Source organism: Leopardus geoffroyi, chromosome C1 (assembly GCF_018350155.1).
Source record: "Leopardus geoffroyi isolate Oge1 chromosome C1, O.geoffroyi_Oge1_pat1.0, whole genome shotgun sequence".
Taxonomy (NCBI): Eukaryota; Metazoa; Chordata; class Mammalia; order Carnivora; family Felidae; genus Leopardus; species Leopardus geoffroyi.
This window is the reverse complement of record NC_059328.1, coordinates 112,265,183-112,409,361: the sequence shown is the minus strand read 5'-3', so window position 1 is coordinate 112,409,361 and position 144,179 is coordinate 112,265,183. Positions and strand designations below refer to the sequence as shown.

At 44.8% G+C, this 144,179-nt stretch overlaps 1 protein-coding gene and 1 long non-coding RNA gene across 2 annotated transcripts; both read left to right on the top strand.

Moving 5' to 3' along the window:
* Nucleotides 1-33,278: 33,278 nt before the first annotated feature.
* Nucleotides 33,279-76,152, top strand: GYPC (glycophorin C (Gerbich blood group)). The gene is made up of 3 exons (XM_045479454.1): nt 33,279-33,696; nt 74,436-74,495; nt 75,448-76,152. Exons 1-3 carry the CDS (start codon nt 33,660-33,662, stop codon nt 75,645-75,647), a joined length of 297 nt encoding a protein of 98 aa, XP_045335410.1. The 5' UTR covers nt 33,279-33,659; the 3' UTR covers nt 75,648-76,152.
* A 1,605-nt stretch (nt 76,153-77,757) lies between these two features.
* LOC123598771 lies at nt 77,758-90,280 on the top strand. Its single transcript, XR_006712776.1, has 3 exons — nt 77,758-80,802; nt 81,045-89,929; nt 90,162-90,280. It is a non-coding gene; the product is annotated as an uncharacterized LOC123598771 (long non-coding RNA).
* Nucleotides 90,281-144,179: the final 53,899 nt, after the last annotated feature.

The following is a 144,179-nucleotide window of genomic DNA, read 5'->3' as shown; positions in this document are numbered from 1 at the left end:
CGTGCAGACAGCTTCTCCCCGTGATGTTCCCATTAGTCCGGGACAGCTTTGTGACAGGGTTCCAGACATGCTATTTCTTACAAGAAAAATAAAAACGTTGTTTCAGCTAACCCTGTCCTGAAACATGGGGTTGGCCGAGTAACTAACAGGATATCTACCCACTATGAAATGAAGTTAGGTTACAGCAGTGCCCCAGACTCAAAAAACACTTAGCTTCTCTATGCCAAGAACTATTCTAGGAGCTTCATAGGATTTAAGTTCCTATGACCCTCCAGCGTAAGCTTGGTCAGCTCCGTTTGACATGCGATGAGACTTTGGCCCAAGCCCATGTTCTATTTCCTGATGCATCATTGATCCATCATCCATTTTGTGCACCTAAAGGTTTATGAACCTGAACTGTGAGCTGACGAAGACCCAAAAACGTATAAGGAAAGGTCTTGTTCCACTCCTCAAGATGCTGACAATCATACCAAGGACAGAAGTGATACACCATGCAAAAAAATGAGCTACCCATGCCACACCAGGCTAGAACGCTTTCCTGGTCAGACAACACCGTGGTAGGGTCCCCTCCCTAAGGAAAACACACACACTCACACACACACACACACACACACACACACACACACAAAACTCAAGACAACCTGGCTATACACGTTTGTGACAACATCTCTCACGACCTTGTAACATGAGACCATTTAATCAGACTACATGTTTGTGTGTTACCATATATTAGAGACAAAAAAGTAAAAACTATATTTAAAAAACTACACCACGTAGCGTTTGGGGGCTCAGTTCTTTGGGTATTAGAGCCATGCCGGCACTAATAAAGTTGCTTCCTGGAAAAAAAAAAAAAAGCCTCAGTGTCATGACTCCCTGTGAGAGAATCATGCTATGACACCTCTTCTGAGAGGCCTTCCCAGATAGCCCCCAGATAACAACTACTCTTGTGAACATTTGTACCTCCCCATTTCTCTGCACGTTTCTGTCTCTACACATGGCAATTTATTTGGGAGAGAATTTGCTTACTTGCCTCTTTCCCCCCGTGGACTCAGAACTCACTGAGGGCAGGCATTGCGACTTATGCTTTCTGTTGTCCTAAGATCCAGGAAAAAAAAAATTGGCATCAGAAGAAAAATCACTTATTGGTGTGGGATTTGGATAGTGAGAGCGGGTTTTCGAGGTCTGGCTCAGGCTGGGTTCCTTGCAGAGGGAGAGAATGTGTCACTGTGAACATGGCTGACACCTCACCTCCCTGACCTCACCGCAGCCCTGTTCTCCTTACCGTCTCACTCCTGTTACGTAGCTCTGTCTGTGTTTAGATACTAATTCACAGTGGTGCGTGAATGCAATTCTTTTATATTAAAAAATGCTCCAAAATGACAAGGAAGGGCGCACTAGATTTGGAGCCAAGGGATCTGAGCTTAAATATTGTTTCTGTCACTCACACATTCTGGGACAGTGAGGCGACCTCAATACCTCTTGAGCCCCAGCTCCTCCATCATACAATGAGAGGATTGAGCTAGTCGAAACAGAGACCCTTCCAAGGTTCAAATTCTATCAACCTGAGAAGAACGTTCTGCAGAGGCCAGCTAGCCCCCCTGTAGCTGGCAAAGGACGGTATTAAGCCTGGACATCAGGGAAAATGGGAGCCTTTTGAATAACGACTTCGCAGATAGGCATTGGGGCATCGTAAAGCTCCCTCGCCATTCTCCAAGTTATAATTCCACCTCGTTTTCACTAACATCCTAGTTTCTGCAGTAATTTCATTTAGTTTTATGGCCTGGCTCCTCCAGCCTTCCTAGTCAGATAAGCAGGTCTGACAGCGCCTGAGGACGACCCCAAACAATGATTTGCGAGGTTGGGAGCACTGAACAAACCAGCCAGGCCAACAGCATAGGTGGGTGGAGGGAAGCGCTTTACCTCTGGAGGCAAGGGCCAGACCGCCTTCCAAGCAAAGTGGCTGGGCCAGTGCGGTCGAAGCTGGCTGGCGAGGGGCAGATGGTGCGCTCCTTTGGACAGGCATAAGGAAGGGCTCATAAGTGACCACCAGGTACAGAGAAGTACTGGGGTGGGAGAGCCCCAAGATGCCTGAGCACAAGAGCAGGAAGAGGTAGGCAGTGAGGTGGGCCCCACTTATTACTGTCATGTGTGGAAAGGCAGGCAACTCCCATGTCCTGCTCCCTTGGGCAAGTTACTTAACCTCTCTGGGCTTCCGTTTCTCAGTGGTGAAGGGGGGACAATAACAACTGTCACCAGAGCTGTTGTGAGTATGGTATTTATGAGGAAGATTGGTGGTCTACCCAATACAGTAGCAGTGCAAAGGAACTGGCCTCCTCTTGTCCATCCAGACCTTCAGCTCCAGAATTTCAGGCCCAGATTCTGGAAGTTTGATCGGCTGAGAAGGCCTCGTGTTGTGAACACTGACACCTATTCCATATGTTCAGCTTGTCTGCGAGTTTCCTGCGGAAAGACATTGGGCACATCTTATTTTGCCTTGTATCTCCAAGGTAGAGCAAAGGGCCTGACCAGGAAGACCTCAGGGCACATTTGAAGTGGGCTGGAAGCACCCATAGCACCCAGGGGAGTGGTCAGAGAACAAAAGGTCAAGGTGAAACCTACCAAAAGCCAACTGTAAATGGCCAGGTGGGTTTGAAATGTAAATGAGGGACAGAGGAGAGGGATCGTCACAGGGTGGGACAGGCCAGTGAGGCCAGGAAACCAGGAGGCCAGGCAGCATGACTAGAGCCCAGCAGAGTGGATGTTGCATGGAGTGTGGTCAGAGGGACAATGACTCCCCAGATGCCCTAAACTCCACCAGGAATAGTACCATGTGTCCAGGAAACAGTCACCGATCTGTTCTAAGCACTTTCCGTGTACTAACCCATTTCACCCTCCTGTAGCTGTGAGACAGGTGCTCTCAGTGAACCCATGTTACAGATGGAGGGGCCAGCCACAGAGAAGGTAAGAAACCTGCATGGGGTACACGGCTAGGAAACAGAGGAAAGGGGCGTGATAGTAAAGCTTCTCCACTGCAGCACTACTGACATTCAGGAACAGATCATTCTTCCCCTGTAGCGCTTCCCTGTGCATTATCGGCACCCCTTTTTGTGACAACCTTGTAAAAATGTCTCCAGACACTGTCAAATGTCCCATGGGGGACAGAATCACCCCCATGGAGAATCATTCTCCTGGAAAGGAGCAGAGATCGACGAGGAAACATGATTTCAACATCCAGTTTGCCACCTGTTCAGATGGAAGCTGGAATTTGGGAGGGGGGTGCGGCTGAGAACACAGGGAGGGGCTCTGAGCTCAACCTGCTGCATCAGCTGGAGGAATGAGCTGAGCTGAGAATGAGGAGGACTCAGCAGGGGTGGGAGGGGGGACGAGAGGTGTCCCACACCAAGGGACAAGGAGCTAATGGCGCATCCAATCCTTCTGGGAATTTTTCATAGCTGTAGCAGTTGTCCAGAGGTGCGCTGTCCCCATGCCCGCTGGGTCAGATCCCAGCGTAGATCCTGGGATCTCCATTTGAACAGGTGCCCTAAGTAGTTTGTGTGCAGCCAGCCAGTGCTGAGGTTAGGGAATCACAGGAGCTTTTCATGGCTGATGCCTTAAAGTGTAAGCAGAGGTCTCCAGAGCCTCAGAGGACCCTGTGAGGGACTCTAGGCAGCTCAGGTTGGAGAGGCACTAGGTGTACAGGCGTGGCTATGTCCTACTTCTGTTCCCCCGTGACACAAGCTGCTCCCTACCTGAGATCTAGTTGTACCTGGGCTTTCTCACCCTGGGTGGCTCAGGTTGGAGAGGCACTAGGCTGTTTCCTCCTTCTTTTACCCCATGACACAAGCCGCTCCCTACCTGAGATCTAGTTGTACCTGGGGTTTCTCACCCAACCAGACAGCCTCAGCACAGCCTGTGTGTGGTGTAAGGGAAACAGCATAAATCTGGTAGTCAAACAGAACTGAGTTTGAATCTACTTTTTATGGCGTATCATTATTGGCTTTTTTGAGACTCAGTTTTCTTATCTGTACTATGAGTACAAAAATATATATCTCCTAGGCATTTTAAGGCTTGAATTATATATTTGAAGCATGATAATGTAGTTATGGTCAAGACTTTCTGCTGGCTGAATCCAGCACTAAGTACCTATTCAATACACAGCCCTCCCAGTGTTAATGATGCTTCTGAAATTTACACAAAGCACACCATCAGAGTCTCTGGGAAGATTTATTAAAAACCAATGTCCCGGTGTGCCTGGGTGGCTCAGTTGGTTGCGCGTCCAACTTCAACTCAGGTCATAATCTCGTGGTGTGTGAGTTCGAGCCCCGCATCAAGCTCTGTGCTGACAGCTCAGAGCCTGGAGCCTTGCCTCAGATTCTATGTCTCCCTTTCTCTCTTCCCCTCCCCAACTTGCTCTCTCTCTCTCTCTCTCTCTCTCTCTCTCTCTCTCAAAAATAAATAAACATTAAAAAATTAAAAATAAATAACACTGAAACAGAGTTGTCCAGATTAGAACCAGGTCCCCACTGCCTGAGGCTTTTCCTCCAAACTGATTTCTAGTTTTATCATCACAACTGTATTTCTAAATCACGTTCCAGATCTGTTCCTGCCTGGGTAAAATGTGATGGATGAACCCAGACTTATACCTCTGCTTTGATGACCAGAGCCAGATTGCCCACTCAAGACCCAAACCCATCTTCCAGGCAGGCTGACCCTCAGAGCTTCTCTCTGAACCTTGAGAGCTCTGACCATCACACCATTCACTTCTCAGGGTACTCTTCATTCAATCTCTCCTGGGTATGGGTCTTTCTTCCACCACCATTGAAAATCAAAACCAGTTCCTTTATGTGGACATTTATCTTTCACTTTCCCTGCTTCTTGAGGACTGCATTTTTATCAGGAGCTTTGAAATCCTTCCACAGTAGGCCTTTGGTTCTAAACTCAGCAATCAGTGGCCCTAACTGGCTTAGTTTTCTCTGTCATATATCCCAAATCTGCTGGTTGCACCCAAAACCCACATTGTAACCATGCATTCACTTCTGGGTTAAAAAAAATTCACTTCCTTCCCCCCCAAACAAAATCACAGCTATCAAGCATAATACATGTTATTTTTTAGCCATACCTGCAATTTGTGAATGAGTCCATTAAATTGTGAAAGGAAATGCAGTATTTGAGGCAGCTTTGAAAATGATATCATCAGGTTTGCTTTCAATTTTCATCCATTTCAGTGACTAAGTAGTAGAATCAAGAGCCGATCCGTTGTCTGTTCCAAACCCAGCAAATGTCTCCTCCCACAGACATGAGTATAGGGTCTCAACGTAGAGGAGTGATGGGAGATAGAATTGATCGAGGGTGAAGGGTGTGGGGGTCAGGGGAGATGTCCTAACACTAATACCACCGAATGGTTGAACTGAGCCAGGCACTGTGTGAACACTTCAAGCATATGTTAGTTAATGCTTGTTGTGTTGTTCTCAGAGAACAGTAGGCAGTACCTGGAGCTATTTGGTGTTGTCACAATTTGTGGGTATTGTGGGCATTTAGTGGATAGAGACCAGGGATGCTGCTAAACATTTACACACAATGTTTAGTACAGCACAGCCTCCCCTACAACAAAGAATAATCCAGTCTAAACTGTCAATGATGTCAAGATTCAGAAAACCTGGCTCACTAAGTATCCTGTGGTCTAGATGGGGAAACTGAGGCTCAGAAATACTAAGTCACTTCCCAAAGACCAGTAAGTGAAGGAAGTGGGATGAAACTTGAGGTCTGTCTGACCTCACAGCTCCAGAATAAAATTGAGGAGGGTACTGGGGCACCTGGGTGGCTCAGTTGGTTAAGCACCTGACTTCAGCTCAGGTCATGATCTCACAGTTTCTGAGTTCAAGCCTCAGCTCAGGGCCTAGAGTCCACTTCAGATTCTGTGCCGCCCTCTCTCTCTACCACTCTCCTGCTCACGCTCTGTCTCTCTCTCTCTCAAAAATGAATAAATGTTTAAAAAATTTTTTAATATATATTTTTTTTAATTGAGGAGTCCACTGTCTCAGTCAGGGGAATGCCCTGCATCCAGCAAAGAGGTGTTTGCATGGTCTGTTTTTAGTACTTTCTCAAGCTATGACTCTAGCCATACACCTAAAGGAAAGCACAAATGAACAAATGTGCACACACAGGCACAGTATTTAAAGTGCAGGAGGGGCGCCTGGGTGGCGCAGTCGGTTAAGCGTCCGACTTCAGCCAGGTCACGATCTCGCGGTCCGGGAGTTCGAGCCCCGCGTCAGGCTCTGGGCTGATGGCTCAGAGCCTGGAGCCTGTTTCCGATTCTGTGTCTCCCTCTCTCTCTGCCCCTCCCCCGTTCATGCTCTGTCTCTCTCTGTCCCAAAAATAACTAAACATTGAAAAAAAAAATTAAAAAAAAAAAAAAATAAAGTACAGGAGCACCGCTTGCACAGCTGTGTTATCAAATTGCTGAGTGGCATTAGTCAAATCTCTTAACGTCTCTAAACTTCATTTTAGGGAAAATGAATCGCTCTGAGGTTATAATGACTGAGAATTCCCTAATATCACCATGCTTGTCTGCAATCCCTCCAGCTAATTAATCAATGTGAACATTTATTAGCCCTATCTAAACTTGGTTTGCATGTTGGAAGGAGCCATGCCTCACCACAGAGGAATGAAGAGTGAATGATGACAGTTCAGGAAACATAGCAAACAGGCAAAAGAGATACTGTCGAGTGGAAGGTGTCTTTTCTGTTTTTCCTGGGGCTACTGCATCTATGTTAGGATCAAGTGGAAGCCAGCTTGAAGAGAAAGCTGATGTAATTGAAGAAGACAGAACCTGCCAGGACAGGTGTAAACCTTGGGAACTGGACCTTGATCGGTAGCATACTTGACGGCTGCCTTCAGAGGTCTCTGTGCCTACTCTTGGAAGCAGGAAGTCGCAGGGTGCTTGGCTCTGTACATTCCCCGCCCCTACCCCTCACACACCCCCACCCCCTGTGCAATGCACACCACTGCCACCACACCCAAGGGTTTGGGCTAACCTAAGTAGGGAACTGAAGGCTCTTGAGGTCCTGTAAGTGGTGGACTAACATCATCACATGTTTTAGAACAAAATGATTTAGAACCTAATTGATGTAAATAACATCTTGATGTAAAATTAGAAAGAATTGGGGGAGGCTATACACAGGCAGATCCGGGCCTACTCAAAGGGCAAACTTCATTTCAGAATTTTGTAAGGATGAAGTTGGCTGCTGTGGTCATTAGTGACTTTCCCATCGCTGGAGAGATTCAGACAGAAGCTAGATGGTTTCTTGCCTCTTACCCACCAGTATCTGTGTATTAATTGAACTATGGGTGAGGATATGGGACCACTTTTCCCAGGCCCCCTGGTAGCTGGGTGTGGGCATCTGATAAGGGATCACCAATGGGAAACAAACCTTTGCTATTTCATTGCAAGTGTTTTCCCCTGTATTAGTTTCACCTCATCTGAGCTGGAACCTGGAGGTGCCTGACCCAGATAGCCACAAGGATGAGAGTAACAGAGGGAAATCCTCAGGATTCTTTCAACAGATGCAGGAAAAAAGAAATCACCCAAACCCAACTTCCATTGCTGAGACAAACTCAGAAAACTGAATAGAAGAGAACTTCTAAACCTAATTAAGAGCCTCTAAACACCTACAGTTAACATCATACCCAATTGTGAAAGGTTCAATGCTTTCTAGTAACACCAGGAGCAAGCTTAATGTTAGCTCTCATCACCTCATTCAACACTTTACTGGAGATCCTAGCCGGTGAGATAAGAAAAAAAGAAGAAATAAAAGCCACATAATCAGAAAGGAAAAAATAAAACTGCCCTTAGTTACAGACAGCATGATTGCTTATGTAGAAAACCCCAATGGAACCACAAAACAAAAACTATAAAAAACTTACACATCTAGGAAATGAATTTAGCAATAAGGTAGGAGAAAAGATCATACACAGAAATAATCTGATTTCTGTAGTTAGCAATAAACAATCAGAGAAGGAGATTTGTTAAACTCCATTTACAATAGCATTTAAAGTAATTAAGTACTTAAAAATAAAGTTAATGAAAAGTGCTTAATGCCTCCACACTGGAAACTGTAAAGCAGACCTAAGAGATCTTAAAGACTAACTAAATAAATGGAGAGTTGTACCATGTTAATGGATTAAAACTATTTGTTTTTGAGATTTGATGTCTTTAATTTAATTCCTCTCAAATTGACCTATAGATTTAAAGAAATCCAAATGAGGGGCACCTGGGTGGCTCAGTTGGTTAAGGGTCTAACTCTTCATCTTGGCTCAGGTCATGATCTCACAGTTTGTGAGTTTGACTCCCATGGGCTCTACACTGACAGCACAGAGCCCACTTGGGATGCTCTCCTTCTCTCTCTGCCACTTCCTCCCTCTCTCTCTCAAAGTAAATAAATGTAAAAAAAAAAATTAAAAGAAATCCAAATGAAAATCTTAAAAGGCTTTTTGGAGACAATGATAAATTAATTCTAAAGTATAAATGCAAAGATCATACAATACCCAAACCATATTGAAAAAGAAGAAGAAATTCAGAGGATTAACATTCCCAAATGTCAAGATTTTCTCTTAAAAAGCACTAAAAGTGTGGTATCTGCATAAGAAATGACAAATAAATCAATGGACAGAATAGAGAACCAGAAATAAACCAAATTTCTAAGGATATCTGATTTCTACAACAGTGCCAAAAAGATGGAACTTTATAACATACTATTAGTGGATTTATGAAATGTTCAACCAATTTAGGGAAAAAATTCCAATAATTTCTTACAAAATTAAACATTTTCCTGCCTTATGAGCCACCAAATTCTGATTCTAGCTATACCGATTCTAATGAATTATAAAGGATCTTCAGACTGGCTTTATTCATAACTTTCAAAAGCTAGAACTACTCTGTTTATCCATTGATAGGACAGTAGAAACATAAAATGTGATAGATTTCATGCAATGTATCATTATTCATAAGTAACAATGAATGAACTACTACTACACAAAAATGACAGATGAATCTCAAAAGCATTACACTGCTTGAAAGAAGCTTTACCCAAAAGAGGAAATATTCTAGTATTTTGTCATATGAAGTTCTAGAATAGAAAAATCTAATCTATGTAGGAAAAAGTCAGAACAGTGGTTATCTCTGAGGGACTGGAGGTGGGGGTAGACTGAAAGGATCTCAAGGGAATGTTCGTGTGATGTTAATGGTCTGTATTTTAATAGGTGCTTGGATTAATGGGTTATGCTAGTATGCATTTACCAAAACACAGCGAATATACACCGAAAATATGTACAGCTCACTGTGTAGAAACTGTATACTAAAAGAAAGATAACAGAAACAAAAGATTGAATTTTAAGGCTATGCATGCTGAAGTATTTAGGATAAAGTTCAGGATAAATTAGGAGTATTGTCTACAGTTTACTTTGAAATGTACCAAAAACTAAAATGAAATGATGATGGATAAAGAAATGGATACACAATTAGATTGTGATAAAGCAAGGATAGTAAAATGTTAAAGGTAGATTCTATGTGATGGATACATGGGTGTTTACTGTAGAGTATTTGTGATGTTTGGATATTTTCATTAAAAGAACACATCAGGCCTGTGCTACTTCAATGCCCTTCCTTGTTCAATATCTAGGGTAAGGAAAGTTTTCTATGGCAGAATTTATTTTTGCCTATTTCTCTCCTTGTTCCTTTTACTAACAGATGGCCATATACTCCAGAGAAGGTGAAGTCCCTTTTCACCCATGGGGAGTGATATTTTATTTATCCAATCTAATCCTTATAATTCTATTTCTCTTATTAGTGGTCGATTAAGAATGTCTAGCGAACAATATATAAAGAGAAGCCCTGTGCAGGGCTTCTAAGGAAGTGTTGCATATTCTGAAAGGGGAATTAGGGAAGGAACATTCTTTACTCTGGCCTTTCAACATTGATGTCTGACCTTGAATCTTAGAGCTGCTGCGGCCATCTTTCAACCACAAAGGGACAGGCACCAAGGCAGAGCAGAGAGAGCAGAACATGGGTTCAGGACGGCATCGAATGAGCTGGAACCATACTTCTTCTGAACTTCTCATGAGAGAAATATGGGAGTTCACTGGACCTCCAGTTGTCCTCTTGCCATGAGGCAATAGGCATGAGAACAAAAAGCAAATGTGCAAAGGATAGTAGAGCAAAAAGAAAACAAAAAGAGTTTGGCTTTTAATATCATTATTGAGATGCTTATACTCTCCAGACTGCCTGTTAACCAAACACTAAACTTTGAGTTAGTTTAAGTTAGTTGTTTGAGTTAGTTGTGTCTTGTGTTACTTGCAGCTGAGAGCATTTTGGGGGTACACTGCCTTGGAAACAGAAAATACATGCACACGACCATGAGAAAATGATGTCTATGTTTATTTCTTTAACTTTTTAATGTTTTTTTGTTGTTGTTTTTTGTTTTTTGTTTTTTTTTTTAATTTTTTTTCCCCAACGTTTATTTATTTTTGGGACAGAGAGAGACAGAGCATGAACGGGGGAGGGGCAGAGAGAGAGGGAGACACAGAATCGGAAACAGGCTCCAGGCTCTGAGCCATCAGCCCAGAGCCCAACGCGGGGCTCGAACTCACGGACCGCGAGATCGTGACCTGGCTGAAGTCGGACGCTTAACCGACTGCGCCACCCAGGCGCCCCTTAATGTTTATTTTTGAGAGAGAGAGAGAGAGAGGGAAGGGCGGAGAGAGGGAGACACAGAATCCGAAGGAGTCTCCAGGCTCCGAGCTGTCAGCACAGAGCCCGATGCAGGGCTCGAGCCCACGAACTATGAGGTCATGACCTGAGCCCAAGTAGGACGCTTAACCAACTGAGCCACCCAGGCGCCCCTGGTGTCTAAGTTTATTAACTGAGGTCATTTTATTGACTGTAATTCCGCCAGTGGCTTCATAAAAATAATTTGTTTTCACTTGGAGTCACAAGAAAAAATCTTTACAAGGAGGAGGGAGCTGACTGAGGCTCTGAGGGAGGAGTGAAATTTCACAGGATGGAGAAGTCAGAGTGAGAAAGTCCCAAGTAGGGGACGTAAGATCCAGGACTTAAAGCTCAAGTGGCCAGCTGAAGTCCCCCGCCTTACCTTTAGTTCAGAGACAACCCAAAGTGCTTTCTCAGGATACAAGAAAGCACCCCACCAACTATCTATGGGAGAAAATGCTTTCACTCAATAAAATGGTCACATAGAATGAAAACTAGTCCCTTTGAATAGAATCAGTGGTGGTGCTTATCCTAAGTAATGGGAAAACCGAACTAAAATAGTTTATTGAAGAAAGAAACTTATTAGCTTACAAAACAGGAAGTCTGTTGCTAGAAGAATAAGCTTCAGGATTAATTGGCCATCTCGGAGATGTCTCGGAGCCAATCTTTTTTCACTTTTGTGTTCTCTGTTGTGGGTGCATTGATTTTGTCACCAGGCTGGATCCCCCTCATGATGGTAAGATGGCTACAGTGGGTGGTCCTGGTATTTTATGATTTCCCTTCCTTCTCCTCATCTTGAGTTTCATAACTGCTTTAGTCTCCCTTTCTACATACAAGTTCCCTCTGCACCCAGTTTGCACAGTCAAATGTGCTAGTGTGGCATTTCTGGTCTCCATGTTACCAGTTCAGCACTGCCCATTCTCACTCATGGTCCCAACACAGCATTTCCTGAAAAGGAACTCCAATTGGGACAGTTTGAATGCCGTGAACAGTAGACTGCACAGGGCTGAGGAAAGAACCCCTGAGTTTGAAAATGTGTCAGAGGAACTTCTCGAGTTGATACATAAAGAGAAATAAAGAATGGGGAGGAAAAAAAGGATCAGAACATCCAAGAACTGTGAGATAATCACAAAAGGTGTGACATTTGTATAATAGGGATACCAGAAACAGAAAGAAAGAAAGAAGGAAGGAAGGAAAGAAAGAAAGAAAGAAAGAAAGAAAGAAAGAAAGAGAAAGAAAGAAAGAAAGAAGAAATTTTTTTAGTAATATTGGCAGGGAATTCTCCAAAATTAATGACAGGCAGCAAACTACAAACCCAGGAAGCTCAGAGAATACCAACCAAGAAAAATCCCAGGAATAAACAAATAACATACCTAGTCTATCCTATTCCAACTACAAAAACAAACAAACAAACAAACAAACAAACAAAACAGCAGCAACAACAACAAAAAAACCCACAAAGAGAAGTTCTTGAAAGAAGCCAGGAGGAGGTGAATTGGGGGAAAACACATTACCTTCAGAGAACCAATAATAAGAATTACATTAGACCATTCTCCAAAAACCAGGCAAGCAAGAAGAGGATGCAATGAAATATTATGTTATTGAAAGAAAAAACCCACCAGCCCCAAACTCTAAACCCGATGAAATTTTCCTCCAAATGTGAAGAAGAAATAAACATACATTCAGATAAACAAAAACTGAAATAATATGTCACTAGTAGTCCTGCCTTGCAAGAAATATTAAAAAAAGTTCTTCGAGAGAAGAAAATCATATGTCAGAAAAATGTGTTTATATGTAGAAATAAAAAATTTTAGAGAAGAAATAAAATAAGGTAGATAAAAATAAAATCCTTTATTTTTCTTATTCTTAACTGATCTAATAGATAACGGTGTTTGAGGCAATAATAGCAACGATGTGTTGGGTGATTATAGCTTATGGGTCAGTGAGATGAAAGACAGCGATGTCATAGGGGAAGGGAGAGAGGCATTGAAGTTACCTATACTGCCCAGGAAGCAGTTTGATGTTATTTGTAAGTCAACTCGGATTAATTACAAATCTAATTTAAAACATTAGGGGGCGCCTGGGTGGCTTAGTTGGTTAAGCATCTGACTTGGCTCAGGTCATGATCTCACAGTTTGTGGATTCAAGCCCTGAGTTGGGCTCTGCACTGACATCTCAGAGCCTGGAGCCTGCTTCAGATTCTGTATCTCCCTCTCTCTCTGCTCCTCTCCAGCTTGTGCTTGCTCTCTCTCTCTCCCTCTCTCTCAAAAATGAATAACTAGACATTTAAAAAATAAAATAAAATAATACCTTAGAGAAACCACTAAAATGAAATTTAAGAAGTATAATTGATATGGCAAAAGAAAAAATAAACGGAACAATATAAAATTCTCAATTAAAATCTGAGAAGGCAGAAAAAGAAGTGAACACAAAAATAGAAACAGAACAAGGGCAACAAACAAAAAGTTACAAATATGGTAGATATTAATCAAACTATGTCAATAATCACTTTAAATATGAATGTTCTAAACATACAAATTACAAGTCTTGTTTCAAAGTGAATTCTTTTTTAAAACTCAGCTATATATTGTCCATTAGAAACATAACTGAAATAGGGGTGCCTGGGTGGCTCAGTCCATTAAGCATTCAACTTCAACTCAGGTCACAATCTCAAGGCTCCTGAGTTCGAGGCACGCGTCAGGCTCTGTGCTGACAGCTCAAAGCCTGGAGCCTGCCTCAGATTCTGTGTATCCCTCTCTCTCTGCCCCTCCCCTGCTTGTGCGCTCTCAATCTCTCTCTCTCAAATAAATAAATAAATAAACATTTAAAAGTTTTTTAAAAAGAAACATAACTGAGAGGCACCTGGGTGTTTCAGTTGGTTAAGCATCTGACTTCGGCTCAGGTCATAATCTCACAGAGTTCGAGCCCCTCATCGGGCTCTGCACTGACAGCTCAGAGCCTGGAGACTGCTTCGGATTCTGTGTCTCCCTCCTTCTGTGTCCACCCCCTCCTCACCTCGCACTCTGTCTTGCTCTCTCTCAAAAATAAATAAAAGCATTTTTAAAAATTAAAAAAAAAACATAACAAATATGAAGACACAAATACATTAAAAGTAAAGGGGTAGAGATAGATATGCCAGGGTAACACTAACAAAAGAATGCTAGAGCAGCTATATTTATTTCATGCAAAGCTGACTTCTGGAGGGAAAATTGTCATGAATAAAGAGAAGCATCACATAATGATAAAATGGTTAATCCTCCAAGAATATATAACAATTCTTAACAGGCATACACTTGACCATAGAGCATCAAAATATATGGCTCAAGAGCTGACAGAACTGCAAACAGAAACAAAGTGTGCTGTTAGAGTTTAAGACCCCATCCTTAATTGACATATCTAGCAGACAGAAAATCAGGAAGGACATAACTGAACTGAACAACATTATTGGCCTACTGGATCTCATTGACATTTATACATTTCATCCAACAGGAGAATATACATTCTTCTACAGCTCAAGTGGAACATTCACCAAGATAGATCACATTTTGAGGCACAAAGAACTCACCTTAACAAATTCAAAAGAATTAGAATCACACAAACTCTGTCCTTCAGATCATAATGGAACGAAATTAGAAATCAATAATGAACAGAGAGCTGGAAAATCTCAAAATACTGGAGATTAAACAACACACTCCTAAATGTATGAGCTAAAGATGTTTCAAAAGAAATTTTAAAGTATTCTGAACTAAATGAAAATGAAAATACAGCTCATTAAAACTTGTGGAAAGTGGTTTTTAAAAGGAAATGTATAGCACCCAAGGCATATATTAGGAAAGGAGAAAATACTAAATTCTATAATCTAATTTTCCACATTAGGAAACTAGGACAAAAGAGATATAAGCCTAAAGCAAGCAAAAGAAAAATAATAATAAAATTAGGACAGAAATTAAGGAATTGAAAACAGGAAATAATAAAGAAAAATAAATAAAATCAAAAAATGTTTTTTTCAGTAAAACTGACAAGCCTCTAACTAGGCTACCTAAGAGGGTGGGGAAAAGAGAATACATAAACTATGAGATATGAGATATGAAAGAAATATAAGATATGAAAGAAAGTATCACTATTGATACTGTGAATATTAAAAGGATAATAAAGGAATATTATGAAAAACTATATGCCCACAAATTCGATAGCATGAATGAAATGAGACAATTCCCTGAAAAGTACAATCTATCCATATTCAATAAAGAAAAAAATATATATAATGTGAATAAGCCCTATATATTAAAGAAATTGAACCAATAATTGCTAAACTTCCAAAAAAGAAGGTGTCAGGCCCAGATAGTTTTACTTATGAACTCTACCAAACATTTGAAGAAGAAATGATACAAATTCCCTATATTATCTTCCAAAAATGTATAAGTTATGAGGTCATCATTACTCTAATAGTGAAACCAGATAGAGACCTTACAAGAAAATTCTCATAAAACATAAATTCAAGAAAAATCTCAACAAAATCCTGACAAATCAAATTTGACAGTGTATAAACAAAATTATACACCACAACAAAGTAGGATTTATTCTATGTATAGAAGGATGGTTCAATGTTCCAAAAAAAATCAATTAATTCAATCCATCATATCAATAGGCTAAAGAAGAAAATCATATGATCATAACCAGGAAAGGCTTTCTTCTAAATTGAACACACTTTTGTGATAAAAACAAAAACAAAAAAAAAACACACACAAAACAACAAGGGGCCCCTGGGCAGCTCAGTCAGGTAAGTGTTAGTCTCATGATTTTGGCTCAGGTCATGATCTCCCGCTTACTGAGTTTGTGCCCCACATTGGGCTCTGCCCTGATAGTGCAGAGCCTGCTTGGAATTCTCTCTCTCTCTCTGCCCCTCCCCAGCATGTGCCCTCTTTCTCTCAAAATAAATAAATAAACTTTAAACAACAACAACAACAACAAAAACAACCAACCTCTTAGCATACTAAGAATAGAGATTGAAGGGAATCCTTCAATCTGATAAAGAACATCTACAAAAACAACCTACTCATAACATCATACTTAATATTGAGAAACTACAGCCTTCCCTCTAAGACTGGGAAGAAGACAAGCATATCCCCTTTCACCATTCCTATTAAGTATTGTATTGGTAGCTAATGCAATAAGACAAGAAAAGGAAATAAAAGACATACAGATTGAGAAGAAATAAAACTGTTTTGCTTTTTTTTTTTTTTGCAGATGACATGAGTGGCCTATGCAGAAAATCCCAAAAGCATCACCCAAAAATTTCTGAAACTAAGTAAATATAGAAAGTCTGTAGAATGTATGGTTAATATGCAAAAGTAAATTATTTTCTTATATATCAGCACTGAACAATTGGAATTTGACATTAAAAACGCAATACCATTTATATTAGCCCCTAAAAAATATTTAGTTACAAATGTAAAAATATGTATGTAAAGAATCTATATGAGGAAAACTACAAAATTCTGATGAAAGAAATAAAAGCAAATCTCCATAAGTGGAAAGCTATTCTATGTTCATGGGAAGAAAGACTTGATATTGGTAAGATTCTAATTCTTCCCAACTTGATCCATTTACTCAATACAATCTTAATATAAGTCCCAACAAGTTATATAGTATATTTTGACAAACTGGTTCTAAAGTTTATATGGAGAGACAAAAGATTCAGAATGGCTGACACAATACTGGCAGAGAAGAACAAAGTTGGGAAACAGATACAACCAAACTTTAAAACTTAGTATAAAGCTCCAGTAAATGACACCATGTTTATTGGTGAAAAAATAGACACACAGATCAATGGAACAAATTAGGGAGTCCAGAAATAGAGCCACACAAAGACAATCAACTGATCTTTGATAAAGCAAAGACAATTCAAGGAAGAAAAAATAGGCTGTTAAACAAATGGTGTTGAAGAAATTAAACATCCATGTTCTACATAAATAAATAGTCATCCATGTGCTACACAAATAAATTTAATAAATAAATAAATAAGTCAGCCATGTGTTACATAAATAAATTGAATAAATCAGTAAATAAGTCATCCATATGTTACATAAATTAATTAATTAATTAGTTAATTAACTAAATAAGTTTAGCTCTACGCCTTACACCTTTCACAAAAAAGTTAACCCTAAATGGATCCTAGACCTAATGTAAAATACAAAAAAAGTATAAAACTTCTAGAAGATACCATAGGAGAAATTCAAAGCTCCCTGGTTTGGAGATGAGTTTTTAGATATGATACCAAAGTCATGACTTAAAAAGAAAAAATGCTAAGTTGGACCTTTTTAAAATTAAAAACTACTCTATGCAAGGCAGTATTTTAAAAATGAAAAATATAAGCCACAGACTGGGGGAAAATCTTTGAAAACCGTATCTGATAACGGACTCTTACCCCAAATACAAAGAGCTCTAAAAACTCAACAACAACAACAAAACAAACAACCCAGTTAAAAATGGGCAAACAAGTCTAGACAGACATCTCACTAATGGAAGCATACAGATGAAAACATGTATATGAAACAATGCTCAGCATTGAAACAATGAAATACTGCTACACACCTATTAAGATTGCTAAAATTCAAAAAATCGACAGTACCAAACTCTGGTAAAAACGTGAAGTAAAGGGACTCTCATTCACTGCCACTGGGAATGCAAAATTATACAACAGTTTGAAAGGCAGTTTAACAGTTTCTTACCAAACTAAACATACTCTTACCTTATAATCCAGCTCTCCTACATATTTACCATTTGAGTTGAACACTCATATCTACCCAAACTCTGCACACAAATGTTTATTCATACATATGTTTATTCATTCTGCAACAAATGTTTATTCATTCATATGAAACTTTATTCATAATTGTCACAAACTATAGGAAACTTAGATATTCTTTAATATGTGAATAGATATCCTGGTACATCCATACAATGGAATATCATTTAACAATAAAAAGAAATGAGTTACCAAGCTACGAAATGGCATGATGGAAGCTTAAATGCATGTTTGCTAAATGAAAGAAAATAATCTGAAAAGATGGCTTACACTGTATGCTTCCAACAATATGACATTCTGGAAAAGGCAAAACCACAGAGACAAAAATGATCAGGGGTTGTCAGGTGTTCGGGGATGATGAATAGGTAGACCACAAGGAATTTTTATGGCAGTGAAACTATTCTCTACGACAATGTAATGGTAGTGCATAATATTATTTGTTTGTCAAAACCCGTAGAAATGCCCAACACAAAGAGTGAAACTTTATGTAAACTATGGACTTTATTTAAAAATAACATATCATTTAAGTTTCTCAGGATCCACATAAGAGTGAAAACATATGGTATCTGTCTTTCTCTGTATGACTTATTTCACTTAGCATGACACTCTCCAGTTCCATCCACGTTAATACAAAAGGCCATATTTCATTCTTTCTCATTGCCAAGTAGTATTCCATTATGTATATAAACCACAATTTCTTTATCCATTCATCCCATGGGGGAGGGGAAGGAAAAAAAAAGTTAGAGAGGGAGAGAGCCAAACCATAAGAGACTCTTAAAAACTGAGAATAAACTGAGGGTTGATGGGGGGTGGGAGGGAGGGGAGGATGGGTGATGGGCATTGAGGAGGGCACCTGTTGGGATGAGGACTGGGTGTTGTATGGAAACCAATTTGACAATAAATTTCATATTAAAAACAAATAAATAAAAATAAATAAAATGAAAACATTCACTAAAAAAAAATTTACAACTGGCTACTACATCATTTACCACCCCTTCTAAATTTGCATGTAAATAAAAGCATAGACTAGAAAAAAAACAGATATATAATGTAATGGGGGTAAACAGTAAAATTGGTATTTAGGTCACATATAAAAAAATGAAAATAAAATAAAAATAAAAATAATGTATCAATATTGGTTCATCAATTGTAACAAATGTGCCTTACTCATACAAGACTTTGATAATAAGGGAAGCAGTGTGTGTAGGGAGGGATGCATATAGAACTCTCTGTACTATATGCTCAGTTTTTCTGTTAATCCACAACTGCTCTAAAAACTAAAGTCTATTAATCCTTAAAGTCACTTTTTTCATATCACACTTTCTAATATTTTTGTCCGAGGATGCACTTTTTTCCTCCAAAATAGTTGCCTCTGAAGCCTGGCAGTTATTCCAGTGTTCACGTGAGCTGCTGTCAGACTTATGGGGTGTTCTTTTCTACCTCCTGCATTGGTATGTCTCCTGGGAAGTTTTGACTTGAAGAGCAGTCACCAGTTTTTCTGAACCGAAACTGACGAACAGCATAGCTGATTGGATATATTTGTTTTTCTTTTTGTAAGGCCTGATTTTCTTAGTTGGCATGTAAAGTAAATCTGCAATTTGCCAAGTTGAGATGAGACAGAAGACCATTTCAAAGACGGGCTACATCACTGGAATATGGTTGTCGCCTCTACATCTGGATTTTCCCCTAAATACAAATACCTTCATATTATATTTCTGCCTATCATTTTAAAACTATACAGACAAAAGGAACATCCATTTAAATATTTAAATCCATTTAAATGTGCTTCCTCTTTGCCAATAGGGGGAAAAAAGTCAATTTTCAGGCTAAGTTTTACTCCTTTGAAGGTAACATGCCCTTTTTCTCTAGCTGCCTTTAGGATTCTCTCTGACTTTTTCTCACCAGTTTTCCTGTGATGTGTTTAAACATAGGTTTATTTATGGCATTTATTTTGCTTAAGGTTTAAAACACTTGTGGAAATTGTGACTTGATGTCTTTTGTCATTTGGGGAAACTATTGGCCATGATGTTTTCAAGTATAGCTTCTACTCCGTTTCATTCTCTTCTACCTCTGGGACCCCAGTAACTCTGTGTCATATATTTTCACCATGTTCCATCTGTCTCGTATTCTTTTCCTGTATTTTGTGTTTTTTCTCTCTGTGCTTCAGTCTATTTATTTTCTACTGACCAGATTTCCAGCTTACTAATTCTGTTGTAAGTCTATCCAATCTGTTGTGAAATTCATCTATTGAGCTCTAAATTAATATAGGTTCTTGTATTTTTTTTTATTTCTAGACTGTTCATATAAACTTTTTTATAGTTTCCTTATCAAAGTCTTCATTTTGTCAGCTAACTCCTTGAATATATGAGTATAGAGTTCATGTCCAATAAATCCAATACCTGAATTTTCTGTGGGTCTGTTTATATTGTCTGATTTTCTATTTTTAAAATATTTCCCTGGATTATAATTAATATGCAGTAAAGTGCACAAATCTTAAACGGACATGTCATTGGTGCATATATATATATATATATATATATATATATATATTCCGTAACCCCCACCAGATTGAGATACAATAGTGATTAACAATATATAAAGAGTTCTAACAAATCAATAAGATTAGAGAAAATCACCACAAGGAAAAATGGACAAAAGTTCTAAACGGGCAATTCACAAGAAAACACAAATAAGCTATAAAAGAATAAATCTGACAGATGTACAGGCTCACTTTTAATCAAAAATTGCAAGTTAAAATAGCAATCAGATGCTATTTTTCATACATTTCATTGAAAGTAATACAATACATCATTGATCTATGGTGGTAAAGCTGGAACTTTCATGTCTTAGGGAAGTGGAAATGACAAGTTTTGGTTACCAAGTATCTCTCTGTGTTTTAAGTTTATTGCTCTTTGATTCAGCATTTCCATTGTTAAGGCTCTATCATTTCAGAAATTTTCATAGAAGCACACGAAGATATATTAGCTAATAATAATGTCAACATTTTTTCAGATCTCACTATTTGCTAGACTCTTAGTGCTTTTTGAGTATTAAGATATAATTCTCAAAATGACATAGAGGCAATAGATATTTCCTGGTGTGAATGGTAAGTTGAATAGGACACTAAACCTGAAAAGGGAATGGTGGGCTTGCTTTTGCCTCACTCACTAGGTAGAAGACGTGAACACCTTAAAAGGAATGGCTGAGTGGTGGCTATCAGGCACAGATCAAAATGTCGCCCAGGTGGGTCACAGGGCAATGGCATGGAACCACGTAAATAAAGCCATAGGACTGGGCTATCCAGGTCCCTAAATTTTGATAACTGTGGGAGAAGATTTCACTACCTCCACATCAAATAATGTCCATCACCTGCCGTCTCTGTGTGCTCCACTGTGCCAACTGCTGTGGGACTTACGAAAGAATGACAGGACTTAATCTGTGTCTAAAAGTCTGGACGTGATGTAAGAATAAGGTGTACTCTGCTCCAGACTCTCAGAGAAGGAGCCCTGCCCAGATATCTAGCAGCATCAACAGCACGCTGTGGGGACGTTCTGACACGTGTTTCTCTCCAGTGCTTGTCTATGTTCTTCCTGATGGTAACTCTCTATTGGATTCATCTCTGTTATCTTCTACACCTAGTACAGTGTCTGGCAGACAGTGGGCAATCAGTTCAATAAATGAATGATTGGATCCAGGGATAGGCAGATGAAAAGCTGAGTGGATGGGTGGAGGGGAGGGTAAGTGAATACCTCCTACCAAGTATCAACCCTTTCCTCATGACAAGAAGACGAGAGGGTCACCCTAGATAATGTCTAAAGTCTACTATAAATAGTTCTATATTCTGATCTAACTTGTGTCCATACTTCAGGATTCCAGTTTTGTGGAATTTATTTCCACCCTGTAAGTTTCATCATCAGCACAGAGAAAACTATAATTAAATTGGTGCTGTTTCCCTTAGCTGTTTTTTTTCTCTTTTCCAAGCAGAAAGCTCTTTGTATTTATTGTTTCCTGTTTCTGAGAAAACAAGCACTAACAGCTTCAGGGATGAATATGAGAGTATCTGTCCACTGTCATATTAATTCCTCTCTGCAAAGAAAGTCTATTTCATGTTTATTATTTTTTATTGTTGCCATATACAATGAAATTCTGATATGTTTCAGACTGTCATCATTGTGAGCAAATCTCAACACAGGCATTCACAGCTGAATCAAGGCATCAAAATGGCATAGTAAGAGCCAGTGGGGCTTCCAAAGCGTGACTCAGGCTGAAGAGTCATCAGCTACCAGGGGCACGCTCTTCCCATGGTGGAGGGCTCAAGGACAAGAGGTCAGGCCAAACCATGCAAACATATTCCAAGCCTCCCCTGGGATGCGGCTTAGGTCATGTCCACTCACATTCCATTGGCCAAAATAAATCTCAGGACCAATCCCAATATCCATAGGGCAGGACAGCATACTGGGCTCTTGCTGGGGAAGGGAAGGGTAAATATTTGTTGAATAGTAATACAAGCTATCACAGGGGGTCATTCAAAAGTTAACTCTCAAACTCTCTGCTGCTTCCTTACAGTATCCTGGAGCTCTGCCCAATTTTTATGCTTTGGTGACTTTTAATTCAATGAGTTAAAATAACAACATAAAGAGTCATTATTTCTGTAGTACCCACTATGCTTCAGCCACTTCACATGTATCATTTGTAATTCTCACCACAGATCTACAAAGAAAGAGTTGCTACGCATATGCTATGTGTATCACATATGAGAAACCTACAGATCCAAGAGAGAAAGTATCACATCCAACGTCACGAAGTGCATGCCAGAGATAGACACCAAGACCATTCTAGCAGCCCAACTCACGGACCATGGGCCCTTTAAAATTTCTTGGGACGCTCAACCTCACTGATCATCTTATCTGATTTACTTATTTGTGCCATTTAAGACCACAATGAAATACTCCTACACACCCAACTGAGTAAGTAAATTTAAAGGACTGAAAATACCAAGTGTTCAGAAGACAGAGTATCAACAGCTCCCTACACTGTCGGCGACAATGGAAATTGGCACTTTAGGGATCAATTTGACATTATCTATTAGAGTAAAATGCATACTGTGTTCATACCCAGCAAGCCCGCTCCTCCTAAATACACTATGTAATATGTAGACATATAGATGTAGGCGTAGATATAGATATAAATATAGAAGTAGGTATTGATGTATGTGTGTGTGTACAAGCAAACAATAATTAAACAAAAGAATCCTCACTTAAAAGGACAAAAGAGGAAGAAATGCCCTTAAAGAAAGCCATGCTCCTGAAAGAGCAAGAACAGAAAAGTAACATCTGACAAAAAGTTGCAGAATACAAGGAAATCTGCTGCTAGGAATGTGAGTGTTGGAGCACCAGTAGAAGGGCTGGGAGAGTCAGAGTAATGGGCAATGGGCTCCCAGTAAGGATTTAGGAGCTGGGTAGGTGAAGAGCCTGGGAAGCTTGAACTTGAGGACACAAGAATGCACAATGATACTGATCTGAGTGATCCACTGGGAGGAGGAAAAGGTTTCTGTTTTAGAGCCTCAGCTGGAATTGATTGGTGGTGGGGCAGTGGGGAGGGGGGGGGGCGTTGAGGGGCTCAGGGCCAGTCCTTTAAGGAGACCACAGAGATTGAGACACCGCCCTTAGCACACACCCTGTAAATCATGCCACGAGCAGAATTGAGGCTGAGGACTGAGCTAAATTATGTTTCCGTGGTACCATCCATGTGCATGATTTTGAAGCAAGGTCAGGGACTTAAATTAATTTGCTGCTAAATTTCATCTTTCCAGGTTAAGCCCATTTTCTAAGCCGCCTGAAGGATTTTTGGTTTTGGGTGGGTTTTGTTTTGTTTTGTTTTGATGTTTAGGTTTTTCCTGTGGTTTACAAGTGTTTTTCAAAATTTAATAAATAAATAAATAAATAAATAAATAAATAAATAAATAAATACATGATTCAAATAGCACAGAGGGCTTTTGTCTTAAAAGCAACCGCCTCCCACCCCATGCCCCTACCCACAGGCCTGTTCTCCAAATGCTCTTTTTACCATCACAGATAGCGGGTCTCCAGTTGGCCACATCATTTTTCTAGATAATATGCTCATTATCCTGGTTTGTGACTTGCCAACTTCAGACAATGCATTGACTTCTTGTAATGGTTACTGTCCATTTACCCATCTCCCAGACCCATTCTCCCCTACTCACACCCAGAGGAGGGACTTGGGGTGTAAAGGAGTAATCTTTTCTTGTCCTCCATCAACAGTCCCCCAAAATGCCATATTTTAGCGAGCTTCGTACTTGGCTTACTTGTACAGCTTTTTGTTTGTTATTCTGGGTTTTTAGCCAACATTTTTTTTTCCTCTGTGGAAAAGCAAAGTATGCATTCTTAGTTCATTTTCAGTTATATCCAGCTGCTCAATCATCTCATCTCCTACAGCATTCTCCCTCCTGAATGTCACCATTTTCCAGAACTCAGCAAAAGCCCTGGAACCTCGCTGTCCTCCCTCCAGCCACACCTACTGTCCTCTGCATCCTGGGACTCCTCTGCCTGGTCATTCTCCCTTGGTCTGACAGATCTTATTTTCCAACAGCTTTCTTCTGCATAAGAACTAAACTTGTTGAGCCTTTAGATATCCAAAGACCTCTTATTCTTCTCTCATGATAATTTATTTATTTCTTTTTACTTAAACAAAATTTTAATGTTTATTTTTGGGAGAGAGAGAGAGAGAGAGCGAGCAGGCCGAGTAGGGTAGAGAGAGGGAGACACAGAAGCAGAAGCAGGCTCCAGGCTCCGAGTGTCAGCACAGAGCCCAACACAGGGCTCGAACCCATGAACAGTGAGATCATGACCTGAGCCCAAGTTGGATGTTTACCTGACTGAGCCACCCAGATGCCCAGGCATGACAGTTGATTTTTTGGCCAGGTGTAAGATGTAAGGTGTGAAGTCATCTTTGCCTCTTAACTTCTACATTCTGTATTTTTGATAGGCGTCCTGATGCCAGTCTGACTTGAATCTTCTGCAGAAGATTCCAGCTACCCTCCCCCACCCACCTGTCTGTGGAAGCTTTTAAATCTCTTCTCTATATCATTGCTGTTCCGAAATTACATAACACATAGTTATATACAATTTTTTAAATCCAGTCCTTTCTATTTGAAAACCTGTATACTCCTTTAGCTCCTCATGATTTCCTCCTCCTTTCCCCGCTGATTCTTCTCTGTCTTCCTTATACATATTTACATGTAAATTCCTCTCTTTCATTTTCTCTGCTGTTCTTTGAGAAATTCATATAAGTTGGACCTCCTAATCTCATCACTCATTTTTTCTCCAATTTTCTCTTGTTTTGTTCTTAGTCTAGAATTACAATTGCACCAAGAAGAATAGAATACCCAGAAGTAAACTTAGCCAAGGAGGTAAAAGATCTGTACTCTGAAAACTATAAAACATTGATGAAAGAAATGGAAGATGATGCAAACAAATAGATATTCCATGCTGATGGAATATAAGCATATATTTAACAATATCAGTATTGTGAAAATGTCCACACTACCCAAAACGATCTACACATTCAGTACAATCTCTATCAAAATACCAACAGCATCTTCACAGAACTAGAACAAATAATACTAAAATTAGTGTACAATGGCAAAACACCCCAAATAGCCAACGCAATCTTGAAAACCAAACTAGAGGTATCATAATTTCAGATTTCAAACTAAACTGCAAAGTTGTAATAATCAAAACAGTATGGTATAAGCACAAAAGTAGACACATAGATCCAACAGAACAGAATTAGAGAGTCCAGAAATAAATAACTCCACACTTACGTGGCAAATTAATCTTTGACAAGGAGGCAAGAATATCAAATGCAAAAAAAAAAAAAAAAAAAAAGAAAAAAGACAATCTCTTCAACAAATAGTGCTGGGAAAACAGGATAGCAACATGCAAAAGAATAAAACTGGATCCTTTCTCACAATATATCCAAAAATAAAATCAAAATGGATGAAAGACCTCATTGTGAGACCTAAAATCATAAAAATCCCAGAAGGGAGCGCAGATAGTAATTTCTCTCACACTAGCCATCGCAACATTTTTAAGGCCAGAGAAACAAAAGCAAACACAGACTATCAGTTATTCCTTCAGCTTTCACCTTCTTGATTGGATTTTCATTTTAGCCATTACAGATGGTCTCCAACCCACCATGGTTCAACCTAGGATTTTTGGACTTTATGATGGTGCAAGTAATATACATTCAGTATTCAGAATTTTGAATTTTGATCTCTTCCCAGGGTGATGCTGCCTCATGATTCTGGGCAGTGATAGCTCCTGGTCAGTCACATGATCACAAGGCCAAACAACCCCCACACTTACCACCATTCCGTTTTTCACCTTCTGTACAGTAGTCAATGAATTATATGAGATATTCAATATTTTATGAAAAAATAGGCTTTGTGTGAGATGATTTCACCCAATCATAGGCTGGGTAAGTGTTCTGAGCATGTGTAAGGTAGACTAGGCTGAGTCATGATGCTCAGGAAGTTAAGTGGATTAAATGCATTGACAACTTATATTTTCATTTTACCATGGGTTTACGGGGATGTAGCCCCATTAAGTGGAGGAAGATCTATACATTGTTAATTGTATAATTAATCTATATGTTGTTACTGCTAATTGTCAAAAATTCCTTTCTCCTTATTTGCTTTTTCTTTTACATAGAACACCTCTCTTATTTTATGGTTTTATTATTTTCCCAAATTTCTGAGTATTAAAGTTCTGCCTTGTCCCTTGGTTTTCTTTAGATCCTCGTCTTATTTATTTCTGTTTCTTTTATTGAAGTTAGCTTTTTTCTTTTGTTTGGCTCGGCCATGTTCTGGCTCTTGTATGTGACTTGGTTGTCATATACAGCTGTCTATCGATGCTTAAAAAGCAAAGGCCAGGCCGATCATTCTAAAGCGTTGTTAAGGATTCTCTCTTCCATTGTCTGAATATGTTTCCTGATTAGTCTTCCTTCTGGGAGGGAGAAATCTGGCTGGGAGATCTGTGTTTCTGGACTAAATGGTCTCTGCTTTAGGGTGTGTGGAAAAGACCTTCTTGACAAATCCCAGAAAGAGGAGGGTTTCATCAAAAGAGGCTCCTTCCCACACTAGTAGCCTTGACTCACTTACACAGTTTCTTAATTTTCTTAGGGACATTCACACGCTTTTGTCCCCAGGGGCAAACCTTTGTGGTTGGCCTGACATTTTGTACCCAAAGGTGGGGAAGCAGGGAGGAGTTGCTTCCACAAGGAATAAACCTTTAACCAATGTCCTTGTCTGTATTCTCACTTCCAAACCCCATGCTCCAACCTGCCACTCTGAGCCCCGGCCCCTGCGGCTCTGACAGGCTGAGCCCAACCCCCCTGCCCACACGCACCATTGCGCGCACGCGGGCACACACACACACAACACACACACACACACACACACACACACACACACCGGCCACCCTGCAGCCTCCCTTGGGCTTCCCTTGTGCTGGAACCTCTATCTCTCTATTTCCTCCCTTGATATACTCCATACCCCATCTTCCTGGAATTCTGGAAATCTCATACACACTGAAGGATCCCCTTAGAGCCCCTTCACTTTATGAGCTTATTTCTTTACTATTCCTATAATGTAATTGTCATGTGCTGTAAAAAGAGTACAAAATACACTAATTCTGTTGTCTCGAGCCTTACACCTGAAGGGACTTAAGATGAGAGAAATAGGTATACAGTCACCTGTGTCCCTGTGGCCTGGACAGTAGACATAGTTATACCTAGTTGTGTTCATGGCATACTATGTCTCTCTGTGTATTACACATGATTTATTTTAATTTTTTTTCTACAGTGCTACAACACTGTACATACATTTACATCTCGGTAAATGTGTGAGCTTTTGGGGGGAATCTGCACCGACCCCTTCAGAGCACATCGGATGTAGGGGTCATTAACCCCCTTTTGCACGTGAGAAATTTTGGAGGCAAAGTCACTGAGCAAAGTCGCACATGGTGAGCCAAGAATGAGAAGCCATATCTGCCACATTCCAAAACCCTGTTCTTTCTTTGCTCATGAGATTGTTTGGTGTATTACATGAGATAAAATATGCAGAGCTTGTAGCAAAAGTTTGGCAAATGTAATTACCATTCTGGTTCCCCCTTCTTAGTCACAGCTACATACCCCAAATCCCTCTGTCTTCTTGGCCAAAGGGAATAAAAGCCACAGCAAAGACTGTAAGGAAGAAACTGCCTCCTCTCTTAGTGGGCCCCAGACCTCAGCTGGAAGCAGCTAGAGTACAATTTTTTAGTTCAGGTTCACACCAACAACTTACTCACAAAGGGAAAGGGCTGTGACCCAAACAGGACTCTCTGAAAGTTAGTAATTCATTCTACCTCCTGGGAGATAATAATTTCCTTATGTGCTGGTGGGAACCGTTGGAGACTCATTTAGCAACTCCTTGCCTCCTTCCCTTTTGTCTCAGGGCTGCCAGCATGAAGAGTGCCATCAAGCTGGGCAGTAACACCAGGGAGTCCACCAGGGGCACTTGGATCCTCCAGGGACATTTGGATTCTCCAGGGACATTGGGACCCACCAGGGACACTTGGATCCTCCAGTGACATTGGATTCTCCAGGGACATTGGGATCCACCAGGGACACTTGGATCCTCCAGTGACAGTGGGGTCCTCCAGGGACACTGGGGTCCACCAGGGACACTGGATACAGGGATACAGGAGGGGTGCCAAGGAGACTGAACTGGTAGAATTTCTCCCACAGCAGAGCTTTAGGGTTGGACAGTCCTTGTTCCAATTCTAGCTGTCACTGAGTAGCTGTGTGAGCATGAGTAGTTACCTCTCCTCTCTGGTCCTCAGTTTCCTTTTCTGTAAAAGGAAGAAAAGGGAAAAGGAAGAAAAAAAAGTCAGAAACAAAATGCCACCTACCCTGTAAGGATACTGTGACATATCAGTAACCTCACATGGGAGGGCCCAACACAGCACCAGGCCTGGCACATTCTAGGTCCTCAGGAAATTGTTACTATCTGTATATTCCTATGTCTGCTGGGATGTGTTTTTCTGGAAAAATCACACTTGCTTAAGTGTTAGAACCACCCAGGCTGACTTATGTGCTGGCTGTGTCCTTTTCACTGATTCTTCCCTGCCTGAGATTCAAACCAACCCCATCCTGACATTTCTCTATGTGTTTTTTCTTTCTTTCTTTCTTTCTTTCTTTCTTTCTTTCTTTCTTCCTTTCTTTCTTTCTTTCCTTCTTTCTTCCCTCCCTCCTTCCTTCCCTCCCTCCTTCCTTCCCTCCCTCCTTCCTTCAGTGTCTCCTTTCTTCCTTTCTTTCTTCCTTTTTTTTCTTCCTTTCTTTCTTTCTCTTCTTTTCTTCCCCCACCGCCAGTCTGAAGCCTCTTCATGTGTCTCAATCCTAGTCTGTACTAGGTGGACTCTCAGAGCTGTCACCAATGCATAAGATTTTGCTTATGGTCACTTCCAACTACCCCAGCCCACCCAGTGTTCCTGCCGGGTTTCTGTGCTACTCTTCCTCTCTTAAAGATACTGTTAGAAAGTTACCAGAGTCAGACCATTCTGGATGCTTACGACCTATCTACTCCCGGATGAGGTGCTGCTATAAGCTAGGGGCCTAGGCTGCAGCTCTGGGTCTAGCATGAGTCCCACAGCCTCACTGACCTTGGACACCCTCTGCTCTGCCTGGCATGGCCAGAGCCAGCCTTTAGTAAAGTCTAGACAGAAGAGGGCCTAGCGGCTCAATTGTAGCAGACAGCCTTAGACCTTCTTTCTCTCAGCCTTCAAACATCCTCACTCATGGATTCTTCTCAGAAAGATGTGTGTCCTGAGGGGAAAAGGGAGAGGCTCTTGGCCAAGGCTGCAGTGTCTGCCGCCATTGATGTCTCTGTGTTCCTCTGGACCCCACCCTCCCAACTCCCAGCCCATGTTCCTCATTACTCACAGCTCCCCCTGCTTCTTCTCTCCACGCCTCTTAAAATATGCAGAGCCACAGTGTGGTTTTCTTAAAAGCTGCCAACTTGCCAATCAGATAAGTCAAGCTATGTTTCTGTGCTAATGAGAAAGAACCAGAAAAGGGCCCAAGGAGAAAATGTTCGCAATACACATGAAAAGACGTTGTTGTCTTTTGTGTATAAAGAGTTCAAGGAAATCAATAAAAAAAACATAACACACCTTTCTGAATGAGAAACAGCATGAACAAAACATTCAGCCAAAAGAACATGCACTTTGTAAATAAACATGACAGTATATTCAGCCTCACTAGTAATCAAGAAAATGCAAAGTCGAATAATTACATATTTCCCGTCCACAGAATTATCAATGATTTAAAATCTAATGCTTGATTCTGTCAAGAGGCTCTGAGAGGAACGCTTGACTGGGGAGAAGGTAAATTGTCACAGCCACAACTCATGAATGTACCAAAACCCTAAAACATAGTCCTAGCCTTTGATCCAGCCATTCCACTTGCTGGAATACAAGCTAAGGAGAAATATAGGAAAAGTAGATATTTACGTTCATATGGTTTATCCCAGCAAAGAAAAGGAAACAACTTAGTAATTAAATCAAAGAGCTTTTATACTTGTATATGGGAAAATGGTCATGGCATAATGTTTGGTAGTGAAAACACAGCACTTAAAATCACACATTCAGTAAAATCTCAGTAATATAAAGCAAATGCCCACAAATGTGTAAAAGAGATTAGCACTTAATGTGCTAGACAGTATGAGCAATTGTTAGAGGGTTTTTTTTTTTTTTTAACCTCTCCATTACATTTTTTTTAAACAAAGAACATCTATTAGTTTGATACAGGGCAAAAATTTTAATTAGAAATTTTAAAGGACCCAAGTAAAATCTGCCTGCCTCTACCTGTAAGAGCTCACTGACAAGGACTGCAGTAGGTCCCCTCCAAGAGGAAACCAGCACTATGCGTGTGTGTGCATGTGTGTGTGTGCATTTGGGTGTACGTGTGTGTGCATGTATGTGTGTGTTTGGGTGTATGTGTGTGTGTGTGCATGTGTGTATGTGTGTGTGCGTGTGTGTATGCATGTGTATGCGTGTATTTGGGTGTGTTTGGGTGGGGATAAGTCAGGCAGGAATCCCCCTCACATACACAACTCCCACCCTATGTAGTTCTAGGAAGGAAGTGAAAGTTCCCCTCTGGGGCCCCATCACACCCTCTCTGTCTGTGGTGAGCTCAGCAGGGTATCCTAGCCACATCCTGCACACATTACAGAGGCTTCCAGAGCTGAGTCCCAATCCTGGCTGCACTCCGTCAAACAAGTTCTTGTCACTGCTGCCAACCTCAATTTTCTCACTTTCAAATGGGCCGTTGGCAATATTCTCTTCGATGGTGCTTATGTGAATTAGATAACTGTTTTATTGTTATAAGATATAGCTGAGTTCTTGCTACTCCATTAATAAGCACCCAACACATCAAGATACACTGCATTTCTGTGACTTAGTATCAGACCCTTACCATAGAATCTAATTTTTCATGTTATGATTTTACCTTCTTAAAATACTCCTCGTTTCTTTAAAATTAGACACTTTTAGGATTAAACCTTCTAAACTATATCAAATGTTTCTCTGCTAGCTAAATGACTACTCACTATTAAACACTATTTATCTTCTTTTCAGAATGGCCTGAAGTCCTTACTATAAAGTGTGTCCATCAGGGGACAGGACCAATGTCTTCGATAACTTACACTTAATGTCTTTAACTTATTTGTTGAGTAAGATATTGTATTATTACATTATTATCTAATGCATCAGTCACAGTGACCTCACTTTGCAGATTGTTCCAGTTTCACAGATGAGAAAACTGAGGCTCAGAGGATTTGAGTAAAATGTTGAAGGTCAGCCACATAGAAGGCAATGAGGACTCAAACCCAGATGGAGTCCCAAAGCCTCGGTTCCTTGACGGTCCATGGTGCAGTCACATCCTCCACTTATGGCTAGATCCAAGAAGCTTTCGGTGTATAATAAATGTTACTCTGTTTTTGTATCCGAACTTAGAGTTTGTGGAGCTACCTTTCTTTAGTTTTTTGGCTTCCTCTCTGTAAGGGATTCTTGTTACATTTTGGTGCTTTAAAATTTTTTTTTTTAACATTTATTCGCTTTTGAGAGTGAGAGAGACAGAGCATGAGTGGGGGAGGGGAAGAGAGAGTGGGAGACACAGAATCTGAAGCAGGCTCCAGGCTCTGAGCTGTCAGCACAGATCCTGATGTGGGGCTCGCATTCACAGAAGGGGAGACCATGACCTGAGCCAAAGTCAGACGCATAACCAACTGAGCCCCCCAGGTGCCCCATTTTGGTGCTTTTAACCTGTCCTACTTTGGGAAATGACATAAGCAAATGTCTTATGATTATACCTAAAGGCCAGTTGGCTGTCAGTGAGGGTCTAAAAGTCTCCCCACAGGTGTTCTCACAAGTGAGATGCAATGACCTGGGGACTTGTTCTTTGGTTACCTAGTGGCTTTTTTGGCCTCCTTTGGGCTCCCCAGCTGCATTTCAGATCATTGAAGTTCTTTAAATTATGAACTCTGAATACAGGGGATTCTATCATCTAACAAGGACTTAAAAGCTAAATTGTTGCTAGTTTCTAGTAAATGCCTTTTCTGTCCCACTGTTATTTATAGACATTGCTTCTGCAACTTTGAAATGCAAGTGCTCCTGTCTGCATTTTCTAGGCGAAGAAATGGAGACTCCAAAGTTTCCACACCTGGCCCAAAGCATTCCGTTGAATAGTTCCCTTCACATCAACATGTATATGTAGCATAGGAGTCTCACTAAGGATTTACAAGCAGTGTGAGTTTCTTCATCATCTAACTAATGAGAATTATAAACATTTGCCCACTGTGTCAAACAGGCCGTCCTCATAATAATGCCTGGAGTTGGTCCAGCCCACATAGAGCTGGGCAAGGAGTCTGCTCTGCACACCTCCAGGGGGCAGCCTTACATTGTGTTCAACCTGGTTGGTACTCCCAAGGGCATATACATCGTGCAGACATCTGAAATGGTGCCCTGGGACTGCAGCAGAGCATCCTTACCTGGGAGAAGGGGAGAAGGTGTCACAGCTGGTGCATTGGAGGACCATCAAGTAAACAACATGAAAAGCCCCACAGGAAGGGCCATCAGACATGAGGACAGGATGTGTCTTGAATCTGAGATTTAAAACCAGGCTGACATGGTCTCAAACTCCCTTGCCCTTCTCCCTGGTGGGGAGAGGGGAGAGATCAAATTTTGCATATAACATAGCATTCCTTCTCCGTGAGGTAGGCAGACTCCATTTAACTAACCAGAGTGTCAAAATCCATCTCAAAGTTTTTAACTGTCCAAGTAAAGTGAATTCTTTACACACTCAACTATGTCTGGAAGCCTCAGACAAAAGTGACCCAAATAAATCATACGACCTTTGTCCAAGCAATCCCTTTTTCTAAGAATCTTTTCCAAACATCAGCCCACGGATGGGGACAGCGCCCTTGAGGAGGGCCAGCCAGGCAGGGACTTCCCAGGCCAATGGTGCCCCTCAGCCCTGAGTGGCCACACAGCCATCGAGTGGCCAAGCAGCCTGCCAAGATTCAAACACAGGTCTGTCCCTATTTGGTCACTGGCCCTAACAGTGTCCTGCAGGCCATCCTGTCACATCTGGGAGTTTTTCAGTCCTCACCCAGGGGAATTCTCCACCACAACCTCTGAGTCTGATAGCTGCAGATGGAAACAGAAACACAGAAAATGTGATTCTTGCGCAGGAAAGTTGGAACAGAGAAGAGTTCAGACGTGGGCGGGTGTGTGTGTGTTTAAAAAAAAAAAAAAAAAAAGGGTGGAAACCCCACCAGCCAAGTCTGCAGAAAAAAAATAAATGCAGTCTGCCTATCTGGGGCCGGAGCCCCTCCCCTCGGGCCGCCGGAGACCGTGACACAGGTGCCGCTTCCTCCCGGCTGCTGAGGGTCAGAAGCAGGCCCGCGCGCCCCTCGCCACCGCTCGGCTTCTCCGTGCCCCTGGCCCGACCCGCGCCCCGCACCCGCTGGCGATGAGCAGTCTCAACAGCACGTCGCCGCCCGACCAAGGTGAGTGCCCGCCGCCGCCCCGCGGGGTTGCGCCCCAAGCCCCCGGGCCCTGCCGCTCGGTCCGTGCCTCTGTGCGGTGGCCGCGCGCGTATCCGCCGCGGGAACTTGCCCCAGGCCGGGAAGTAAGGGACCCCTGCGCGGAGGGAGGGGACAACGCCCGCCATGTGGCTCGGCCGCCCCGGGACGTGGGGACGGATGCCGAGTAAACTTCAGGAAACTCAGCTGGTGCCCTGACTCCTCCTGGGGCGGTGGGAGGGACGTGCACGCGGCGGGGGCATCTCTGGCCTTGACCCCCAGGGCGTTGTAATTCCTCTTTTCTTGTTAAGAAGGCACATGCTTTCCTGCTGACGGGAAAGAGAAATCGGATACCCCGAGCTTCTCTGTAAGGGTGTTGGGGGACCTGGCCTGGCCTCCCCCACCCCTCCTCTGCCAATGGGCTTTTGCAGTAATAACATCAACAACAACAAAAACTTAAAATTTTCTTCTTAAAAAAGTGAATGTTTATCCCTCTTATCCCCAACTCTGCCCAGGTCTGCTCATTAGAAACTGTCAGAGGGGAGACATTCTGAGTCATCCTGTTAAATAATTAACGTGATAATAGGGGTACTGGGGACACCCTCTCCTTTACAAGTTTTTAACATCCAGGTGGTTCTGTGGCCTCACCAGCGGAACTGGAGCATAGTCTACTGTGGCTAGGTTTGTGGTTGTGCACTATCTGCCTGTGTGTGTGTGTGTGGCCACCAGCATGCTTGTTTGGGGGTGCGTGGGGACAGGAGTCCTGGGGGGAGGGCCCCTCCGCCTGCATTGGCATCAGGCGTGCCACTGATTAGCCAGGGGCCTGAGGCAAGCCAGCCTCTGTCTTAGCTCCAGCACCGTCCTCATCATCATTGAAATGGGAACATAGGATATTCTTCTTTGGGTCCTGGGAAGGAAGCTCTGTGTAAAGGTCCCAGCATGGAGATGGACCGCTAAGGGCCCCATAAATGTCAGTCATCTTCATTTTTCATTTTACAGGAGACTGGATCTGGGAGCTCATGTTGGCTCCTGTTTACGTGTGTAAACACACGTGAGTGTGAGAGTCAGACACTAGTGTGTGTGTGTGTGTGTGTGTGTGTGTGTGTGTGTGTGTGTGTGTTGGGGCCAGGGGTGAAGGGCAAAGCCACTGAGGAAGTGCAGGCAGGCTGCCACTCCCCCTTCTGGAGAGGCTGGCTCCCTCCCCAGGAGCCTGCCCCGCCCCCTCCCTTAAGCAGTTCTCTAGGCTTCAAGTTTCAGACCATGACCAATGGCTGCAAACACTTCCCTTCTGGAGCTCAGAGGGATGCAGCCATCACTTGCATGCCATTCTAGATTACCCTTAGGACTCCATTTATGGCAGGCTCTTTGCTGTGAGAGAACTGTGGGGCCCTCTCTCTCGCTGCTAACTCAGGCAGGATGTGTCTATATCCTGTGTCAGTTTACATCACTGCTTCTCAGAACCAGAGGTTAGGAGAGGACCGCTTGGGCTCCGCCAGGCCTGTCCCCTACCCTCTGGCCTCAGCCAACTCCCGTAAGCCAGAGTGCCACAGTTACTGCATAGGAGTCATGTGCAGAAATCCATTGCCTTGCCCTTGGATGGAAGGGGTGATTGCTCAGTGAGGAGATGGTCAGGTTTGTCGACTTTATTCAGAATTCACTGCCTCCGGCAGAAGCGGAAAGGGTTGCATTAAGTGCCAAGTGAAATTCCATCTCAGACGTTGCCCAATGGCTCCAGATATATCCATGGCGGGAGGAGTCACAAGGCATTGGCACAATCAGCAGCTGGACCTTTCCAAGGGTGTCTAGGGTTGGGCAATTATTCCTGGGTATTTGGGCAACAGAGGGGTGTGGGGTAAGAGGCATTCTGTGTTTGCAATGGAAACACGTGAGCCCATCGATAACAAGGAGGAAGAGGCAGTGCAGGGAGGTTGGCACCCCAGATCAGTTTCCCTCTTTGCATGGCAGATATTCATATATCAAATGGCCTTCTGCAGCCCCAACCAAAACACCTTCCAGAGACTGTGTGGCCACAGTGAGCCCAGCAAGCTCAAGCTAAGAACAAATTTGAACAATAAATCAACAGTAAATAATAGGAAAGAGAAAGATACCATCCCACCTCCAGAGCAATTTATCAATTTATGAGAATCCTTCTAAAGTGTTATGTGTATACACAGCTACTTTCTGTTTTACAAAATAAAACTCACTTTATATATTCTCCTTCATCTTGCTTTTTTCTCATAAGAATATATGTTGAAGATTATACTTCATCGTCAAATATAGACTAACTCATTCTTCTCAGGGCATTGTATGAGTATATAAATAAATTGGTTATTTTATTTAACCAGTTCCTACACCAATGAGCATTTAGGTTATGGACAATCTTTATTTGATTAAAAAAAAAACAGACACAGTGCAGCCATGACAACCCTTGTAAGCAGGCTTTATGTATTTACACGAATAGGTATAAATACATGTGTTTGTATAAATTTCGGGCAAATGCCCTCACACACAAATTTGATTTCTGGGACAAAGAGTGTGAACATTCAAAATGTTGTAGATACTAAAAAAAAAAATGCCCTCTAAAAAGTCACATGAATTTCTAATACCCACCAGTAGCCCATGAAAGTCATTATCCCCCCCATTCACCCTGTGTGGTTTACCTCTTAGCCAATCTAGTAAGTGAAACAGGTTGCCATTTTTGAACGTGCCTCTGTAATTCTAAGTGAGGTTCTGCATGTTTTCATATATCCATACTGGATTTGATCCCACCTCCAATACCTGTGGGCTTTGAGGAGGTACACAGTATAGCAGAGCCTCAGTTTTCTCATCTGTGAATGGGAATAATAACAGTGGCTTCGCAGGGGTCACGTGATGAACGAGAGAATAAGGGTTTGGCATCATGCCCAAGAATGGTGGTGACTGTGGCTGCTGTTGTGAACAGAATTTATCACAGTAGACCTGACCTGTGAGTGCTGGTAATCTCCAAAGTCTCCTTTACAGACAGTTGCTGTTTTGGCTTCTGATAACATAACAAGGATATCAGTACCCACGTGCTGAGCCTTGTGGTAGGGCCTTGCGTGGGTCACCTTTCCATAGCCTGGTCTCATGGGCATTTTCTTACCTGTTTTGCAGATGAAACACTGCAGGCTTGGGGGACGATGTACCCCAGGCCTCCCAGGCACTGAGGAGGGCACAGCCAGGCTATGGACACAGGCTTTCAGACCCGAGAGTCAGCAGGGGCCAGCCTGAGGGGTGTGTGCAGGCAGGGCACTGTGGGGGCTGTGCCTGGGAAGTCACCACTGTAGCTTTGCACACAGAGGAACTGCATGTGGCACGGGCGCTGAGAACCTGCCAACCAGGCCACAGTTCCTCGGCCGAGCCTGTGTTCTGACCACAGTCTATGACCTCAGTCTATCACTGCCTACTGTAGTTCCCTGTTCTGCAGTTGGGCCCGACCCACACCAGGCCAGCCGCTGCCCTTCACCCTGCCTTCCACAACCTGCTGAGGCTGTCCCCTGGAGCCTTTTCCTGTGGACTCTCCTGATGCCCAGACTGCCCTGCCTCTGTAGCTTCATTTCCAGGGCTCTCTGGGTATCCCCACCACACATGTACCCATGCCCGTGCACACGCACATTCACATCCACATACACACACACACACAGCCTGCCTGCCTCACTCCTGTTCATCCCATAAAGCCAATTTTATGACCCCCAACCTCCCTGGGCCTTCCCTGAACACTAGAAGACCACCCACCGTGGCCCTGGGGACACTGTAGCCACCCCCCAAATTCCTGGATCTGTCTGTTTCCTGGAAATTCTGACCTCCTAAGGGGCTCCATGACCTTACCCACTCCCTCCTTGAGGCCTGGTCCAGAGAGGTGAATGCTCCCAGGTCTGCATCCATTCCACACGCTGAAATTGCCTTTTAAAAATCATAGGGGCTCCTGGGTGGCTCAATCAGTTATGTGACAGACTTTGGCTCAGGTCATGATCTCACCTTCTGTGAGTTCAAGCCCCACGTCGGGCTCTGTGCTGACAGCTCTGAGCCTGGAGCCTGCTTCTGATTCTCTGTCTCCCTCTCTCTCTGCCCCTCCCCCACTCATGTTCTGTCTCTCTCAAAAATGAATAAACATTAAAAAAAAAAAAAATCATTCACTCAATAGCTCCTAGTCCAGCACTTGGCATATACATGGAGGTCAGTGACTAATAAGTTAAAATGGGCAGAAAGTCAAAATGAAACAAACTCTAAGAACAGGGCTGCTGGGCCCTGGCACTCACCTCCTGGCTCTTTCGCACTCCTGCACTGATTCTCACCTCCTGTTCTCCCCCGACACCCCAACACCTTGCCTAGGGTTTTCTCCACATCTCTCTGTCATCTGAATTCCGAGGTAGTGCTGGCTCCTGCCTTTAGTTAGTACGCATTTTCACTCTTGCACATTCTTCCAGAACAAATAGCGTGCAAAAGTGTAGCCAATGGCAGATGCTGACAAGAGCGGTTTTCCTCTTGTGCCAGCAGGCGCCGAGCCCAGGACACTGGATTCCATCACAGGTCAGGCGGGCGTGGCAGGCTCTTTGCATGACTCCCTCAGAGAGCCTGCGAGGTTGTCACCACTGCACACACAGCCCCTGTGGCCCCAGCCACAGTGGCCCAGCTGCCCGGCACAGCGGTCTGAGCCCTTCCCCCCGGCCGGGCATCTTTACCCTCTTGTTGGTAACTCTGACACTGACCGGTTGCTGGAGGCTCAGTGTGGACCACTCTGAGAAGTAGAAACTCCAGGGGGACCCGGTCAGAGGGAGCCCCCACAATTACCTCCCAGAGCACGACCTGGTTCCCACAGGAAAGAGAGGAAACTTCCCTCAAGCTTCCAGCCGGGGAAGGGAAAGGTTCACATTTTGATATCGACCAGAGCACCTGTTGTTAACAAGGCCTCCCTCAGCAGAAGCTACCGCTGACTCTTGAACACCAGGGCTTTGAACTGCGTGGGGCCACTGTTACGTGGATTTTTTTCGATAAATACAGTACACTCTGTAAATGCATTTTCTCCTATTTATGATTCTCTTAATAACCTTTTCCTTGCTCTAACTTACTTTGTTGTGAGGAAACACTACATAAGCCATATAACATAACAAAATCTGTGTCAATGGACTGTTGAGTTTATTGGTAAGGCCTCTGGTGAACAGTTAAGTTTTGGGGGGAGTCCAAAGTTACATATGGATTTTCACCTGTGTGTGGGGTCAGCACCTCTCAGCCCCTACGTTGTTCAAAGGTCAGCTAACCCCCCAGAGGTATCATTAAAACCTGTCTGACCTGGAGGAAGGGACATAACCAACACCAGCCCACCGCACCCATCCTGTCCCACCTGAAGGGTGAAAAAAGAATGAGAAACACTTGTGAAGTTCACGGTCCAGAGACAAGGCTCCTACTCACGGAACTGTGGGCCACTTCCTCTGCCCCACCCCACCACGCTGTCACTGCGGTTCCTTCTACCCAATACATCATGCCTGACTGTCAACAAAATTACAAGACCCACTAAAAGGCAAATAATACAAATTGAAGAGACAGAGCAAGCCTCAGAACCAGACGTGGCAGGGATGTTGGAACCTGACCCTGTCACTTGCAGAGCCCGTGTCCCCTTCACCTGCACACAAGGCATGTTTTTAAGAGGGGCACAAGCATACAGCCGCCCAGCTGACCCCAGGCCGAGCCCTGCCATTTCTCCCCCTTGGAAAAATTTTCTCCTGGAGTGGAGAAGCTTTGCGTTTTAGCCGTGGGTACATATATTCTCACCAGAGTCTAAGAGTGAAGGACATTACGGTTTGCTAAATCAAACCCAGGTAATGCAGTCATGCCTGCCTGCCTTTTGTGTTGGGCCCCAGTCTGTGATTTCTGCATTCACCAGGCAGCATGGCCCACTGGCTATGACATGGTACTTGCTCCTGAGAGGCTCACCAGACGCCAGAACCTTGCACGCCACCTTCAGCGAGTGGAGGCTTCGCGTTCAGGTCCCCCTTCTGCGCTTTTGAAAACCGTTGAACTAAATTCACTTTGTACCAATTTGCTGGTGATGAAGATGTCAGACTGAAGAGGTCAGAGGTTTGAATCTGAACCCGTTCTGACCTGCCTGTGGCCTTGAACGTGTCGCTGGGCTCCCTGCGTGCCAGTTCTTCCTCCAGGACAGTGCTGGCTTTGTCCTATACAGTCGCACAGGACCCCCACCCTCAGAGGGCCCCACACTCTCAATGCTCTGCAGTCACTCCCTTGAAATTCTTCGCTTTTGTAAAGGGGCCCCTGTTTTCAATTCTCACTGGGCCCCACAAATTCTATAGCCAGTCTTGAGCCACTAAATAGGGATAATAATAATTTCTACCTCAGGCGTTTGTTCTGAGGATTAAATGCATTATCCTAGATAAAATTCCTCCGGTAGCACCTGGTACATGTTAATCACTGCCACTTACTGAGTGTTTGAGTGTGTTGTAAATGAATGCTGGCTCACTCCCCCTGCCCAGCTCCCTCCACGTTCTTCAGTCTCTGTCCATGTTTGCCCAATTGCTGTTGAAAATAGTACCTGAGGCCAAGATGGCAGAGTCTGCCCAGGTCTGTAGGGCCTGGTCGAGGACTTCTCCAATAGCTCTGGCAAGCCGCTCCCTCCTGAGCTGTGAGTGCATCAGAAGGGGTGCAGTAGGGGGAAGGTAGCCCAGAGAGGGTGTGCAGACCACTGTGACCTCAACACCAGCTGTGGCCTCAGCAATGGGTTTCCTTACTTGGTGCCTGGTGGACCCTCCTTGTTCCATTAGCCTCATCTGAACACCAGCCCCTGAACAGTAGGGGCTCAGCTGTCCTGTTCTCCATGGGGAAGAATAGACTCCTAAAAACACTGAATGAATGAATGAATGAATGAATGAATGAATAGGTCTAGCCAATGCAGGTCAAGCCTGATGTACACAGAGTGCAGTGGGTCCCAGTAGTCACCTCCTCACCCCCACCGCTTAAAGTGGCCTCCGAGCTCCTCTTGGTTGAGCCCACCAGCTTGTCCCAGCCCTGCACTCCTTACACACCCTAACCTGTGTTCCCCCCCTACCCATCTCACCCACCACCTCTCAGTGCCTTCTCTCCTGGCTCCCTTCTCTTTTTCTTCAATGCTGCCATTTGTGTGGGTTCACAGCCAGGACTGTGCCAGGTGCTCCTTAATGCCCGGGCTCCCCTCTCTCCTGGGAGGGCTCCCCTTGTCCAGCCTACAGCCCACCCCTGAACTCCTGCAGGGGACCTGAGCCTTGCTTCCTCTGAGACTGGCTTGTCATTTGAATTGCCATCCTTCCACTTCTACCAAAATTCTCATTTTAGTGAATTAATTTCAGCTATGGCTGACAATCCTGAATGATCTTTTTTTTTTTTTTTTTAATTTCACAATCTCTTTTTTTTTTTTCTCTCTTGTTATAAACTCTAAATTATCCTGACTCACTGTCCTCTTATGGTGATGGTCTCCCTGACTCAAAGGACAGAAAGTAGACTTCACTTCCCATATGCTATCTCATTTTGCCTTGTAGCCACCCTAACTAAGGGAGGTATTTTTATCTCCATCTTGCATATGATGGCACTGAAACCTAAGAGGCAACCAACGTGGCTTGCGGAGAGAGCCACAGCCAACCCCTCACACTCAGGCTCACATACGGTGGATTCAGGCTCATGTTCAGTGAGTTTTTCTAGGAAGGCTCAGCGAGGACCAACCCACATAGCAGGCAAGTGCTTAGAACCCAGGGTGCTTTTAGAGATCCACAAAAATTTACGTTTCTTTTACAATGAAAAGGAAGAAAGGGGTGCCTGGGTGGTTCAGTCAGTTAAGTATCTGACTCTTGATTTTGGCTCTGATCGTGCATGATCTCCCAGTTCATGAGTTTGAACCCTGCATCAGGCTCTGGGCTGACAGTGCTGAGCCTGCTTGGGATTCTGTCTCCCTTTCTCTCTTCCCCTCCCCTACTTTCTCTCTCTCTCTCTGTCTCAAAATAAATAAGTAAACATTTAAGAAATTTTAAAAAGAAAAGGAAAAAATGAACTTTTGAGACTAAACATTACATTTGTCTTTATACCTATGCCACTGTAAAATACAGCTTTTGGTATTTTGGGGGAGAAGGGACCCATAAACATAAAGCACCGAGGTCCAAAACGGTCACCCTGCAGCCCTGCCTGGCTCAGCACAGCTGAGGCCATGGGACCGGGTGCCAGCCTACTGCTCCCTGCACTTCCGTTCTCCCCGCCGGACTCTGCCCTGCTCCCAGCACTGTGACCCCTGCTCCCAGCACTGTGACCCCTGCTCCCAGCACTGTGACCCCTCTGTGCAACTGTCCTGCCTCGAATCCTCACACTTTTTTCCCCTGGCGGTCCTGCCTAACCCAGCAGAACCCTGAGGGCTGCGCAGCGGTAGTGGCTGCTTCTGGGCCTGCCCTGTACCCCAGCCTTCAGGAGATTTAGAGTCAAAAGTAAATGCTTGAGGGAACCTAGGTCTCTCTCTCTCTGTCTCTCTTTCCCACCCACCCTCATCTCTCTGTCTGTCTTTCTCTTACTCTCTTGGCTATTTAAGCCATGAAATTAGGTTGTTCTCCACTTTAAAAAGTTTTGAAAAGAATAAGTTTTCTTTGCCCTGTTTCACTATAACAGAAACAATCACGTTCGCTGGAGAACTATGTATATGACCAAGAGGAAAGGTGTAGGACGACTGTCTCTAGAGCGGAGGTGACTTGGAGATGCCTGTGCGGCAGGCAGGTGACAGCTGGAAGGCAGTTTCAGAGAGAGATCTGGGCAAAGATAAAGACGGCCTGGGGGCCCCAGTGAGGAGCTGGGGGCCGTGAAGAGCCTGCTGGGGCTGCACGGATCACCCCAGACAACGTGGGTCTTCACACAGGCACAAAGGGGCCGGGGGCGAGGGGGGGTGTGGAGAGCACTTTGCTCCATGCTGTCTCTGTTCCCCTCCAGACCCAGTGACGATATACGGGGTACCTTGTTTCATCCTGAAGGCGTTGCACACACGTAGATGTTGTTTGTTCCAGTTTAGGAATACGGAAACTGAGTTTTAAAAAGTCGTGTCCCCAGGCCCTCGCCATGCACCACGGGCACTGTCCAGCCTTGAGTTCAGTGTGTCTCCCTCTGCCTCTTGGATGTGGCTCCCCACCAGAGCAGGAGGGGGGCTGCCCGTGACCCCGTGCCCTTCTGCTCAGCTCTATGCAGCTCTGAGGTCACTATCAGAAAAAAAAAAAAGGGCCTTTTTTTTTTATCCACCCACCCCAGGCACTTGTGCTCAGCTCTAACCTCCTCTGCCGGCCCACACCTGCCAGCCCAGCAGCTGCTAATGAAATGCCCACAGTGGCACACAAGGGCCGGGCTGTGGCTGTGAGTGCCTTGCCAGCCAAGGCCAGCCCACACACAGGTCTCGCTTTCCCCCAGGGAAGCAGTGGGCAGCTGCCTCTCAGGTTCACTGCAAGGGCACTGGGAGAGAATGAAGCCCCCACCAATTCCTCACCAATTCCTGGGATGCCTCCACCACAGAACCACCCCTGGGCTGGCAGCTTTGTCTTCTGTCAAGATACTGTTAAGATACTAGCAGCCACAGGACCTTTCCTGCATTGTGTGGTACTTTGCCAGGCACTTTCAAATCTGTTCCCCTTCTTCATTCAAGAGAGACTGTTCTCCCTCTCTGTGAGGAAACAAAGTAAACCTCGGAGAAGTCGAGTGACTTTTAAGAGTTCCCACAGCCAGGGGTAGTAGATGGAACAAGGCTGTGACGCAGGCTGAATCTTCTGGGGGTGTGTTGTTTGTGCCACAGAAACTCATTCATCAGGTTCTGAAGGGAGGGATAGGATGCAAGGACTGCAGGGTCACCGAAAGGGAGACACTTTGACACTGACCCTACATTCTCTTGTATATCCACATGTACACACATGCACAAGCACACACACACATGCACACTCACGTACACACGTGCATGAACAGGTGCACACACATACACACACACACACACACACACACACACACACAGTCCTTACCACTTCCTTGCAGTCATCAGCAACAGACTGGTGTCACCCCCAGGTTCAAGGTGGGGAGGAGCTCTTTTGGGTTCTAGTTTGGCCTGGGGCAGCGTGGACAGGCGTTTAGTCTATGGGTCCTATGACCTCACAGAGACAGCTGGAGACAAATGTGAGAAGTGCTGTCTACAAGCATCTTTGGCCTTGGGCATGCTTTTGAAACTATTTCCTCTTCCACTAGTTTTCAGACAGCATCCCATTTCTCTGCCTTGGTCTGGTATCCTTGCAGTACATCTGACTATCAGCGGTCTGTTCTGTCTGTGATCTCTTTTGAGGTCAGTGTGATGTCCAGGCCAAATCCCCTTTACCACCACCCACCCCCCATTGTGGCAGACAGGGACACACAGGTCTGAAGAAGGCAGCAAGGTTGTTTTGGTTATTTGGGATTTGGACTCAACATTGCCTCTCCCCATTGAACCCATCCCAAGTCTATTAACAAAGGCAACAGTCTATTAGTAAGTCCATTAATAAAGACAGCCTTCTCTCTGGTGGGTTATCTATGCAGCCCATACATGTACCAGTAGTTAAATTTAGGGCTGGTTTCCAGATTTGATCCTTATACACACCCTCTTCACCCCCAGTCTATCACATGATCTGGATCATGTCTTCAGGGATCCCTTGGGTAGCCAGTGACACAAACCATGAGCCTTCTGGTGAATCCAGTCCAGAGCACAATCTTCAGATCACCATAATGCAATCTGATGCACTTTGATTCTGATCCAATGAGCACCACCGTGCAAGCGGCCACACAGGAGACACAGGGGACCCTGTCTTCAAAGGGTCTTCAGCCTCACTGGGGAAGCAAGACCCAGGAACATCAGAGGGCAAAGGAATTCAGAACACCCTTCAGGTTCATGCAACTGTGCAAGTCCCCTCTGGAATAAAGGCCATGTATCCCTGAAATTCCAAAAGAAGTAGCTTCTCACCTGGGGTCTCCACTCCAAACACACACACACACACACACACACACACACACACACACACAATGGTGTCACAACTATAAATCTCCATTGCAGTTATTTTCAGCAGAAAGGACATTCCCCCAAAATAAATTATCAGATAAAGTCTAGAAATACAAAAGAGATAAAAGTTTATTTGATGTCTGTTGAGGAGAAGAAGTGAGTGACCACACTCCAGGGGCCCCTTGTAATGGTTCACTCTCAAGTTATCACTGGACACCGAGGGCTTTGTGAAACCCAGTCTGCAAATTCCTCCTGCCTGGTGCCAAAGCCAGAATGGTTCACTGATGTCCAGTCACTTTTGGTTGTCAGTGATGATACCTGGGAGCTTGGATCTCAGAGGATCTTTCCATCGTGGATGTTTCCATCACATAAAGCCAGAAAATGCTCTCACTGTGGTTAAATGTTTGCCTATGGCCAGATTGTAATGGATGCCTAGCTGTCAATCACTTTACCAATGAATTCCATGAGGACAGTTCTTACCAACTTCAGGACCACTATGCTCGGACTCCATGAAGAAAACCTGAAAAGTGGGAAGGGAAATTGGATGGAAGAGTCCATTATGAAAGTGATTTATGCACAAATTTTTACCAACCACCATATACATTCCTGGTTCTTCAATAGAAACACACATCTTGTCATCTGTCCTAGGGATTAAGGAGGAAACAGATAAAGTATAAGACAATATCCCTGCCCTCAAAGCATTGTTGGGTTTGTTGGGGCAGCCAGACACACATCATAATAGGAATAAAAAGCAACCCATCCTCCTAGGGGGAAATTTCTTATCACATAAATTCAGGTTGCAAACCAAATTGCCTATATCTTGTGATTATTCACTGAAATAGCTAAATAGATATCGAGATATTTAAAGAGTAACTTAAAGTAATATAGCCTTCAAATGTAAATTATGACCTAATATTAGCTAATATTTGTAGGTAATATTAAATTATGATGAATTTCTACTTAACCGGATAGAGTTTTATCTCGGGTTAAGATTTTGTGCTTGAAAAAACAAGTTGTCAATGATCAACATTGATTCTTGAGAATGTTCTAACTTTGGGGAATGACCTCGGGAAAGATACATTGCAAGGATGTAAAAAGGAAAACTGGTGCAAATGTATGCGGTCCCCATGATGTGCAGGGATGATCTGACCTGTCAGAAGAGCTGAGAAAATGTTCACTGGTCATACTCACCAGTAGCCATCATCCTCACCATCACTGTGAGGTGGGTGCTGTGGGTGACACCCCCATCTTCAGGATGCAAGACATTGCCGTGAGTGGTAGGGCTGTGATTTGAACGCGAGGGGTGGACCCCTGGGCTGTCTTTTAACCCATGCGCACTGCCACCATCGGTGGGTGCAGAAAATGGGGAGTTTGCAAGGAGAACAAAGTTTTCTTTCATAGGAGGAGGGAAAGAAAGTTGGTTCCAAAGGATTTTTTAATTACATTTCTGGATGTGGGTCTCTGGTAATTACCCCAGGTCATCTCCAATTTAAGAATCATGGAGCTTCCGAAAAGACCTTTCAGAATGTGCTATTTTTAAACAACTCATTTGAGTGAAGTGACGTTTGTCACTCACTGAAAAAGCAAACAACTCTGGGAAAAGTCAAAATATGTCTTGGAAGACAGGGCAGTCAAAGGGGGAGGAATCCGCAGTTTTCCTTCAAATTTCAGAGCTCTGAGGCTGTGTTTCCCATTCTTGATCCCTTCTGGGCCATTTGTTTCCTGAGGCTTTGGTCTCGCCTATTTTCCCTGTTCTTCCTTTTGTTTCCAGGGTGGTGCTTCTGGGGCAAGCCAACTCTGAGATTCCACTGCCTTGGAGGCACAATTATCCGAGTTCCTGGCTTTATCTTGCCCTCCTTGTCCAGGGGCTGTGGAAACAGAAGGCTGACTGTCTAGGCAGATAAAAGGCTGACCTCTCACTGCCCTGCCTCCTGCCCACCCCCACCCCCACCGGGGTCCCTCATGGTTTTCCTTTGAGCTCCTATGAGAGGGCCCTCCCCAAGGGGGAATGAGTGCTTGGCAGCATTCTCCTCCGTTCAGTTCATGATGTCTCTTTCTGAGCTGACAACCCCCTACTCAGGGATGCTCGGACTGCAGCAGGCCACTGCCCGGGCCTCCTCTGGCCTCCCTCGACCCAGCCCTTAGAATGTAGCCAGGCTGTGGCCATTTCTCCTCTTCTGGGACCCAACACCCTGGGGGCTCAGGACTCCCTGGAGAGTCCCTATGTGACAGGGCTGGGACAATCAGTGCAGTTGACCAGAGAAGGTACACAGGGCCAAATCAGAGAGGCCCAGGCCACTGCCCTCACCAGCAATGATGGCTTCAACCCCATGCAAGGTTTAACTCAGAGGCAGGACCCCACCCCACCCATGACACCTTGTCAGCTACTGTCGGCTCCACCACTAAGCAGTGAGGATGACTTTGGGATAGTCACCTCGCCCCCTTTGTCTTCCGTGTCCCTGATGCTTATGTCCTCACAACTTCATGGGATGTCCAGGATGCAATGAGTCCCAGGTGCCACCAAACTCTGCAATCTGTGGAAGCAGCCATGACAGTGGACAGAGTGCCTGCATTCAAACAGCTGAGCATTGCACAGGTTAAAGTTCACGCCTCAGGTGTGACAGACCTGGGTTCAAGGTGCATCTGGGTCACTCGATAGCTTCCTCCCTGCGGGCACCTTAAGTGAGAAGATGTGGGTAAAGGCCCAGGCCAAGGGTGGGACAAATTCTTGATAAATATTAGCCTGAGTGGAAAGAGAGAGACTTAGTGACACAGACTTTAAACCAAGGGTCTGCAAATTAAGGCCCATGGCACAAATCCAGCCTGCCACCTGCTTTTATAATTAAAGTTTTATTGGAACACAGCTGCACCCATTCATTGATATAGTGTCCATAGCTGCTTTGTTGTAACAGAGACCATATGGCCCTCAAAGCCTGAACTGTTTACTACGTAGCCCTTTATCAAAAAAAAAAGTTTGCTGACTCCTGACTTAAACTAACAGGAAAATCTCTAATGGCTCAACTTCCAAGCCTAGAGTCCACCTGGGCCCCATTGCCCCTCTTTCTGGAGACACCACCCCCATGACAAGAAGCCATGGAAGAAAGACTAGTGCTGAAGGTCAGGGACCAGACATCAGCCAGGAAGGCTCAAATGGGCCAGGCTGGGGACACACAAAGTGCCTTGGTTTACATCACTTGATCTGCCAATGCCCAGGCCACCAAGGAGAGGGCCTTTGTTATAGTCTTTACTTCCTCTTGTCCTCCAATCACCTATCTGTCAGTACAGGCACTCAGAGCTCTGCTGCTGCCCTGCAGAAAATCCTCACCTTACCTTGACAGGGGTGGGAGGAAAGGCAAAATATCAGACAGGGCCCCCTGGACCTACAGCGAAGGAGGGCCAGCCAGCTCACCTCCTAAGTTCAGAAAACAGTGCTTCTCACCCAGGGCCCAGGCAAGGGAGAGGGACACCTCTCAATTTGGCAGGAGTTGGGCCAAGTACATTGCCTCCTGACCTTACTGAAACCTCCTACCCCCTTGGGGGGTTATCCTGTCACCCCTCTTTTCAGATTTGGAGCTGGATGCTCAGAAGCGTGTCCACATTTGACCAGTTATAAAATGGTGGATCCCTGAGTCTACACCCATCTTCTCCTGTGCCACCTACACTAGTTAGCTAGTAGGCCAGGAGTCACATTCCATGACCATGTAGTGAGGACCAACTGTGTGCCAGGCCCTGCTTGAGGTTCTGGGGAAATGACAGTGAACAAACCAACAGTAATCCCAAAAGGGAGTTCATATTCTATTGGGGTTGGACAGGTAGACACCAGACACATGGGGATAATGCCCAGTACATCAGATAGTGCTGAGTGCTAGAGAGGACAACCAAGCCAAGAAGGGAGATAAGGAAGACCAAGGGATGAGGGAGGTACCATTTTAAAGACCATGGCCAGAGAAGTCTTCACTGGGAAAGATGATGTTTGAGAAAGACCTAAAGGAAAGCCAGTGAGTCAAACGGGAATATCTGAGAAAGGACATAATAGGCAGAGAGCACAGCAAGTGCAAAGGCCCTGAAGTAGGAGGAGGCCTGATCTGATCAAGGAATAGCTAGGAGACAGTGTGACTGGGTAGAGGGAGAGGAGGGCAGGAAGTGGTCAGAAGGAGATGAAGTCAGACAGGTGAGGTGGGAGAGAGACAGTGGGACCATCTGTCAGCACCATTTGTAGCAGCTGGAAGCCCACCATCCTCCTGAGTCTTGGGGCCTGCAAACCTCCTGATAGAATGCTCCAGACCCTAAGAGAGGAGCCATTGAGCACCTCAGCTAATGCTCCAGCAAAAGACTAAGGAGCAAGGCCTTGGGCGAGCCCTGACAAGTGGTGAGAGTGAGCAGGAGGGAAGAAGGAGGTAGGGAACTTCTAAGGGGTGCCTGAAATACAAGAAAGTGGGAGACAGGAGGGACTGTACCAAGAGCCGCATTTGTCCTCAGCCATCCTGAGAGGTGCCTTAGTGGAGTGCACAGGCACTCACACACCCAGGCCAGCTTCCAGAAGCCTCTCTGAAATTGCTAGTTGCGTCTGCTGGGTCTGAAGGTTTTTCTGCCGGACTGTGCTGGGCCCTACAGGGACTGAGTGTGAGTGCGGGGTGGCAGCGGGGGGCAGAACCCATGCACCTGCAGTTCCCAGGGCACTAGGACCCTGGAGGAGCAGCTCAGAGCAGCAGGATGTGGATCAGCCCCACACCTGCAGCTCTGGGTCCACAGAAGCCCTGGGGGCAGCCACCCAGCCGAGTGCACAGAGCAGCAACCTTCTCCCCTGGGGTGGAGGGTCTGGCCTGGAAGGGGGTAGAAAAGACGACCCTGAAGGAGTGTGGACAAGAGTGGTCTGCCCTGCTGCTCCTGGGGTCCAGGCTGCCACCTTGCTGGGGAAGGACGTCGCTGTGCCCTGTTCAGCCTCATCCAGTCTTTCCTGGCAGAATGAGAGCACAGCCCAGAATACAGGCTCCTTCTCCCTGAAATCAGAGAACTAAAGAGACAGCTCAGGCTCAGACAGCTCAGGTTAGAGCCCAGGACTCCACCACCTCAGGTTCTCCCAAGCACACCCCCAACACCCATGTGCAAGATGCAAATTCATACAACTCCCTGCACCCCCGGAGGTCCGGTTCATAAGACCAGGAAAGATGTTGAGAGGCTCTTTACACCTGCTTTATATTTGCATGCTTTTCTGTTGAGTCTGATGAGCAGTCCAGACAGCAGTTCAGTTAAGTGACCAAAGCCACTTGAACACGGACACAGGAGCTCATCCTGTGTGCCTCCTCTCCTCAGATAATATGATCCCAGTGCGAGAATCCAGTTTCTTTCTTTTTTTCTTTTTTTTTAATTTATTTCTGAGACAGAGAGAGACAGAGCATGAGTCGGGGGAGGGGGATAGAGAGAGGGAGACACAGAATCCAAATCAGGCTCCAGGCTCTGAGCTGTCAGCACAGAGCCCCAGACAGGGCTCAAACTCATAGACTTCGAGATCATGACCTGAGCCGAAGCCAGATGCTCAACTGACTGAGCCACCCAGGCGCCCCTGAGAATCCAGTTTCTACTGGAGTGACTGACTTCTCACTTCCTCCACCCGAGGGCCTGTTGGAAGTCAGGCCACCTGGACTGTACCTGGGCTGTACTCGGGGTGGCTGGCACACACCAAAGCCATTCACATTTCCTACCTCACTCTGTCCTCACCCAGCCTGGAACAGCGGAGCAAGGAGGGCCGGAGAGGCTGTTGGCATTTACCGAGCTCTCTGTATGCCAGGGTGTCAGGGCGGACCATCCACGTGCCCACCGGGAAGGACAGTGCTGTTACACACCGCTCAGAAGAGGAGCCCGGGGTCCCCATACAAGTTAGTATCCTGAGTGTTCCTGGAAAAGATATAAAGTCTGTCCCAAGGGCGCATGGATAGCACAGGGCACAGCCAGCACTGTGATTCAGGTGTTACCTGATCCGCTAACCTCCTCCCTGGCCAGGCTCATGGGCGGGCAGGCAGTGTGGCGTCCTTATGACACCATGCCCTTTATGTGCTACAGTTTTAAAGGGATAAATGCTTCATGCTTAAGCACTGTCTGCTCCCCCCAACACATACATACACACACACACACACACACACACACACACACACACACATACACATACACAAGTCCAGGAGACCTGAAAGGCAGCACACACACCAGTACTGAACTCAGGTCTCTGTGAGCTTGAGACCTGGTGTGCAGGAGGGTCCCCACTCACTCCAGCATGGGGAAGCCTGTGGTGCCTTGTCCTGAGTCCCCCTCCACCTGCACTTGACTGCGTCTAAGTGCGAGCACATTATATTTCTTCCAGGGGCCTTTTTCTCTTCCCTTCACTCGCATGGCATGGAGGAGAATGGGGCCTCCACCCAGGCCTGCCTCAGATAGGACTCTGGGCGGGAAGAAAGCAGAGTTGAGCCTCTTATCAGGCAGCTGCAGCGAGAGGAGATCCGGTGCCCCGCCTGGCAGGCCTGGGGCTGATAAAGTGCGTCTGGGCCCTGGCGCTCACCAGCTGCTCTCTCAGACCTGTCCCCAGGGCCTAACTGCTCAGAAACAGGGCCAGTGAGACCCAGGAAGCTTCTTTCCGTTCTTCCCCAAAGCAGACTTCTGGTGGCCACAGGCAACAGGACCCGATAGGAAGCAATTGGGGGCAAAGGTTTGGCAAGGAGGGTCGATGGAGAAGGGGATGCTGGAGAGTTCTTGGGGACTTGGACATGGCAGCGGGAGTGGACACCTCTCCTGGACATACTCAGAGGACTTCTGTGGTTTGAGCCCCCTCAGGACCCCCCGGGAGGCACACAAGGGTTCCCATTTCTTTAATGTTTTGTTTATTTTTGAGAGAGAGAATGCGCAGGGGAGGGACAGAGAGGAGGACACAGGATCTGAAGCAGGCTCCATGCTGACAGCAGAGAGCCTGAGACAGGGCTTGAACTCACAAACCATGAGTTCATGACCTGAGCCAAAGTCGGACACTCAACCAACTGAGCCACCCAGGCGCTCTCTGTTCCCATTTTTTGGATCAGACGCTGAACCTAGGAGAGGGAAGGTGTTAAGGTACTTCGTTGACTGTGGTGTGGTCAGGTTGAAAGCCGGTTGGCTGACCCCAAAACCTCAGGTAGCCTCCCTCTTTCCTGGGAGCTCTGGTTTGAAGGAGATCAGAGACTCATCCCACCACCCCTCACACACACACACACACACACACACACACACACACACACACGTGCGCACGCACACACATACACACACCTTCTGGACGACAGCCAATTTTACCTTCAAAAGTTAACTACTTTTCCTTTAGGCTGTTAAACTTCTCATCATTGGGGTAGGGCAGACTGGGTTAGCAGACTGTGATGTTCACCAAATTGTCTCTCTGGCCTTAGTTGTCCTGTCTGTAAAATGGGCTGGTCACCCCTGCCTCACAGAGCCGCTGTGTCCAGTGCCCTGCCAGGAGCACACAGGCTCCAGAGATGGAGGGCATATTGTGTCACTGGCTGCCAGGGTCCCATCCCCAGACTCAACACTACACTGGGAGACAGGGCCAGGGGCTTTCAGGGGTGGACAGCAGTAGACCCTTGGGCTTTGAATCCTGGTTCTGACTTCGGCAACTGACAATGTCTCTGAGCCTCAGTCTTTTCATATATAAAGCAGTGATGGAATATAAAAATATATATTTTGGGGGCGCCTGGGTGGTTCAGCCGGTTAAGAGTCCAACTTTGGCTCATGGTTTTCATGGTTTCATGATTTCATGGTTCAAGAGTTCGAGCCCCGCATCAGGCTCTGTGCTGACAGCTCAGAGCCTGGAGCCTGCTTCAGATTCTGTGTCTCCCTCTCTCTGCCCCTCCCCCTCCTCCCTCTCTCAAAACTAAACATTAAAAAATGCTTTAATAATAAAAAAATTAAAAATTAAAAGATATATTTCATATGTAAAGCAGGTTGTTTGGGGGAGTTCAGCTAATGAGAGGTGCTCATGATTTGTGTCTGTCCCATGACACAGGATTTTGAATGAGAGAAGCATCATGAGTGGCTGGAGGTACAGTTGAATTCCCAGCATGGAACAGACCATACAAAGCAGTGGCATGGGCCCAGCTGACTTCTAGCTGCCCTTTGCCCCAGGCTCTGATGCACACGGATGCAAACAGAGTCTGAAGGACCCTCCAAGACAAGGCAGACACAGCGGCCTCTGTGCAGGCGGGTCAGGCAGGGCCTCCTGGCACCCTGGCCCAGTGACTAGAGGCTTCCCTGGAGGGGGCGGACACCCAGAGGGGGCCGGCGGAATGAGCGCCTTCAGACCACCTGCCAGGACAGTTCGTCACAGCAGACCTGATAGGAAAAGTGCGTTTCCTGACTCAAATCCCCAAATTGGGACCATACAGGTGGTATGGCCTGACATGGAGACTGAGCTCAAGGCCTGGGATTATAGCTGGACTGTGGAGAAATGAGCAAGTTTCAGACCCCAAGGCTGGCAAAGCCTGACGAGCTAGAGAAAGGGCAGATCAAGGGCAAGGGCAGAAGGACTGCCAGCATAAGGGAGGAACAAGGCGGGGACTCCTCTGATCTCTACCCTGGAACGAGCCAAACCATCAGCAGACATCACTAGTGCCGAAGGATTAGTGTATGTAAAAAGTTCTCTGCACTGTGGGGCGCCTGGGTAGTTAAGCGTCCCACTCTTGATTTCAGCTCAGGTCATGATCCGAGGGTGGTGGGATTGAGCTCACGGGATCTTGGTTGGGATTCTGTCTCTCCATCTCTCTCTGCCCCTCCCCTGCTCGTTCTCTCCCTCTCTTTCTCTCTCTCTCTCTCAAAATAAATTTAAAAGAACATTTTAAAAAAGTTCTCTACAGTGTGGAAAGATAAATGCAAGAGATGGTTTTACCACCTGGTACCTAGTAGGTGCTCAGTTAAGTTGGTTTAGCACACTCCTGCTTCCATAACCTGTCTTCTGGGTGATTTGCCTGCTGCATTTCGATGTGGTCTGCTGAGAGGAGCTTGCTCTCAGTAAGCTTTTGATGACCACCTACTTACTATGTGCAAGCCACCTTGCAAAATGCCAGGATACCGAGATGAAAGTGGCATGACCCTTCCTGCACCCCCAGAGTTATTTTGACATGCTTTGCGAGTCTGTCTGTAGTAACAGGAGGTCACTTCCACTGGGAGGTCAGGACAGACATCCTCCTTGATGGGTAGACATCCATTCACCAGGTAAGCTGGGTGGAGTGGACATTTCAGGCAGAGGGAACAGCATGAGCCAAAGTCCGGAGGTGTGGAATAGAATTAGAATCCGTGTTATGCACAGTAGGCTCACCTGGGACAGGTAGGAAGGATGTGAGCGTGTGAGATAATAATGTGGGAATTCAGACTGACTTGTGCCTGTTGTTCTGGGCTCAGGCCCAGGAGATCCCAGGGCTCTCCTCTGGGTGTATCCACCTTAGGAGACCCCCAGTCTACCTGGTAAGCTGACAAAGAATTAAACAGTCTGCGGAGCTGGCGTGCAATATTTGGGCCATACTTATTATACTAAAAAATTTGTTGTTGCATATCTAAAATTCAAATTTAACTGGTGCCCTGTATTTTGTCTGGCAACCCTAGGAGGGTGGGACCTGGACAAGAGTGTTTTTTAAAGGGTCTCATGTGGTTCTAATGTGCAGCCAGAGTTTAGAACCACCAACACACACTCAGTGCCCCAACTCCCAGGCCAGGTTTCCTGGGTGCAAAACCTTCTATGTGGATGGAGCCATCGTAATCTTCAAAAGCATCCTCATTTCAAGCAGTGTCGAGATCCCCTTGTCATTCAATCTTCCCATCCATACATGGATGCCTCTCGCAATAGTCAAAAACATACTTTTTATGTAAATTTGAAAATCCGAAACACAGCCTAATATTTAATACTTTAAATGATATATTTATTTGATAATAAATGATGTTATGTAACTACAATATAATTATTGTGTGATTATGGAAGTTAGTCATTAAATGGATATATTTTAATACAAAATAATAAATCATTGTTCATAACCCTCCAACCTCTTCAATTACACTGTCTCCTTCATTTAACTTCTAATCATACTCCTGTCAGAATCTCAAACTTTCCAACCCTCAAGACTCCTAGCCTTGTCGAGTGGGCCTTGCTAGCCCCTCATTTCACATCCGTACCTCTCCGCTCATGTCCACTTCTCTCAGCCTTGTTGGTCTCTCATTGTGTCATGCTGATTCTTTCTTGTCTTCCAACTGCTCTTCTAAACTTGGAAGAGAGAATGCTCTCCCTCTCTCCATCCCTGTACTACTTCAGGATTTCTAGAGAATCCCTTTTTTTCATAATCTCTCATTTGCTCATGGCCTACAGTAGTAGACACAGCTTCTTTAGCCTGATATTTAAGACTCTCTACTTCCCATAATGAGTTGAATAATGAATAATGAAGTTTATTAACAATACTAAATGTGGTAGTGATGGTGGAAGAAGTAATAAGACATGGAAAAGGAAGAGAGGAAAATAAACCCAAGATATATACTGGATTTAGCCATTCATCTCTCTCCTTCCTTCCTAAACCATAGCTTTTATATTTCCCCCTCAAAAGTTAAAAATAGATATTTGGAAGGCACAGAATTACAATTTGACAATTTGCATTGGTTTACATATGAAACCATCCCTGCTTAAAAAAAAGGATTAAATTATTTGAAATCTGCACTTGGACCATCTGGCATATCTGGGAGCCCTAATCCTAACCACTCAAACAGATCCAAGTCTATAAGTGGCTGATGTCTCTTTTGGTAACTCCATTTTCACTCTGTTACTTGGTTTGCTTAAGAAAGCAGTACATCAGTTTGACGGAATAGTAAATTGTGTCTGTACCTACCCTTTTCCCCTAAGGTTACATGTTAGGTTTCAACTCCACATTTTGAAATGCTAAAAACCTTGATAAGGAAAGATGCACAAAGTCTGCTTTCCATCTCAGCTGTATTAAAACATCCAATTCACCAGTCCTGTTGGTCATGCGATGTAACCAGTTGTTGGACTTTAACCACACCACCTGCAAAATTCCGAAGTGAAACAAAGTCTAAGTTTTTTGGCTTTCTTGATTGGTCTCCAGGGCATTTATCACTTTCTGTGAAAGAAACATTTAATTTAGATGGCAGTTGATTTGTGTCATGGGATTTCAACTGACGGGAGGAAGAATTATGTATGTGTTTATAGCTTCTTTGCTTTTAAAAGATTAATGTTGGACAAATATAAATCACAAGACATTAACGGGGGGCTGGGAAGATAGAACAGGAGTGTGCCCGCGTGATGGATTGAGACATATTATAAAGTGTCTCCATCAGCCAGAAACACAGTGGGAGGATGGGGTGGTGGGGTGGTGGGGAGTGTGCAGTGAAGAGAAATGTTTTTTCCTCCCCAAGCACAAAAACAGTTCAGTGGCCTGACTGGGAGCAGTCAGCCTCCTGGCTCTGGTGCTGGATACAAAATGAGGTGAATTGGTGCCTTCCTAAAGTTACTCTCCTGCCCTGATACCCAGAGGACAAAGGAGGAGTAAAAGCAAAGTGGGAAGCATTGGGAAGCCCAATTATTCCAGGAGATAAACAAGCACTCCCTGCCCCCCAAGTCACAGGAACTGGGCCCCTCTGCTTCCCCACAGGGGCCCTGCATCCAGGGGCCATGTGGGCCTGTACACACATGCAGGAACCATGCTCAAATAAATGGGGATTATGAGAAGAGCTTGCATGTGTTGGAGAACGCCTCTCTTGGAGCCATGCAGGTGCATCGTTCTGTTCTGGCAAGTGAGCTGAAGGTTAGAGAGGGTCACATGCCAGTGGGACTCAGAAGCCAGGACCCACAGCTCTGGCATCACTACCCACATGACAGTCCCCCCGTCAAGGGCTGTAAGATGGTTTCTATAGATGGCGTATTGATATGCATTTGCCCTTTTCTTCATTACCACCCCAGGATTACACTTCCTATATATATATGTCAAAATGCACCCTCCCTTTCAAACACTGGTCCAGCCTAAAAAACAAACCACAGAAGTATCACTCACAATACTAGCTAACAGGTATCGTGTAGCAAATCATACCTCGCCATCGACATGCATCATCTCATGCCATCCTCACAGCTGCCCTCCGAGGTAGGTTCTCTTATGGTCCCATTGCACACGGAAGAACAGTGAGTATCAGCACACCTCCATCCAGTGTGGAAAGAAAGCAGCATCCCTCAGTGTGGGTGCCCTCACTGGCTTAGGAGGAGGAGAAATATTCCAGGGAATGGGGGAGGAACTACTCATGCCTCCTACTCCTGTGGCTTGCCTTCCTTCCAGAATCCTTACCACATCTCTACCCTTCTGGTCCATAACCTGGAGGTCCAGCTGTCTCTGGATAACTTTGGCTTCCCTTAGCACGTCCTGGGGGGAAGTGACCTTGTCTAACTTTAGAATGTGGGTACTCTGACAGGCGCTACCTGAGGCTTTGAACCAAGATCCCCAGGCAACAGGAATCCCCCCAGCTCCCGTTCCCCTCTCCACCCTGCTCCCCTCCTGCCACTCCTGCCTGTCAAACCCGGGGAGGGAAGGAGAAAAACATTCTCCACATCCTGTTCAGCAACTGATGAGCCTTCTGGAAAGCCAATAACAAAGCACGGCTAACTAAATCATCATTATTTACACATGCAGCCTGATCGAGGACATTTAGTCATGTAATTAGGTACCTAATTATGCTGAAAATGCAATTATATGATTTTTTAAGTGAATTAAGTCCTCCAGAGAAGTGGGAAGGATTAGCACACGTGATCCAGCTGGAGCGCAGGGAGCATGGAGGGCATGTCAGCGCGACCCTGAGCTGCACAGCGACCCAGTGATCTGTACCTAAGTCACATGCATGAGCACATGCACGTACATGCACACACACACACGCACGCACGCACACACATGCACATGCACAGTATGGTGGCTTCACTTCTGTGTCCATAGGACTCTACATTGGCCTGCTGCATACCAGGGACTTAATAAATGACATCCATTAATATCACTGAAAGCTTGGTATGCATCTGTGGAGGGACTGTTTAATGGCTGACTTGGAGACTCTTAGGGAGGTTGTTTATTTAACATGTGAGAGGCAGGTGTGCAGAAAAATGATAAAAGAGTCAGCTGGGACACGTCAGAGGATATTTTATGCAACATCAGTTATTCATTCACATAGCATTGTGTCAGATGTGGAGGTATATAAAATACAGTCCTTGCCCTCTAGTAGTTAAAAGTCAGTGAAGTGACAGACAACTGCAAAGCATTTTTTTTTCAACGTTTATTTATTTTTGGGACAGAGAGAGACAGAGCATGAACGGGGGAAGGGCAGAGAGAGAGGGAGACACAGAATCGGAAACAGGCTCCAGGCTCTGAGCCCTCAGCCCAGAGCCCGACGCGGGGCTCGAACTCACGGACCGCGAGATGGTGACCTGGCTGAAGTCGGACGCTCAACTGACTGCGCCACCCAGGCGCCCCAACTGCAAAGCATTTTAATGGTGATTTGAACGAGTTGTTCAGCAAACTGCAGCCTTCAGGCTAAACCCAGCCTGTGGCCTGCTTTGGTAGAGTCAACCAGCTAAGGATGGTTTTTACATTTTTAAAGTATTAAAAAAAAAAGCATACAAACCAACCAACCAATAAAATAAAGAAGAATATGCGATAGAGACCATATGTGGTCTGTAAGGCCTAAAATATTTATGAGGAAGTTTGCAGCCTTCTGCAGGGGTAGACGAAAGGAGCGCACAAGCCATTTGCAGAAGTCAGGGAAGGCTTCCCCGAGGTGACGTGGTCTAAACTTGACAGCAGAGAGGAGTCTGCAAAGGCCCACAATCACTGTGGCATAGTGCAGAACCTTGGCCTCCCAGAGCCTCCTGCCAGCCAGGCGGCCAGCAGCACGTGAGAAAAAAGAACAGGCAAATTTAGAAGACTTGCCGCTGAAATAAGGGCTGTGGGCACCCAGAGGTTCTGAAATGTCAGGCAGTGAAACTTGGACTGGATCTTCAGCAGAAGGAGTATGAGGCATCCGGCCAGACACAGCTGGCCTGCCCCCAATGCCAGTCAGAGGGGAGGGACAGACGACTCAACTTCTCAGGCCCCTTGTGGCCCAGATGCCACTGATTTAGCCCTTGAATCATCAGAGGGTCCCTTCTGGGGATGGAATGACAGGGAAGAGAAGAGCGGCTGAGTGGAAGAGACAGGCACACACAGATAACTCTGAGTGCCCCAGGCCTCTGACACGGATGGCCAAGGACCTGGGACACCCCCCGGCCCTCTCCCTGTGACTCAGTGCTCCCCCCACAGGGCCCCGGACTGCATCACCAAGCTCCACCTTTCAACCTCTTTGAGCACAGCCTCACCTTCTCCCCCGGGGGAGGAAGCCTGGCTCCCCGAGGACACTGCGTTTCTGTCCCACACTCTTGTGCGCTGGGTGCAGGGTAGAGACAGAGGCCTTTCCCAGGCACTGTTACCCTTCCTTCCTAAGCGCCCCTTCCTTCCACGAAGCACACCTCCTGTCCTCCTGGATGAGGCAGGCACCTCTGCTGTCCCTCGCACACATCGCCACCGCCATCCTTAGAGCCGTGCGCACACACAGGTGACTTACCTCAACTCCTGCCTCTGGCACCCTGCTCCTGCACTCCCTCGCTGCCATGGGGGCAGTGCCAGGGACCCCAGTCTCCATTTTGGCCACCCCGCCCCCCGACAGCCCACAGCACTCCTAGCTCGTGCTGCTGTCCGTTCCACGTCTCCCCTCCCTCAGTTCCTCAGCCCAGGAACACCTCCCCTCCGCAGCCTGGCTGCCTCCCTTCCTTCCTCACCTCCTCCCTCTCACAGCTCAGATTCCATAGCCCACCATTGTGGTCCCTTGTTGTATGTCCTCAACTCCTGCCAGCACCACATAGAAGGTATGTTCAAGCCCACCACCTCTCACCTTTTCTGCTGGAGTCCAAGCCACCATCCTCTCTACCCTGGGTTTTACCACAGCCACCCCCCCCCCTCCCACCCCGCGTGGGTCCCTTCCCCTGCATAGTATAATCCTGCCAACGTGTCGGTCAGTTTGTGTCCCTCTTCTGCTCAGAATCCTCCCATGGCTCCCGTCTAACCTCAGGGTGAGAGCTGACGCCCACGCAGTGCTCTCAAGGCCCTATGTGGTCTGGCCTCCATTCATGCTCTGTCTTCTACAACTCACTTCACTACGGCCAGCCGTAGTAGTTTCAGGCTGTTCCTGAAATATGCAGAGCTGTTCCCACCTCAGTGCCTTTGCACTTGCTGCACCTCTGTGTGCAACACTGTTCCCCGGATACCTACATCTTCCCCCCATCACCTGGCTCAGGCCTTAGCCATATGCCATATGCCGCCTTCTTCCTGACGCCCTCCCGGCCACATTTTTAAAATTGCAGCTCCCACCCAGAGCCCCATCCTTTTCTCTAGTTCATTTTTCCTCTTAGCACCATCTAGCACACTGCACACCTCATTATTTCTCCTTTGCATCATCTGTATCCCTTCCCTAGAATGTGCACTCCAGGAGGACAAGACCTCTGAGTTGTTTTTTCACTGCTGTAACCCAGCTGGGTTGGGTTGAATACACTCTTAGCCTTTTTTATTCTCTCCGTCTTGGCTCAGTCTAGATTCATCCAGCTCCTCCCTCCTGCATGCCTGCACCCAAACATGGCCATGGCTGGAAGCTCACACACACACTTGCACACTCACACACATTCACACTGACCGGCCTCACCTCAGCGCCACAACCACAGCCCAAGTGCGCTGTCCAGCAAACCACCACCTTTCTCTGGCCAAGGCCTCCCCTTGCCTCCACTCTCTCCAAGCCTCCCACATTCTGTAGAAGGCTCTGTTTCAGTTTATGTCACCAGAAGACAAAGAAAAAGAAGCACTTGAAACACCAAAAGTATGTAGAGAAGGCCTTTTGCAGAGCTTTGCTGTGAAGGGGACAGGGAAGAGGCCAGGAGCAGGAGGGAGACAGGCCATGGTGGGGGGCGGAGGGGGTCCCTTTCCTAAGTTCGGGAACAGACATGCTGCCAGAGGTGATCTGGCGGAGGGGGAAGATTCTGTGATCCATGGGAGAGGGTAGGATCTTAGCAGAGTTTGGGCAAAGTGAGAGGAAATGGGACTAGTATAGACATGGAGGCCTGGAGCACAGGAAGCTCTGGGCAGCAGCAGAGGGAAGGCTGGGATCTTCCTGACATGGTGCTCCCTGCTTTCCTCCTGGCCCTCTGCCTGCTTCCCCCCGGGATGCCCTATGCAAGACCCCCGGCTCCTTTTCTTGTCCCTTCCCATGGCTGTCCATGCCTTTGAGATGCTGGAGGTGCCAGCTGGGGCTCCAGCCCTCACCTGTCCCCTGAGCCCTAGACTCTGTGCCAGTGGCCTACCCTGCACCTGTGCTACACATCTGACAGGATCCCTGGGCATAGTAGAGGTCACCCTACATCTTTGCTTGCCCTACATCTAATCCAATAGCAACTCCTGTCAGCCTCAATTCCAGACATGTCCAAAATACCTCTGTTCCTTGTCACCAGTGCCACCACTGTGCAGGCCTAAGCACTTTCCTGGACCATGGCCAGAGTGGCTCCCAGCACAACAGCCACGGAGATGCTTCTCAAATAAACACAACCCGAAAGGCTCCTATGGGAGACCCTCCCTGGCCTCTCAGACGGAGGCCACACTTCTTTCTATGGTTGAATGCTGCACCTTCTAGCCCCACGGTCTCTGGCTCACCGTGGAGCTCACCCAGCCTGCCTGCCCCGGCATTCACACTGGCCCATGTCCTCCTGGAACACTCCTCTTTCAGACTCAGAATGAGCAGGCCTCTTTCTGTCCCTGCTTCACCCTGTATGAGTCAGGCTGCTACCACAGAGTACTGGTAGACTTCAATGACAGACATTTACCCAAGAGCAAGGCACTGACAGTGCCTGCATCTGATGAGAGTCTGCTTCCTGGTTCATAGACGACTGTCTTCTCTGTGGGCCCTTACAGGGCAGAAGGGGTGAAGGAGCTCTTGGAGTCTTTCTCTAAAGGCGCTAATCCGAGGGCTCCACCACCCAAAGGCTCCATCTCCTAATACCATCCAGTGAGGGCTTTCAACATAGGAGTTTGGGGAGGACACAAACATTCATTCAGTCTCTACCACAGCCCCAAAACACCTCTTCTGAAAGGCCTCCCTGATCACTCCCTCTCTTCTTCTTTCTTTATGTCTTATAGCATCTATCACCACCTGGCCTAACAACATGGGTCCACATTTTTTATGAGCTGTTGACTGTTCCCTCCCCTAGAATAGAAGGCTCTGTACTGTGCACTGTTGGATCCTCAGGCTCTAAAACAGGAACACAGTAGCTTCTCAGAGACTTTTGTTGGACAGATGATTCTGGAAGGAGCTTTGGAATCAACAGACCTGGGTTTCAGTCCCACTCTTACCCATTATGTAATCTCAAGCAAGTGACCCAACCTCTCTGAGCCTCAGTTTCCTCAACTCTAAACTGATAGGCATTATAACACCCTCCTCAATGACTTTGATGAGAAATTGGAACAATACAGGCAATTATAAAGTGAGCCCACAAAATGATGGCAATGGCATCATTATCCATATCAGGAAAGGAGGGTTTCAAGTAGAAAAAGAGAGACTCGGGCAATCTGGATCAGTAGGTAATCGGGATGCCAGGGGAAGTAGAGGGTGTGGAGGCCAGAGGGGTGGTCCAGGCTTCAGGGCATGAAGGGGAGAGCAAACAGAGGCCAAATAGACCTCTGGAGGTCTGGGCAAGTCTGGAGAAGGTGACATCCTCTTCAGAAAAGCTTCAGATGTAGCCAGATGCCCTGGGTTGCTGTAGAGAGAAGCTTTATAACACTGGCCTCTGTTGTGTCCTAAGCTGGAGACGTCAGGCGCTCCCTAGGTCCCCTTGCCTGAAATCAGGATTGGGGAGAATCTCACTGGCCCACTTCCTTGGTGAACACTGTCATTCTGAGCCTCACACCTCACTGAGAGGCACAACTGCTCCTTACAGAATCATCTTCCCCATACATGGCTCTCGCTCATCGTCCATGCACTTGACCTTGGGCTGGGACAGTCACATAGCTGGGAAGCTGACAACCTGCCAACCAGTGCCAGAGCCTGTGCTTCAGAGAAGCAGCTGCATCAGCCAAAGGAAGGGCCAGACAAGGCTGCAGGTCCCGGAAGGCTGTGTGTGTGTGTGCGCACGTGTGTGTGTACGTGTGTGTGTCTGTGCCTGTGCACCTGCGTGTGTGATGTAATGCAGGAATTTCCATGAAGACTCAAAACTGAGGATGGGGAGCAGTAAGCACACTCACATGCCAAATGTGCACTAGGCACAGCCTGAGTGGAGTCCACACTGGTGCAGGCACGGTTACCCACAAGCCATGGTCGCAGAGTGGCTAGATAGCCACCCAGAGCATCCCTGAGGGCTGTTGCGGGAGAATCCCACATCATCCTCATCTGTCTGCATGGTGCTCAGCTTCTCTCTGCCTCGAGCCAAGTGAGGAGGGCCCGAGAGAGCCCCCAGAGCAAGCAGGGCCGGCGCCACAGGGGAGCGAGCTCCCCATCCGTCTGTTCATGCAGCATTGGAAGCAGCAGCACATCCTCGACACCCCCGCCTGTGCAGGACTAGGCCCAGAGGGGCTGGGTGTGAACCATCTTCAAAGCAGCCCACTACCAAGAGCCCTGTCCAGGCCGCACAGGGGGTTGCCTAAGGGTCAGTCAGCTTGAGGCCCCCCAGGGTCAGGGGTAGTGCAGTGTGGACACACCTGCCTCAGTTCTCCCCAAAGGCTATCACTCTGTCCTCAGAAAGAGCCTGCCCAGCCTAGGGCTCCCCCCACCAAGACCAAGTAACCAGTGTCACCCATGAGGGTGAAAAATGGTTTCCCTTAGCCTCACATCCCTTTCCCACTGCAGCTCTGAGGCGCTGAGCTCAGAACTGGTGGGGAGAGAGGAATTAAGGAGAGCAGGCCAGGCCCCCTATCTCACTGTGGTATGAACACTTACCACGAGATCTACTCCCTTAACAAATGGTCCAGTGTACCATGCATTATAACTGACCATGGGCACAATGTCCGAGGACACATCTCTAGAGCATCCTGCCTTCCTGTTCCAAAACTATGCTCACTGATCCACAAGCCCCCATTTCCCCCCCCGGCCCTGGCACCTGCCATTCCCTGCTTGGATTCGATGAATTGGACTCTTTCAGATTCCTCACATAAGTGGAATCACGTAGCATCTGTGTTTCTATGACTTGCTTATTTCACTTAGGAGCTTTAAAATAGATGTGAGACCCTAGCTTTTGTTTCCTACTGGTCTTTTTTCCAGAAGGGACTGGAAAGTTATAGAATCTGCCCACAATGCAGTCCCAGGTTAAGAGCAGCCACATAGAGCCTCTTCTGACAACTCACAGGAAGGACATAAGCTGCATCCCCATTGTAGGGCCCCATTCCTTTTTCTGCCTGCCTCTTCTGCACCACAGAACCCTCCTTCTCCCGAGGTGTCTGCTCAACGCAGGGCCTCCCTGATACAGCCATGACCTGGAGACCAGAATAAAAATTACATTGTGAATGAGCGGTTGCTTTGAATACCCATGTGTTTAACGGCGAGAGAATGTGTAAACTTGCTAACAAAGCATTGCCGTAGCCCATATGTATCTCATTTTCTACCCAAAACAATGTGAAGTGGTGGCGACAGCCCCATGCCAGGTCACGAAACTCTCCCAGACACATCAGGCCACAAGACAAACGCCAGATGGAGGGCTGTGTCCTGACGCCAAGGAGCCACCCAGCTTAGGTGGAAAGAGGAGGAATCCAGGACTGAGTTGATAACCCCAAGAAGTTGTGGACACAGTGTAAGCGTTGTGGTCAAGGAGGCTGTAGAGTGATGGAAGAACAAGACAGTCATAGCCGGAATGAGCATTCAAGGTCATTTCCAACCCATAGCTACTGTGATCCCACCAACTGATGAGTACATGCTCACTGCATGCCCACAATAGATGATTTTAACTCCTCCAACACCCTCCCCGCAGGCACTTTGAAAGACAAGACATTCTGTGACCTTGAGGCCCAGTCCTAACAATCCTGAGGTTCTAATGTTTGGCTTTCAGGGACTACAAGGATCTTTCCAGATTGAGCTCTCTGACACCCACACAGCTAAGTGCACCTCTCTGCAAGGCAAGCTAGAAGTCATTATTCCAGACGCTAAACTCTACTACTTCTTTATAAGTAGGAGAATAGACACAGCCTGCAAAAATATAGGGGCAAAATCATTGATGGAAGATTCATTGTGCTTGAGAAAAAGAAGCAAGAGATATGGATGAGTGTGAAGTGACTGACAATGGCCACAAGGATAAGAAAAAAGGAAGAGATGCAGGAAAGAGGAGGCCAAGAGGGGAAACTGAGTCTGTGCATTTCCATTATAAGATCCCTTCCCCTGAGACTGAAATTAAAGGGATAACTGAGGCCTCCCTTCAGAGAATCCTATCCAGAGAGCTCTAACCAGTCCAGGAGGTGAGAGGGACCCTTCCAGGGTCTTTAAGAAGATACTCAAATCTGAGGATCCTTGGGAGCCCAGCTGAGTAGGACACCCACAATGACTCAAGGAGATCCAGAAAAGCAAAACCTGGGCTCGAGCAGCCACAGGTTGCTAAAACCCAGGCTCTGACCCATTTCCTGAGAGGGCCAGAGCTTGCTCCATTTCCATCTGCAGAAACAAGGGTGTCTGTGAGCACTTTGGGACTCAAACCACATCTGGAACTCCCCCATCCACAACTGCAGCCCAGGGAAAAGGCAGGGTGAGCTATGGGTGTCGAATGCACTTGCACTTGTCCCTGGCATGCACCTCTTTATTGGAAGGGAAAGTGTCTACACGGAGCTGTCCCTGACCAGGTCAGGCAAAGAGTATGTGAGAACAAGACTCAGATATTCGGGAAAGTGCAACCATAGTTGCACTGGGGTGGGGCGGGGGAGACCATAGCGGGGGATTCAGGGGGAACTTCATGGACTTTCCAGTCTGAGACTTTGAAGACTCTGTGATGAGAGCCAGTTCTGAAGATCCACTCCCATTTCTTGACCTGAAAAGTAACATGTTTGTTAGAGGTGATTTGGAAAGTACAGAAACTGCATGTTAGAAGAAAGCAACACTACCCCAACCCCCACCCACCACCCAAAAGCCACCACCTCAACATGCTATTTCCTTTTATTCTTTTATCCAAGAATTTTTTTTAATATTTAACATAATTTATATTTACAGGGTCCTGTTTTTTTTCCTTTAAATCACACTGTAAGCATTTCCTCCTGTCACTGAGAATTTCCACACATCACTTCAATAACTGCATACTATTCTATCACATAAGTGTATTGGAATTTACATAACCAATTCCCTAATGTGGAACATTTAGATGGTTCTCTCTCTTTTATTTTCCATTTTACACCAAGTTGCAGTATACTTTTCTGAGCATGAATTTTTGTTTCCTTTTCAGGTTATGTCTCTAAGGCCCATTGCTAGAAATGAGGTTTTTGATGCTCAGGGTGACACATTTGCCAAATAGCATATGAGAGAATTAAAGGTGCCGTTTTTGGAAATCGCACTTGGAGGCCATTTTGGCATTGCTGACAACAGTCAGAATGGTGACAATGGTGTTAACAGCAGTGAGAATCACACTGCCGCCCTGTGCTGGCCACTGCACTCTCCAGGATGGTCCCTTGTGGTCTAAGTGGGAGTTCAGTCATGCTGCGGTATGGCCCCTTGCTCTGGACCTCACTCGCTCACCTGTTCACTCTCACACCTGGCCGACTCAGCCAGTGTAGGCAGGCAGGCAGGCCCCCACCCCGAGCCCAGCAGGTGGAGGCATCCTGCACCCTCATTCTCCCCCAGTCTGGACAGAGCTGGGGCTGGAAATAGGTGTATCTAGGGCCTTCTAGGGCTTCTGCTGACTGGAGCTCAGAGCTGGAAAGCCAAGCAAATGCTGATTGGGATACACTGTCCCCTCTTGGCTCCCCAAAATGTCCCCAAGCACCCATTTCCTTTGCCACTCTGGTGCCCCAGACACCTTTCTTTGGAGAAGCGCTTCCCTGGTGTGTCATCAGAGCCCAGGGATACTGAAAGAAATCAGCAGAGGTTACTTTTCCTTCCAGGGGATAGCTGAGACTTTTGGAGTTTCCAAAGAACGAGGGAGAGGAGACTACAGTCTCCTGATCAGGCATTCATCGGAGGCCAGTGCACCTACCAGATGCTGGCACAGGGCCTTCTGTCCTGTCTCCCAGCTCCAGTCGCTGGGGGCAGGCAAAGGAGCCAGCGCAGGGGACAAGTCCGCAGAGTAACCACTGTACCAGGTCTCAAACTACATCCGCTGGTCCTCAAAGAAAGCACACAAAGCTCAGATTTGTGGCCTGGGCAGCTGTGACTGTGTCTTCTTGTCTTCATCACTAAGAAAGTACGACCCACCCCCCATAGTTTCATTTACTGGAGCCTGCTATCACCTCCTTGCAAACAAGAGCTGTGTGATAGCACTGGAATTAGGCACGTGACCTATAAGCCAGTCTCACCGTCATGAGCTCAGGGGTCCTCACAGGGCCAGCGGCATCAACAGCACATGGGAACATGTTGAGAAATGCAGATTCTGGGGGCCACACTAGGTGTCAAAATCTGGGGTGAGTGCAGGGATCTGTGGTGTCACAAAGCCCCCAGGAAATCGCGAGGCACACTCAGATTGAGACCCCACACCTTGCCAGCAGCCCCCACTAACCCTATCAGGAGCAGGTTTCACTCCCTACTTTACAGAAGTGGTAAGGAGGCTCCAAGAGGTGAGCTAACTTGCCTGAGAAGTTCTGCCTCCCACAAAAGCACAGGAAGAGGGCCCTGCATCTCACATACGATGACCAGGTACCACAGCAGTTATGCCCACACAGAAGTCCTGGCCACTCCACTGCGAAGGTCCCCTCCGTGCTCTTCTCTCACCACTGCACCCAGGTCCCCCTGCTGGCCTGTGCATCCCACCATCTGAGCAGGCCAGTCTTGGGGGGTCTCCTCCTCCAGGAAGCCCTTCCTTAAACTACCCTTTCTGAACTTACCCACAGATACATTTCTCTCAGTCTGTCACACAGCAAGCTCCCTAAAGGCAAGGGCCTGGACTCAAGAGAGAGCTTGCTTCTGTAAAAGTAAGTGCTAGAGACATTTTGCTGTGGAAAGAGAGAACAAACAAAAGCATGAGCAAAATCAAAACCACTGTCACAGAATCTGGGAGTCCTGCGGCCCAGAGTCTGATGGGTGAGTGCCCTCTGTGACACCCCCAGGCATATCTTTATTGATTGTTTTGACACCTTACGACACAGACAGTGTCGGCAGTCCCTTTTCACATAAATATGTCACGTGTCCTCAACCAAGTCCTGAGCTCCCTGTGGGCACGTGCCATTGGGGCTGGGTGAATGCCACCTACACAGCCAACATGGCTGCCGTGCGAGAGACATGGACAATGTGTAATTGTTGCTTTGTCACACTTCCATCCTGAGACCAACTCTTCCCCAGTTGTAGCTTCAGTGTTACAGCCTTTCAGGCTGTGATAACAACAAACCATCCAAGAAAAGGAAATACGATTGACCTGTTTCTCACCAAAAAAGAAAAGGCAGTTCGTAAACTTCAGCCGTCAACTGCTTTCTGCTTGACTGGCATGAGGACTTGGAGGCATGAATCTAGTGCAGGAAGAAGAAACCCCAGTGGGAGCCAAGGAGAACTTTCTGCAGCCACAAAGTTTCCTGTCCCTCCCCCAGTCGCTGGCCTCATCCTGAACCCAAATCAGACTCACACAAAGTCACGGCCAGGGGAGAGCAGCTCTTCTAACCAGATCCGTAGTTTCCTTGAAATAGAAGTCTGGGTGAGTGGCATGGAACTTGGCAAACTGTAAGCGATGGTGTGGCAGCCTCTGCACTGCTGTCCTTGACACAGTTGTCATGGGAGGAACTCTCCAAGGACTCCATGACTTCCCCTTCATGGTTTTAAAGCTGAAACAATCTTCCTCTTCCCAGAACATGTAGGCCGCCTAGTCTGAAGGCATTCTGCCCCTTGACTCGAAGGAACTCACTCTCCCAGAGTCCTCTGCCCCAGTTGGGCGAGAGAAGCAGGGAGCAGGCATTTCCTCCATAACCTTGAGGTGCCAGGAAAACCATCCGAGGTGGGCGGGAGGTGGGAAGATAACACCTCTAGGGGAAGAAGAGTGCCCTTGGCACAGCTTCATCAGAAAACACCAAAGAAGGGAGATTCTGGACCTGTGTCCCTGGGGCCGGCACCTGACCTCTGCTCTCTGTCAACATCTGGGAAGCACCCCCAGCCCCCAGCCCCCAGGGTCCAGCTGAGGCTAAAGTCCTGTGTCCTGTTGGCCGTGCCCAAGCTGCCAGCCGGAACTGGGAACATCACCTTCAATGAGGGGCAGCACCTGTGTGCCCCGCTGCCTTTGACCAGAAGACAGGTGGCTGGCCACCCTCTGGACCGTATGGAGGGTCGACAGCCCTTGGCTGCAGCCAGATTGCAGACTGCACAGGAGAAAGCCATTCCCAGCACTTCGGAGGGTGCACACTCTGGTTCTGGAGAATCCTCCGATTGAACACAGGCTCTGCCCTTGGTTGGCTGTGAGTTTCGCCCCATTATTTGACCTCTTTGGCACGCATGTCATTTTCTGTAACTTAGAGAAAGGGAAGGAAGTTCCCTTTTGCAGGCCTGCTGCAGGATGAAATGAGGGGACTTCCGTGGAGACCGTGCCCAGTGCCCAGTGCCTGTGCCGGCCGAGTGGCCTTCCTCCTCCACACCCTCTCGAGGCTAAACCCCCAGGACACGTGGCCTCATCCCCATCATGAGGGAATGTTCCTCCCGCTCACCACCCCACCCCTGCCCCCACAGGAGGGCAACTTTCCTGAACAGTTTAGGGCAGTAACAGCTCTTCCCTTTCCTCTCCCCCAAGACCCACCAGCTCAGCTCACAGGAAGCATCTGTTATCCCTGCACTTGGCTCATGGCCCAGGCCCTGGCCTTGTGGCGAAGACTCTGGTTGGCCACACTGGGGTTCAGAAGCCCAGAGCTGTCACACACCGTGGCCACCTTCCCGCCTTGGCCCACATCAGCTTTTGTCAGAGTGAAGCTGTGTTTTCTTCACCATTTGCCTGCTCAGAGTTGGGCTCCCTTGAGCCCAATGCTGCAGGACTAGGGATTTGGTTTTTTCCCTTTTATGGTGCTGTGGTCTAAGTCATGGCCTCTGAACAGTATGGTGAATGCATTTGGTGTGTGTGCCCAAATGAAACCAAAGCCCCACCAAACAGTATTTACCCTGGCTGAATGATAGAGCCTAATGCTTTCTGAGCTCTCCTCTCTCTCTCCCTCTCTCTCTCTCACTCTCTCTCTCTCACTCTCTCTCTCTCTCCCTCTCCCTCTCTATTTCTCTCTCTCTAGTTAGGACCCACCAGTGGGTTGGGATTTACTGTTTGACAAACCTTGCCTTAAATAAGTTCTATGTCACAGTCATATCTCCCAGAGAGAGACTCATTCTCTGTTTCCTGGAACCTCCTCTGTGCCGATGGTGATCCTGGGAACACAGAGACACTCAGCACCCAGATGTTGATTTACTGTCCACCAGGCCCGTCCTAGGAATCCATGACCAGTGCCCATCCTCTGCATGGACTCCAAACATTTGCGAGTGGGTCGCTTAGGTGATTGGCACTGAATTATGTGCAAACCAGAGTAGTAATGAGGATGAGATCAAAAGAGTGGAGACAGGATGTGAGGACCATCTGGCTGCCACCTCTGTGACAGCAACCCATGGATGGCCCGGGTTGATTCAGCAAAACTGCCTGGCTAGGCGGGCATCCCCTTCCTCCCTCACTGCTCCCTGTGTGTCCCTCTGAAAGCTGCACACTCTGCTGAAGACAATGACCTTCCCTGATAGAGGAGGACTGCTCTTCAGTCAAGGGCATATGAGTGGCTGCACTGTCTTGCTAGAATCTCCAAACAAGGTCTCAAGGTCCATTTGTAGGAGAGCATAGGCTCATCAAGCTTCCAAGAGCAGATACACCCAAATGAGGTGCTGCACATGGCAGTCTGCTTTTCTTTAAAAAAAAAAAAATGATGACAACTTAGTAAATACCTATTCTGAGCTATGTGCCATGTAGGTCTTGTCTACACAACATACATAAAATATCATTATCATGCATATCTTTTCTAATCCCAACCACAGGGTGGGTATGGTTAATCTTGTTTTACATACACAGAAACTAAAGCCAGTCAGTGTTAAATATTTTGCTGGATGCACTACTGTGAAACTGGTCGAGCCAAGACTTGAACCCAAATCTTGTCTTCACAATGATGTGGACAGCACAAAGGGCAGTTTGATTCTCAGTTCCTCCAAAGGGGCCAGGTTTCAAATAACATCCAACAACCATTCTTGGGTGCCAGGTACACAGCCCGATGCTGGGCATAGAACTGTGAGCAGGGCTAATGTGGTTCTGGGGTTTGTAGAGCTTTCTCTCTGGCGAGGGCATTGCAGTCTTAAAGGGAGCCAAGAAAGAAAACCACAGGGTACCTGGGATCTCTGTGAAAAGGTTGAGGTCTCTAATGCCTGTCCAATCTGAGGGCTACACAGTTACTTTTTTCTGATCTCGGACCCACACCTAGCCATAAATAACACCTACCTCTGCCATAAATGCACTCCTTAAGGCTTCCCATAAATCCCTCTTCCCCAAGTCCTGAACTCAGAATGATGCCATCTCCAATCACATACTCACCCTTCAACCCGAGCTAGGGGTGGGCTTTTATTCCAGGGTCCTTATCTGCTTGCACACTAGCCCATCAACTTCCTTGGGCGAGATGGAGCTCATTCCAGCTACTCCTCCAAATATCCCTTATCATCACCACTGGCTACAGGGACCCAGGACAAGGGAGCATAGCCGATGAGCATTCTAACTCCATCTCCAGAGGCAAGAGATGAAAACATAGGCTTCACAAGCCTCAGTGTCATGGATGGCAAACAGACATTTAGAGGGAAAGTGAGAGCTACAGAGAGGTGAGCATTGTTGTGGGTGCTGAGCTCTCTGCTTACAACACTTATACTCCTGTCTGTGCAGCAAACTCCTATTCATCCTTCAAAGGCCAATCCTAACGACTTCCCTCGGGGAAGCCTTCTCATACACCAGCAGTTCTCAGCACAGAGCATGCATCAGAACCACCTAGAGGCCTATCACCACAGATTGTGAGATCCAGGTCCTTGTTTCTGATACAGCAGGTCTGAGATGGGGCCCAACAATTTGCGTTTCTAGCAGGCTTGTAGGAAATACTGTTGGTCCCAGGAGTACGCTTTGAGAACCACTTCTCACACCATCTCCATCCTCCCAGACAGGCCTGATCTTCCTCTGCTGTGCCAGTTCTGAGCTCTATAGCCGTTCCGGTCATGCTGAAGTGTCACCTCCCTGGGATCAATCACATTGTGCAAATTCAGCTCCACACACCCAGAGGGGTAGGGCATGGAGATGAGGCATGCCTGCCCACCTTGCTCCCGGGCACACATGAGCTCAGAGGGAGCCCTGTTGACCCCTCAGAGACCTCAGATCCCTCCTGTCCCCACCCCACTGGCCTGCAGGGAGAGCTTCCAGTGTTCCAGTATATAGGTTTGGGTGCAAGGTCCCTAAACACAAGCTAAGAAATTCACCCCAAGTGGTTCAAGCCAAATACCTCATCTAGCACTTAAGCAGTACTAGGCAGTGCCAGGTGGGGTTCAGCACACTGACCCAGAGCAGCCTGGGCTTGACTTGGTTGACCTCTGACTCTCTTTCAGCTGTAAGATCCAGGGAATACAGTAACACTTTTCTGGCACTCAGATTCCAAATCTGTAAGATGGGAATAATAGTAACTTCTACCAAATGGGACAGCCATGGGGACCAAGCCCGGTAAATGCTGAGGATGGCACCTGTCACAGGCTAAGCTGTTGCTAGGTGTTTTTCAAAGAGGAAGAACCAGCAATCCCTTCTAACCCTGACTGGGTTGGACACGCTGGCCTAAGAAATGCTGGTCTTCAACCTGGAAAATCCCAAGTGGCAATTCTAGGTATTTGAACTTCTATGGCCATCCGTGCCAACTTCAGGAGGGAGCCATTCTTTATTTTTCCCGAACTCTGAAGTTCTTGGTGATTGAATAAGGTCCGCAGTGCCAGCATCTGAATCCGTTCACTCATATATGCCTGCATTTATGGATGCAGTCATGCATTCAGCAGATGGTTATTGAGGACCTACTATGTGCTACATGCTGAAATCCAGGCTGTTGTTGTCCACCCTGAATCTCAGAGTCAGATGCCACTTGCACTTCCTGCCCCTCCTGCCTCAGTTCTCAGTACCGTGAAGCACTTAGAAGGCTGAACTGAGCTCTCCTCCTGCCTCCCCCTCCCTTCCCTGCCCTGACTCCTGCTGTGTGCTTGCTCTGTCTCTTTGCTGACTTGAGGGACCTCTTTTACCCTCTTCACCACCTCCAAACTCTGGGTGGGCTCTCCTCCTCCTCTGCCTCCAGCCTGGAGCCTTCCCTTTACTCACCACACTCTCCTTCCTCACACCACGGCCAGTCCCTTCTCAGAAAGAGACATCTGGAAGCTGGGGAGAATGACCTCATCCCACTATAATTAAAGTGATTATCTGAGCGGAAAGGACTATTATGAAGTAGCCTTCTCTGCTTTAATATGCGTAGCCATTATAATTGAAACATGGGATTTCCATGTTAACACTGAGATTTCTGTGGTCTAATAAATCCTTCTCCTCACTCATCTCCCAAAGGAGAGAGGAGACACTCTGTGAAGCAGCTGGAGGTGATGTACAGCTTCCTATTCCAATTGAGATGCTAGCCCTGTGGCCAGACCAACCGGTCAGTAACTCTGAGAGTGCCCCAGTGCGGCCCTTCCCACAAGAGAGCCAATTGGAGACCACAGAGGGGACTTGGGAAGGAGCCACCAGACAGGAGCCCTCCTGGGAGGGTGGCTTCAACAGAGAAAGGAGAAAGTTGCCCCCCAGATGTGGGAGTGTGGGCTGACTGTCCTGCCAGTGTGACCCTGGGCAGGACAGTGTGACCCTGGGCACGTTACTCCCTCACTCTCAGGGTCCCACCTGTGAAATAGGCTAGTAATACCATCCACCTCATGGGACTGCTGGGAAGACCACATGATATGATGGGTGAGAGGCAACTGAACCAACACGTGGCATGTTTGGACCCTCCACGTGTGGGGACACTTCAGAAATGGTCTGTTTTTACCATTATTGTGAGAAAGCTGAGGCCCAAAGGCAGATGCTGCTGGTACCGGGCACATGACTGCCTACTTTCATGTGCACTACTGAGCTAGCCTACCTAACGTGTCTACTGAGCACCTGCCCAAGGCAAGGAGTCCGCCCCTCACCCCACTCAGAGATGCGGGAAACAGGTCAGCCTCCACTGTGGTTACCACGTCCTCTCCAGACTGTTCACCAACCAGGAAGAGCCAGAAGCCTGTCCACACACACACTGCCCTCTGTCCACTTGGCCCGTTCACAATGCTGTGCACCTGTGGGGGGGGGGGGGGCGGTGCAGATGTGCTGCTGAGCATGGGAAGATTTCCTGTCCCCACTTAGGTTCTTCTCTTCTGTTCACAGAAATGGTCGACTCTGACCACATTTTCATGACGTTGGGTGTGAACATCGCCATCATTGCAGGTGAGCTGTCCTGGGCCTCCAAGCAGGAGAATCAGAGGGAGTGCCCAGGGGAGAATCCACCCAAGGCTTCAGAGCAAATGCCTGAATGAGGGTGAGGTTGCATGAAGGGCCACGCCTAAGCCCATCTAAAACTCACTGGTGTCCCCTCACCCCATCACTCACAGGCCCTGAGTGACCTGGCCCCTACTGCCCAGCCTCCCAGCTTCACCTCCCAACTGCTCCTGAGTCCAAACAGAAATGAGGGGCTGACTGCTGTTCACACTCCACGCCTTTACTGGGTGTCCTGCAGAACCCCCTCCCTCTCCAGTCCTCTGCTTGGCTACCCCTGCTCCTCTGGCAAACCCATGCAGCCTTCACCTCCAGAGAGCGTGCCAGAGCTAAGGTAGGGTGATGAACAGTGAGCCACACTCCCCCAACCTGTCCCAAGTGCTTCCCGTGGCCCTGTCTTGTTCCTCCTAACAGTGCACAAGGCGGGGCGGCCACCAGGGCCCAGCCTTCGGGGCACTTTCCTAGATTTAGTACCAAGTCTCACGCCCTGGGGAACTTCTCAGTTGAGATCATTCTGGATTTAAAACTGCAAGTCCTGACCATTAACCTCTCAGTTTTAGGTAAACTCATGTAGTTGATTCTGCAGGGTATGTACAGAAGTCTATCTTCCTCAGTAGACTGAGTGACCCTGAGCAAGGGTCAGTGCTGGAATCCTATCCCAGCCTCAGTCTGAGCCAGTCTGAGTGGAAGGAGGGGGAAAGAGGAAGGGAGATCGGAGTAACTCAGATGGGTGCGGATAAGGGTAAGCACATGCCAGGCAGGAAGGAGAAGGGCAGGAATGAGCCAGCCTGTCTGGGGTTGGTGCTGACTGTAGCAGTGTCTGTCCTGGCACAAGCCCTATGAGTCTTGACCCCAGTCGCAGGCGCCTGCCCCAGACAGAGCCATGTGTTTGTTCCCTCTGCAGGCGTGATCGCCGCGATAGCCATCATCCTGATCTGCCTGCTTGTCATCACTCTACGCTACTTGTATGGGCACAAGGGCACCTACCACACCAATGAGGCCAAGGGCACGGAGTTTGCTGAAAGTGCAGATGCAGCCCTGCAGGATGACCTCTCCCTCCAGGACACAGGTGGGGACAGCAGCAGAAAGGAGTACTTTATCTGAGGGGCACCGGGTCCCCTCTCCCCCAATGCCTTCTTCACGAGAAAAGATACACCCCACAGCCCCACCCTGCTACCTGGACCACCAGGCAGACCATGAGAGCACCCATCTCATCCCAAGATATGCACCTGACCTGAGAACTCTGGGTGCCGGCCTGGGGACAGGAAAGAAAGAAGGAGGAACTGAGCCAGGAGAGGCCTGTCCCAGGCACCCAGGGATGCAGTGGTCACCCAGGAGGCCCACCTTTGCTCTGCCAGAGGGAGAAAATCTGGGTCCTCCTGGGCAGTGTGGTTTGTCATCAGCATGGTGTGAAAGTCCTTGCTGGGTGGGTGGGCCTGAGGGCTGGGGAAGCAAGGAAGTGAGTCATCTGTAAGCTGACTGGGGATAATGGCATCAAATGTCAGTCCTTGACATTTGGGGGGAACAGCAGGTGCCAGCGCTAAAAGGCACCTTTGTCTCCCATCGATCCAGTTCTAAATGATTGGAAATAAATTTGAAATGTAACCAAGCATTCAGAGTCAAACAGTATTACTGTAATTGGGGAAAGATAACCACCACCCAGGCCTTGCTTTTCACCAGTGTGACATTGTGTTCTCCACTACAGTCTGCGTGTGTGAGGCTGGGACCGTCCACTTCTGGCCCCATTGGCCTGTCCTCAGCATAGACAGTGCAGAGGGCTTCTGGGCCTCCCAGAAGAGGAGGGCCCAGTAACCAGCATTCTTTTCCCCACAAAAGTACCAGCTTCATGAAACAAATGTAAACGTGGAATGTTCCTCAAGAAATAGGTTGCCTGGCTGTGAGGACACTGGCTGAAGTGATGGTTTTCTAAGGTACAGTATTAGAGAAATCGGCCCCATTAAATAACTATGATAGACCCATCCTTCCCCTAATGACCATGGCTGGAGCACAGACTGCAGAGTGTCATTGTCTTGGGTTTGGGCCTTGGATCCTCCTTTCCTGATCCTAGGTCCTCAGTCAACTTGCTTGACCTTTCTGGCTTCAATGTTCTCATCCCTCAAGTGGACATGGCTCCATGGTAGTGTTGAGGAGGAAAAAATTTTCTTCTATGTTTCAAGGTCCTTCTGGCTGGTCTAAGGATCAAGTTGACATGAGACGGATTGGCCACAAAAATCACATTTAATTTTGTATGTCCTGGGAATCTACATAAACGTGGGATTCCAAAGACAGGCAAAATAAGATATATATGTCATCCTGAACTAAGGGGAAGGAGATAGGGGTCTGGGACTTCAAAGGGAAGGAAGGCGATTCACTGGAAGGTGAAAAAGGGTAATTATTTGGTAAACAAATGTGTACTGGGCCCCTCAGAAACAATGGGACAGGGAGAGGAATTTTAACAAAGATACTTTGCTAAACTCCTCCTTTTACTTCCTCTGGATAATGTAATTGTGATGATAGCTCCATTCCTGGAGTAGGTCCTCTATCTAAATTCTTAGAGATAGTTGGGGGAAGGTCAGAGTTTCTTCCTTGGTGTTTTGGGCACCAATTACTTTCAGCTCAAAATAATCTGCATGGCGAAGTGGCCCATCCTGAGGGACTCCTTCTGAAACCCTCTAGTACCAAGCGTCAGGGTTGATGGTGGGAACAGATGCATCAGGTGCTCAGTGCTGTCTTCTGATGTCAATTACTGGTGCTGCATAGGTAGTGCATATGTATTGGTTAGTGAAACTTCCTCATTGTACCACTTCTAAACATTTCCTGAGGAGGAGTAACTGTCACTTAAACTGATGGGGACATCTGGGTGGTTCAGTCAGTTGAGCGTCCAATTTCAGCTCAGGTCAGGATCTCATAGCTCATGAGTTCGAGCCCCATGTCAGGCTCACTGCTGTAGGTGTGGAGCCTGCTTCAGAACTTCTGTCCCTCTCTCTCTTTGCCCCCCCTCCTCTCTCTCTCTCTCTCTCTCTCTCTCTCCCTCAAAAATAAATAAACATTTTATGGGGCACTTGGATGGCTTAGTCAGTTAAGCATCCAACTTCGGCTCAGGTCATGATCTCACAGTTTGTGAGTTCAAGCCCCACATTGGGCTCTGCGCTGACAGCTCAGAGCCTGGAGTCTGCTTCAGATGCTGTGTGTCTCTCTCTGCCCCTTTTCTGCTCATGCTCTGTCTCTCTCTGTCTCAAAAATAAATAAATAAATAAATAAATAAATAAACAAACAAACATTTTTAAAACATAAAATGAACAACAGGGAGAGAAGATGAACTTACTAACCATCCTCTTTCATAAGTGTCTTTCTAGACTCCCCGCAACTCAGCAGTCACACAGAGACCAGCAGGTCCAAGTTTAAGCCTGCGGCCTGGGCTTCCCTGAACTCCCTACAACTCAGGTTTCTTGAGGCTGCACCATCTATGCCCGGGAGTCAACAAAAAGGTCCCCCATCACTCTCCCTAGGGGATAACAGGATCCAAGCCCTGCCAGCAGTGGCCACCAAGAAAAAGAGCTGGAAGTTATAGGGTTGACATGGGAACAGGGGGGAGAAATAGAAGGAAAGGAACTGGTGATCTTCAAACGGTGAGACCTTCCATGGAGTAACCCAAGTTCGCTGCCCCACCACTTTTTCATCTGTAAAACCAAGGGTTTGACTACATCCATGTGTCCCAAAGTGTGATCTATAAAATACCAGCCTGGAAAAATGGTGATAAACAGCCCAAACAAAAAGGGTGTTCCATGTGCAAATAGATGTGTAAAATGACATGTTAAGCAAATCTAAAGCCATGTGAGGCCTCTTGCCATCCTGTGTTCCAATGTATGCCATGACTCTTGGGGTGTGGGCATAGGGGGATGAATTCAGCATTTCCCAAATGTATTTTTCCAGACACCCCATTGCTTCCCAGAATACCCGTTACAAACCTGGGGGCCAAGAGTCCCCAGGACACATTTGGGAAACAACTGTACCAACCAGCTACCCAACATCCCTTCCTGTTGTGACATCACTTCAGGATTTTGAGAACATACGGGCATATGTCCTCATGTTCAAGGATGATGAGCACTCATCACTGCCCAGTGGGCACAGAGGAGGCACCCAGAATCCACATGCAGGCATGCCTTGCTTTACAAAAGTCTCCAGGAAGAGGGTCAGCCCAAAGGACCTGGGCCCCCTGATGCTGCCACTGGTGTCTGTGCTGGAAAAAGATGCTGGTGGCTCTTCCCCACTCTTTCTGCAGCAGCCCCGGGGACCCCCTACTCACTGCTCTCTGAGAACCAGTCCCTCCCTCCCCTGGTGCTTGCCCTCCATGTCCACCGAATGTCCTGGAAAACCGTACTGAAGCATAGCCTACTCCCAGCCCTCAGTCCCAACCAGAATCAGATGCAGAGGTGACATGGATATTGCCAGGCTGGGTCATCCAAGGTGGCCTATCCAAATGTCCCCAGAAGGGAGCTGTCACAGGCTAACTGTAGAGGTGAGCGAGAGCATCCTACCAATGAGCATGCACATGCACACCCCCCATGGGCATCCAGTGCACACTGGTGTGCAAATAATGGTGCTCCCTCTGGTAAGGGACTGCACTTTCCTTATCTTTTATCCCTCCCCCAGCGATGCGTAGAGTCACCGTGTAGCATGTCTGCAACAAATGTGGATTGGGGCGAGTGTGCACTCCTATGCATGCGCCCATTCTCCAAAAGCCATTAAGGAGGAAGGAAGTGGAGAGAAAAGGCCGAAAGGGCAGATAAAACAGGAGAGGTGGAGAGAAGGAGGGCTGGAAGAAGAGGGAAGGGGAGCTAGCACACTCTATGCAATGCCCCCTTCCCCATGCATGTTCCTCTTAGCCTCACCACAATCCTCGCAAACAAGTGGCCTCATTCACCCTTCACACCTGCAGAAACTGAGCCTCAGGAAGCTTGGAGGGCTTGCTGGAGATGACACAGCACCTAAAGGCCATGGGAGCATTTGAGCCCAGGCCTGTCTGACCAGCAGGCTGGAGAGAAGAGACTCCTTCCTTCTGTAGGCTGAGGTGAATCAGCGAGGACTCTTTCTGGGAACAGAGCAGGTGGCACCAGGACTCAGGGACACTGGAATGACCCAATGCTGGGGTCAGAGCACTCCAGGCCAGGGCTCTGTGGCAGCAATGACCTGGGCTCTTACACTAACATCCCCATCCCTGTCAAGGGCCGGCCTGGGACAGAGGCAGCCCTAGAGTCCTGGGCTGTTGGTGCTCTGCAGGATGATTAGCAAGATAAAGACAGCAAGTGTTTTCAGGTTGATCACACTTGATTCATGTGCTAGCACCCAAGAATCTTGCCATCCAGGTCACTCTTATCAAAGAGGAAAATGATTGGGTAGATTACATCTTGTCAGAATATCCATAAAACATCTGTACTAATCCTCCTTGGATGTTTTGTGCTTTTAAAAAGTGCTTAACCCCAAAATAAGAGTAATGGTAAAATTTCAGATACAGAGATAGATCGTGTGTGTGTGTGTGTGTGTGTGTGTGTGAGTGTTTCTGAGTCTTTAGCTGCAAGCCACAAATATGAGCAGCCCTGTTTCAAGAGCTCATGGCTTGGTGGGAAAGATAAACATATCAGTGTAGATAGCTCCAAAGTGTCACAGATTCTGTGAGAGAAGGGAAACAGACAAATGTGGAACACAAAGGAAGGACAGGCCGGTTCCACCTGAGGCATGGGATGGATTAGGAAGCCTTCAGAGGAGAAGGGAAGGTTGTGTTGGCCACGCAGGAGACTAGGGCTGGACCACGGAGGGTCTTAAGCCCCAGCTAAGAAATGGGGCTTTGTGTCACAGGCCACAGGAAGCCACCGGAAAAACAGGTCATTCTCTATCATAAAGATAAGGCAATGATCAAATTAAACAGGATGAAAATGCATTGTGGAAATGTACAAGGTCATTCTGTCATCCTGGAGTAGTAGCCCATTACTCCGGCCACCCCATTGCCCCATCTGAAATTCACATGACTCAGCCCATCCTGCTCATTGGGAAATGGATCCAATCCACTCACCAGAAGAAAGGACAGTAGGTCTGAGCTGCAAGCCAACTGTTACATAAACATAAGAGAAAAACTTCTTCAATGGAAGCAATTCCTGATGGTTTTATCTTGTTTATGTTCCTTTGGAAGAGATGCTGTTTAATTGTTTTCCATTTCTCACCTGAGCTTTCTTATCATCATAGCAACAGAGATGCCTCAAAGGTCAAGGGGTGGGGCGCCTGGGTGGCGCAGTCGGTTAAGCGTCCGACTTCAGCCAGGTCATGATCTCGCGGTCCGTGAGTTCGAGCCCCGCGTCGGGCTCTGGGCTGATGGCTCAGAGCCTGGAGCCTGTTTCCGATTCTGTGTCTCCCTCTCTCTCTGCCCCTCCCCCGTTCATGCTCTGTCTCTCTCTGTCCCCAAAAAAATGAATAAACGTTCAAAAAAAAAAAAAAAAAAAAAAAAAGGTCAAGGGGTTTGGGGGAGGGGGAAGGAGCTGTGCCACAAATAGAACTACAGGCACTTGAACATCTGCGATCATGTCAACATGTTATGGAAAGTTGTGGTTCTGGAATTGGACAGAGTTGAACAAAAACCTCCCCACTAGCACTAACCACCTCTGTGACCTAGGAAGAGTTAACTTCTCTGATTCAGTTCTAATCCACAAAATGAAGATTAAACTATTTTAATTTATGGTGTTTTGAATGTGAAATTCAATAAGGATATAAGCTTGTCAGGAACTGTGAGGGCACTGAGATTTTACCTGCTTGTGAGGTAAGCCAAGGCTGTAAGAGTTCCATGGGTGCTGACAGAAGACACAGGGCAGAGGGCTTTCTTACTCACAGCAAGGGCATAGACATTGGCATATTTGTGTGGGCACTTCCTGTTCCCTAGCCCCAGGTGGACAATGAGGGTGGTCCCCAATGGATACTTGTCCACATGGTAGGTTGAATTCCAGAAGAAGAACCCTGAACTAAGAGAACCAGAGTCTCTTCTGATGGGCAGTAAGCACGTCTGCCCCTCTGATCTGGAAGAAGGTACTAGCTCAGTCTTCCAAAGCTGTTTGCTATGCAAACTTCCTTGAAAAGATAGTCCAGAACAGCCAGGTCATGCCTCACAAGATGTGAGAAATTTGAGAGACCCACAGAACATTTTTACCCCAACAAGATAGGCACTGCCTAACAGTACTTGGTGGCCCATGAGTGTTCGGTACTTACCGAATAACCGTGTACATACATTAAATTCTAACAATGTGCTAAGTAGCTGGGCTCGGAGCCCATTGAAATATCCCCACCTTGTCACCAGCCAACCAAAAAGCATATTCTGCTTCCTAAGGCATGTGGGGGAGTTTCAAGGGGAAAACTTTTCTCCATCCTTCTGCTAATCCCTGAGAGATGTAGCTTCAGGTTTTGTGGGTTTTATTAGTTTGCTGTCACAGGAACAAATAGAGGTATATACTGTGGGAATGTCTCAGTTCATGGGTGAACTCATAAATCCAGAGCCCTGAAAATGAGACTCAATAGAATTCTCCAGCTTCTATTTCTAAGGTCACCCAGTGATCAAGAGGTCTCTCTTACCAACATTGTAGATCTCAGAGGATGCTTAAGATAAGCAAACCCCCCACCCAATCTTTAACTTTAAACCAAACACTTTGGCCACCTTTTATTTTTCAGATAGCTGAAATCGTTCTTCTTTTCCCCCCAAGTCAAAGAGTAGGAAAGTGTTCTACATTCAGCTCTCCAAAGATACAACACTCTGGGGGCTCCCTTGGATGCCCCAAGGGCAGGGCACCCCTTCCTCTGGGGCAGGATCATTTAGGTCACAGCCGCTGCTTGTCGGACATTGTCCTCTAAGGGTGACAAGTGGAGACATTAAGACAAAATGATGGTGAGCATCCAGAACTCAGCATCCAAGCAGTGACATACCTTCATTCAGTCCCCAAATGTCCCCTGAGTTTATACCACACAGTAGGCACCATGCCAGGGACTTAGGGCGAGCAAGTCACTGCCACTGCCTGGAGGACACTCATCACAACAGGAAATATGTTAAAACTGCTCAGGTTGCACGGGGTCCACACTGGAAGAAAAATGAAGAGCCTAATGGAGGCCAGGGAAGCCTTCTTGGAGGAGGAACTCTAAGCCTAGTTCTGAAGGAATCAGCCAGTCACAGGGGTCAGAAATGCAAAGAAATAAAGGTGAGTCCAGAAACTGCCAGTGCCATGTTCTTCTGGAGCATGTGGTCTGCGCAGAAGTGAAGGATGAGGCTGGACCCAGGGACTGCAAAGAACCAAGTAATGAGGGGTCTGGCCATCATACTGTGGAGCCTGGATGTCGTCTTGTAGGTGATGGAGAGCCCTTGGAGGGGTTTACAGGAGGAAATGGGGTGTAGATGTAGTCTGATTTGCACATTACATTGGTAGCCAGAGGTGAAGATGAATTAGAGGCCTGGGGAGAAAGATGGCTTAGAAATTGTTGAGGCCTGGATAAGGAAAAGCACCTTGTAACAGATCCCTTAGGATCAAAGCAAAATTCTCTTTTGACACAGTTGTGAATTCACCTGACTCTGTATTGGTTATGGCGTGCCATGCACACAGAAAACTACAGCCCCTGGAGCGGAAGTTCATACCAGATTTATTGGGTTTGTAGATGCAGACTGTTCATCAGCCATTGTCACTAAAATCTACAAAGAATGAATCAAGGTCTTCTGGCATCCTACAGTCACATCTGCACCTCCTCTGGGACAAAAGATACTTGACTAGAACCCCAGAGGGGAAATCAAAACAAAGGATTCAGAGGGGCTACCTCTTAAAGCCTGCCCATAGAGCACTTGAGATGCCCAGGGAAGGCATTCTACCCAAACTTCCCACCCCAAGGAAGTCAGAAATTCTACTACTCAAGTTTTATTCTTTAGGATGAAAAGTCGCAAAGCCTTCTGCCACACACATCCTTCCAGGCACGGGAGAAATGGTGGGTAAGCCTCTGCACATCCTGTCTCTGACCAGAGGTATAGGGCATGAGAGCCTGGAGGTGGGAGAGCAGAATGGGGAGCTGAGGCGTGTTTGCGCGGTGCATGGTGGGATAGAAACGGGAGGGCAGAGAAGGAAGACATTTCTGACTTAATTACTTTGCAAAGGTTCAGCTCTGAAGCCTTTCTCAGGTCAGAACCTTGTCCTAGCGCACAGAGGACTATGATACAGAAAAGAGGCTGTGCCTTGAAGTCCAGCAAAATAGCTGCACATGTGCCAGACAAGGCCACGGAAACCAATCTGCATACTTATGTCCAACCTTCTAATTTCCCTTGGAGAGGAGAAATGGGGTCTTGGAGCTGCCAAAGGGGGCAGGCTCCACATATTTTGTGAATACCAGCACCTGTGCCATACTAGTAGCTATGCATATACCAGCCTCTGGGCAACGCCCAGCACCTGTGCAATACAAACATATATGCAATACTGATACCTGAGCAAAACTGGCAGCTGGGCACCACTGGGTAACTGGGCAGAAGTGAGCACCTGTGAAGCCCTCCCGCTCCTTGTGTCCCTGGCAGTCATTGTTGACTGATTGTGTCGTTCTCCCACTGGAACCAGGCTGGGCTTCACCATCTTCCCCACACCTCGCTCCTGGCAGCCTGAGCCAGACTGGAAGTGACCTTGCTGTCATCTTGCCACCATCTAAAGAAGATAAGCTGGTTCCTGGGAGTTGACGTGGAGCCGAATCAGGAGGCTCCCCTCTTTGAGTCTTCATTTTCTCATCAGTAAAAAGGGAATAAAAAGCCCTAGCCTCCCCGCTTCATGAAACTATTAGGAGTAGGCATAGCCAGTGCTGAGACAGCGTTGCTAATGTGTGACGGGTGGAAAGCCTCCACCACCGGTCCTCCTGTCCTTGCCAATACCCTGTTGAAACGTACCATGCAAAACATATGGAGGGTCCCCCCACCTACACACAGACATATTCAATTTTCAAAATAACAAAGCTGGAGAGTTTCAACAGCCAAGCTGAACTGGAATTCTTGGCAGCCAACAGCAGCTCCCCCCAAGGGAGGTAGAAGGAAGTTTTCTAACTTGTTTATCCCACTTATTATTAATCACCTGCCATTGAAAAATGATTCTAAGAGGAAAAAATGTGCCGCTGAGTTGCAAATCAAAGAAATATGTATATGCATTTTATTTTATTAATTAAGGCAGAGATTATCTAAAAGAAGCTTACTCAAAGCCACTAAGGGTACAAAGGGCCCACACTGGAAGGAGTAGACTTGGCAGTCCCTTTGGCAGTGTGCCAAGAATCTCATAAATGTTCACCTTCTTTGACCCTGAAATTCTATCTCTAGAAGTCTATCCTGAGAAACTATCTTGAAATGCAGACCAAGATTTCAGTTAAAAAGCATCTTTAATCGCTCTATTTACAGTAAGGGAAATATAAAACTGCTTAAGTGTTTATCATTAGGAGAATGTTAAGAAAATTATGATGTGAACTTGCAATTAGATATTCTGAAGCAATAAGATGATGTTACAGAGAATTGTTAATAAGTTCAAGAAATGCTTGTGATATAATGTTAAGGGGAACACATCAAAATACATGATACACCCCCCACCCTGCCCTGTGCAAACTCAGTCATGCTAAAAAGGCACAGAAAAGAGAGGAAAGCCCACCTGCATGGTAACAGTAACCACTCCAGGTGCTAAGACCATTAAGAGAAGTTTCCACAAGAATCAAGGAAGCTTTTCTGAGACTCCTCGTCCTTTGGAGGTGGAGACCAGAGCTTCACTGAGGCCTGTTCAGTCTTCGCCCTCGGGGTTCGGTACCTTCGTGGGCTCCCTCACCCTGCTGTGTCTCTTGTCAAGGGCTCCACACTGTCACATCATGAGTCCACACAGAGAGACTGCAAACCGGAAGTCTACCTCTCTGTCTCAGTGACTGCAGAGGACTTTGGCTCCTCTGGACAAGCAGAGGTTCTGCTGCAGGCAGTTACAGGTATGAGTCATCATTTTCTGCTATTTCTTTCCTATCAAGTACATTTCCAAGTCTTCTACGAAAATTATATAATCAGGATAAAAAAGTAGTATAAATTAAATGAGCATCAGTCAAGAATCAGCTCTGCTGTAAAATGCAGAGTATTCTACAGCCCACCTTCCTCCCTAAGCCCCGGGCAAATCCCTATGTGAATTCCCTCAGTGAAGGTTATCTACCCAGGAGAGGTGGTCTGTAGAGCCAAACAGAGAAACAGGGCAGGAGTATTGCCCAAACCACAAACAAGACCTTGTGAAAGTTGATTTAGACCTATGCCCAGCCACACTATTCCACGAACACACCATCCATGTTTGGAAGCACTGCGCACCGAGGTGGCAAGACAGAAGACAATGGGGGCCCTTGCTGCTAGAAGGCACGGATGAGGTTATACAGCCCAGCTCTCTCACTGAACAGATGGGGACACCAAGGAGACGTAGGGTACAGGCTTGTCAGATACAATACAATGCCTTGGAACTGAGCTATGACAAACATTTATAAGCTTACTAATCACTGACTGTGTACCCATTGTGATCTACTGACTCACTTAACTCTCACAGCAGTTCTTTGAGGTAGGAACCCCTTTTACAGATGAGGAAACTGAGACACAGGGACACTCGGAGGTCATCCAGATTGCATGACATGACATGGCAGAGAGCCAGGATTTGAACCCAGCCTTCAGCCCATGAACTTAATCAGCACACAGTTTCTCATAAAGGGCTGATTCTGAAATGAAAGGGCTGCACTGAGTTTCTGGGAGCCTGATGATTGTGTGCCTGCAGGAGAATTGATCTAAGAGTGTCTAGATACTCTTTCTGTCTGGCATGAGGAGAGTGGTCTCATCTGCAACCCTGACCCAACCAAGCCAGCATCTCTAGCCCCTGAACTAGCATTTATTCCAACTGATGTAAGTGTTTTCCCAAGCAGACTCCCAGAGGCTAGGCAAATAGATTCTCAGAGACACCCCACAAGGTATATGTTCCTTCAGGGTAGCCCTGCTTCCCCCAGGATGTCTGCGTGGGATGGGGCACTAGAAGAGGGAAAGGTACTGCCTTCCAGAAATATCCTACCTGGATGCAGACCCTCAGTTCTTAGAATAACGGAAAACCCTGAGGATGGTGTTGAGCAAGAGGCAAGCTGGGGAGCTTTGTTCATCGGCCATGGCAAAGCAAATCTGAGGCCCTGAGAGAGCACAGCAGCACTTGTACACCATAGTAGAACAGGCCTTCATTTTGAGTCACAGAGCATGTACAAAGAACCTTCTGTGGCCTGCTCTTATATGGACATTTGGTCTACGGAGATGAATGAGGGAGGTCACAAAGACCAATAGTGATAGAAAGGAACTCAAAAACTTCAATACATCTTGCTAAATACAGAGACAGAGGAGACCACAGGATGTTTCCGTATGTGACCCAGGAGACAGTGGGATGTGGGAGAGAAGCAAGGGGAAGGAAGGAGAAGGGATAGAAGAGAAGAGAGGGATCAGTCAAGCAAAGGTCCCTGGGAGAAGAATTCTGCTTGTCAGTCTGAAAAAATAAGTAGGAATTACTGAGTTACCATCATTTGAATTAACAAAAGAGAATCTTGAAAAGAGGTGGATGACAGACAGATATGGGTCTGGTATGCCTAAAGTGCTAGAAGAATGTTCAACAACAGCCTTGAGGGCCAAGCTATGAAGTATGCATTTCACTCAATAATCATTGGGACACTCTGGAGGACTCTAGACAGGAGGAGGCTTAATCAGTTTTGAAATTTAAAAACACCACCTTTAGTGTCATGACAGATGGGCTAGAAGGACTCTTCTCCTTCCACAGGCCAAAGTCATGGAAATTCCCACTACTTCTTAAAATCCCTAATTGAGAAGAATATGTTCTCTTCAGAAAAGAACTTAATAGCACACAAATATGTTCCCTGGGTGCCTCACCATATTTCCCTGGGTATTTCTTAATATTCAGTGATTAATACATTAGCATCCACCAATACAAAAATACCTATAGCATATTAGCCTGTATCCCATTTTCAGATTAAATGACAAAGCAAATGAAGGCCCTAAAATCATGAAGCAACGAAAGTACATTTAATGTATTTTTAATGTTATTTTTATGTACTTTTAGTACATAATGGCTGACTGAATGGCTCCAGTCAAGATGGTGTAAATAAATTCCCTCTTTAGGTGCATAATATCGTAGTTTGAATAAAGCCCAAAAGAGAGAAAGCAGCCTCAAAAGTAAGGAAGGTATTTATTTCTGTGGGGTCAGAAAAGGAATAGATACGTAGAGAGGCACCAGCTTGCTGGCTCAGAGATGGTTCTGGCTGGGTGGTAAGAAGTAAAAGTATTCACCTGGAAAGGGAGACCCAGAGTTTAGAAAGTCTGACTTTCAGAGAAAACTGGCCCTCGGAGAACCAAGAAGCATGAACAAAAGTAAGCTCACACCTTGACACATCCTAGTAAAACCACAGAGAACATGGGGATAGAGAACCCCTCCAACAGAATAACAATTGAGCTAATGGAAAGTGTCTTAACAACAAAGAAAATCAGAAAGCAATGAATTACCTACAATACACTGAGTAGAAACTATCCAAGAAATGAAGAATGTGAACAATAAGATGGGAAAAGAAGTTTTAAGAGATGAAATATATATAAAGCATTCAGGAAGGATATCTAAAATACATCTAGTCAGATTTCTAGAAAGAGAAGAGAGAAACTGAAGGAGACATATTTTTAGAATTATTAAAAGACACCAATCTTCAGAATATAGAAATCTTAAAGATTCTCAAGTAGGAAAATACAAGGAGCCCACAACTAGGCAAATCATAGCAAAATGGCTAAACAATGAAGACAACAAGACTATATTTGAAATAATGATAGAAAAAATAAAGATTAAATTCAAAAGTATCAGCAATTATTTTGACAGATAACTTCTCAACAGAAAAAAAAAAGCAGCCTTGAAAACTGAAATAATACTTTCAAAGAGAAAGTAGAGAAAACTGTCAAAATTGGATACTTATCAAAACTACTCTTCAAGAACATGATGAAAGAAAGACATTTTCAGATGAACAAGAAACTCTCACTAAAGGACATTCTAAAATAATTCAGGTAGAGAACAGAATTCCAGATGGAAAGTATAAGATGCAAAATAAAATAATAAGCAAAATATGTGGCAAATATATAAGTAAATCTAAACAAATTCAGACTTTATAAAACAATAATAATAATGTCTTGTGAGATTAGAAATATGGTATGACTAAAATACTGAACATCAACCCTATATTTAGAAAGGGAAGTTAAAATTAAAATGTTCTTGAGGTTTTATTGTTTAAGAAAATTACAAAGATATTAACTAAATTTTGACTCATAAGTTAAATATGCATATTAAATAACATTACATAAAAATGTATAAATTCCAAATTGTAAGCAAAATATGGAATGAGAAAAAATAAGCAATCAATTCAAAAGAAGGCAAGAAAAACAGAAAAGATTAGAGAGAAAGCAAAAAGGAGGTTATTGGAAATCAATCTTATTCTGTCAGAAATATAAAAATGTAAATTTATTAAGGTCTCCATTAAAAAAAAGATTGTCAAAATAGAAAAGTAAAAACAGCTATAAACAACACACAAGATGAAAGTAAAACAGGACAAAAAAAATCTAACCATTTAAATAACTGATTTCCCCCAAAACCAATAAAATACTTAGAAACTTGTATGCATCTAAAAATATGGTCTCTAAATATATAAAACAAGTTGACAGAACTGCAAGAAAACATAGACAAATCCAGCATTATTTTAGGAGATATTGACACAACTGTCTTGGGAATAGCTAGATTAAGCAAGCAAAAAATAAAACAAAAAAACAAAAAATAGAGACATAAAAGATCTGAAAAGCACACCAATCTTGACATAACCGAGATTAGATAGATGATAGATAGATAGAGAGATAGAGAGATAGATAAATAGATAGACAATTAATATTCATAACATTCAACAGTTTTGAAATGCACATTCTATTCAAGTGTACATGGAATATTTACAAACTTGTCCAGGCATTAAGACCAAAACAAACAAACAAAAATGTCTCAAATACTTGTAAAGAATTGGTATCCTGGTATCTTCAAACTACATTCTCTGACCACAATGTAATTAAATTAGAAATGAATAATAAAGACAATTACTGGATGTAAATTCAACAACATACTTCTGAATAGCAAGGATCAAATAAGAAATCATAATGGATACTAGAAAACATTTCAAACTGGAAGAATGTAGAAGAATGCACATCAACATGTAATGGAATGCTAATTTGATATATAGATAGAAATCTATCACCTTAAATACTCATATTAAGAACAAGAAAGGTTGGGGCGCAGTGGGTTAAGCGTCCGACTTCAGCCAGGTCACGATCTCGCGGTCCGCGAGTTCGAGCCCCAAGTCGGGCTCTGGGCTGATGGCTCAGAGCCTGGAGCCTGTTTCCAATTCTGTGTCTCCCTCTCTCTCTGCCCCTCCCCCGTTCATGCTCTGTCTCTCTCTGTCCCAAAAATAAATAAACGTTGAAAAAAAAATTAAAAAAAAAAAAAAAGAACAAGAAAGGTTAATGAGCTAAACATATGACTTAAAAAGAACAATAAAACATACCTAAAGAAAATGAAAGGAAGAGTATACTAAAGATGAAAGCAAAAATAACTGAAAAATAATCAAAACAGTATGGTACTGGCACAAAAATAGATACATAGATCAAAGGAACAGAGTAGAAACCCAGAAATGAACCCACAACTTAATCTTCGACAAAGCAGGAAAGAATATTCAATGGGAAAAAGATAGTCTCTTCAACAACGGTGTTAGGAAAACTGGTCAGAAACATACAAAAGAATGAAACCGGACCACTTTCTTACACCATACACAAAAATAAATTCAGAATGAATTAAAGATCTAAGTGTGAGACAGGAAACTATAAAAATCCTGGAAGAGAAAAAGGCCATAACTTCTTAGACATCAACAGTAACAACTTCTTTCTAGATGTGTCTCCTGAGGCAAAGGAAACACAAGCAAAAATAAATATAGGGACTTCACCAAAATAAAAATCTTCTGTACAGTGAAGGAAACAATCAACATAACTAAAAGGCAACCTACAGAATGGGAGAAGATATTTACAAATGACATCTGAGAGAAGGTTAGTATCCAAAATATACAAAGAACTTACAAAACTCCACACCCAAAAAATGAATAATCCAATTCATTTGGGCAGAATAGGCAGAAGACATGAATAGACATTTTTCCAAAGAACACATAGAGCTGTCCAACAGACACATGGAAAGATGCTCAAATCACTGATCACCAGGGAAATGCAAATCAAATCTATAATGAGATATCATTTCACTCCTGTCAGAATGGCTAAAATCAACATGTGTTGGAGAGGATATGGAGAAAGGGAACCCCTCTTGCACTATTGGTGAGAATGCAAACTGGTGCAGCCACTGTGGAAAACAGTATGGAGATTCCTCAAAACATGGAAAATAGAACTACCCTAAGATTCAGTAATCACACTACTGGGTATTTACCCAAAAAAATACAAAAACACTAATTCAAAGGGATACATGCACCACATTGTTTATAGCAGCATTATCTATAATAGCCAAATTTTGGGAATAGCACAAGTGTTCTTTGACTGATGAATGGATAAGGAAGATTATATAATATATACAATGGAATATTATTCAGCCATAAAAAAGAATGAAAACTTACTATTTGCAATGGCATGGACAGAGCTATGGAGTATAAGGCTAAGCAAAATAAATTGGTCAGAGAATGCCAAATACCATATGATTTCATGTATGTGTGGAATTTAACAAACAAATGAGCAAAGAGAAAAAAGAGAGAGAGAGAGAGGCAAACCAAGAAACAGACTCTTACTATAGTGAGAAAACTGCTGGTTACCAGAGAGGAGGTGGGTGGGGGGGGATGGGTGAAATAGGTGATGGGGATTAAGGGCACTTGTGATGACGAACACCGGGTGATGGATGTTAAGTGTTGAATCACCATATTATACCTCTGAAACTAATGTTACACTGCATGTTAACCGGAATTTTTTTAAAAAGCTTAAAAAGAATAAGTAAATAAAAACACTCCCTTCTTGTTGAAGAAAAATTAATGAAAGATAAGCACATACAATGAGGAGAAAAATAATGCCAAAGACTGGTTCTTGGGAAAGGCCAATTTTAAAACTTCAGGCAAAAGTAATCAAGGAAAAACATGAGAGAAGGCATGAATAAATAATTAAAGAATAAAACAGAAAATGTAACTTTAAATGTTGCAGATATTAAAAAGGCAATACAAGGACATTATGAGGAATATTACACCAATAAAGCTGAAAACTTAGATGAAATGTAAAAATTCATGAAAAATATAACTTACTAATATAGGAAAAATTTTTTTTAGAAAACAGAAATTCTGAATAGTCCTATAATCATTTTAAAAACCTGACCAGGGGTGCCTGGGTGGCTCAGTCAGTTAAGCGTTCCACTCTTGATGTTCTCTCAGGTCATAATCTCAGAGTTTGTGGTTTCGAGTCCCATGTTCAACTCTGCTGACAGCGCAGAGCCTGCTTGGGATTCCCTCTCCTTCCTTCTCTGTCCCTCCGCTGCTCATGCTCTCTCTCTCTCTCTTTCTCTCTCTCTCTGTCTCTCTCTCTCAAAATAAATAAATAAACAGAAAAAAAATTTTAAATAATAAACCTAATAGTTAAAACTTCCCCACACAGAGACCACCTGGCCCATAGAGTTGCACCAAGAACTATACCAAATATCTAAAAGACACAAAATTCTAATTTTACCCAGACTCTTCCAGAGAAAAGGCAATGGGCTCATTTTATGAGGCTGGCATGAACTAAACACCAAAATCCCACCACAACAGTATAAGAAAATAAAATTACAGGCTATTTTATTTTGAGAAATCCTTGAAAATGTATTAGAAACCTGAATCCAGCAATATATAAAAAAACTTACATATCACAACCACACTGGCTTGAATATAGGAGTGTACGATTAATTTAACTTCAAAAATCAATGAATAGAAATCATCTGTAAACATACCAAAGGGAAAACATCATAGGCTTATCTATTAGATGCAGAAAAAGCATTTGATATAATTTAGCATATATTCATTATAAAAATCTTCAGCATGTTAGAAATAAAATGAAATTCCTCAATCTAATATGCAATCATACATAACAGTGACAAGTTAAAAGCATTTTCTTAAGACTAGGAATAGTTAAAGGGCCTGATAGCATCAGTTACAGTGAACACCATCCCAGGTGCCACAGAAAGACAAGGAGGCAAATGTTTAAAGGCTGGACACGAAGAACCAAGACAGTCATTATTTGCAGGTAATATTACCATCCATATAGAAATCCCAAATTATTACATTAATAAGAGAGTTTAACACAATTACTGAATACACAGTTTTTAAAATTGCATTTCTGTATACTACCAACAAGTGTTTTAAAATGTCACTTTTGTGTGATTTTAGGTGTCATTCAAAATTATCTCATGAATATAAAGTCCACAGGAATAAATCTAACACAGAATGTAGATGACCTATATGGACAAAATCAGAAACTTTATTAAAAGACATTGAAGAATCCTAGTTATATATATTGTGCTCATGGATTGAAAGAACTAATGTTGCTAAAATGCCCATACTACCAAAAGCAATCAACAGATTCAGTGCAATCTCTATCAAAATACCAATGGCACTTTTCAGAGAACTAGAACAAATAATCCTAAAATTTGTATGTAACCAAAAAAGATCCCCAATAGCCAAAGCAATCTCGCAAAGAAAGAACAGTGCTGGACGTATCACATTTCCAGATTTCAAACTATACTACAAAACCATATGGTATTCTATGGCACTATAGATCTCTGATCTATAGATCAATAGAACAGAATAGAGAGCCCAGAAATAAAGCCATACTTACATGGTCATTTGATCTATGTCGAAGGAGGCAAGAATATACAATGAGGAAAAGACAGTCTCTTCAATAAATGGTGCTGGGCAAACAGGACAACTACATGACAAAAAAAAAAAAAAAAATGAAACTGGACCACTTTCTTACATCATATACAAGAAAGTGAAAATGAATTAAAGACTAAAATGTAAAACCTGAAACCATAAAACACCTAGAAGAGAAACATAAGCGGTAAGCTCTTTGGCATTGATCTTAGTGATATGTTTCAGATCTGTCTCTTCAGGCCAGGGCAACAATGGCAAAAATAAACAGGTGGGACCACACCAAACTAAAAGTCCTTTGCATAGCAAAGGAAACCATCAACAAAACAAAAAGGCAACCTACTGAATGGGAGAAGATATTTTCAAGTGATATGTTCCATAAGGGGTTAACATCCAAAATATATAAATAATTCATAAAACAATATTAAAAACCAAACTATCCTATTAAAAACTAGACGACCAGGGCATCTAGGTGGCTCAGTCAGTTAAGCGTCCGACTCCAGCTCAGGTCATGATCTCACAGTTCGTAGATTCAAGCCCTGCATCAGGCTCTGTGCTGACAGCTCAGAGCCTGGAGCCTGCTTCGGATTCTGTGTCTCCCTCGCTCTCTGCCCCTCCCCCACTCGTGCTCTGTCTTTCAAAAATGAATAAATGTTTTAAAAAATTTTTTAAAAAATAGAGGACCTGAATAGACATTTTTCCAAAGAACACAATCAGATGGCCAACAGACACATGAAAGTATGCTCAACATCACTCATCATCAGGAAAATAGAAATTTCCTGATTCTTATTCAGGAAACTGACATATCACCTCACAGTTGTCAGAACAGCTATTATCAAAATGGTGAAAAATAACTAGTTTTGGTGAGGATGTGGAGAAAAGGAACCCTCAGGCACTATTGGTGGGAATGCAAACTGGTGCAGCCACTATGGAAAATGGTATGGAAGTTTCTCAAAAACTTAAAAATAAAACTACCCTATGTCCCAACAATTCCACTTCTAGGAGTTTATTGAAAGAAAACAAAAACACTAATTTAAAAAGGCATATGTACCCCTATGTTCATCACAGCATTATTTACAATAGCCATGATATGGAAGCAACCTAAATGCCTATAGACAGATGAATGAATAAAGAAGATGTGGTGTACACACACACACACACACACACACACACACACACACACACACAATGGAGTATTACTCAGCCATAAAAAATAATGAAGTCTTGCCATTTGCAACAACCATGGATGAGCCCAGAGGGCATTATGCTAAGTGAAATAAATCAGACAAAGAAGACATCATATATACCAGTGACAATCTGAAAGTGTTTCCTTAAGATTAGGAATACGTAAGGGTCACTAGCATCACTTACATTGGTATAACCTTCCAGTTGTAAAATACATAAAAAACAGGGATGTAATGTACAGCATAGAGAATAGTTGATAATATTGTAACAACTGTGTATGGTGACAGATTATAACTAGACTTGATTGAGGCGACCATCGTGCAATGTATATAAATATCAAATCACTGTGGTGTACACATGACCTAATTGTATGTCAATTATGCTTCGATTAAAAAAAGAATCCCAGTTATCTATGTCTTCAATGCATTCAGATCAAAATACACCGAAGTGGTGACAATTTGTGTTTGTTGTGTTGTGTTGTGATTTTGTGACTTGATCTGCTATTTCTGATGTTTAGAAAGAAAAGCAAAGAGTAAGAATAACCAAATATTCATGAAGAAGCAAAATGAAGTGAGAAGACTTATCCTACCACATACTAAGAATCATTACATATCTCAAGTAATTAGGCAGCCAGGTATTGGCGCAGGAGTGGGGAAAGGAAAAATGGAAATGAACTGAGAGCCAAGAAGCAGCCCCACTCATAAATGAAACCTAATTTGTGACAGAGCTAACACTGCCCTCCACGAGAAAAGCTGTATTGTGAGGAAACAAAGAACACAGAGTTTCCATACATCTTGATCTTTATCCGAACTCCCTGATCTCCAGTGTCTGGTTCTCATGTCTCTGAGCCTGCAGGACAGCCCTGGGCACCTGCTTCCCAGGAGAGGTGCTGTTTGGTGGTGTAGCAAATCTACGAGAATAGTGAGGATGAGTCTGCAGTGGTGGGAAGCTGTACATTGGCCGTGGCCACCATCCAGGAAGGAACTGCCACTGCTCTGTGCCCAAAAGCACTGCTGGGAGATGTTCTCAAGAAAGGGGAGCAGAGGGGCACCTGGGTGGCTCAGTCTCTTGGTTTTGGCTCAGGTCATGATCTGAGTTCAAGCCCCACATCGGGCTCCACACTGACAGAACAGAGCCTGCTTGGGATTCTCAATCTCTCTCTCTCTCTCTCTCTCTCTCTCTCTCTCTCTCTCTCTCAAAATAAATAAGTAAACTTTAAAAAATTTTTAAAAAAAGAAAGAAAAAGGAGCTGTGTCTGCTCAGGGGACTGATGGGAAGCAAGTAGCAAGCCCTTTCTCCCTGCTCCAGCCCCACAGTCACCCCACAGTGACCCTGATTGGCAGATCCAAACAAGCAGGAGCCAGCAAAGCAGAGGCAAGATCTTCAGAGTCCCAACCTCAGCATCACAAAATATATTACTGATGGACCGTTTGGGGCTGAGACACAAGAGCGTGGTATTAAACTGACACAGGCCCCAGACTAAAGAGCCCTAGTGACTTGGTGCCTTGAGCGCCTCTCGCTTACTCCCCCTCACTGTCCGGCTCATATTTGAAGGTAAAAGCCAAATTGTCACTCCCTTCCCAGGGGTGGCCTCAGACTGCTTGGAATTCCTTCCCCAGACATCTCTGGTGCTCGGCTCTGGACACTCCACATCTGTCAGCTTTTGCCTTCTCAAGGCAGGAAGAGGGCCCTGGGACACCAGCAGGCTGAGGGTACACTACCAGGACTCAGAGGTTTAGATGAAAGGCTGTAGTCTTAACGTGTGACCAAGAAACATCATCTCTTCCCACTTGATGTTAAGATGGGCCCTAGCCACCCAGGGCTGCATGACAGCATGAGCTCTGCTCTGGCAGTGCAGGCAGACAAGGCTTCTCCCGACACTAGTCAATCAAAGCACCCCTCATTGTCCAATATGGTTCCACCAACTTGTACATACCCTGCTGTCCATTTCCCCAAAGTGCCATGGGACCACTGGCACAATGACCAGTACCAACTACTTTTGTTCCAGAGCAGCACTGAGTTAGCAAATGAGGCAAAATAAGTGGATTACAGTGGTCGTTGATGCCATTTATAGAACCCAAACCCCAGTTCTCCGATATCATCCCCCAAGACATGAGGCCAGAAGAAAGAAAATATTAACAAAAGCCATAGCAGTAGTAATTATAACAGGAGCAGGGGTGAGCTATTATTTAATGTGCTAAAGGCTATACTGGACACTCCATAAGCATTACCTCATTTAATTCTCCAGAAGAATTAAAAGTGAAGAGGAAGGAGATAAATACAATTACCCTCACTAGAGAAATTAAATGTCTGACCCTCAGAAAGTAAAGAATAAAACAAAACAAAACAAAACCCACCTGAGGTGACAGAGCCAGTATGTGGCAAGACCTCACACCAGGAAAGAGTGTTTTCACAGTTAGTTCCTGTCCAAGGACGAAAATGACAGGCCTGCATGTCCTAGGCGAGCCTAGTTTGTCTGGGGTAGTACATTCGTCACCTTGGGCGGGTCCAACAGAAAACCACAGACTGGGCGGCTTAAATAGCCTTTATTCTTCACAGTTCTGGAAACTGGGAAGCCCAAGATCAGGGTTCCTGCAGGGTCAGGTTCTGATAAAGACGGGCTTGCTGGTTTAAAGATGACTGGGTTCGTGGCGCCTGGGTGGCTCAGTCAGTTAAGCAGCCGACTTCGGCTCAGGTCATGATCTCGCGGTCCGTGAGTTTGAGCCCCGCGTCGGGCTCTGTGCTGACAGCCCAGAGCCTGGAGCCTGTTTCAATTCTGTGTCTCCCTCTCTCTGACCCTCCCCCATTCATGCTCTGTCTCTCTCTGTCTCAAAAATAAATAAACGTTAAAAAAAATTTTTTTTTAAAATAAAGATGACTGGGTTCCTGCCACGTCCTCACCTGGTGGACACAGGGACAGGGAGAGGGAGAAAGGGAAAGAGAGCGAGCTTTGGTCTCTTCTTGTAAGGGCACTAACTCCATCATAAGGGTCCCACCCTCGTGATCTTGAAGGAGTTCAGGACATGCCACCCCAAAACAGGTTATGTTACTATATACATTATTTTGAGCTGAAGGCACTTGAAAAAGAGTGAATGCAGGGAGAGGCTTTCTGTAAACCCTCTTTATCTATGTAAGCACAGAGCCTTCTCCAAAAGGAACTCCGTTGTCATCAATCTCCTGGGGGAGGGGGTGATATCAACCAAGGAAGCATTGTGACTTCTGTCACAGGAGACTAGAAGTCTACACCTCAGCCAGCGAGGCTTTGACGCAGGCTATCACACCTCCCATCTTTTCCTCTAAGGCCCGGTTCATCCTTCCTCAAAATCATTTATTCTCCTATAAGTGGCTTCCAGCCTCCCCCACCTGACCCTATGGCGATGCTACATAAGCTCTCACAGTCTCACCACTTTTGGGCATTTGCTTTCTTTCCTGTCAATCTCCCATGCACATAGTAATATATTTGTGTACCTTTTCCCTTATTAATCTACCTGTTGTAAGTTTACTTTATAGACCCAGTTATTGAACCTAGGAGGACAGAGGGGAAACGCCTTCTTCCCCTGCAAGCTCATCTAACCCTAATTGCCTCCCATCTCCAAATACCACCCCACTGGGACTTACAGCTTCAACATATGAATCTGGGGAAGACACAAACATCCAGGCCATGACAGGTAGGGTCTCTCTGTCTCTCACTATCAGGTATATCCCAGACCCTGCCTACCTACCACCTCTCCCTTCTTCAAGGATAGGCACCTGCCCACCCCAACCCCTGTAATTTACATAGAGCCCTCCATGTACATGGGACTCACCTTCTGGCCACAGTTGATTTGTCCAGAAGAAGCACCTGACCCAAATGGAGCCAATCAGATGACTTCACCCCCCTCCCCCCCCCCCACACACACACTCTCACACACATGCATACTTTATAGACGAGGACTTTGGCTCTAGCTGAGTGGACTCTAAGCCTTTCTGTAATATTTTTTTTTAATGTTTTTATTTACTTTTGAGAGAGAAAGACAGAGCATGAGCAAGGGGGACGGGCAGAGAGAAGGTGAGGAGATACAGAAACCAAAGCAGGCTCCAGGCTCTGAGCTATCAGCACAGAGCCCAATGCGGGGGCCCCAACTCCTGAAGGGGGAGATCATGACCTGAGCCCAAGTCAGACACTTAACTGACTGAGCCAGTTTGCCCAGGTGCCCCATGAGCCCTTTGTGGGATTTTTAACTGGTCCCAGAGAACATATGCTTCAGTCCTCTTGTGCTGGTGAAAAAGGCAAGGTGATGTAGGCAACACGTGCAAAGACAGGCACGTCCCCCACCTTGGACCAAGTGGAGAAAATCTGTTTTGTAAATGAAACTCTATGGAGGACCAGGGTATTCTGGTCCATGTATGCAGGCATCACACTGTATGCTGTCATGGACAGCAGCTGGAGAAGCTTGGAGAGTGAGTTGGCAAGGCCTCTGCTTTGACCCTTCAAAAAAGAGTGTACATTTCACTGCGGAACTCACAGTGCGGCCCTGCATAGCGCTTTTTAAAAACATTGAGTTACTTGCCCACTTTCAGAAATCGGGAGACATCCCATAAATATCTAGGCGTCTGGGTTCTCTTGAAAAATCAGGGCAGCCAGAAACATTGGGCTTTTGTCCCTCCTGACTTTCTGGAAGCAAATGATGGCTGTTCCCTGCAGGTGGTACATTCTCCTGTCTGACCCCAGCCTTCCTTCTTCCCATCACTTCTCTACCCAATGCCCTGTGTCAACGGCCATTTATCATGGCTTCCTCACTGCTTCTTTATGGAATCTAAAGAGCTACACCAGCAAGCCCATGCATTTCAGGAAGTTTGGGAGAGAGCACGTTACTCCGTGGAAGAAAAGTGTGCTTTTACTTGATTATCGGGCAAACAAAATTGGTGCCCAAAGAATACAGCTGAAGATGCTGTCGTGAAGTAAACGGTTGTGAGTTCCCACACTCGGCCCAGTGCACTCTATGGACCCTTCTGGTATTTGGTCTTGCAAGAACTGCTCTAAAATGTAAATCATTCTGGGCACCAGTAATTCAAATGTAAGGTCAGCAGTTAGTACCCAAAGGGCAGGATTCTGTGTTTCTTGCAGGGAAACTCTGGGATCTGTATACTACCTAGGAGGAATTAAAAAAAAAAAAAAAAAACCACTCTGAGAGGCAGAAATATAAATTTTCAAGAAATAGTTAGTGAATATCCAAGAGGTGGTGTGTTTTCATCAGTAGGATCTGGGAGGGCCTGAGTACAAACTTATATATCCTGTTTATCTAGCAGGGTTGGCCTCGCCACCTCAACCTGACTCCTCCTCACTGCGTCTCAAAAAAGTTGGAATTCACTAATCTCGTTTTCACCTGCCATCCTGTGCTTTTCCAGACCCTCTCAGCTACTTCAGAAAACCACTACATCCCACCTCCCCACCACAAACTGCCAGAGGAGGTGAAGGAGGCAGAGAGGTAAAGATTTCTAAAAAGCAAAGTGTCAGAGCAGCTCTGTATTCAATGCTTACTATGTGCAAAGTATGTGTTCAAAATGATGGCATGTTGCTAAGGACTCACATTATCAAATCTAACCCTAAAAATAACTACGTGTGGGGTGTATTGTTTTACTCTTTAGGAAACAAGGAAGCAGTGACCCACAGAGGCACATTGCTTCCTCTCCATTCCTCAAGTAAGACAAACTTTCCTACCAGAGGGCCTTTGAATCTGCTAAGTCCTCTCCCGGGAGCATTCCTCTCCCTGATCTTCAAATGACTGGCTCCTTCTCACCCAAACATCACCTCCTCACCAGTCCATTCTTCCATGGTGTCTGCCTTTCCCTGCCCAGACCTCCATCAGATCACATGTTATTCCTTCCTAGGCATCTAATGCTCATGGGCTGAATGACCATTGACTCTCAATCTCCTGTGGTTCTTGGGGTTTTCCTGTAACTTTCTGCTCAGAAAATTTCTGCTTTGGACTCAAAACCATCAGCTGGACATCAAGTTCACACTGACAAGTACAAAATTCAAGGTACCCATTGTCTAGGACCAATATACCCTCTCAGTGTCATCACCCCCACCAGCAACCTTCACCCCACCCCCCACTGCACAAATAAGATGGGCTTTAAATACACCTCAGGGGCAGTTTAGAAAGGAGAATGGATCCTAAGCAGGTAGGTGGTGTAGGAAAAGGGTCTTTAGCCAAGTGCTGGTCATGGGGACATGGTAAGGACAGCTGATGGCGTAGGGACATGGGGTGGGGTGGCAGTCATGCTGGTACTGAGGCAGTGACTTGCCAGACTTGAAGCTGGGATGGGCTATGGATGATAGTGGTAGCAGCGTTGGTGGTGGGAATGGGATGGGTACCAATGGGGTGATGATGATGGCAGTGTTCGGTGGCAGCAGAGCGGCAGAGGGGACAGGGATGAGAGGGACAAAGATGGTGGGCATCACATTTGAACTGTTAGCATCTAACCTCAGGTCACTGAGCTGACAGAGCCACCTGGTTTTCCCCAGTGCCAGGTTTTCACCTAGCTCACTACCCATTCGGGTAAACCCACGGGTACCCCAATTCCAAGGTCTCTGTAATCACCCCCAGTGAAATGACTCAGGATGCATCTGTCAAGGAACGCACAGAATTCAGGTGGAAAATCTGACTTCCTGGAGAGTGAGGGGCTGACACGGCCACAGCATCACAGATCCAGGAGCTAGCCCCTGTCAACCCCTCCTCCTCTCAGGCTCCCTTCCAGCACCCAGCGCCTGGAGAAGTCAGCCAGGAGATGAAACTGCTTACTGAGTATGGCTCCAAGCAGCTGACCGACAGAGTATAAATAGCCAGCGAGGGCTGGCAACAGCTGGCCGGAAAAGGCAGGCAGGGACTGATGATCCGGCTATGGAGACTCAGGCCTGAGAATGTCACCCCAACTGCCCCAGGAGCAGGAAGTGCCCGGGTATGGAAGAGGGACACCTGCTGAGGAACAGAGGGGGGCAAAGATGGCAAAATGGGCAGCTTCAAGAGGCCTCTGTGAGCTGGCGACAATCAGGAAGCACCGAGCAGATCAAATAAATCAAAACCAGCGACCCCACTTGCACATGAAGTCTCAGCGACTTTACAAAAGGGAAGGGGCTCCAGAAGACAGATGTGAGAGTGGCTCTTTCCAGAGGGGCTTGCAGTCATTTATTCCTGCTTTAATGTGTTCCTTCTTTCTGTCTGCATGCATTCATATTCATTTTTTTCTTTTTTTTAATATTTATTTACTTTTGAGAGAAAGAGAGAGACAGAGAGCAGGGGAGGGGCAAAGAGAGATAGAGACACAGAATATGAAGCAGGCTCCAGGCTCTGAGCTGTCAGCACAGAACCCCACGCCAGGCTCGAACTCACAAACTGTGAGATCATGATCTGAGATGAAGTCGGACGCTTAACCGACTGAGCCACCCAGGCGCCCCAATCTTCATTTTTTTCTTATTTCATTTGCTCAATAAATATAACACCAGGCTAGGTGTTCCCACGAGATGGAAAGTAGGACCTTTGAAGAGACGAGAGTCACCTGACTTAACTGGGAAGCAGCACGTGGCAAACATCCACCCCTGGGTATAGTTAGTGGAAATAGCCAGAAGTCAGAGGCTCGGAGGAAGTGACCGGGGAGGCTTCCCGAGGATGAAAAGCGTCAGGCTTCGCAGCCGGAAGAATGTCACGGGCAAAGGGGCCCCAGGAGGACTTTAGAGAAGCCGAGCTCTGGCGGGAGGTGTGGGGATGAAGACAGAGCTGCCTCCTGCAAACTGAGCCCGTGCTCAGCCCCCCGCCCCGGGCCGCTCATGGTTGTGGAGGAGACAGATTTTGAGGATCATCATGTCATGCGCCCGAGTCACCCAGGGAGAATTTCAAAGTTGGCACCTCAGATTCCAGAATCAGAAGGCCTGAGGTGGTCATTGCGCTTGATTCTTAGACCCTCGCCCAGACTTATAACAGATGGCATAATATCTCAGCCTTCGCACGGACCGCCAGCATGCCTTCCGGACTCCTGGGATGAGCCGGGTCTCTTGGGCGCTGCAGGCTCCTTCTGAGCGCTGCTGCCCACAAGGCCGTGGGTCCAGCCCTCAGCTCCAGCCTCCCACTTCCAAGGGCCCTTGCTTCTGCACCTGCAGGGTGGGGGCCCACCAGGAACACCAATACACTTTCCCTGTGGAAGGACTCCTGCCCTCTTTCCTGCAGTCCTTGTCTTCAGGCCTGCAGTACCTTCCAACTGTCACATCTCGGCCCCAGTCGGACTTTGATCTTGTCCTCTCCCCACCTGCCCTAAGAATGGCCTGCAGTGACTTGTGCTGAGAGGAGTCTGCTCCAGGCTCAGCTGAAGGTACTGGGGGAGCCTGGGGACAGAGCCAGAGGGCAGGGAGAACAGAGTCAGAGCCCCACCCACTCCCCCAGGGCTCTCTGCATGGAGTGGAAGGCAAGTTCAAGTCCTATCCCCTCTCTGACCCTCAGTGTCTTCATCAGTAAAATGAGCTTGTTGTGATCTCAGGTCTCCAGCACCCCCTTACCTCCTGAACCCCTTGGAGCTGCCAGCACTATCTTCAGTTGGCTGTTGGCCGTGGGCCTCTCCAAGCAGAAGCAAACTCTTCAGTGGGACTTGTGGTCATGCAGGTAAAGCCTAACTCCTCTTCTAAAAAAGAAGAGATGGACAAACGACAGGTATGCATGCTTGCGTAGTGGCGCAAGCCACCGGCCCAGCAGTCGAGGAAAGCTTAGGGGACAACCAAGAGACGTATGAGAGGAGCCAGGGCCTAGAGGACAGGACGGGGTGTCTGGGCTTTCTCTTGCTGCCAGAACACTGTAGGAGGGTTCTGGGGACTCAGGTAGGAAACTCGGGGACATGGGGACTCTCTGTGACAGCCAAGCCAGGGACATGAGAACATGCCCCCCATGAAGGGCTTCTAGATTATACAAACAGTAGTGTCTGTTTGTTGTTTGTTTGCTTGTTTGGTTCATTGGTTGAGTTGGCAAAAAGACACATGCTCATGGTCCAAAATCCTAAGTGCACAATTCAAACAGTGTAGACCAAAAAACAAGTCTCCCTTTCCTCCTTATCGCCCCCAGGCTACACAGGACCGTGCATGCTTCCTTGGATGCTGTGCCCATGTGCAGGAGACACAGCGTGACACTTTCCTTTGCTGTGTCATCGTCTCCCAGGCCAGGCCCAGGAAGTCTTGTAAAGAAGACTTTACAACTGCCTGTGCACTGTGGAACAGTGCCCAGCTCTGGCCAGCAGGGAGGTCCCCCCCCAGGCCCTGAGGGGCTCTGCACAGTGTACACTTGTCCTCCTTCCTCCAGGGAGGGGCCCCATGGTCAGGGCATGCCAGGTGGTGTCCTGCATTCAGCCAAACCCAATCCCATGGCCACGAATAGACATGACCCTGGTAGCCGGGATGGGGAGAAGGCCTCTGCTGTGTGACGTGATGACAGGAAAGCACCAATTCATGAAAGTAATAGAGGTACAGGGGCATCCTTTTAATAAAAGAAATATACACATTCAAACTACAGAAGGAGGGGCACCTGGGGGGCTCAGTCAGTTGAACTCCCGACTTGGGCTCAGGTCATGATCTCACAATTCCTGAGCTGGAGCCCCGCGTCGGGCTCACTGCTGTCAGCTCAGAGCCCGCCTCGGATCCTCTGTCCCCCTCTCTCTCTGCCCCTCCCCCACTCATGCTCTCTCTCAAAAAATGAATAAACATTTTAAAAATGGAGGAGATGGAGGCAAGTCTTGCTTTAATTTCAAAAAGTATTAAGTAGAGGGTGCACAAATCACCTCTCAGCTGGCGTGCTGGGCTCCTGGGTCCAGCGCCCTGCAAGTTCACAGCATGGAAAGTCCCTTGGGATAGGCAGTCTTGCACCCTCGGACCTGTACCCATGTTCTCATTTCTTCCTCAGCAAAGTCCCAGGGCCCGAGTTGCGTTACCAGACTTGGAGACGAGTAACTGACCAAAGATTAGAGACCTGCCCCAGGTGGCTCAGACAGTGTTGGCAGGGTGGTCCTAGTGACTCAGGCTGTGAGGACCCTGTACCCCTCTGCAGAAACCAGAGCCAGCCCCGCCCAGACCCCACCCTGGGTCCCAGGTGCTCTGGGAGGCGGGATCACACTCTCCAGGACCTATCCTGCCCCCTCCTCACCATGCCTTCCCCACAGCTTAGCTCCTTTGCCAAGGAATGGGCTACTGTGAACGGCTCACATCAGGAGCTGGGGCCAGGGCCTTAATGGTGGAGTTTTAGGCAGAAGAACCCTTTATTCTACAGTCAGAGCTTGGTTCAACTGAGTGACTCTTCTGCTAAATGTGGTGCCAGCTGAGGTCATTCATGTGGCTTGACTCACCTGGGAGCCCAGTTGGGCTGGAACATTCTAGAAGGCTTCATTCACATGTCTGCTGCCTCTGCTGAGATGGCTGGAGCACTTGTAGGTGTCTGGGTCTCTCTCCCCACAGGGTCTCAGCATGAACATCCTGGCCCAAGATTCCCTACATGGCAACTGAGTCCCAAGAAAGAAAAAGCAAAAGTTACAAGGCCTGTTAAACCTAGCTGTGGACATTACCCACTGTCACTTCTACCACGTTCTGCTGTCAAAGCAGGTCACAAGGCCAGCCCAGATTGGAGGGATGGGGAATGGACCCCACCCTCCTGGGACATGGGTGGGACCAGTCTGTGGAAACGGAAGGATGCTGGTGGCTAGCCATGGAGTGTCTCCCTGGCCAGATAACAGATAATGGCAGGCTTATGGTCCCTATGTTTAAAAACAAAATGTCCTTATCAGTAAATGATGCACATCCACATATTTACAAATGAAATGACATAATGTCTGGGATCTGCTTTACAATGATTCAAGACAAAAGTGGGAGGAAATAGATGAAACAACATGGGTGAATTATCAAGAGTCATTAAAAGGTTGTTGAGGAACATATAGGGATCCATTATGCTTACTCTTCACTTATGTAAATATTGAAAACTTTCCTTACTACAAAGTGAAAAAAAATCCGATCAGTAGGTAGAAATGTGGCTTCTCCATCTCTAATGGGGGTGACTTGCCCCCCACCCCTGCTGAAATCCAGAGTTCAGGAAGAAGAGGAAGGAGTTCTAAGCAAAGAGTGCCTTCAGCAAGGGTGGGGATGTGAGAAGGGCCTGCCAGCTCTCTTCTCTCTGTCTTCCTTGGCATCAGCCTGCCAGGCCTGACCCCACACACACACGTGACCTGCCTGACCCTTTGCTTCTGGGCTGACAGCAGCCTGTGTGAGACTGAACTCGGGCCTTTACCAGCTCATTTCAGGAGAGCCTTGTGGTCATGACCAGTGGGTCTCCCAATTCCCAATTGGTCATGCCCAATTCCCCAACATGGACCCTGCAGATAGCTATGGTCATTTAAAAAACATTTGTTTAGGGGCACCTGGGTGGCTCAGTCAGTTAAGCATCTGACTTCGGCTCAGGTCATGATCTCACAGCTTTTGAGTTCGAGCCCCGCCTCGGGCTCTGTGCTGACAGCTCAGAGCCTGGAGCCTGCTTCAGATTCTGTGTCTCCCTCTCTCTCTCTGCCCCTCCCCACTCACACTCTGTCTCTTTCTCAAGAAATAAATAAACATTAAAAAACATTTAAAAAACATTTGTTTATTAAAAAAAAAAAATGCCACGTGGGGTCAAGCCCTCTCCTGAGCCCTGAAAATGCAACAGTGAATAGGGGATATTTGTTCTCATGGATCTTACACTTAGGGACATGGGATGAATGCTATGTGAGAAGCAGTGTCTGGTATGAAGCAAGATGTCCTGAATCAGAGCCTCCAGGTAATTCTGAGGCAGCGCCAGCATGAGAAGCACTGCCTGCATCAGGCTGGCACACTAGAGACGGGCTCATGGCCAGGGCAGGAAAACACAACACATCTAAAGACCCAGGCTCCAAGCCGTGAGGCCTGGGAGCTCGCTTAGGTGTACATGGGCCAAAAGTGCAGGCTCAGAGCCGAGAGGGCGGGGGGCCGGGGCGTTCTGGCAAATGTGAGAGGGCGGGGGGCCGGGGGGTTCTGGAAGACACGCAGTGAAGGTGTTACTCCCACTCAGGCTCCGTGGTCCTTCCCAGCGGCAGGACAAAAACAGGGGCACTGAGTGGCGTGCATCAGCTGAACTGAGGCCTGGCCAGGGTGGGCCATTTCTTGGATCCAGCCCTGATTCTCCCTTGTGCTCCTGGGTAGAGATCACTTCTCCTCTTTAGGAGGGAGGGTAGAAGGCAGTGTTATCAAGGCTAATGTCACAAATCAGCCATCAGCAGCCACTGGACCTGAAAGGAGACACCATCAAGTTTTCAAATGAGCATCACACTGGTGACCCAGTGACCTGCTGGGTTGAGGGCTTGAAATGTGAGCACTCCATCCCATGCTAGCAGGTGTCAGGGGACTGCACCCCACACCCAGAGGTGGCCACAGGAACTGCCATGTAAAATGGCAAGCAAGCCATCGGCAAAGATTTTGCTAGAAAAGCTGTAGCTAAGTCTGCCCTCAATGTGCAGTGGGTCTTGGGCTCCTCCAGCTGCCCCATGCATGGTCCATGCCTGCAGGCTGACTGCTCTGTGCTGGCTCAAATCAATTTTATTTCCCCAGAAAAGCTATAGTGACATCAGAGCAACTTAGTAGGTGTCATTATGTGCCAGATTAGAATCACTGTGACTCAGCCCCTGCCTCAAAGAGCTGCCGTCATGACATGGAGATACACATGAATCATCCATCTCAAAATGCCAATCTAAAAAAAGCTACTGAGCAGTGGTCTACTATGTGCCGGGCCCAGCGCTGGGGGTCCAGGACATGACTGTCATAGGTTCACAAAGAATAGAATTGCATGTGATATGCTCCACAATCACTGTGCATGAGGAATATAGCGATGGTGTGGGGGTCTCCAGTGGCAGAGGCACTGGGCCTGGGTGCCCCCACTCTGCCCCCTTCTGGGGCCCATTTTCACATCTATGAACATGGGGTGGATTCGGGTGTCAGGTCAAAAGGCCTAGCAGGCATTCTGTCCACCAGCTCACTCCAGATCCCCTCCCCTCCATGCCACGGGCCTTCTGTGCAAGTGGCATTAACACATGCCAAAGACTACAGCAAACTCTTCACTTGGAGCAGAAGCTCTAACAGTGAGCCACTGATGTTCAGTAAACACTTAATTACACACTTTTTTCTTTCTACCACTAAATAAGTAACTACAATTAAGTTGTCCCACTTCACTGGCAGGTTCCTGTTTTTACCCTGTTCAAGGCTGTCTCTCCACTAATTAGTTGTCATTTCATAATGTCGTCTTAATAGTTCAATGAGAGCTAAAGACAGGGGAATTTGGGCCAGGCAGGAGCATGGTGGTCCTCTTTATAATCCCCTACTCACCAGCAGTGAGTTGTCTCTCAGCCAGCAGCGTGGATCTTCAAGGGGAAAGGCTGTCCCAGTAGGGAAGAAGCACAGTGCTGGTCTGGAAGGGCACTGGGAATAGGACGGGAGATTCTTAGGGTAACACTGGGCCAAGCACAGTGAAGGGTAATGTGAGGGTGTGAACCATGAGGCACTGTGAGAAGTCAGGCCTCTGCCCACTGTGAGGAAGCAAAGGCCATACTCACACTAAGGGAGAAAGGCTCCACATAAGCATGCCAGGAGGACCATGGGCTGCATGAACGCTCTCAGAGAAGAGCCAGGAAGGAAGGTGGCTGTAGCTGTGGGCAGAGGAGTGGGGAAAGTCAGGGACTGGGCCCCAAGATCTCAGGCTGCTCTCAGGCCACAGAAACCCTATTACCCCCCCTCACTTCCCACCATGAGGACTCTGCCTCCACCCCGAGGGAGGCAACACCACACGAGAAAAACATCTGTTATTCACAGTGCCACCTTTCCAACCCAACCTCACCCAACAGGAAAGCTCTGCCCCATCCTTGGTGTGCATGTGGGGGGCAAGCTACAGATACACCTGGAACAGGCACCAAGGTTCCTCTTCACAGCAGTGGGGGCAGGTGGGGGTTGAGCATTTTGGGGGGCATGGTTAGCGGTGGGACCAGACTTTCCTTGAGCATCTTTTCTGTGCCAAGGCCTGTGCCAGGCACTTTGAGTAGTCAGTAACCCATGTATTCCTAATAGTGATTTCACTGAATGACAGGAAGGACTCTGAGGTTCAAGGAGGTGAAGCAATGCGCCCAAAGTCCCAGAAGACTCACTTTGTCCAAACCCACAGACATTTTCTTTTTTTGTCACAGCATGCTAAACAAGACAGCAAGGACCAGGTGGGAAGGGGGGGAGGGGATTGCCTTAAACATGAGGCTGCTTGTCCCCAGATGGAGGGGGAAGGGTGGACAGTGGGAACTTGCTGACATTTAGGGCTCTAAGAGAGAGCAACTGAGAGACGTGATGCCATCTGCTCCCCATCTTCCCAGTGAGATGTGGAGACTTGGTGAAGATGGAGAAAAGGTTCATAGCACTGTGGTTCCAGTGAAAGAAACCAGGTGGGAAGCAGAAGTCTTGGTAAAGCAGGAGGCCATGTTGTTGGCCCACACCAAGCAGGAGGCCAAGTTGTTGGCCCACACCAAGCAAGAAGCCATGTTGTTGGACCACACCAAGAAGCTGTCTTGCATTGTGAAGAGGTACCTGGAGTTCTGGGGATCAGGGGAAGTTCCCCTGAGATGAATCAGGATGCCATGCCTCCATGCAGCCCAGAGCAGACAAACCTGAGTAGCTCCACAGGAGTCTGGATGAGACTTGGAAGTCAGGTGGCTACAGAAAGTCAGGAAGGACTGATACCTGGTGTCCCTATGGGAGGCCTACAGAGGAGAATCTGACTGCTCAGAACACGGAGGAGGAGTCCAGCTTGCCAGTGGTGAGGGCAAGAGTAGGCACAGATGGGCTGGTACAAAGAAGAGTCTAGCTCTTGTAAAGCCCTGGATGGAGTCCCAAAATTCCTCCTACAGTCCCACCCAGTCCTCACCCATCCAGTTCTTCAGCCACTCCCCACACACTGACTGAGCACCAGGGTCTGTTCTGGCATGGGTGGCAGAAAGGAGTGGGGCATCTGGTGGAAAAGCCAGGCTGGTCCCACAGCACAGGGCAGTCATGGGCTTGCTGAGGTCCCCATGGGCCAGACCTCTGGGAGCGGTTATGGGGAGGAAGACACAATCCTACCCCGCAGAGCTTGGAGTCCAGTGACTGCAGAGATTCAGGGAGTCTAGAGGAGGGATAGCACATGCAGCCAGGCCTCGGAGGCCAGGGCAGGCTTCCTGGGGCAGTCTTTGTGTGCCATTTTATCAAGTCCTATTAACCAATCTATATGGAAAGGATTATTATTTCCATTTTTAAGTTAAGAAAACTGAAAACTGAGCTCAGTGTGATGGAATGCTGTGTGTCAACTTGGCTAGGCCACAGCACCCAGATGTTTGATCAAACATTATCCTAGGTGTTTCTGTGAAGGTGTTTTTTCACTGCAGTTAACATTTAAATTGGTGGGCTTTGAGTAAAGCACATTGTCCTCCATGATATGGATGGGCCTTATCAAATCAGTTGAAGGCCTTATCAGAGCAAAAATAGAATTAATTCCAAGCAAGACAGAATTCTGCCAGCAGACTGTCTCTGGAACATATATGTGTACATGTGCATGCACACATGTAGGAGCTCACACACACACACACACACACACACACACACACATATCCTATTGCTTCTGTTTCTCTAAACAATCCTCAAACACTCAGAGAGGTTAAGCACTGTGCCCAAAGACAAATAAATTTTCTGAGGCCAGGACATTTGAATCCAGGACAGCCTGAAATCCTCTTAGCTGGCCTGGTCCACAATGAACTGTCCAGTGATCTTTGGAGGAAATTTTTAAAAAGAAAAAAAATCAGAAATTTAGTCTGTGTAGTCCACAAAAAAGACTATCTTTTTTTCAACCTTGTGTTTATTTATTTGTTGAGAGAGAGAGACAGACAGAGTTTGAGCGGGGGAGGGGCAGAGAGAGAGGGAGACACAGAATCCAAAGCAGGCTCCAGGCTCCGAGCTGTCAGCACAGAGCCCAAAGAGGGGCTCAAACTCATGTGAAATCATGACCTGAGCAGAAGTTGGATGACTGAGCCACCGAGGCACCCAAAAAAAGTCTATCCTTTTTTCTGAGATATTGTTTTCTTGGTTTCAAAATGCTCTTTCTCTGAAGAAATGATTAGCTAAAGTTAGCAATAGTTGTTTTTTTTAATGACCTACTTTAGTAAAATTAATAGTTAGAAGTCCTTTCCATCCACCCATTTTTCACTGGCCTCCTCAAAAAACACAAAGTCTGGGACACACACACCCCTGTCACCCCAACCGGAGCACCTCCTTTTATGGGTGCACTGGCTCTGGGTTGTATTTCAGCCATGGAGACAGGCTGGGCTCTGGCATGTGTACAAACACGGGTCACAGAAGAGGAGCAGAACGCCTGTACTCAGGTAGGGTGCAGCCAGCAGAAGCCTAGAGGCTTCCTACCTGGGCTCCCTGGGAATGCTCAGCTACCTCCGTCATTCTCCCTGTCTCCTCCAGGCAGTGCTGTTTACCCTGGCACAGTGTCTTGTTTGCTACAAAAGAGCAGAACTCAATTGCTTTGATTAACTTGTTCACCTCTTTGAAAATGCACTTCACCTCCAGCCCATGGATATTGAACACAGCTAATGATGGAGCCTCGGGCTTCTGTATTTTCTACAGCACGTCTGCCCCCAGCCCGTGCTCTGAGCTTTTCTCATAAGGGACTCTTTGCCAACCCGTCCCCAGCCCCGTCTTCATACCTGTCATCCTGTGTTGCATCTCCTGGTATATCTGGACCTTGTACCTTCAGGGCCTGAGGGCACCAAACATCAGATGTCTCAAGCCTGGGCATGTCTGATCCAGGCTCCAGGAGTCAGCTGCATGACCTCCTGCAGGTGCCAGACCACAAAGAAGTCCACAGGTTCTAAAATTGCGAATGGAGATATGATATCTCTGTAAGGTCAAATATGGCAGGTAGAAGCCAAATAACAGAAAGTTATTTCTTTATGATTCAAAACTTCTTTCCCTTTTCTACTTTTATTTAGTAGAAGTAGCCTCTGCCTTCTAGCATCCTGTCTTAAACATGACTGCTTGCCTCACTGTGACCAGGAGTTACCATGATGTGTTGCTCCTGACTATTTCTGGCAGTGAGATCCCCACCACCATCCCTTATATAGACTTAGACTGTCTGATGATCTGGCCTGCCTGGAGAACCAGGGCAGCCTGGAGATGGCCTTGCACCAGGAGATTATTACTGTGAGAATCTTACTGTGATTCTTGTTGTGAGAGGAGACAAAGGGCAAACCCCAAAGTGTTGTACACATGGGTCCTGAGTTCAGAGTCTGGCACAAGCACAAGATGTGTGAAATAAAGTATCAGGCGTGACATGGAGTCTGATGGGCAAAACACCAGGAAAACCATAGACACGGGCAAACAGCCAGCCCAAGGATGCCTGAGGCCAAGGGGCTACATGGCTTTTTAAGATTTTCTACCCAACTGACATGGGTGTGCTGGATGTATTTAAAGGAACAGGTGCATGGCCATGATCATGAGCATGCATCTTATCTTTTCTTCTTTTATTTCCTTTTCTTTCTTTCTTTCATTCTTTCTTTCTTGATTTCTTTCTTTCTTTCATCTTTTTCCTTTTTCCAACTTTCAGCTGAAGTTGCCCACTGTTGTCTAAACGGCATGGGTGGCAGATCCCTCCCCACCATCACCGCCACCATCATCACCATGCCTTCTAGGAAACTTTTATGAACTGCAAAGAACACAAATAGAAACTTCTTAGAACTCAGTGTAAAACAAGGACTGGGCATCAAAGGAAAACTTCAGAGCCTTTCCAAACTCAAGTATCTGAGTTATAGTGCATGGCATTTATTACTGCTGGGCAGCCTGTGACTTTAACTTGAAGCCCTTTGCACCTCCTCTCCTATCGTCACCTGCAGAAACATTTTCAACATTGAGGCCATTCATTGCACCCTTGCCATGTGATAGGTGCTCTGCCATGCCCCCGGTACACATGTCTTCTTAATTCCTTTCAACAGCCTGATGAGGCTGGTAATGGTTAACCCCAACTTCATCATGAGGAAGCAGTCTGGGGACAGTGACATGACTTGCTCAGGGGCCCACATCTGGTCAGTGACAGAAGCAGCATGCAATATCAGATCCTTCTGGCTCCAAAACCCTTTTGTATGCCTTTCCACCCTTCTCGTGGCCTGCACATGTTCACCAAGCTGATTTTGGAGCTGGGGGAAAGCTCTCTAAGACTGTTAGAGGACTGAGGCCCTTGCCACAATTCCAGCTGAAGTACTGAAGAAATTGGATTGATTCTTCACAAAATGAATACAATGGAGTATTACTCATCAGTCAAAAAAATGAAATGTTGCCATTTGCAACAACATGGATGGAACTACAGTGTATTATGCTAAGCGAAATAAGTCAGACAGGGAAAGACAAACATCATATGATTTCACTCATATATGGAATTTAAAATACAAAACAGATGAGCAGAAGGGAAGGGAAGCAAAAATAATATAAAAACAGAGAGGGAGACAAACCATAAGAGACTCTTAAATACAGAGAACAACCTACAAAACTGATTTGAAGATTAACACAACAATCTGCACAACCTGAACCACAAAACTCAGCAGGTACATGACACAGAGAGGTGAACTGGGGGAGAGAGAAGCTGCAGAGGGCAGGGAGCCGCTTTTGTGTGAAGAGAGAGGATGGAGACAGGGGCAGGGGGAGAATACAGGAAAGCACCCCTCCCTAAAAGCAGCTGTAGAGAAAATGGAAACAGCCGCAAGGGACTGAACAAAAAAGGGAGAAAGGAGAAGGGAGAGAGCTTAAATTCTATTAAGACTCTATAAACGGGGAGCCCAGAGTTTGAAACTCCGCAGCTCGATTCCTGGCGGTGCTCTGGTGGGAAGGATGAAACCTCAGGAGCAGAGTGAAGTCCAGGGAGTCCTTGGGCCACATGGGAGAGACAGTTCCCCTGCTGGGGCGACATTCAGTAAAGGCTGTTGGCCTCCGCACAGGCAAAGGTCCCAGCAGACCCCAGAGAACAACCACATTTGCTGGTGCTGAAACAAGGTCCTTAAGGGTGAAACCTGGTGCCAGATGTGTGTTGTGATTTTCCATAATCCCTGAAATGCTGCTGCTGTTACACAGTTCATGCTACACATGAACTTTTTCTGGGGTGGGCTGGCACCCAGCCACAGTCTCTGGGCATAGGCAGCAGCACGGTCCCAGAAACGTTCCTGGGTGTGGCCTGCACCTGGCCTGCAATGGCCATTGCTCAGTGAGACCCTCCCCCAGAGGGTCAGAATGGGTCAAAGCCACTGTCCCTCAGAAGTGAGGGGTCAGGAAACACAGCTGCATCTGAGATAAAACTCAGGAGGGAGGTGCCACCTGGCAACATGATGTCTTGGTCACAGTGTAAAAGCAGGGAGTAGATGGAAACCAGAGACAAAGGATGGGTTTGCGATTGCTGGTCAGGGAGAGCACAGAGTTCTGATACTAGAGACTGGGTAGCTGGGTAACGTCATTTTCACCCCTCCCACGCATGCGCATACACTCCCACGCGCACCACAACAATCCACCCCAGTAAGCCCAACAGCGCCATCTAATGGAAAACAGAGCCATTACACTAAGCCATACCCAACTGGGCTAACTGAGCTCTTGAAGAACACTCTACCTGCTTCGTTTACAGACAATAAAGTGCTTCATAGTTTGATTTCTAGGGGAAAACGATGTCATTTCAATCATATTTAGGTCTGTCCGCTGGTCCATCTATTCAATGTTTTTTTTTTTTCTTTTCTTACTCTTGAATACAGGAAGAGAAAAACATTATTTTTATTTTCCATTTTTATTAAAATGATTTTTCTTTAATTTTATTCTACTATATTTTTTACTTTTTTGTAAATTTTTTAAATTCTATTTTACTTTCATCATTTCATTTTATTCTATTTTATTGTATTCATATTTTCAAATTTTCAAGCACTTTCCTTTTTTCCCTTTTTTCTTTTTTTTATTTTTTTTATCTTTCCCTTTTTTCTTTAATCTATCAAGCTTCTTTCAACAGTCAGACCAAACACACCTAGCATCTAGCATCCTTTATTTGATTTCTTTGTGTTGTTTTTAATATTTAATTTTTATTGTTTTTACCTTATTAATTCCTTGTCTTCCTTCAAAATAATGAAACAGAAGAATTCACCATAAAATAAAGAACAGGAAGAAATGACAGCCAAGGACTTAATCAACACAGATACAAGCAAGATGTCTGAACAAGAATTTAGAATCACGATAATAAGAATACTATCTGGGGCTAAAAATAGATTAGAATCCCTTTCTGCAGACATAAAAGAAAGCTAGTCAGGATGAAATCAAAATGCTGCAATCTCAAACTGATGCCACCGTGGCAGAATGGATGAAGCAGAGAAAAGAATCAGTGATATAGAGGACAAATTTATGGAGAATAATGAAGCAGAAAAAAAGAGGGACACTAAGGCAAAAGAGCACAAAATAAAAATTAGAGAACTCAGTGATTAATTAAAAAGGAATAACATCAGAATCATAGGGGTCCCAGAAGATGAAGAGAGAGAAGAAGGGGTAGAAGGTTTATGTGAGCAAATCCTAGCAGAAAACTTTCCTAACCTGAGGAAAGACACAGACATGGAAATCCAGGAAGCACAGAGAACTCCCATTAGATTCAACAAAAACTATCATCAACAAGGCATATCATAGTCCAAGTCACAAAATACTCAGGCAAGGAAAGAATCATGAAAGTAGCAAGAGAAAAAAAGTCTTTAACCTACAAGGGAAGACAAATCAGGTTCACAGCAGACCTAACCACAGAAACTTGGTAGGCCAGAAAGGAGTGGCAGGATATATTCAGTGTGCTCAATTGGAAAAATACGCAGCCAGGAATTCTTTATCCAGCAAGGCTGTCATTAAAATAGAAGGAGAGATAAAAAGTTTCCAAGACAAACAAAAATTAAAGAAGTTCATGACCACTAAACCAGCTTTGCAAGAAATTTTAAGGGGGACTCTCTGAGAGGGAAAAGACAAAATACAAACAAACAAACAAACAAACAAACAAAAAGACCAAAAGCAACAAAGACTAGAACATACCAGAGAACACCATCAGAAACTCCAACTTTACAGGCAACGTAACAGCAATGAAATCATATCTTTCAGTACTCACTCTAAATGTCAATGGACTAAACACTCCAATCAAAAGGCATAGGGTAACAGAATGGATAAGAAAACAAGATCCACCTATATGCTGTTTACAAGAAACCCATTTTAGACCTAAAGACACCTTCCAACTGAAAGTAAAGGAATGGAGAACCATCTGTCATGCCAGAGTAGAAAGCCAGAGTAGCCATACTTATATCAGACCATCAGACCATCTAGATTTTAAAATAAAGACTGTATCAAGAGATGCAGAAGGGCATTATATCATAATCAAGGGGTCTATCCACTAAGAAGATCTAACAATTGTAAACATTTATGCTCCAAATGTGAGAGCACCCAAATATGTAAACCAATTAATCACAAATATAAAGAAACTCATTGATAATAATACCGTAATATTATTATGGGGGGGGGGGGGACTTCGACACCCCACTTACAGTAATGGACAGATCATATAAACAGAAAATCAACAAGGAAACAATGGCTTTGAATGACACACTGGACTGGATGGACTTAACAGATATAGTCAGAATATTTCATCCTAAAGCAGCAGAATACATTCTTCTCCAGTGCATATGGAACATTCTCCAGAATAGATCACATAATGGAACACAGATCAGCCTTCAACAAGCACAAAAAGATCAAGATCATACCATGCATATTTTCAGACCACAACACTATGAAACTCGAAATCAACCACAAGAAAAAATTTGGAAAAATAACAAATACTTGGATACTAAAGAACATCCTACGAAAGAATGAATGGGATAACCAAGAGTTAAAGAAGAAATTAAAAAGTACATGGAAGCCAACAAAAATAATAACACCCCAGCCCAAAACCTCTGGGATGCAGCAAAGGCAAGTGTAAGAGGGAAGTATATAGCAATCCAGGCCTTCTTGAATACACAACCTAAACTTACACCTTAAAGAGCTGGAGAGGGGCGCCTGGGTGGCGCAGTCGGTTAAGCGTCCAACTTCAGCCAGGTCATGATCTCACGGTCCGTGAGTTCGAGCCCCACGTCGGGCTCTGGGCTGATGGCTCAGAGCCTGGAGCCTGTTTCAGATTCTGTGTCTCCCTCTCTCTCTGCCCCTCCCCCGTTCATGCTCTGTCTCTCTCTGTCCCAAAAATAAATAAACGTTGAAAAAAAAAAAAAAAGAGCTGGAGAAAGAACAGCAAATAAAACCTAAAACCAGCAGAAGACAGGAAATAATAAAGATTAGAGCAGAAATCAATGCTATCAAAACCAAAAACAAACAAACAAAAAAAGAAAAGAAAAGAAACAAACAAACAAAAAACAAACCATAGAACAGATAACTGAAAGCAGGAGCTGGTTCTTTGAAAGAATTAACAAAATAGATAAACCTCTAGCCAGTTTGATTAAATACAGAGAACACACTGAGGGTTGTTGGAAAGGTGTTAGGTGTGGGGATGGGCTAAATGGCAAGAGACATTAAGGAAGAAATTAAGTCTTTTATCTTTGTGATGTTTGGCCACAGGGACTGAGCCTAGGGAGGAGCTCAATAGTTATTTGTTGAATGAATGGTGAGTAAAGAAATCAGTCCAACTCCTAGAAGGGGAGTATAGGAACTATAAGAATATTTATAAAGTAAGAGGATATAATCAATAAGAAAGGCTTTGTGACCTTTCTTCAAGGAAAGAAGTTGAAGCTGATTGACCAGACTCTGTGTAGTCTGCTGGACTCTCTCCCTCTGGTCCCACTGCCACTCCGCACTAACTCTAACGGACCTTTGACACATGGGGACTAGAAAGTTCACAAGCTGGTGTTTCAGAATTTGGACTCAACTGGTACAGTAAGAAACTCTACAGTCTTTACTAAATCATAAGGGAAAATAGGAAGATGATGAAATGAATTTTTTAAATAAAAATACAGCTCAGCTTCCATAGCACAGGCCAACTAGTGATATCCAAGTGAACACATCCTCCAAAATTCCCCAAATCCATACTATGCCATGTGTGATGGTGAGGATAAAAAACTTTCCTTGCATTCCCATATTTCAATTATTTTGTGCTGCCTAACAAGCCACTCCAAAACTTAGTGTTTATAACAAAAACTATTTCATTTGCTCAATTCTGTGAGTCAGCCATGTGGCCTGGGCTCAGCTGGGAAGTTCTTCTATTTGCCTTGCCTGGGGTCACATTTGACTGCAGTCATCAAGTAACTCTACTAGGGCTAGAGGGTCAAAGATGCCTTCAATCACGTATCTAGAATTTGTTCAATTTAGGGGTTCTCGGCTGGGAAGGCTCATCTCTATTCCATGTCTTACCCTCCAGTAGGCTATACCAGGCATTTTCACATGATTCTTCCAGAGAAGTAGTTCAAGATAATAAAGCCAGAAGCTGCAAAGCCTCTTGAGGCTTGGGCTCAGAATTTATACAACACCACATTCCACTGGCCACAGTAAGTCACATGATCAAGTCTGAAGTCAGTAGGGGAAGAGACTACTCAGGATCATGTTTAGAGGAAAGGGAATAATGGCAGCCATTTGGCAAATCATTTACCACAGAAAGCAACTACAGGAGATAGTGCTTATTTCCCCTACGTACCAGTCCCTATTTCCATAAAATGGCTACTATCTTTAATTTCCATCCAGGAAAATACTGATCCCTGGGCAATTTCACACACTTAAATGAGAAGACTCTAGGAGATGCAAGAATGGGGGTAGAAATGAAGAATTTGGACTAAAGCCAACTAGGTTCCAGAAGAAATCAATGTGGAGGTTCAATCAGTTATAGGTGAATCTGTAATTAAGAGAAGAGGTCTAGAAGGATATAAACATTTGTTAGTCAATATTAAATAGATGGTGTTTAGGACACAGGACTGGATAAAGTCATTAAGAGTGTGGATGTATATAGAAAAGTGAAGTGATCGTAGAACTGAGCTCTGGAGCACTCCTGCCTTAAGAGATCAAAGAGATAAGAAGAAAGCAGCAAGGAGACTGAGAAAGAGTGGCTAATGGTGTAGGAGGAGAAAAGGAAAGGGTGGTGTCCTAGAATTGAAGTACAGAAAATATACCAAAGAGGAGTAATCCACTTCATCGAATGCTACTTGTAAATCAAACAACACAAGGACCAGAAATTTCAATTTTTTGCATGGCAAATATCTGTCCCCAAATCTAGGTGACTTTGGGTTTGGTGATGAATTTCAAACACAACACCAAAGCATAATACATAGAATTTTTTAAGTGATAATTTGAACCCTATTAAGATGAAAAACTTCTCGTCAGTGAAAGGCGCTGTTAAGAACACCAAAAGATAAGCCATGAGCTGGTAGAAAATAGTTGCAAAATACATAGTAGATACTTGTGTCCAAAATATACAAAAACAAACCAAAAAAAAAAAAAAAAAACCACTTAAAATGCGACCCAATTAAAACAAAATGCAATAAAAAAATAGACAAAATCTGGACAGACATTTCACCAAAGAAGATACACAGATGGAAAATAAGCATAAGAAAAGATTATCAATATCATTTTGTCATTAAGGAATTATAAATTAATACAACGAGATACTACTACACACCTATTAGAATGGCTGAAACAAACAAACAACAAAAAAACAAAACCTAAAAATTCTCATTCTTGGCTGGCAGAAATGAAGAATGATAAAACCACTTCAGAAGATAATTTGTCAGTTTCTTGGAAGTTAAACTCTTACCACAATATAGAAATTACCCTCCTACGCATTTACCAATTGAACCAAAAACTTATGACAATATCAAAACCTACATGTCTATGTTGACAGCAGCTTTATTCATAATGGCCCAAAGCTAGAAGAAACCAAGATGATCTTTTTTTTTCTTTTTTTTTAATTTTTTTTTTTTAACATTTACTTATTTTTGAGACAGAGAGAGACAGAGCATGAACGGGGGAGGGGTGGAAAGCGAGGGAGACATGGAATCGGAAGCAGGCTCCAGGCTCTGAGCCATCCGCCCAGAGCCCGATGTGGGGCTCGAACTCATGGACCGTGAGATCGTGACCTGAGCTGCAGTCGGACGCTTAACTGACTGAGCCACCCAGGCGCCCCACCAAGATGATCTTTTTTTAAAAATTTTTTTACATTTATTTATTTTTTAGAGACAGAAACAGAGCACAAGTGGGGAAGGCGCAGAGAGGAGACACAGAATCCAAAGCAGGCTCCAGGCTCTGAGCTGTCAGCACAGAGACCAACGTGGGGCTCGAACTCACAAACCATGAGATCATGACCTAAGCCACAGTCAGATGCTTAACAGACTGAGCCACCCAGGCGCCCCCCAAGATGATATTTAATAAATGAATAGATTAGCAAACAATGGTAACTCTATACAGTGGAGTACTATACAGCAATAAAAAGAAATATCAAGCCATGAAAGACATGGATGAATCTCAAATACATATTGATAAGTGAAAGAAACCAGTTGAAAAAGCTGCATACTATATGATTCTAATTATATGTCATTGTGAAAAAGTCAAAACTATAATGATACCATAAATATCAGTGGTTGCTAGGGGTCTTGGAGGAGAGGAGAGAGTCAAATAGATAAGCACAAGAGATTTTTTAGAGCAGTGAAATATTCTATGTGATACTGAAATGGCTGATACATAACATAACGCATTTGTCAAAACCCACAGAACTTTAGAGAAAAAAGACTGAAACTTAATGTATGAAATTTTTTTTTAATAGTTATTTAGGAGGTTGGAGATCCCAAGATGCAATGCAGACTGTGACAAAAAAAAAAATCTAATTGTATTGCAAATGTATGAAACAGCCTCACTGAATAGGGTAAGGAAAATTGCACTGACCTCTGGAAGTGAGTGGAATCTATAAAGTTAAAGGCAAAAGAAATTGTAGATAGTTTTTTAAAGTTTTTTTTTTTTCTTACAGAGGTACTCAATAACAATTCTGATATCACTATATGTGTATACTGGAATTGAATCATTAAGAAAAAAGATGGGGGAGGTGGTGGGATCCAGGTTTCTTGCTATTGGAGAAGGAGGTTGCTGATAAGCAAAAGGAAGAAGAGTAGAATGATCAATATGGTAATGGATTAGAGTTGGAAAATCAGAATAAACTCATTTTGGCTTAATATAGATATAGATGGGCTACATATAGAAATATGTTATGCATGTGCATATATATAAGTTAACACACTGATGTATTTCCTTGCTCTGTCACCTGAGAAGACCTATAAACAATGACACCTATGAGCATACCCAGTGCCCAGATCTTACTTTCTAATATTCCTCTCCAAAAGTATAGGAAAACACTTAGGGACAGGACTGATTCTAGAAATGGGACAGAAACATCATGTAGTACCAGAAAGTAAAAACATGCTCAAAAAACCCTATAGTGATAGGGGTATGCCAAAAAGTTGGAAGAACCAACTGAAAGAACTCCTACTGAACAAAGTTAGAATAATTTAAACAGGGGTGCCTGGGTGGCTCAGTCAGTTAAGCGTCCGACTTCAGCTCAGGTCATGATCTCAAGGTTTGTGGGTATCTTTCCCATGTTGGGCTCTGTGCTGACAACTCAGAGCCTGGAGGCTGCTTCAGGTTCTGTGTCTCCCTCTCTCTCTGCCCCTCCCCCACCTTCTCTCTCTCTCTCTCTCTCTCTCTCTCTCTCTCTGTCTGTCTCTCAAAACTAAATAAACATTTTTTAAAAAACCTAAAAAAAGAACAATTTAAACAACAAACTACAATAATATTAGATTACAACCCAAAGTATAAAGTAAATAGAATATTGTTACAAATAAGTGATTGAATATATCAATAAATAAATAGTGACAAAAGAGAAATCTCCCAAGATTTCCAAATCATTTTTGTAGATACTCAGCTCTCAAGGAGTTGGGGCTTAATTCTCCACCCTTTAGTGCAGGTTGTACCTAGTGACTTTCTTCCGATAGGTACTTTATATAAAGGGGAGAGGAGTAGGGAAGAATCACTTTTACAGTGGAGACACTTGACAAACACTACCTTAGCTTTGATGTTGATTAATGTTAACATCAACAGTGATAACTCATGTTGATAGTATATACCCTTGATGTGATGTGTGCAATTGCACTTTACCTCTGTGCCCTTCCCCTCTGAAAGCCAGAACCACAGTTTAATTATGAGGAAAACATCTGACGAATTCCAATTGAGAGATAGTCCACAAAATACATAAGTGGTACTCTTCAAAACTGTCAAGAGAATCTAAAACAAAGAAAGACTAAGATATTGTCACAGACAAGAGGAGCTAAGGAGATAGATATCTAGATGTTACATGGAATCCTGGATAAGATCCTGGGACAGAGAAAGAAATCAAGTAAAAACCAAGAAACTCTGAATAACCAAGTAAATAATCAATAAAAAAGCAATTTGAAAGTAGTAGAAAAGTTCTGTGACATTTTAACTTACCCATGTCCCACGCCCTTACAGTTTGATAGTGACCTTAAATACAGCAGACCACACCCCCAGTGTGGGGTCCAGGTCCTTGGTTCAGAGAGAGCAGAGTGGACCTTATTTTAAAATTATTGTGTTTGTCCATTCCGACTGAGTCTAGAGGCTATCTGACAAACTGACACAAGGTCATTGTCTCTATTTCTCTTAACTCAGAAATCACTTGGGTCCGAAAAGAGACAAGCATTGCGAGAAAACAGAAGTCAAATGAAAACCTTGTATCTTCCTGGAGCAAAAGATTATAGTTGATGTATTCAATAAAATGTCTAAAGCCAGGGAGGTTAAGCTGGACAAAGTTTCATTGAGAAATTGTGGCATTCTAAAACCACTCACGTATACTGGAGAATTCAGAAAGACACATGCATATCTGGAGCAGGATGTATGATTAAAACAGGCCTGAGAATACCCTCAGCTTTCACCTCTAGCTAACCTCTGATGCAAGCAGGAAATGAAGGCTAAAGTAGAGTAGTAAGGACACTGGCTAAGTGATCAAGGAGCGCCACACCACAAAGCCAGTCTGAAAAAAATGGAAGTGGTGATTTTTATTGTTGCTGCTGCTATTGTCTTTTATTTGCTTTTGTTTCAAAATTGGGGGAAGGGGCTGTTTGTATTTTTAATTTTTTTAACTCCTGGCATTCGAGGAAATAGCTTTCAAAACCCTACCTAAATATAAACTAAGGGAAGAGTGTCTTCAGAGACCACACATGAAAAGGAATGGTCTTGGCAAAAGAATTTTTTTGAACAGGTACATAAACAAATGGTCAACTTCAGGCTTCAATGATCAAAACCAGAAACCCCAGGTGCCTGGTTGGCTCAGTCGGTTAAGCATCTGACTCTTGATTTGTGCTCAGGTATTGATCTCACAGTTTGTGAGACTGAGCCCCACATTGGGCTCTATACTGACAGGGTGGAGCCTGCTTGGGATTCTCTCTCCCTCTCCTCTGCCCCTCCCCTGCGTGTGCTCCCTAAATAAACAAACAAATAAGTAAGTAAATAACAAAACAGAAATCCCTAGGGAAGGGAAGAATCTGAGTTCCAAAGTTACCATGGTATAATATTTAAACCCCAATTTTCAACAACAAAAAAATCATAAGAAATAATAATGTATTGTTAATATACAGGACCAAAAAAATTAATGGAAACCATCCCTGGAAAAGCCCAGACATGGGATTTACTACATAAATATTTTTAAATATGCTCAAAGAGCTGAAGGAAACAGGAAAAAAGAACTAAAACAAACCAGGATATGGGTCACCTGGGTGGCTCCGTCAGTTAAGTGTCCAACTTCTCAGGTCATAGTCTCACAATCCGTGAAGTTCAAGCCCCATGAGGTTCAAGCTGTGCTGACAGCTCAGAACCTGGACCCTGCTTTGGATTCTGTGTGTGTCTTCTCTCTTCCCCTCCCCCACTCACACTCTGTCTCTCTCTCAAAAAAAATAAATAAATAAAAACATTTAAAAAAATTTAAGAAACCAGGATATCAGTAAAAAGATAAGCATTATAAAAGGAGCCAAACAAAAATTCAAACCCAAAAAGTACAATAACTGAAATGAAAAAAAATCACTAAAGGAGATGAACAGTCAATTTGAGTAAGCAGAAGAAAGAATCAGCATACTTGAGGGTAGGACAATTCAAAGTATCCAATTTTAGGAGCAGAAAAAAAAATGAATAAAAGTTAGCAAAGCCTGAGGGACCCATAGGACATAACCAAGCAGAACAACATATATAGCTATGGAAAACATAGACAAGGAAGAGAGAGAAATAGTCAGAAAAAATATTTGAAGAAACCATGGCTACAAACTTCCTAAATTTTATGAAAGACATGAACATAAAATCCAGGAAGCTCACTGAATTTCAAGGCAGATAAAGTGAGAGTTCCACACTGAGATGGCTTATAATCAAAATATCAAAAGACGTAGACAAAGAGAGAATCTTGAGAATAGCAGGAGAGTAGTGATCTGACAGACATATACAAAGCACTCCACCCAACAATATTAAAATACATATTTCCCTCAAGAGTACATGGAAGAGTTGGGAAGAAGATGGCAGTGTAGGAGGACGCTGGGCTCACTGCGCGTCCTGCTGATCACTTAGATTCCACCTACACCTGCCTAAATAACCCAGAAAACCGCCAGAGGATTAGCAGAACAGAGTCTCCGGAGCCAAGCACAAATGAGAGGTCCGCGGAAGAGGGTAGGAAGGGTGGCGAGGCGGTGCGCGCTCCACGGACTGGCGGGAGGGAGCCAGGGCGGAGGGCGGCTCGAAGGCCAAGCAGAGCCCCCGAGTCTGGCTTGCGAAAGCAGAGGGGCCAGACGCACTGAGTGTGTTCCCACAGCAAGCACGACTTAGCATCAGGGAGGTCATAAGTTAACAGCTCTGCTCAGAAAGCGGGAAGGCTGGAGGACAAAGGGAGGGAGAGCTGCTGAGCCTCTGGACGACAGAGCTCAGTTTGGTGGGGAACAAAGGCGCTCGCCAGCGCCATCTCCCCCGCCCACCCCCCAGCCAAAATCCCAAAGGGAACCAGATCCTGCCAGGGAACTTGCTCGCTCCGCACAAACACCCAACTCTGTGCTTCTGCGGAGCCAAACCTCCAGCAGCGGATCTGACTCCCTCCCGCTGCCACAGGGCCCCTCCTGAAGTGGATCACTGAAGGAGAAGCGAGCTAAGCCTGCCCCTCCTGCCCCCGTGCACCTTGCCTACCCACCCCAGCTAATACGCCAGATCCCCAGCACCATAAGCCTGGCAGTGTGCAAGTAGCCCAGACGGGCCACGCCACCCCACAGTGAATCCCGCCCCTAGGACAGGGGAAGAGAAGGCACACACCAGTCTGACTGTGGCCCCAGCGGTGGGCTGGGGGCAGACATCAGGACTGACTGCGGCCCCGCCCACCAACTCCAGTTATACACCACAGCACAGGGGAAGTGCCCTGCAGGTCCTCACCACTCCAGGGACTATCCAAAATGACCAAACGGAAGAATTCCCCTCAGAAGAATCTCCAGGAAATAACAACAGCTAATGAACTGATCAAAAAAGATTTAAATAATATAACAGAAAGTGAATTTAGAATAATAGTCATAAAATTAATCCCTGGGCTTGAAAACAGTATAGAGGACAGCAGAGAATCTCTTGCTACAGAGATCAAAGGACTAAGGAACAGTCACGAGGAGCTGAAAAGTGCTTTAAAACGAAATGCAAAACAAAATGGAAACGATGACAGCTCGGATTGAAGAGGCAGAGGAGAGAATAGGTGAACTAGAAGATAAAGTTATGGAAAAAGAGGAAGCTGAGAAAAAGAGAGATAAAAAAATCCAGGAGTATGAGGGGAAAATTAGAGAACTAAGTGATACACTAAAAAGAAATAATATATGCATAATTGGTATCCCAGAGGAGGAAGAGAGAGGGAAAGGTGCTGAAGGGGTACTTGAAGAAATTATAGCTGAGAACTTCCCTGAACTGGGGAAGGAAAAAGGCATTGAAATCCAAGAGGCACAGAGAACTCCCTTCAGACGTAACTTGAATCGATCTTCTGCATGACATATCATAGTGAAACTGGCAAAATACAAGGATAAAGACAAAATTCTGAAAGCAGCAAGGGATAAACATGCCCTCACATATAAAGGGAGACCTGTAAGACTCGTGACTGATCTCTCTTTTGAAACTTGGCAGGCCAGAAAGGATTGGCACGATATTTTCAGTGTGCTAAACAGGAAAAATATGCAGCCGAGAATCCTTTATCCAGCAAGTCTGTCATTTAGAATAGAAGGAGAGATAAAGGTCTTCCCAAACAAACAAAATCTGAAGGAATTTGTCACCACTAATCCAGCCCTACAAGAGATCCTAAGGGGGATCCTGTGAGACAAAGTACCAGAGACATCACTACAAGCATAAAACATACAGACATCACAATGACTCTAAACCTGTATCTTTCTATAATAACACTGAATGTAAATGGATTAAATGTGCCAACCAAAAGACATAGGGTATCAGAATGGATAAAAAAACAAGACCCATGTATTTGCTGTCTACAAGAGACTCATTTTAGATCTGAGGACACCTTTAGATTGAGAGTGAGGGGATGGAGAACTATTTATCATGCTACTGGAAGCCAAAAGAAAGCTGGAGTAGCCATACTTATATCAGACAAACTAGACTGTAAATTAAAGGCTGTAACAAGAGATGAAGAAGGGCATTATATAATAATTACAGGGTCTATCCATCAGGAAGAGCTAACAATTATAAGTGTCTATGCGCTGAATACCAGAGCCCCCAAATATATAAAACAATTACTCATAAATATAAGCAACCTTATTGATAAGAATGTGGTAATTGCAGGGGACTTTAACACCCCACTTACAGAAATGGATAGATCATCTAGACACACGGTCAATAAAGAAACAAGGGCCCTGAATGAGACATTGGATCAGATGGACTTGACAGATATATTTAGAACTCTGCATCCCAAAGCAACAGAATATACTTTCTTCTCGAGTGCACATGGAACATTCTCCAAGATAGATCAATACTGGGTCACAAAACAGCCCTTCATAAGTTTACCAGAATTGAAATTATACCATGCATACTTTCAGACCACAATGCTATGAAGCTTGAAATCAACCACAGGAAAAAGTCTGGAAAACCTCCAAAAGCATGGAGGTTAAAGAACACCCTACTAACGAATGAGTGGCTCAACCAGGCAATTAGAGAAGAAATTAAAAAATATATGGAAACAAACGAAAATGAAAATACAACAATCCAAACGCTTTGGGACGCAGCAAAGGCAGTCCTGAGAAGAAAATACATTGCAATCCAGGCCTATCTCAAGAAACAAGAAAAATCCCAAATACAAAATCTAACAGCACACCTAAAGGAACTAGAAGCAGAACAGCAAAGACACCCCAAACCCAGCAGAAGAAGAGAAGTAATAAAGATCAGAGCAGAAATAAACAATATAGAATCTAAAAAAACTGTAGAGCAGATCAACGAAACCAAGAGTTGGTTTTTTGAAAAAATAAACAAAATTGACAAACCTCTAGCCAGGCTTCTCAAAAAGAAAAGGGAGATGACTCAAATAGATAAAACCAGGAATGAAAATGGAATTATTACAACCAATCCCTCAGAGATACAAACAATTATCAGGGAATACTATGAAAAATTATATGCCAACAAACTGGACAACCTGGAAGAAATGGACAAATTCCTGAACACCCACACTCTTCCAAAACTCAATCAGGAGGAAATAGAAAGCTTGAAGAGACCCATAACCAGCAAAGAAATTGAATCGGTTATCAAAAATCTCCCAACAAATAAGAGTCCAGGACCAGATGGCTTCCCAGGGGAGTTCTACCAGACGTTTAAAGCAGAGATAATACCTATCCTTCTCACGCTATTCCAAGAAATAGAAAGGGAAGGAAAACTTCCAGACTCATTCTATGAAGCCAGTATTACTTTGATTCCTAAACCAGACAGAGACCCAGTAAAAAAAGAGAACTACAGGCCAATATCCCTGATGAATATGGATGCAAAAATTCTCAACAAGATACTAGCAAATCGAATTCAACAGCATATAAAAAGAATTATTCACCATGATCAAGAGGGATTCATTCCTGGGATGCAGGGCTGGTTCAACATTAGCAAATCAATCAATGTGATACATCACATTAACAAAAAAAAAAAAAGAGAAGAACCATATGATCCTGTCAATCGATGCAGAAAAGGCCTTTGACAAAATCCAGCACCCTGTCTTAATAAAAACCCTTGAGAAAGTCAGGATAGAAGGAACATACTTAAAGATCATAAAAGCCATTTATGAAAAGCCCACAGCTAACATCATCCTCAATGGGGAAAAACTGAGAGCTTTTTCCCTGAGATCAGGAACAGGACAGGGATGCCCACTCTCACCGCTGTTGTTTAACCTAGTGCTGGAAGTTCTAGCATCAGCAATCAGACAACAAAAGGAAATCAAAGGCATCAAAATTGGCAAAGATGAAATCAAGCTTTCGCTTTTTGCAGATGACATGATACTATACATGGAAAATCCGATAGACTCCACCAAAAGTCTGCCAGAATTGATACATGAATTCAGCAAAGTTGCAGGATACACAATCAATGTACAGAAATCAGTTGCATTCTTATACACTAACAATGAAGCACCAGAAAGACAAATAAAGAAACTGATCCCATTCACAATTGCACCAAGAAGCATAAAATACCTAGGAATAAACCTAACCAAAGATGTAAAGGATCTGTATGCTGAAAACTATAGAAAGCTTATGAAGGTAATTGAAGAAGATTTAAAGAAATGGAAAGACATTCCCTGCTCATGGATTGGAAAAATAAATATTGTCAAAATGTCAATACTACCCAAAGCTATCTACACATTCAATGCAATCCCAATCAAAATTGCACCAGCATTCTTCTCGAAACTAGAACAAGCAATCCTAAAATTCATATGGAACCACAAAAGGCCCCGAATAGCCAACGGAATTTTGAAGAAGAAGACCAAAGCAGGAGGCATCACAATCCCAGACTTTAGCCTCTACTACAAAGCTGTCATCATCAAGACAGCATGGTATTGGCACAAAAACAGACACATAGATCAATGGAATAGAATAGAAACCCCAGAACTAGACCCACAAACGTATGGCCAACTCATCTTTGACAAAGCAGGAAAGAACATCCAATGGAAAAAAGACAGCCTCTTTAACAAATGGTGCTGGGAGAACTGGACAGCAACATGCAGAAGGTTGAAACTAGACCACTTTCTCACACCATTCACAAAAATAAACTCAAAATGGATAAAGGACCTGAATGGGAGACAGGAAACCATCAAAACCTTAGAGGAGAAAGCAGGAAAAGACCTCTCTGACCTCAGCCGTAGCAATCTCTTACTCGACACATCCCCAAAGGCAAGGGAATTAAAAGCAAAAGTGAATTACTGGGACCTTATGAAGATAAAAAGCTTCTGCACAGCAAAGGAAACAACCAACAAAACTAAAAGGCAACCAACGGAATGGGAAAAGATATTTGCAAATGACATATCGGACAAAAGGCTAGTATCCAAAATCTATAAAGAGCTCACCAAACTCCACACCCGAAAAACAAATAACCCAGTGAAGAAATGGGCAGAAAACATGAATAGACACTTCTCTAAAGAAGACATCCGGATGGCCAACAGGCACATGAAAAGATGTTCAGCGTCACTCCTTATCAGGGAAATACAAATCAAAACCACACTCAGATATCACCTCACGCCAGTCAGAGTGGCCAAAATGAACAAATCAGGAGACTATAGATGCTGGAGAGGATGTGGAGAAACGGGAACCCTCTTGCACTGTTGGTGGGAATGCAAATTGGTGCAGCCGCTCTGGAAAGCAGTGTGGAGGTTCCTCAGAAAATTAAAAATAGACCTACCCTATGACCCAGCAATAGCACTGCTAGGAATTTATCCAAGGGATACAGGAGTACTGATGCATAAGGGCACTTGTACCCCAATGTTCATAGCAGCACTCTCAACAATAGCCAAATTATGGAAAGAGCCTAAATGTCCATCAACTGATGAATGGATAAAGAAATTGTGGTTTATATACACAATGGAATACTACGTGGCAATGAGAAAGAATGAAATATGGCCTTTTGTAGCAACGTGGATGGAACTGGAGAGTGTGATGCTAAGTGAAATAAGCCATACAGAGAAAGACAGATACCATATGGTTTCACTCTTATGTGGATCCTAAGAAACTTAACAGAAACCCATGGGGGAAGGGAAGGAAAAAAAAAAAGAGGTTAGAGTGGGAGAGAGCCAAAACATAAGAGACTGTTAAAAACTGAGAACAAACTGAGGGTTGATGGGGGGTGGGAGTGAGGGGAGGGTGGGTGATGGGTATTGATGAGGGCACCTTTTGGGATGAGCACTGGGTGTTGTATGGAAACCAATTTGACAATAAATTTCATTAAAAAAAAAAAAAAAGAGTACATGGAACATTTTTCCAGGGCATACCATGTATGTTAAACCACAAAAGAAGTCTTAATAAGCTTAAAAATATTGATATCATAAAAAGTATCTTCCTTCTCTGAACAAAATAGAATATAGCTAGAAATCAATAACAAAGAGCAAACTGGCAATTTGACAAATATGTGGAAAATAAACAACACACTCTTAAACTAACACAACGAATCACAAGAAAATGAGAAAATACACATGAAAACAGAAACACAACATAGCATGTATAGAATTGTTGAATCACTGTAGTGTATACGTGAAACTAATATAACACTATATGTTAGCTATACTGGGATTAAATTTTTAAAGCTTAATTTAAAAAATAAAAAATAAATAAAAGTTCGTTTGAGTATTAAAAAACCCACACGATATACCAAATCTTATGGAATGCATTCAAGGCAGGACTCAGAAGGAAACATTAAAAAGATCACAAATCAATAAACTAACTTCACATCTTAAGGAAGTAGAAAAAAAGAATAAATTAAACACAGAGCTAGCAGAAGGGGGAAAAATAATAATTAGAGCAGAGATATACAAAATAAAGCCTAAAAGTCAATAGCATAAGTGAAACCAAAAGTTGGTTCTTTGAAAAGATCAGCAAAATTGGCAAATATTTAAAGTGACAAATGAAAAAGAAGACACAAATAACTAAAATAAATAATTAAAGTAGGGCCATTAACCTCAAACTTATGAAAATTAAAAGGATTATATGAACAGTTACATACCAACAGGTTAGATAACTTGGAAGAAATGGACAAATCCTAGAAAAACACAAATTACCAAAAGTGACTCAATAAAAAATAGAAAATCTGAATACACCTGTATTGTGGACTGCATTGTGTCCCACCAAAATTCATATGTTGAAGTCATAACCACAAATGTGACTGTATTTGGAGATGGGGCTTTTAAGAGGTAATTATGGTTAAATGAGCTCCTAAAAGTGGAGCCATAATCCAGTATGACTGGTGTCCTTATAAGAAGAAGAAGATACACCAGGGATGAGCAAATACCAGAAAACAAGGTCATGTGAGGACACAACAAGAAGGCAGCCCATCTACTAGCCAGGAAGAGACACTTCAGAAAAAACAAAACTGCTACTACCTTGGTTTTGCACTTCTAACCACCAGAACTGTGAGAATTTTTTTGTTTTTGTTCTTGTCTCTCGGTCTGGGGTATTTTGGGTAGCAGCCCTAGGAGACTAACACAACCTCTAATAGGTAAAGAGACTGAATCAATAATAGAAAATAGTCTCCCAAAGTGTTTCCAAGAATGTGGAAAAATTCTAACCTTCATACGTTGCTGACGGCAATATAAAATGATTTAGCCACTGTGGAAAATGGTTTGTCTTCTCTTGAAAAAGTTAAGCATTAAATGACTATATGATACCACAATTCCATTGCTAAGTACATACCTCCCAAAATTAAAAGCAGATACTCAAACTAATATATATGTATATATACACATATACACACATATATACACACTCACATATATACATATATATACACATACATATATACACATATACACACATATATACACACACATATATACATATATATACACACACGTATATATAAACACATACATATATTCACACACACACTTATATACACACACATGTATACACACACACACATATATATACACACACATATATATACACACATACATATATATGTATGTGGATATATATATGTATATATATGCATGTTCATAGCAGCATTATTCATATAACCAAAAGATGGAAACACCTCGTATGTCTGTGAACAGATGAATGGGTAAACAAAACATGGTCTACACATACAAAGGGATATTATTTTGTCATAAAAGTGGGGTACTGCTACAATGGTACAATAATGACGAACCTTGTAAACATAGTGGTAAGTAAAAGAAGCCAGACATTAGACATCACATATTTTGTGATACTATTTATATAAAATACCCAGAACAGATATATCCACAGAGACAGAAAGCATACTTATGTTTGCCAAATTCTAGGGAGAGGATATAATGAGGAGAAATTGTTGATGGGCAAGGAATTTTACTTTGGATTGATGGAGTTGTTATGGAACTATAAAGAGACTGTAATTGCACAACATTGTGAATGTACTAAACGCCACTGATTTGTCCATTTTAAGATGGCTAATTTCTTTTATGTGAATTTTGCCTCAAAATTTTAAATTTAATTTTAATTTTTAATTTAATTATTTAAAGGGCAACACAAGAGATTGTTGTATTGATGGAATTTTTTCTATATTTTGACCGGTTGTGACTACATGAACCTACATAGGATAACACTGTAAAGAATAAACACACACACACACACACACACACACACACACAAGTGCAAGTAAAATGGTAAATCCAAATAAGATATGTGGATTACATCAATGTCAATGTCCTGGTTATGACAATGTACTATTGTTTTCCAAGATATTATCTTAGAATAAACTGCATGGGATTTTTCTATATTATTTCCAGAGCTACATTTGAATTTACAATTATCTTAAAATTTAAAACTTCATTAAAAAAAGTCCTCTTCCAAGCTTTCATGACCTGCATCCCAGGGGGCCTCTGGGAACCTCACAGAGATGGCCTGGCCACCATCTCTCTCACCATCACGGGCTAAACAGATCTTCTGAAGAAAAGGTCTCCAGAAATTTTAAAAGATCTGTGATTTACCAGCCAGCAGGCCAGTGCCTGTTCACTCCATGCTGCCACAGTTTTCCCCAAATTGCCTGATTTCACATTTTTATATATGCCTAGGGATTTGCCTAACCGAAGACATTACTTACTCTTTCAAAATCAGTATTTTAATACAGTTCAATAGTATAGCTTAATGCTGCCCATCTCGGCTTGAGTGACAACTCATCTATCATAGTACACTTTGAGTTGGGAGAGGGAAAGAGGAATATCATTTTCTTGTGTTATCTCAATTCCCCACCCAGGGAAAAATACAATAATGAGGGGCATCCATTTTTAGAAATAAATCTTTTTTAGAAAAAGACAAGCAAAGGAAGGCTAGTTATTCAGTAGCTGATTCAGCCAGCCTGGCTTCAACTCTGAGATGGAAAGACCACTCATGGGGGAGTCAGGCGGTCGGTAATTTAACTTGCACTGAGCCCCTGGGAAGCTGCTTCCTCTTTCCTGACCTTGCTTTTCTCATTTCTACTCTGTGGAAGTTAAATTAGTTCCTTTAAAAATTCCCTTCCAGTTCTAAAATTCTCTGATTCTTCTTGTCTGCTGTTATAAATCCTAGCTCTGTCACTCAATAGTTTAGCAATTTAACCCCTGTGAGCCCCAACAACACGGTGTCCATTTCTATAAAACAATACAAAATAAGTGAATAAATAAATAAATAAATAAATAAATAAAGTCTCTGGAATTTTGATAGTGGTTTATTGAATCTATAGACAAATTAGAAAAGAATTGATATCAGATTATTCAGTCTTCAACCCATGCACTTCTTCAGATCTTTTATCTGTATAGATTTATTTAGATATTTTTAAATTTATCTGGGTAATGTTTACTTTGAATAGCTATTCAAAGCTATTTTTATTTCAATTTCTGTTTGTTCATTGACAGTATATGGAAATGCAATTAAATGTTGTATATTGATCTTGTTTCCCTCAAATTCACTAAACTCACTCATTAGTTCTAGTGTTCATTTGAAGATTCTATAGGATTTTCTAGGTGGATGATATGTTATCCTCAAATAAAGTACCTTTACTTCTGGATGCCATTTATTTCAAACTAGATGCCATTTATTTCATTTCATTTTCTTGCCTTATTGCACTAGATAGCACTAGCTATATCCAAGTTTTCTCCTATGGTCTTAGGCCTCCTTCCAATTAGAATCTGTGGATATTACCTTGAGAGGAGAAGTTAAAGAGGATCTTTTCAAGTCGATGAGAATTTCGTAAGAGCTTCCTGCACAGGTGAAATGGTGATTCTGGCAGTTTCTTCCTCTCATGGACGATCTTACAGAGCACTGATGATAATAGGAAAGATAGAATTTAAGGCACAGGTAACTAGGCCAACTCATATCTTGTGAAGACAGTTACTGAGATTCTGCAGTTTAATTCAAGAAGCAAGGTAGGTCCAAGAAACTCAGGTTATCAATCTAACAATACCCACATGGGTTCTTTAATTCAGAATTGTATTAAGATAGAAAAAAAATTGAATATAAATAATTAATCCCACAATTTAAAAAGAAAAGCAAAAAAACTGAGTGTAAATAATTAATCCCACACTTTAAAAAGAAAAGTATATGGAAGAATTTATTCTACACAATTAATTTATGCTGCTTTCCAAGACTGGGTTCAACTACATGGCTTTCCACAGAATGAAACCATGGCATACCCAGATTAGGAGGTAGCCCAGACCTATATGGGTGCCCTCCACTACCACTACCTCAAGATCTCCTTCTTTGATACCTGAAAATACCAGAGCGGATTCCTCACATACACACACACCACACTTCTTTATCCATTCATCCATTGATAAATACTTAAGGTTGTATTAAGCCATGTCTTGGCTATTGTAAATAATGCTCCTATGAACATAAGGGTGCATGTATTTTTGTGAGTTAGTGTTTTCAATTTCTTTGGATACGTTCCCAAAAGTGGAATTCCCATAAGTGTATCATATGGTATTTCTACTTTTCAATTTTTTGAGGAATCTCCATCCTGTTTTCCATAGTGGCTGCACCTGTTTATAATTCCATCAGTGGTGTTGCCCTTTTTACCACATCCATGCCACCATTTGTTCTCTTGCTTTTTGATGATGGCCATTCTAATAAGCATGAGGTGATAGCTCATCATGGTTTTAACTTGCATTTCCTAAATGACTTGTGATTTTGAGCAGCTTTTCATGTACCTGTTGGCTGTTTGTATATCTTCTTTGGAAAAATGTCTATTCAGGTCTTTTGCCCATTTTTAAATGGATTATTTGTGGGTTTGGTTTTTTTTTGCTATTGAGTTGTATGAGTTCTTTATATATTTCGGGCATTACCCTTTATTGAATATATGGTTTACAAATAAATTCTCTCCATTTCATGGGTTGTCTTTTCACTTTGTTGATGGTTTCTTTTGCTGTACAGAAGTTTTTCAGTTTGACATAATCCCACTTATTTATTTTTCATTGTCACTCATGCTTTAGGTATGATTTTCAAACAACCATGTCAAAGAGTTTTTCTCTTGTTTTCTTCTAGGAGTTTCATGGTTTTAGGTCGTGGTCTTATATTTAAGTCTTTGATCAATTTCAACTTAATTTTTCTGGGTTGTGTCAAGTTTCATTCTTTTATATGTGAATATCCAGTTTTCCCAGAGCCTTTTTATTGATGAGACTGTCTTTTCACTGTTGAATATTCTTGGATCCCTTATCAACTATTAGTTGACCAGATCTGCTTGGATTTATTCTGGGCTTTCAATTCTGTTTCATTCTTCTTGTTCAATAGGTCCATTGGTCTGTTTTCATGTGAGCACCAAACTATTTTAATTACTATCACTTTGTAGTATCCCTTGCAATCAGGAAGTGTGGTGCCTTCTGCTTTGTTCTTCTTTCTTAGACAGTTTGGTTATTCAGGCTCTTTTATGGTCCCATTATATTTTAGGAGTGTTTTTTTATATTACTGTAGAAAATTCCATTAGAATCTTGATAGAGATTTCACCGAATCTATAGATGGCTTTTTGTAGCATTGATATTTTAACAATATTAACTTTCTGACCTGATAACATGGGATACCTTTCCACTCATTTGTGTCTTCTTTGATTTATTTCATCTTGTAATTTTCAAAATAGAGATCATTCATGTTCTTGACTAAATTCATTTGTAAGTATTTCATTGTTTTTGATGGAATTGATGTAAATCTGATTAGAACAGTAAATAGTTTATTTCTTTTCCAAAACTTCATTGCTGGTATATAAAAATAATACTGATTTTTTGTATGTTAATTTTGTATCCTGAAACCTTACTGAATTTGTTGATTAGTTCTAACAGTTTTTTGGTTGAGTCTTTAGGATTATCTCTATATAAAATCATGTTATCTGCAATAGACAATTTTACTTCTTTCTTTCCCATCCTGGTGTCTTTTATTTCTTTTTCTTGCCTGATTACTCTAGCCAGGACTTCCAGTTACATGTTGAATGGAAGTGTTAAGAGTAGGTACTCTTGTCTTGCTTCTGATCTAAGAGGAAACACCTTCAATCTCCCACCATTATGTATGATGTTGGCTGTGGGCTTGTCATATATGCCCTTTATTGTGTGGAGATATGTTCCTTCCATGGCTAATTTGTTAAGTATTTCTATCCTGAACAGATGTTGAATTTTGTCAAATTCTTTTTCTGTATCTATTGAGATAATCATGTTTTTTTTTTTCTTTCTACTAATGTAATGTATCACATTGATTGATTTGCGTATGTTCAACCATCCTAGCATTTATGATGCATAATCCTTTTAATGTGCTGCTGGATTCAATCTGCCAGTATTTTGTTGAGAATTTTTCATCTACATTCCTCAGGAATATAGGCCTTTAGTTCTCTTTTCTAGCAAATGTCCTTTTCTAGCTTTGGTACCAGGATAATGCTTGCCTCCTAAAATTAGTTTGGGAATCTTCCCTCTTCATCAATGTTTTGTTAGAGTTTGAAAAGGATTGGTGTTAATTCTTTAAGTGTTTGGTAAAATTCACTCATGACACTATCTGGTCCTGGGCTTTTCTTTGTTGGGAGGATTGTTGTTTTTTTTTTTGTTTTTTTTTTTGTTTTTTTTTTTTTTACTACTGATTTAATCTCCTTACTAGTAATTGATCTGTTCAGACTTTCCATTTCCTCCTGATTTAGTCTTGGTAGTTTGTATTTTTCTATTTCTTCTAGGTTACCTAGTATATTGGTGTATACAGTTCTTCAAAATAGCCCCTTATGATCCTTTATTATACTGTGGTATGATATATGGTATCAGTTGTAATGTCTCTTTTTTAATTTATAATTTTCTTTATTTGGGTCTTATTTCTTTTTTCCTTGGTTAGTCTAGCTAAGAGTATGTCAATATTGTTTGTCTTTTCAGAGAACTAACTCTTTGTTTGGATAATCTTTCTATTGTTTTTCCTTTCTCTATTTCATATATTTCAACTGTAATATTTATCATGATCTTCTACTAACTTTGTTCATTCTTCTTTTTCTAGGTTCTTAGTATATAAACTTAGGTTGCTTATTTGGAACATTTCTTGTTTCTTAATGTAGGTCTTTGGTGATACGAATTTCCCTCTTAGAACTACTTTTGACACAGCCTATAAGTTCTGTACCATGTTTCCATTTTCACTTGTCTCAACCAACTTTTTAATTTCCCCTTTACTTTCTTTTTTAAGCCATTGTTTGTTCAGAGAGTGTTGTTTAATTTCCATGTATTTGTGAATTTTTCAGTTTTATTCTTGCTACTGATTTCTAATTTCATGTCACTAGGGTCAGAGAAGATACTTGGTATGATTTCAATCTTCTAGAATTTTCTAAGACTTATTTTCTTGTCTAACATATGGTCTATCTTCTAAAACAATAATTAGAGAGATTTACTCTCTAGTTATTTCATGCTAAATATAAATTAATCTACACTAAAACTTTACACTGAAATAAAAAACATGCATATCCTCTATTTTTGTATCTCCTTTATTGAAAATACTTGGCAGTTGTTTTCCTTTTTTTGATACAGCAAAAAGGTAAAGAATTAAGAACTTAAGCTAGTTGCCCAATATCAGATCTCTGTCTCCATCATTAAAATGAGAATAATAACATTTCAGGAGGTTAATGTGGATTATTCATGTAAGTAGAGCAGCTACCAAAATGGCCCACAAGCAATGAGAGTTCAGAATCCTATCATTGCTATTACAGGCATGGTTGTCTCATAGCCTATGGGACAAAGCCAGAGGCAGAGGCAAAACCCTGACTCGGCACCATTTTCTTTCCACACTGACATCCAACTCTTTCCATTAGTGATTCTACACATGAGGGATACAAACCTCTAGGCCTGTTTTGGAACTTTGTGGGTGTGCATGGGATTATCAGTATGACAGATGGCAATTCTGCAGCCCATGGAAGGGTCCCAAACTCACTTTTGACATTGGTGCTAGACATACATATAAGTTCTATACCTGTTTATATTTGAATATTACATCATTTTATATATAAACACAAAGTATATTTACCCAATTTTAGATACACTGATCTTTCAAATGCAACAATCACATGAATCAAGGGAAGAAATACGTCTTTACCAAGAATTGCTCTACTTTAAGGAAAATCCCATCACAATGGCAGTCCTCTTCAAGATGTTTGTCATCTTCAGCACACCACACCTGGATATAGCTGCATCTGTGGCCATCACAGTGACCCCATGAATAAGTACATTCCATATATAAGTACTCCTCTGTAGCCCTTCCTCCAAAATGTCCAACATAAAGTCTTCAACAAAGGTATTGCCTCTTTTCTCTTCATCCACCTTTCTTCATTTTAAGTAGGAAGAAATATCTGGGGGCATCTGGGTGGCTCAGTCAGTTAAGCATCTGACGTCAGCTCAAGTCATGATATCACGGTTCGTGAGTTCGAGCCCCACGTCAGGCTCTGTGCTAACAGCTCAGAGCCTGAAGCCTGCTTCTGATTCTGTGTCTCCCTCTCTCTCTGACCCTCCCCATTCATGCTTTGTCTCTCTCTGTCTCAAAAATAAATAAACATTAAAAAAAATTTTTTTTAAGAAATATATGAAAACTTCATTATATTATCTAATAGAGTCCATTCAGGCCTGACCACTTATGTATTATAACACGTGGCATTTTATTATAGATTGCTTTCCTTTTATTTCTCCTTTTTATTATAGTTATTATGGAAAAGGCTTTATTGACTTTTTAAAAAAATGATGTGTACAAGTACTCCTATGTTTGAATGTCATTCTGGTATAGTAAAGGCAGTATTCCCAAATATTTTCTGTGAAGCAGGTACTGGGTCTGACAGTGTTGAGAAGCACTGCTCCATACTTACTAACTCACCCAAGTGCCCAGCCCCTTCAATAAAGGGAGGTTGGGATTCGATTGTGATGGGGATAAACCAACTTAGAGCTGAGAAGATAAAGTGAACTAGACACACATTAAATATTTAGCTGGATTAGAAGAGCTGAGTCAGGAGAAGACTTGGGTTTTAGCACAGGTAACTGATGAGATCACATTTCCATCAACCATATGTTGGACTGTCAGCTCTCAAGCAGAAGGAAGAGAATTTAGCAAGATTTGGGGTTTCTTGTTGTGACTGAATATTAAACCATCTTCAGAAAGGTTAACCTATCATTTTATTCTTGCAAAGAAATAAGAATATTTATCCAAATTAATATTATTTAGTAAGACATTGTCTCAATGAACATAAGGGCCTTATAACTGATGTCCAAGAAGGACTGAAATAATGAAAGCCAAACAAACGAATGAGTGCATGATTACACAAATATTTGAGACTTTGAGGATCAGAGTGAACAGTCATTGAAATGTCAGTAAACACCTCTCATAGGTGAGACCCACAGCCACTTACACTGTGCAGACACTGGAGTGTGCTTGCTGGGCCCCTGGGTCTGGGCCCACTCCCTCTTACCTGTAACTACATTCCAACAGGTCACAAATCCCTACACTGAAGACAGGTAAGAGTTGTTTCCAAGGGAGGAAACTCCTTCCAAGGGAGGAGGTGACTAGGTAAGGGGCTTCCCTGTGACAGAACCCTGGTTGCCAGGAACTGACCTGACACACCCTGACAGGCTTCCTGTCAGCAAGGACAGGCTAGCCCTTCCTTTTCTCAAAATCCTCTCTCTGGGGTCCCATTGGTTCAAGAACTTGCCAGTAAATTTATGTAGTAGGTGTATCTGGGGTATCTTTTGCCAGTTGCTAGGAGATGGGTGGTGAGCCAAGCAAACTTGGTGTCTACTCTCATGGAGCTCACAACCTGACAGAGAGAAGATACTCAAGGGAGAAATAGTCACATAAACAATGTGCAATTACAATAGGACATGAGCACTATGGGATGGAATGTAGAGCAAGGACCATCGAGAAAGATTTCTACGGAAAGTGGTACCTGAGCTGAAAGTTGAACGTTGGGTAAAGTTAGCTGGTAGAAATTGAAGGGAAGCAGTTGGTAGAGAGTGATGGGTGGGGGGAGTAGCCTGTGCAAAGGCCCTGTGGTGGAACACCACCATAATCAACTGTCCCACAAGCCAATGTGGAGGAATGAGAAATATGGAGGAGAGATGAGGTGAGGCTGGGCAGACATGCAGACCATGTGGGTCTGTAATCAGGGCAGGAGACTTTAGAGCATCAGAAAGCCATGCAATCAGGTTGTGCATGGTGGCAAGATGATGGTAGGGGACATGACAGTTTCACATTTTGAAGCAATCAAGCTGGCTGCAGACTGGAGAAAGGTGGATAAGGGGCCAAAAAGAAGACTAGGAGATCAATAGGGAAGCCATAGCTACAGCAGGCTGGCACTCAGAGCATGTGATTTCAATGATGGGGAAGAGTGGATAGAGTCAAGAGATACTGAGGGGAGGGACACTTGGGTGACTCAGTTGGTGAGCATCCAACTTCGCCTCAGGTCATGATCTCCCCGTTCATGGGTTCAAGCCCCACATCAGGCTCTGTGTTGACAGCTCAGAGCCTGGAGCCTGCTTCCAATTCTGTGTCTCACTCTCTCTCTGCCCTTTGCCCCACTCCTGCTATGTCTCTCTCTTTCTCTCAAAAAATAAATAAACATTTAAAAATTTTTAATAAAAAAAAGAGATGGGGAGAAAACCAGCAGGACTTCCCATTTGATAAGTGAATTCTCACTAAAATGTAAAGGGCCGAGTGCCTAGCATGCTAACTCTCAGGCCAATGGACTCTTAAAGTCCAGCTTCTAGTTAATGCCGCTCCTTACAGATCCCCCTCAACTGACCAGCCAGCCTCTGGCCAGATAATTCTGGCAGGGAGAGGCTGAGCTCTCCTGCCCAGCTCTTAGGCCTCCCTACTGTCTTCAGATCTTGAGCATAACTGGTGTGAACCACTAGCCTGAGCACCCTCCCGCCACTCAAACCCAGAAAGTCTGATTGTGGGAAAAGCACAAGTTTCGGGGTCCCCTCCTAATGGATGGCCTCGGGCAGACCTCAGATCTCAGATCTCATGCCTGAGATCAAGTTCCCTCAGGTGTAAAACTAGAGGAGGAGGCAGCACCCAGAGGGTGAGCTGGCATCAACGAAAGGGCCCAGCAGGTAACAGCTCTCAAGGAGCAGAAATGTCTGCTTTGCCCTGAACACTGCTCGCCTGGCTCAATGGCTGGGCTCTGGGTCTAAGTCACCCTCACCCTTAAGGAACATCTTCAAAGTCTCCAAATAAAGGGGAAAACTCCCCAGAGGGCTTAAGAATGTTCCTCCCCTGCCCCTGTCCCAGCATGAGACAGCTTTTAGGAAGAGCAGCAGGGAGACAGGGAAGCCAGCAGAACACAGGGAAGTGGAGGGAGGTGGGGGGTGGGGGGGCAGTGGGAGCGGGCCAGGCACTGAAAGGGGCACTGGTTGGGCAAACAGAAGTGGAGCCCTCCAAGTAGCCACTGCTCCAGGATACGGCCGGGACCAGGCTGGGCCATACAGCTGCCTGACTCCACCAGCCGCCCTGGCCAGTGGGTGGGCAGACTTTGGGACGCTACCCTATGCCCCCCACAGAAGCTACGAGGAAGCTGACCTCACAGAAGAATGATTGACCCTGCTCCCAGGCCAGACTGAAAAGTAGGAAGGTGCTGCTTTGCAGGAAGCGTCTGTGGTGGGTGTTGGCTGTGTGTGAGGAAGGGGAGGGGAACTTGTCTGTGAGCGGGGAATTCGTGTGCCCTACCAGCCACACGACCCAGCTCCCTGACCTCAGGGCTGCTCTACGTCACAAGGGTATCAAGGGCTTCCCAAATTGAGCCAATATCCTTCCCTGGTCTGTCCAACTCCAGAAGGGGCACCTGTCCAGCTCTGCTTAAGCTACTTGTGTAGATCGGGAGGTCAAAGAACAAGGGTCTACAATGCCCTGCAAAGGAGTTGGCAAACTCCCGGCCACCCTGCCCTCAGGTCCTCACCTGGAACCCCAGGAGAAGCTGCACCTCACTGAGAGCCCTCTCCCTGGGCAAACAGGCAGCTTTGTCATGTGTCTCCAACCTGCCACCTACCTAGGAGGGGTGAGGCCACATGAGATGGGCCACTGGGGAAACTGAACCACTGGGCAGATGTCCTGGCCAGGTCAGAGGACACTTCCCTGACTCATGCAGCATTAGTCAGACCAAGGTTGAGATACAGGTGCTGAGCAACTCACAGGCTCTGTGACTTTGAAGAAGTTAATTTAGCCTCTGTGGTAACTTTTCCAAAAGAAGGAAAGGGAAGGGAAGGGAAGGGGAAAAAAGAGAAAACAAAGGTAAAGAAAGAAGGAAGGAAGGAAGGAAGAGGGAAGAAAGAAGAAAGAGAAAGGAAGAAAGGAAGGAGAAAGAAAGAAAGAACAAAAGAAAGAAAGAAAGAAAGAAAGAAAGAAAGAAAGAGAGAAAGAAGAAAGGAAGAAGAAAGAAAGAAAAGAAAGAAGGAAAGAAAGAAGAAAGAAAGAGAAGAAAGGAAGAAGAAAGAAAGAAAAAGAAAGAAATAAAAGAAAAAGAAAGAAAGAGAAAGAAAGAAAGAAAGAAAGAAAGAAAGAGATGGAGGGAGGAAGGAAGGAAGAGGAAAGAGAAAGAAAGAAAGAAGAAAGAAAGAAGAGGGAAGAAAAAGGAAAGAAAGAAAAAGAAAGAAAGAAACAAGAAAGAAAGAAAGAAAGAAAGAAAAAAAAAGGAAGAAACAAGGAAGAAAGAAATAAAGAAACAAGAAAGAAAGAAAGAAAGAAAGAAAGAAAGAAAGAAAGAAAGAAAGGGAGGAACAGAGAAACAGAAAAAGAGAGAGAAGAATAGAGTGAGGAAGGACGGGGCTAAGAAATATCAGAAGCAAGGAAAGGGTTATTACCAATAAGAGCGAGTGGTTACCCCCACAGGTGGCTACCCCCACAGGCCTGGTTGATCTTTATCACCACTTATTAGCTGTGTGACCTTAAGCAATCTAATTAACATCTCTAAGCCTTGATGGCTGATCTCTAAAACTGAAGTGATGATGGGACCTACCTCAGAAGTTTGTTTGGAGGATTAAATAATCCACCCAAAATGCTTGGTACATTCAACATGTCCAGCAAACATTACCTGTATATCATTTGCTACAGTGGATAGCTGGAGGTGGGTGTTAATAATCCCTAGTTTGAAACTGAAGCCTGGAGGAGTCAGGTAAGCTGGCTGAAGGTCATCGGCTGGACAGTGAGGGCAGGATGGGCGGTGAGGGCCTTTGCGCCGCCTGGGATAAGCAGCCAGCCCAGCATCTGGTGGTGTCACTGGTGCCCTTGGGCACCAAATGCTCAGCTGCGGCTCAGGCATGGCCAAGGGGCCCATGCCAGGGGCACCGCACGCTGTTTTCCCCAGCTGGGCGGGAAGAGTGGCATCCCGGGACGGCGCGTAGCCAGCTGGCCCGCCACCCTCCCCGGTCCTCCAGAAAGACCCTGGCTCTTGTCAGAACAACAGGAAGTGGGCAGGGTCCTGCTCCAATCCCCCCCCCCCACCTCCCATCCCAGAAAGAGCCTAGGGTGGCTCCAGGGCCTGGGCTGAGGGGCAGAAGATGCTGTCCCCAGCACTGCTTACCTCCTCACACACGTCCTCCCTCTGAGGCTCCGGGA

What these genes read in the sequence shown, in the direction of transcription:
- GYPC (XM_045479454.1), top strand. Translation starts at nt 33,660, where the DNA reads ATGAGCAGTCTCAACAGCACGTCGCCGCCCGACCAAG. An exon ending in CACGTCGCCGCCCGACCAAG is followed by an intron (nt 33,697 to 74,435) that starts GTGAGTGCCCGC and finishes TTCTGTTCACAG; the next exon opens with AAATGGTCGACTCTGACCAC. An exon ending in GAACATCGCCATCATTGCAG is followed by an intron (nt 74,496 to 75,447) that starts GTGAGCTGTCCT and finishes TTCCCTCTGCAG; the next exon opens with GCGTGATCGCCGCGATAGCC.